The 121,896-nt window shown below is 38.3% G+C and overlaps 1 protein-coding gene across 1 annotated transcript; it reads left to right on the forward strand.

Annotated features, from left to right (window-relative positions):
- Positions 1–59,547: 59,547 nt before the first annotated feature.
- AIP2 (RING/U-box superfamily protein) lies at positions 59,548–116,614 on the forward strand. The gene is made up of 5 exons (XM_089419670.1): positions 59,548–59,831; positions 87,267–87,486; positions 98,017–98,294; positions 115,789–115,998; positions 116,108–116,614. The coding sequence occupies exons 1-5, from the start codon at positions 59,685–59,687 to the stop codon at positions 116,255–116,257; spliced, it is 1,005 nt and encodes a 334-aa protein (XP_089275796.1). The 5' UTR covers positions 59,548–59,684; the 3' UTR covers positions 116,258–116,614.
- Positions 116,615–121,896: the final 5,282 nt, after the last annotated feature.

Genomic DNA, 121,896 nt, shown 5'->3' on the forward strand with positions numbered 1-121,896 from the left:
CATTGTAATACAGTTCGGAACAGTTCAGAGGCATGTAGCCGCCACATCTCTTCTCAGAGATAAGCTACCATCGCCCTAGCTGGTTTCTTTCCATTTCTGGTTGTATTCAGTATTTTCCATTAATGAAATGAAGTATTATTTCCGCTCCATCTTTGTGTATATGGTTATCACATCTCTGTATTTATGGTTATCTCTGTAATCTATTGCGTTCCTGTTTAAATCCGGATCAGTGGTATCAGAGCGGTCTGCTTTTTCTCTGTTTTTCTTTGCATGTCCCCAACGAGGTCGGGATATAAGGAGTTAGGGCTTGAACTGGTCGAACCTTTGCAAGACCAGCCTCGTAAATCCCGACGGCCTCCCATGGCGGATGAGAAGAAAGACGAGGGGGCAGGAGATCCTATCAAAATCTTGCTCGAAGAAGCGCTCGAGCGACAACGGAACGCGATGATGGACAGCTTTGCACAGATCCTTCAGCGGCTACCCAGAAGCGACGCATCGGCTTCCAGCAGCAACTCTGGAAATGCCACGCCCTTCAAGGTACAAGTTAATTTTGAAATCCCCATCTTCGAGGGTAAAATAGACGCAGATGCCGTAGATAAATGGTTAAATCTGCTAGATGGGTATTTTTCTGTTCACGAATTTTCAAGTCGGGAAAAGATTGTTTTTGCTCTTCTCAAAGCAGCCCCCCACGTCAAGGACTGGTGGGAAACCTACTGCGAGCAGAAGGATGAAAATACAGGCTCACTATTTTCAGCCGCACCCACTTGGAATGACTTCCGGGATGCCATCAAAGAGCAGTACTACCCTGTCGGAAGCTATGAGGACAAATACATCAAATGGACCACACTGCGGCAGGGACGAGACCAAGATGTGCCAGAGTTCACAAACATTTTTCACACCCTTCGCACACAGTTGGGTATCAAAGATTCTGAGCTGCATCTGGTACTCAAATACCGTGGCTGCCTACACAAATACATCCAGGAAGAGATGGTGTTCTTGAACATCTCCTCACTCGGCACAGCATACCGATACGCTGTCAAAATCGAGCAAAAGTTCAAACAGAAGAAGCGAGACTTTGGATCTGCAAATCCGAAGCCCAAAGGACAAAGCCAAGGCGGGGTGACCCAAGATAACCCGTCGAAGCCGCAAGAAAAGAACAACACCACGAAGCCGAAGAAGGACACAGGAAAGTGGTGTGAGTTCCACAAGAGTCCCACTCATAACACAAGTGAGTGTCGGACCAAGCAGTCGCTGGTGGCCGAGTTGAAGGCTTCCGAATCAGATGCATGTTCCGACCCTGAGCCAGAACCCGACAAGGGGAATGGTAAAGGGAAGCAGATCATTGATGCGGACCCCAGCGCCACTGTTGCCACCGCCAAGATCCAGAAAGATGAGCCCGAAAATCCAGAGGAAGGGGAGCGTCTTTTCCACTCACAGATGTGGGTGAAGGGTTCGCCGCTACAATTCATTGTCGACAGTGGCAGCCAAAAGAACCTCATTTCAGCAGAGGTCGTGAAGCGTTTGGGCCTACCGACTACACCGCACCCGCAGCCGTACAGCATTGGGTGGCTTCATGAAGGGCGAGATCTGAAAGTTCGCCAGCAGTGCCGCCTTCCCTACAGCATCAAGCCCTTCACAGACGAGGTATTGTGTGATGTTACACCTCTGGATGTTTGCGATGCATTATTAGGCCAACCATACTTGTGGAGGCGACATGCTGTGTATGAGTCAAGGCCTCGTGTTGTCATTATTTCTTTGAATAATTCATTATACAGGATACCAGAGGTAGCCCCACCTACTGCCACATCCTTGATCACTACCAAGAAAGGCAGCAAGCTCATATCACAGACCAGGAAATTCATCTGTCTGGTTCACTCCCAAAGTAAGGGGAAGATCGTTGCTACATCCATGACCCCTGCAAAGGGTTCCTCCACGCAGCAGCAGCAGCAAAGGGATACGGTCATGACAGAACACAGGAACAACTTCTCCTCATCCACAGGGGTACCACACAAGTTTCAAGTGGGCGACAAAGTTTGGTTACATCTGCAGAGAGAACGCCTTACCAGAACCCATCAGAAACTCAGGCAACTCCGACATGGTCCGTACACCAATACCAAGGCTACGGGCAACAATGCTTCGAAGCACAACATTCCTCCATTCCTTGGCTTGCACCGAGTGTTCAATGTGGACCGTCGTCGACCATGCTTCCCACCATCACTGGACACATCAGAGATTGCAGGACAAGTTCAGCAGATGGAGGAACTCAACGCAATGGGGACCATTGCTTCCTAAGGGGGGAGGAATGATCCAGGTGGATGTTGGTGGCCACCCACCTATCCCATTTGGATCCCCACAACTGTCTCTTTCAGCTTTTTCAGTTTCCTAAATTGTAGCACAACTTACTATTTTTAGCAGTTTTTTCGGGTCCTGAACTTCTGGAGCCGTTTTGAGGCCCTAAACGACGTTTTTTTGGGATTCTGGGGCAACATGGGTCGTAGACCAATGTTGCCTCCCAAAGTGGTAGTACTCGGATAGATCTTTCTAACGAGCTATCGTACGCGTCAAACGGAGATCGTATGCCAAAGTTACGACCCCGGGAAATTGATGTACCAATTTACCCAAACGGGGCCCACAATTTGGCGTTTCATCTTCTAGGGTTAGGTTTCGGGATGTGAAGGGTTTTCCATTGTTTCTCAACAATAAATAGGCCTTCGAGCCTCATTGTAATACAGTTCGGAACAGTTCAGAGGCATGTAGCCGCCACATCTCTTCTCAGAGATAAGCTACCATCGCCCTAGCTGGTTTCTTTCCATTTCTGGTTGTATTCAGTATTTTCCATTAATGAAATGAAGTATTATTTCCGCTCCATCTTTGTGTATATGGTTATCACATCTCTGTATTTATGGTTATCTCTGTAATCTATTGCGTTCCTGTTTAAATCCGGATCAATGAGTGAAGGTTGCAGCCTTTTGTAGGTCGGAGCCTACGTACTAGTAAACATATCGGCTAGTACAAGAACTAGGGGGTTGTAGCTCCCTTCCAGTAGATGTTGGAGAACGAGAGAAGGTTGTAGCCTTCTGCAGGTGGGTGCCTGCGTCTAGTATGAGTCTGCACTAGTACAAGATTGTAAACATATTTTCTTATTATTAAAAGAAGATAGAGACGACAACAGCAAGTGGTTTTCATCCACATTGGGTTTCCACCTTAAATCTTGGTGTTCATGTGTGTTGCTTCTGTGTGATGGTTTATTCTGATCTTACTACACATGGTTATTGTTTAATGTTTAATAAAGTATTGATGCACTGATTAAAGATCAACATATGATGAATTAATTGAATCATAATTTCACTAGATATACGATGGTTGCCTTAAGAACAGTTGCGTGCACACGAGAGTTCCCTTCACTGAAGTAGCGTATGTAAATTTGATTATGGAAATGAAAAAGTTATTGATTTGTAAATACTGATTCAACACCCCCCCCCCCCCCCTTCTCAGTATTATTTCCAACAATTTTTACAAAAAGGCAAAAAATGAACAATTATTCAACGAATTCACTATCATTTACACAAATAAAGCATTAAACTGGGCCTTCCCATACTTTCTTTAAGAGAACAGCCTGCATCAATATTTTTCTTTCTTTCACTAGCCATAGAAAAATTCTACTCTTGAGAAACCTTGGCACTGCCTAACTATCTTATGCCACCACTTGGATTCACACACCATATTTTGTTGAATGATTTCATCATGCCCTATTTAGAATTAGCCTCACAGTTTGTTTATTCTTACACCACATTAGATGATTTTCTTCCTCCCTACTTATGACAATGCTTGATTTCCATAAGATCGTCAAATACCAATTCCACTCCTCTGTCAAACTTGCCAAAATTCTCAACTCTAACATAGAGGCCCATTCCGAATTGTCCAAGCCTAGGCGATCTACTCTTGCCACATATACCAAATAATTAATTATAATGGAGTTCAAATAGGTTATCAATTTTTTTGTCAACCTATGATTCCCAACTTATGTAATGAACCTCTTCTAACAAAATATTTAAAAAAGACAATTAATTGTATATGAACATAAATAAAATTTATTTATCAGTACTTTATCACTGATAATGAATGATTGTAAATCTATATTTAAGATGTTTATAATGAATAAAGAGTTGTGGAAAATTAATGTTGAATACACTTAGCTGAAAGAGATAAGGCTGCAAATTGATGGTGAATGTTAATATGGATGATTTGATTTTTTGTGAATTTATGGAATTGGTTAATTTATTATTTCCTTAAAATATAAGAGAGTGGGAAACAAAATCTCATTAATGAGCTAGTAACTACTTGTCACCTGTTGGTGAGGTGGAGGTAGTTACCAATTACCAAAGTGAGTGGTACATGGGTAATGAAAGGATATACTTTCTATTTTGTCTTCTTTCTGAGGGACTCGGGCTGTCTTGGAGACACTGTGAGAATAGCAAGTGAATAAGACAAACAAAAAGTATTTACAGACCCGCGTTCAGGGGATAATTTTTGGAAGAAGTATCAAGGTTGGGAGGAGTCAAGTATTCAAATATTAATTTTTCAAACAAATAATTCAATTCAGTATTCTTACCTACCATGTTATTCGGAAAAGAAAATAAGTAACTACAATTTATTTATAATTATGTGCATGTATTGTAAAGTGGTAGAATTAAACATTATGATGAACATAGTGTTTCAAAATGGTTGTATTTTATTTTATTAAATTAGATAATTATGAAAACGTAGAAAAAGAGAATGCAATAAGGTATAAGTTTGTGTATAATAGTGAAAGAAAATATGTTGTTGTAGAATATTAATAGAGTTACTAAGATTTTGAAACGAATAGGAAATAAGGAACCTAGTCATAAGCTATATTTTTTCTTTTGTGTTGAAATAATTTATGATTTGGGTAGGAGCCCACACACACACACACATAAAATAAAATTAAGTTCCAGTGATGTATAAAGTACTTCTTTGTAGGTACAAACAGAAGTACAAAAGAATAGTATAACTATAATAGCTTTATTTTCTTATCTCTTTGTTAAAGGACTAGAATATATATTTAATTCAAGTATATTTGAATATATTTAGTTATTATTGGTGTTGTGCTTATAAAAATAAAGAAAAGTATATTGAAATATTGTATATGTATATCTAGTTAAAAAAGAACAGAGAATATCATACTGGAAAAGAAATTTTATTGAGCAATTTCATATTACTTTATAAGTAGAAGTAAAGAATTTCATTCATGTAAATAAAAAGATCATATTAAGAGTTTCACATTAATAGTAATTGTGAACTAAGAATTGGTAAGTACATACAGAGAATTATTTTCCATGAAATACTAATGTTCAATGGCTTAGAATCATTAACTCAAAATATACAAAAACAATTTCAAAGAACCCTATGAAAATAAATAGAAAAATGAAATAATCTTTGAGAAAATAGGGAATACATTCTCCCCATTGTTGTATTACATTTCACACATAAAGCCTCGAAGTAATTACTTCCTCACATGAAGTAAGTCTGTAAATAAAACAGAAACATATAAACATATCATATGTTCAACATTCGAAAAGTCTTGAAACCCTGTACTCGACCACAACGATATAACACTCAAGCCCAAGCAAACGAGATAACCAAGAGTTCAAGTTATCTGACCTGGTAAACAATAGTCGACAAGTTCCCATGAATATGTTGAATACTTGAATCTCCTCGTCAACACAAGAAAACTGTAAAGAATTTAGAGACCACAAATATATATATATGTGTGTGTGTGTGTGTGTGTGTGCGTGTGTGTGTGTGTATGTATGTATATGTATATGTATATGTACATGTCAAACTTGGGATATATATATATATATATATGTGTATGTATATGTATATATATATATGTATATGTATATGCATACATGTACATGTACATGTACATATATATATAAATACATATACATACATACATACATACATACATACATACATATATATATATATATATATATATATATATATATATATATATATATATATATATATATATATATATATATATATATATATATATATATATATATATATAAGTAATTTGTGGTCTCTAAATTCTTTACAGATTTTTTGTGTTAACGAGGAGATTCAAGTATTCTACATATTCATATGTATAACATATGTATATGCATATGTACATGTACATGTACATGTACATATATATATATATATATATATAGGTAATTTGTCGTCTCTAAATTCTTTACAGATTTCTTGTGTTATCGAGGAAATTCAAGTATTCAACATATAAGCATATCATATGTTCAACATTCGAAAAGTCTTGAAACCCTGTACTCAACCACAACGATATAACACTCAAGCCCAAGCAAACGAGATAACCAAGAGTTCAAGTTATCTGACCTGGTAAACAACAGTCGACGAGTTCCAATGAATATGTTGAATACTTGAATCTCCTCGTCAACACAAGAAATCTGTAAAGAATTTAGAGACCAAAAATTATATTTATATAGATGTACATGTACATGTACATATACATATACAATAGTCGACGAGTTCCCATGAATATGTTGAATACTTGAATCTCCTCGTCAACACAAGAAATTTGTAAAGAATTTAAAGACCACAAATTATATGTATATGTATATGTTTATGTTTATGTATATGTACATGTACATGTATGCATGTATATATATATATATATATATATAGGTAATTTGTGGTCTCTAAATTCTTTATAGATTTCTTGTGTTGACGAGGAGATTCAAGTATTCAACATATTCATAGGATCATATAATATTGTGTGTGTACATATATATATATATAGGTAATTTGTGGTCTCTAAATTCTTTACAAATTTCTTGTGTTGACGAGGAGATTCAAGTATTCAACATATTCATAGGATCATATAAAATTGTGTATATATAAATACAATTAAAATACTAATATTTCCGAAGAAATAATGGAAGAATATAAAATAAAAAGAAGTTTTACCTGAATAAGAGATCAGAATGGAAGGACATGGACATTCACCTGTGTAATTCAACTGAAGTAAGTATACCATTAAAATTTTTGGAGAAAACATGTAAACACATGGAATAATTGTAATTAGTATGCAAAGTTATAATCATTCAAGAGAAGCAGGAATAATATCCAGAAAAAACTTGAAGGATTATCGTGTAATTTATAAACTCAAATTCAATATATATCAATAGAGTTGTACCCAAGTACAAAGAACAGGGTCGAGGCCTATATGTGGATGTAACACACCTAGGGTTAAAGGAAAATTTGTAAACCCTAAAAAAAAATTAACATAATAAAAGAACATAGAGAAAAACCTTAACATATTTATGCTTATTCTGTATAGTAGATTGATATTTTCTAACCCTGAGATTAGATACGCCAGAAATGAAATGGGTATAAACCCTAAAAATAAACTACTGAGAAAATGACCATTAACAAAGGAAATTGTGACACGGGGCTAGAAACATCATGACAAATATATTCAAGACAGAAATTTTTATATTTTACATGGAATTCAAGAAGTCGTTTAACTAAAGGTTAGAAGTACGAAGCCCTCGAACCTTGATGATCTCTCCAACGAAATTACATTCCAAAGAGAGTGTAAATGAATCCAAAATACTAGATATTAAAACCCAAATTTCATACTTGAAAAATCATAAAATAAAACAAGAATTAACTAATATTTTGTGCCAAAGAATCACTGAGAGGTATTGTTAGTCGAGGCAAAGAGAAAGTGCCCATTGTTGCAAAACTTTTATGGCTGACGGCCAAAGTTCTATAGCAAACCTGTGATAGAGAAACACCATAGATATAACAGTAAAAACCTAACAAGGACAATAACAAGAGGAGTAGTCCACAAAGAGATTTAACCCTAACAATATTAACAATAGAACAATTTGAGCACAATAGAGATGCCACAACAATGGAAAATTACCTCTGATATAACATTTTGAACAAATCAACATATAACCATATGTTCGAAAGAATTAACGACACAGTGAACGAAATAGATGAATCCCTATTTCTTCCATGACATTATTCAGGAAAAAACAATCCCTGATCAATTTACTTGTAGAGTGATAAGTTACAGAGCGTAATGAGAAAATGAACAAATAGACAAGAATTGTCGGGGTAGTCATTACACCGCAAGAAAACCCTAAAAACTTTAAACACCATAAATTCTATAGATTGCATCGCAACTTTCAATTTGTAGGTAAAAAGGACAATTCGTGGAAGTGAAAAAGAATGACAAGTATACACGTGGAAGGGTCTATAGAGAATTCATATAGAAACTCTATAAACTATATCGAATGTGATGCATAGAACCATGGAACAAAATACGAAATTGAAGTGTAAATGATAATATAGGTGAATGCAATACGTTATAAACCAAACAAATGTATATATGGCATGTTCAATGTAATTGACATATGACATACTGTCATATAAGACTAAGACATGAAAGTTCTGTCTAAAGTTAAAAATGATGTCGATGGTGGTATTGTTGTAAACTTAGTATAAGTTAAAGAGTGTATCATTGTCTATTACTCAAGTATGTTGGTAAATGATAGACCAATGATTTATAAAATTACAATACAATGTTAAAAGGTATGTTAAGTAAGTGATAAAGGGGTATAGAGTTGATAGACCAGATTCAACGAGAACACTAAAGTAACTATGTCAGTAAGAAGGAATTTAATATACAAATCTCTAAAATACAAGGAATTCATATAATTATTGTAAGAAGGAAAATGTTTTGTGTTGAGAAATCTATTAGGGCAATGATTATAGTAATTTCTCTTTTATTGATAATTGCTCGTGATGTCTTTTTACTTTTCTTACTTATTTAGATTCTTTACTTATTATTATGTTCGTGTATCATCAAACAACTACCACAACAAGAAGAAAAATGACATAGAATATAGGTTGCAAGCCAGGGCCAAAATCTCTCCACTTTAGAGGAAAACCCACAAATCTCTTCTCTTCTTATAGATTCTTCAATTGACGAATTCCAAGACCTCTAGACCAAGACTAATACCCTCCAAGACCAAGTCCAACCCTTATGGATGATGTGCTTCCTTTGTCCAAGTCAAACCAATTCAAATCTCTTCTAATAGCACAACTTCGACCTCCAGTTGTAGAATTCCAACCTCTACTATAGGTTTGAAATTTTTGGCCCTTCTATAGCAATTGTTGCCACACAAGTGAGCTTCTTCTATCCTCCCAAGGCTTCCTCATACCTTTTCTTGGATTTTCTCCTCCTTTTGGAGCTTGAGGATAGCTTATTGTGACCTTTGCTAACCTAATTTCCCTTTCTTATTCAAGATCAAACCTGCAAAAGAAAACCTTAAACAAGTTGCAGAAACCCTAGCCTTCCTTCGCACGTGTGAGAGAGAAATAGCCCAAAGAAAAGTCTCCTTCCTCCTCTTCCTTCTTCGTTGCCTTCTCCTTCTTCCTGCTTCGCTTGAATGAGTGAGAGATGAATGTGTTCCAAGGAGGTCGAGTTTCCTCCTTTATATAGGCTTCTCAAGGTAGACATAACTCCTTAATTTAGGTCGACTTGCCAACTGCCAGGCTGACTTGGTCTTGAAGGGTATTTTGGCACTTTTAAGGACAAAAATATTTTTCTTTACAATTTACAATTTGCCCGATGGGGTCTTCAACTTATGACAATGACTCCTTTGACTTCTTGATGCAGGAAAAATCCTAGAAGCAGTCAATGGGTGCTTGACCTATAAAATAAAAGACCTTGAGCATGAAACCCATGCTAAAAAATAATAATAATATTTTTTCTTTCATTTTACAATACACAAGAATCAAAAGTACATTTCATATTTATGAAGACCGAACCTAGTTACACATTTTTCAACATTCCCTCTTAACTAGGGAGGTATTCATAAATGGTTCTCAATCTTGAAGAGATCTCATAAGAAGAGTCAGATTGGTAACCCATCTGTATAACATCATATCAACCAACATTGTCATATAGGATGGCCTTGAGTAACAACTCTATCTCTCCACAAGATCAGAGCATAATGTTGGTGAGACCAATGATTTATAGACACCATCATCATTATCTCTCAAAGTACATACCCCACCCAGGTGTTCATGGAGTATGACATTTCTTGGACTATTCTGATCTTGGATAGCTAGTCCTCAAAGAATATCAGTCCACAACTACTCTTATATTGGACACCCTACCTCATCCTCAAAGAGTATCGGATGCTAGATTCCTATCTCTCCCTCTTAACCAGGTATGATACATCAACCAAACCAAACTTGTCTCTCAAATACACAAGCTTCTTATTAGGAAGAGATTTTGTCAATATGTCAGCTACCCGCTCATCAGTGGAGATATATTGTAGCTGCAACACACCATATTGTACTAGCTTACGAACGTAGTGATACTTGTTGTTAATATGATATGTATTTCCATGAAATATTGGGTCTTCAGAAAATCAAATACAACTTGTTTTATCACAATGTATCATTGTAGGGTCCATTGTTCCTTCAAATAGGTCGGATAACAACTTCCTCAAATAGACAACTTCTCTTCTTACTTCATACGCTGCAATATAATCAACCTGAGCACTACTCAAAGAAATTGTTTCTTGCTTTTTGCTCATCCATGAGATCATGGAGGATCCCAAACTAAAACATCTTCATGTAGTTCTCTTTCCATCCAGCTCACTTCCTCCCTAGTCGGAATCTATATATCCAATCAAGTGGACATCATTCCTCCTATCATATTTCAAGCAGTAGTGGATGGTTACTTGCAAATATCTTAGTATATGTTTTGTTGCTATCCAATGATCATGCCTTGGTTCCACTTGGAATTGATTAAGAACATTACTGCAAAACATATGTTTGATCGAGTATTCACCAAGTACATCAGTGAGCCAATATATTGTCTATACTTGGAAGGATCCACAGGACTTGATTCATAACTCCTTAGTCATTTAAGGTTTGTGATCATCGGGTTGTCATTGGTTTGCAATCCATCATGTCAAACTTATTCAACATCTTGATCACATACTTTCCTTGACATAGATAGATTTCATGAGGTCCTTGCTAGACTTCCAGTCCCAAATAATAATGCATCAACCCTAGATCCTTCATGTCAAATTTTGCTGGTAGTTTCTTCTTACATTCTTCAATTCAACCTTCCACACATGTTAAGAGAAGATCATCCACATACAGAAGAACGATTACCGACTCTCCCTTCACAACCTTAATATAAAGGTTTAGATCAACAAAACTTTTTGTGAAGCCTAATCTCTGAAGGTATGCATCCATCCTAGCATACCATGCCCTTGGTTCTTGCTTGATGCCATATAATGCCTTCTTTAATCGGAAGACATATGCCTTTCTATATTTAACTTCAAATCCCAAGGGTTGTTCTATATCAACTCCCTCATCGATTATGTCATTCAAGAATGTGGCTTGACATCCATTTGGTGGATTTTACATCCCATCGATGATGCCAAAGAGACCAATGAATGAATATTTGTATACCTTGTTGTTGGAGCAAATGTGTCTTCATAGTTAATGCCTTCTTGTTGAGAGAAGCCCTTAGCCACAAATTTTGCCTTATATTTATTAATGCTTCCATCTACTGCAAGTTTGATCTTGTAGAGCCATTTAGAAGTTACCATAGATTTGTCTTCAGGCCTAGGTATGATCATCCAAACTCCATTCTTTATTATAGATTGATATTCTTAATTCATGGCATCCTTCCATTCTTGGTGATTGATAACTTCTTCAAAGGTGGATGGCTCTGCTTCTATTAGTTTTTTAATGTAGGATGCATACCCAAAATATTGTTTGAGATTATTGTTTTCCCTGAATGTACCTTGAGCTTCTCCATGATCTTTCTTTTGTCCTTAGGTATATGAATATAGACAGGTCAAACAAAAATTCTAAGATGATCTACGGTTGGTTTCTTCCCAGTGAACACTTCTTCGGGAGTCTTGTTATCTAGTGATTTGTGGGGACTTCGATTTTGTATGTATAAAACTATCTTTGTAGCTTTACCCCATAGAAGTTTCAGTAACTCTTAATCATGTAACATTGCTTTTACACTTTCTTTAATGGATCGATTCTTTTGTTCTGCAACTCCATTTTGTTTGGGATTGTATGGGACTATAAACTCCCTCTTAATCCTAGACTCCTTATAGAAAGCTATGATTTCCTTAGATGTGTATACTCCTCCATTATCATATCTTAATATCTTGATTCTTCTTATCTACCAAGGAGTCCATCTCTTCTTTCATGGCTGGATCCCACTTCTTCTTGGTTTTTGCCTACACTGCTTGTTCATAACATTCTGGTTCACCAACAATGAGCTCCCGCACACACTGCAGGCCTGACCTAGCAACCATCGCTGCCTCCTGCAGCTCCTCCGCTTGGCAGCCTCCTGCTGCTGAGCTCCTCCAAGCACGGTTTGGCCTCTCTGAGCTGATGCGTGCCTCTAATCTGGGCAGCTTTTCGCTTTCCTCCTTCTTCTCGACAACCTCCCGCCGTTGAGATCTTCCATACCATGCCTCTTTCAGCAAGGCGAGATTCTTCCTTCCATCAAGAGACTGATGATCATGAAGCATCATTTGCAACTCTAATATTGGAAAATGGAGCTCCAAAAGCTAGGCCATCTGTAAGTAAATTCGTGAAGAAGCTAGCAGACATTCCAGAGATCTCATTACCTCCAACACTTCCAAGAAAAGCAACTATCTCATTAGCAGAACGTGGTTTGGTGGGACAATTTACAGGGTTGTGGCCTTCTCCCAGAGCAGTCCATAAATGGGTAGAAAGAAACTGGAGTGCAAATATACAAGGAAAAATAGCTATACGGTTCTGTGGAAGGGGATATTTTACCTTCTTATTTGAAACTAAGGAAGACAGGGACTTAATATTCAGAAACGAACCCTATTTTATGGACTCAAGAGGCTTATATCTGAATAGATGGTCACCAGACTTTGATCCAGAGATGGATATTCCAAGCGCGGTTCTGGTTTGGGTAAGGTTGCCTCATCTCCCCCTTCACTATTGGGGCGATGATTCAGTGAGAGCTATAGGAAATGCGGTAGGCAAATACATAGACAGATGTGAACCCAAAGACAATATGCATGCCTGTGCTAGAATCTGCATGGAAGTAGACTTGGGAAAAGGTTTACCGGAGGCAATAAAAATCAAGGTGGACCAATGGACACACATTCAGCAGCTGGACTACGAACAAATCCCCTTCAAATGCAAGGTATGCCATGAATACGGTCATTTTGCAAATAGGTGTAGTAAAATAAAAGAAGTAGAGAATGTTGAAGCTCAAGAAGATACATGGGAACAAGTGAAAAGAAAGAAACCCCATAATAAACAAGCCGCAACGAACTCCTCTCAGCCTCATGAAAACAATGAAACAGCCTCTATTCCTCCAATAAATTCGGCCCCTCCAGTAATTCCTTCCTCAAACCCATTCGAAATCCTAGGAGAAGACTTGCCATCTCCATGCTCTCCTTCTCAAGTTAATGCTTTAGCCCTTATTCCATCCCCCACTCAGAGTCCATCCCCCCCTCCACTCACAGTCGACCGAATACAAACAAGAAACAAAGCAAAAGAAAACAATCAAGCATGGGATCAGCCAAAAAAAGTAGGAAGGAAATCCAATAAAGAAATAAGGGATGAGGTAGCTGCAAAGGAAATGGCCATTGGCACTCAACAACCAATGGACTCCTTTCTCGGCAAACAGACGGGAAGTGGAGAAAAAAATCAGCATAAAGAAAAGGGAGGGACTCATCACAAATCCAGTAAATAATGATTACGGTCTCTTGGAATAGCAGGGGTCTGGGATCCGCTTTTAAAATCAACGCAGTTTGAGATATAATAAACCAGGAATAGCCAGACATTCTTATGATCCAAGAGACCAAAGTTAGCAAGCAAGAAGTTCAAAAAATGATCAAAACTCAAAAAAACTATGAAGGAACAGCCATAGACTCTAATGGAGCCTCAGGTGGTATATGTACATTGTGGAACAAATGGAAATGGGAACTTGCCAAACAAAAACTCAATAATTATTGGGTAAGAACAGATCTAAAAAATAAGAGTACAAATGAAGAGTTTAGCATCATAAATATATACTCTCCTAATCACTATAGAGATAAAGCTCAATGCTGGAAATCAGTGAAAGAAGAAGTATCAGAAGGGAAAAGAGGAAAATTAATTATAGGAGGAGACCTAAATCTGATTAGAAATATAGATGAGAAGCTGGGAGGCAATTATTTTAGTGATCCCTCAAGAGTAGCACTGGAAGAACTCATAGAAGAGCATAAACTACTTGATATACCCCCAAGTAATGGAAAATACACCTGGAGCAATAAAAGAACAGGAATACACAACATAAAGGAAAGATTAGATAGAATTTTGATTCAAGAAAATATAGCAGCAGCATCTTCCATAGTGAAAAGAAAAATTGTGCATGCTTCAGCTTCCAACCACAAGCCTGTGGTATTGACCTTGGATAGGCTGGAAAATCAAGGACCGATTCCTTTCAAATACAACAAATTGTGGGACAGCAAGGAAGACTTCGACAAGCAAATAAGAGAAAGCTGGAAAAACACTGTAATAGGCTCTCCTCATTATGTATGGGAAACTAAGCTGAAAATTTTAAGATTTCTTCTAAAAGCATGGGCAAGAGAAAATGCTCTCAAAAAAAAAAAAAACAATAGAACTGCAAGAGAAACTTGAAAACATGAGCAAGGAAAAAGAAAATAAACAAGATAGCGAGCAAGAGTATGCACATGAAAAAGAAGTTTTCTTGGATTTATACAAGCAAAACAGGCAAGAGGAAGAGGAAAGCAGGCAAAAGTCAAGATGCTTATGGCTGAAAGCGGGGGATAAAAACACCGCTTTTTTCCATAACAATTTAAAGATAAGAAGAGCAGGCAATCAAATTGACAAAATACAAGTAGAAGGGCAGGAAATAAGAGGAATGGAAGAAATTAAAAAGGCAACACATAACTACTATAAAAATCTCCTCTCCGTAGGGGATCAGCAAGTGGACAACAAATAATTTCTTCGGCAAATTAGCAATAAAATCACCGAACAGCAAAACAGAGATCTAGAGAAAGAGGTCACAGAGGAGGAAATAAGAGAAGCAATATGGAGTATGCACCCGGAAAAAGCACTAGGCCCAGACGGTTTCACAATTGCCTTCTACAAGAACCATTGGGTAACAATCAAGAAAGATTTGGTGAGAATGATCAAAAATGTTTTCCAAAAAAATAAAGTTGGAGAAAATACCAAAGCCTCGCTCTTGGCTCTTATTCCTAAAGAACCAAATCCTATTTCCTTTGATAGATACAGGCCTATCTCTCTATGCAACTCTTCCTACAAAATAATCACGAAAATCTTGGCAAATAGATTAAAAAGAATTCTGCCATGCATCATCTCAGAAAATCAAGGTGGTTTTGTTCCAAAAAGACAAATTACAGACAATGTAATTATAGTGCAGGAGGCCATACATAGTAGTATACAACGAAAGGAAAAGGGTATGGTCATAAAGCTGGATATGGCCAATGCCTTCGACAGAGTAAATCATAAATTTCTTGTGATTGTCCTTCAAAAGTTTGGCATTTCTTCCAAGTTCATAGATATTGTTATGGCATGCATCACCACCCCTTGGATAGCACCATTGATCAATGGGAGACCAAGTAGTTTTTTTCGAAGCACAAGAGGATTGAGACAAGGGTGCCCGCTTTCCCCTTTCCTCTACATTATAATGGCTGAATCACTGAGTATACAGCTAGAAAATCAAAGGGAAAAAAGAAAAATTACAGGTATTAGAATCACTAGAGGGGTCAAAGAAATAAACCACTCTCTCTTTGCAGATGACACTCTTCTCATTGGGGGAGCCTCCAGCATTATAGCCAGACGGTTTAAAAAAGTTTTAGATGACTTCCTTTATGCTTCAGGAGGTCTTTTAAATAATAAGAAATGCAGAATTTACAGCTGGAACGCTCCAATCAACATAATGCAGAGAATCTCACAAATAATGGAAATCCTAGTTCAATTAAAATGGAGCCATTTCATATATCTTGGATTACCATTGGCAAAAGAAGTGGTCAAGGCAGAAGTATGGAATAAACAAGTAGAAAAAATGAGGGGGAAAATCCAAAGTTGGGGAATGACGTGGCTAAATCTAGCAGGTAGATCAATATTAATCAAAGCCCTCCTCTCAACATTGCCAATATATCAGTATGCCATAATTATGGCACCGGAAAGCGCACACAAACAAATGGAATTAATTACTAGAAGCTTTCTATGGCAAGGAGGAAAACAAGAAACCAAAAAATTCAGCCTTGTTCGATGGGAACAAGTAACTCTCCCATATGAAAAAGGAGGAATTTCAATCAGGATACCAGGATTGATGAATAATGCACTCGGGATCAAGTTAGTTTGGAGAATGATAAATGGGAAGGAACAATGGTGGGGCGAAGCACTATCAAGGAAATATCTAAACTGTCATCGGTCAAAGATGCTCACCAAAATAATTCCAGACCGGCCTTGTACTCAAGTTTGGAAACTTATCAAAAAAATTATCCCTCAAATTAGAGACCAAATTTCCAAAAATCTGGGGAATGGGAAATCTATCTCAATATGGGATGACAGAATCATGGGAGCAGCCCCTTTGAACCAACAGCAAAATTTAAGAGGCTTGAAAGAATGGATGGAGGAGAAAGGTATAACTTCTTTATATTCCATATCTGAATGGGAACATAATAGCTGGACAGCTTGGAGAGTGCAGACACTTCCAAATAGGCTGAAAAGGCAGTGGGAAGAATTGAAGCTCCTTTTAGTAGGAGCAGCTCCCATAAATAAAGAAAGCCAAGATAATTACATTTGGGATCCAAATGGAGGAAAATTTACAGTAAAATCAGGTTATAACTTCCTTCAAAATTACAACAATTATGACAACTGGAATTTATGGACAGTAGTATGGAAGAATGAATGCCTACCCAAAATAAAAAAATTTGCATGGTCATTGCTGAAAGGCAAGATTCTTACGGCGGAAAATTTAAAGAAAAAAGGTTTTCAAGGCCCCTCCATATGCGTTATGTGCCAAAGGGAAGAAGAAAGCACTCAACATTTATTCTTGAATTGCATTATGGCAAGACAATGTTGGAAGCAAATTATCAGTCCTTTAGAATTGAACATAGACACAATAGAGCAGCTGACAACTCTAAACAAAAATTGGGCTCAAAGTTACCCTTATGCAAAGAAAAGAAAAACAGTCATAAGTCGAATTTGGAAATGCCTTCCCTCTACTCTTTGCTGGAATCTATGGCTAGCCAGGAATAAGTGTATCTTCAAAGGACAAAAGCCGAGCATAGGGACCATTATAACGAAGACTTGGGGACAAGTTTCAGAAATGATAAGTGTAAATGGAGCATCAAGTATAGATCACAATAGACTGCAGTAAGAAGAAAAGGATTGGTTCAGCAAAGTCCTCATTGAAGGCACATCGAGGATCCAAAATCTAAACAAGGGAGGAGGAAAAATCAGAGATTGGAAGCTTCGTTGGAATGACATGGAAATGGAGGAATGGATTAAAGAACAAAGAAAACACATTCTTTTCTTCGATGGAGCTTCAAAGAACAATCCAGGAAGAGCAGGGGCAGGCAGATTAATCCTGGATCCGAAAGGCGAGACAATAACAACATATGAATGGGGCCTATGAACAATTACAAATAACAAGGCAAAGGCATATAGTTTGTTAATAGGTACCAAGATCCTAAAAAAAAATCAGATAAAAGACCCTATAATAATTGGGGACTCGGCAATTATTATAGCAGCGATGGAAGCAGGGAAAGAATTCAAAAATGCAGCCTTAAATAAAATAAGACAATGAATTCTAGATAACACAAAAAATATGGGGAAAGTTGTATTTAAACATGTCCTTAGAACACAAAATAAGGAGGCTGACTCACTGGCCAACAAGGCAGTGGACCGGCGAGCTAGAATGGTGAAAGAAAACCAAAATATCTATGAAGAACCTATCCCATAAATCGTCCTCTCAGGAGGACTGGTATGAGGATCAAAGTAGAGCATATCACATCAAATCAACAGAAGCAAGAAATCATAATAGGATCAAGAAGCAGGAGATACACCTGCACATGACAGGCAGCAAAATCACAGTCTATCCTTCTCGTGTAATGAAGAAAAGGTCGCATCGTGAATGGCACCAGACAAGAAATCATCCCCATGAGCAGAATGCAGCAGTTAAAGGTCATATCAGTAATGATCGCACTGATTTCTATCTGAATAAGGATACGGGCAAGCATGGAGGTTTTGGGGATAATCTCGTGAAGGCTGAGTAGATTCACGAGCCCAACAATCTCAGACATGTCTATAAAAGGAACCATAAGCATAGGTGCCACCAACATCAGAGAAAACACTGGAAAATTTGCTTTAGTGAGCAGTGAACAGCTAGTAAAAAAGAGTGCTTCGAACCAAAGGATTAGGCGGGATGCGTGCCAAGAGTGGTCAGCAATCTGAGGACCAATTTCACTACACAGGACCAGAACAGAGGTAAACGAGTTGCTTATTTTATCAGAGGTTATAATCACTGTAGAAATTGCTCTACTTTGCACGTTGATATTATCTGCAGGGTAGTTGTTGTATTAAGAGTCTACAGGCCCCTAATTTCATAGGCTCTGTTTCTATATCCCATCGCCAGTAGAATAGAAAATCAACTCTCATCGCAATTCACTCCACCCAGAATTCTACCTTTTCAACTCCCTGATCTATCCCATCCTGAACAGAGTCAATCCCATTCTAACAGAACTCCCGACCAATGTTCTCACTCTCAGTGTGAACTCACTGTTCCAGTTCCAGCATTACCCAGCCTCCATTGCTACGCTTTTGGACATTTGCAAAAAATCAGAGAAAAAACTCCTTTGAAATTCTTGTTGGTACTTCTGGACTTCGCCAGCCTCCTCAGCAATTCATCTAGCTGTAAAACTCAGTCTTTAAGCTCTGAGCCTACTACCCTTCCTTTTCTTATTACTCAGAAGCAGATCCCCAAATTTCTCAGCATCAGCAAGAGGAAGCAGCTTCACTGGCACCCTAACAAGAACACTACAACATTCAAGAAGAGAGATCAAAGTAAACAACTAGAAGGCCATCAAAACAAAAAGCACAAAAGCTCTTAGCCAAAGAATAGAGATCCAAAGAGTAATATAGTGAACAGTCCATCAAAGATGTCTTGCAACCCCTTAGAAAAAGTGGAAAATAATGAGAGTTGTGCAATGTGTTGTGCTAACAGATTCATGATAGGTCGATTTATACAAACTCTCAAAGATCTTCGTTCAGAGATGAAGGGTATAAACAACTATAAACAAAGTGAAATTGAGAAGCAAAGAGAAGAGATCGAAGAGCTGAAGGATAAATGCAAGCATCTGGAGGATGTTGTAGACTACATCAACTCTCTGAATCAAAGCCAGCAAGGAGAAACTTCCTCCAGATACAGTAAGAAAAAGGGACAGCAACCAGAGGAGTCAGTGAACCAATTTTGGTGAACAACATGCATCCATCCACCAATGCTATGTAAATTTTGTAAGCTGCTTGTGTAGTTTATCAAACAATAAGTATGCTTTTATAAATTTTCAGCACTTTAGAAACAAGGTCTCTCAAGCTGAGGTAGGGACTACGTTCCCAATTTGTACCTCTAGTAAAGACCATTTGCTTTCGGAATGTAATAGGACTTAGTCCTTCTTCTTTTTGTTTTATAATATCAAAGTAACCGACCGTGTTAGAAAAAATATATCTTGATTCTTCTTTCCATAAGGTTATCTAATTAAAATTTGAATTCTTGAAATTTGGTAAATAATTCATCCTTGGATTTCATTAAGTAAACCCACGTTTTCCTTGGATGGTAACCTATAAATGTGACATAATATAGATGACCTCCAACTGATTTAGGAGTCACAAGGCCATAAACATCGGAATGAATAAGATCGAAGATTTCTTTTGAGCATTAAGCACTGCTTCCAAACGGTCTCTTGGTGTTCTTACCCAATGCACATCCCTTGCATACTCCTTCATGATCTTCTTTTATTTCAGGGATTTTATCTACTATTGAATCTAGAGTTGGAAGGATTTTGAAATGGAGATGATCGAATATTCTATGCCAAAGTTCACATGGGTTGATTTCAATGTGAACTAATGCTTGAGAAAGAGGAGATAACAACCTATATAGTCTTCCTTCACGAATCCCAATTTCTCTAAAATTTTCTATGTTTGAGTTTTTACCCCATACGACAACTTTTCCATCAATGAAAGCCACTTTATCACCTTTATCTTCTAGACTTGAAATGGAGAGTAAGTTCTTATGCAAACCTAGAATAAATAGGATGTTGTAAACCTAGAATAAATAGGATGTTGTTGAGATGAATATTTCCTCCCTTCTCCAACTCTATCGATGTTGATCCAATTCCTCTCACATGATAGCTCTTATTATCACCAAGCTCTATGGAGTAAGAAGAATTTCCTTTTGACAATGTTTTTATTTGCTTGTGATGACAATTCATGTGCCTAGATGCTCCACCTTCGATCACCCAAATGTTATCATCTTGAAATGTGTCATTGAGTGTTGAGAAGAGTCCTTCATCCTTTGTCTTGGTCACTTCCTTCTTTGGAGTAAATAGGAGATTCCATGCTTCTTTGATACCCTTCTTGAGATGAATTGCTACCTTTGAACACTTCTTTAGAATCTTCAATTTAGTAGAGATTTTCATGATGCCCTTAGCCAACCTTAGCTCTGAAACCATGTTGAGAAATATATTAGGGCAATGATTAGAGTGATTTCTGTTTTATTGATAACTGCTTGTGATGTCTTTTTACTTTTCTTACTTATTTCACTTCTTTATTTATTATTATGTTTGTGCATTATCAAACAACTACCAAAACAAAAAGAGCAATGACATATGATATAGGCTGCAAGCTAGGGCCAAAATCTCTCCACTTGAGAGGAAAACATACAAATATCTTCACTTCTTATAGATTCTTCATTTGACAAATTACAAGGCCTGTAGACCAAGAATAATACCCTCCAATACCAAGTCCAACCCTTATGGATGTTGTGTTTCCTTTATCCAAGTCAAACCCTATCAAATCTCTTCGTGTAGCACAACTTCGACGTCCAGCTGCAAAATTTCAGCCTCTACTATAGGTCTAAAAATTTTGGCCCTCCTGTAGCAGTTGTTGCCACATGTGTGAGCTACTTTTGCCCTCCCAAGGCTTCCTCAAACCTTCGCTTGGCTTTTCTCTTCCTCCTAAACTCATTTCCTTCAGAGAAACTTTCACTTTGATAAGCTATATATATATATATAGAGAGAGAGAGAGAGAGAGAGATATAATAGAAGTCTTTGTGATATAGCAAGGAGGTTCAAGAAACTCCTTGACCAATTTATGGGGTACTCTGGAGGCTTGGTCAACCAGCATAAAAGCTGTATATACGGATGGAACACCTCAAATCAGGTTACTCACAGTATCGCAAATATATTTGGTGTCTCATGCAATCTGGAGTGGACTCATTTCTCTTATCTGGGCATGCCTGTGAGCCTTGGCCCATTGAAGGCTGGAACCTGGGATGGAATCATTGACAAGGTGAAGAGGAAGGTGTTGCAATGGGGATCACTATGGCTCAACCCAGCAGGCCGTCTTATTCTTCTCAAGTCCGGTATCACCTCTCTCCCCCTTTGTCGTTTCTCTCTTCATCAACCTCCTACCACTTTCCACCACAAAATGGAAGTTGTTCTACGTCACTTCCTTTGGTAAGGAGGGAAGAACGATAAAAGCAAGTTCAACTAAGTCAGCTGGAAACATGTCATCCAAACCCAAGATAGAGGAGGTCTTGGTATAAGGTCGCCTAAGTTCTTAAATCTTGCCTTTGGTGGGAAAATTGTTTGGAGGCTCATAACAGGTCCCTCATCGTGGTGGAAAAGGGTGCTGGAGACCAAATACCTAAACTTCCCCAGGCAGCAACTCCTTGACTCCAATATCCCCAACAGAGACTCCTCTAAAATCTGGCAACTTTGCAAAAAAGCCATCCCTCTCATGATTCAGAATACTTCTAAAGTTCCGGGGGGGGAGCTAGCATCAACATTGGAACTGATAAAATCTTGGGTCAACAACCTATAAACATGCAGGAAGAAGCCATACCCATCATTAATTTCTTCAACAACAGGGGTATACACCATCTGGATCAAATCTCCAGTTGGGATCCCCACTCCCATATCTGGACAGGGTGGTCCTTTCCGGAAATACCCAGTGAATTAAAGCCTAGCCTATGCTATCTTCAGACTCTCCTCCACAGTAAAGCTCCCATCAAAAAGAATGAGAGGGATGGGTTTCGTTGGGATTCAACTGGAACAAATTACACAGTCAAAGCAGGCCACCAATTTCTCTGCAACAACACCTTTCCCATGACTTTATGGAACCATTGGAAAATAGTTTGGAGGTCTGAGGCGCTCCCAAAAATAAAATTTTTCATATGGCTTCTGTTGAAAGGAAAGATTTTAACAGCAGAGAACTTGAAAAAGAGAGGCATCAACGGCCCATCAAGATGCCCCAACTGCTGCAACACTGAAGAAACGATGCACCATCTCTTTGTAGAATGCCCCTTTGCAGTTGAATGTTGGAAAAGACTGTCTTTCACTGGTAACTTACCCTGGAATCCTCAGCATTCCATAGTTGAAGCAATTCACATCTGGAGAAAAAGCTGCCCCTGGAAAGAAAAAAGAAGCAACCTGGCGAAGAGAGTATGGAACACTCTCCCTTATACCTTGCTATGGCGAATCTGGCTGGCAAGAAATCAGAGGATATTCCAAAACAAGAGCTCAGCTACAAGAATCATCTGTAACAAGGCCAAAAATCTCGCCCTGGAAACTATTTCAATCAAAACCACAGGCAGGGTAGATGCAGCAACGTATAGTGTGGAAGAGCGAGATTTTATAAGTTACATTCTGGAAAAAAATTACAATGCACAGAAAGGCAGCATGGCGAATGAACAACGCAGGCTGGAAACCAACTCCTGGAAAGTCAGATTAAAAGAGGAGGAGTTCGCCAACTGGATTCAAAATTGCAACTGCTTCTGTCTATTTTTCGATGGGGCATCAAAATCGAACCCAGGTACAGCCGGAGCAGGGGGATTGATCATCAACGCTAATGGGGAGCGCATCCTTCATTATGAATGGGGTCTAGGAAAAGTCTCAAATAACAGAGCTGAAGCGTTAGCTCTGTTTCAGGGACTAACTCAGTTAAGTAAACTAGGGATAAAATCGGCAAAGATCTTTGGGGATTCCTCTGTTGTCATCCGCCTCATGGTTCACCAGAAGGAATCGCCCAATACCCTCCTCCAGCAAGTGATCAGGCGCAATCAACTGTTGCATCAGACAATGGACGATCTGCAGTACCACCATATCCTGCGAAATCTCAACAAGCAGGCCGACGGATACGCCAACAGAGCGTGTGAAAGGTCAGTAGGTAGCCTGCATTGCAACTCTGAGGAGGTCCATCAGCCCCTGCCATGATCCGAAACAAGCTAATCTGCATCAGATCGGACAACACTGACAACAACGATTGGAATCAGCCCTACCAGACCTTCAGCAAGATCGCAATCTGCATAGGGATATGGCATAGATTCGCTCCTCTTAAAACTCTTATCAATCTCAATAGCTCTGCCGGTTTCTATCTTTTCAGTCCAGTCTCTCGGGCTATCCAGGACAGTTCTCTGATCTTCCCGTGCCTCTCTCAGGATTCCCTCTCTTTTCCCGTGATCGGCTCCCTCCTTTCTCGCCTCCCCCTATATCTTCACTCCCTCCTCCTTACTCCAGCGCTCCATCCCCTGATTTCTCCTATCTGCGATTCACTCATCCCCGTCTCTGTTTCCAGGTGGTTCCCTCTCTGCGATTCTTTCTCCCCGCCTCTGTCTCCAGGTGGTTCTGTCTCCCGACTGCTCCCCTCTGCGACCCTCTCATCCCCGCCTCCGACAACAAGTGGAACTACCAGGTCCTCAGGAAGTCCTATTTGTGCTGCGTCGCAAGCCGACTCTCCTCTTTCGCCTTTGTTTCCTGGAAGGTCTCTGCTTCCCGCCTTGTTAATCGAATCTTCTGGCAGCCTCTCTTCATTCCCATCCACCCTTTAATCTCCCCATCCACAGCATCAGTTATGGCCCGCAATGAGGATTGTTTGCATTGAGCGGACCTGCGAGTTGAGATGGAAGAAATCAGAGCCCAGCAGCATATTTTAGAGAACCAGCAGAGGATTTTGGAAGCCAGAATCAGTGATCAAAACCGCATCATTAATGACAAATACCGAGCAGAAATTGATCTCTTCTTGCACAGGGTCTCTTCACTTCATGAACAGTTCAATCATTTGTCAAACAGGTGCAGCCATGCGGAAGAGTCCATAACGATCCTGAAATACATGATGGACAAACGCAACAACGCAGCTCCAAGCTCCTCAAGCGCCAAGCAAGTAGAAAGGGATGAAAAGCCGGAGGAATCTACTGCAAGGCACATTAGTCATATAAACATAGATTAGAAATGCTCTGCAAATGTCAATATTTGCTGCTCCAATATGTAAGAGTTTACAGTAGTTTAGCAATCCTTCAAGGTAGAACAAGTAGGAGTAGGATCAAGGAGAGATATCTGTTTTGTAACTCCATTGATCCAAGCTGCCCTCAACACTCAATGTACTTCAGGAGTCTTGACTCCCCTCCTTTTTTCAGCTATTAATACAGCAACCGGCTTTGTTAAAAAAAATATAGAAGTCTTTGTGATATTGAATTGTCACTTATTCATAATATATTTTCTCAACAATTCTTGTATTGATATTTTGTTTCTGAACTTCTACTATTATTTTTGTTTAAACTCCCTAAACTCTCATTCATTAATATTCTCACTTTAAGTCGTTGGTATTCTATACCAAAGTGTTGAAAAATGTGTAACTAGGTTCGGTCTTCATAAATATGAAATGTACTTTTGATTCTTGTATATTGTAAAATGAAAGAAAAATTATTATATTTATTTTTGAGCATGGGTTTCATGCTCAAGGTCTTTTATTTCATAGTTAAAGCACACATTGAGTGCTTCTATGGTTTTTCCTAGGGCAAGAAGTCAAATGAATCATTGTCATAAGTTGAATAACCCATCAGGCACATTGTAAATTGTAAAGAAAATTATTTTTATCCTTAAAAGTGTCAAAATACCCTTCAAGACCAAGTCGGGATGGAAGCTCGAAAGTCAACCTAAATTAAGGAGCTACGTCCACCTTGAGAAGCCTATATAAAGGAGGAAAATCGACCTCCTTGGAACACATTCATCCCTCACTCATTCAAGCAAAGGAGGAAGAAGAAGAAGGCAACAAAGAAGGAAGAGGACGAAGGAGAATTGTCTTTGGAATATTTCTCTCTCACATGTGCGAAGGAAGGCTAGGGTTTCTGCCGCTAGTCTAGGGTTTTCTTATGCAGGTTTGATCTTGAAGAAGGAAGGGAAAAAAGGTCAGTGAAGGTTAGAATAAGCCATCCTCAAGGTCCAGAAGGAAGAGAAAAGTTAAGCGAAGGTTTGAGGAAGCCTTGGTAGGCCAGAAGAAGCTCACACATGTGGCATCAACTGCTACAAGAGGGCCAAAATTTTCATACCTACAGTAGAGGCTGAAATTCTGTAGCCGGAGGTCGAAGTTGTGCTACTGGAAGAGATTTGATAGGGTTTAACTTGGACAAAGGAAGCACATCATCCATAAGGATTGGACATGGTCTTGGAGGGTATTAATCTTGTTCTATAGGTCTTGGAATTCAGCAATTGAAGAATCTATAAGAAGTGAAGATATTTGCAAGTTTTCCTCTCAAGTGGAGAGATTTTGGCCCTAGCTTGCAACCTATATCATATGTCATTTCTCTTCTTGTTTTGGAAGTTGTTTGATGATACACGAACATAATAATAAGTAAAGAAGTGAAATAAGTAAGAAAAGTAAAAAGACATCACAAGCAATTATCAATAAAAGAGAAATCAGTCTAATCATTTCCCTAATAGATTTCTCAAAATGGTTTCAGAGCTAAGGTTGGCTAAGGGCATCATGAAGATCTCTATTACATTGAAGAAGTTTCTAAAGAAGTGTTCAAAGGTAGCATGTCATCTCAACAAGGGTATCAAAGAAGTATGGGATCTCCTATTTACTCCAAAGAAGGAAGTGACCAAGACAAAGGATGAAGGACTCTTATCAACACTCAATGGCACATTTCAATATGAGAAAATTTTGGTGATCGATAGTGGAGCATCAAGGCACATGAATGGTCATCACAAGCAACTAAAAATATTTTCAAAAGGAAAATCTTCATACTCCATAGAGCTTGGTGATAATAGAGTTATCTTGTGAGAGGAATTCGATCAACCTCGGTAAAACTTGAGAAGGGATGATATATTCATCTCAACACCATCCTATTTGTTCTAGGTTTGCATAAGAACTTACTCTCCATTTTAAGTCTAGAAGATAAAGGTGATAAAGTGGCTTTCATTGGTTGAAAAGTTGTAGTATGGGGTAAAAACTCAAACATAGAAAATGCTAGAGAAATTGGGATTCGTGAAGGAAGACTATATAGGTTGTTATCTCCTATTACTCAAGCATTAGTTCACATTGAAATCAGCCCATGTGAACTTTGGCATAGAAGATTCAATCATATCCATTTCAAAATCCTTCCAACTTTAAATTCAATAGTAGATAGAATCCCCGAACTAAAAGAAGATCATGAAGGAGTATGCAAGGGATGTGCATTGGGTAAGAACACAGAAAGACCATTTGGAAGCAATGCTTAGCGGTCAAAAGAAATATTAGATCTTATTCATTGTGATGTCTATGGTCCTATGACTCCTAAACCACTTGGAGGTCATCTATATTATGTCACATTTATAGATGACCATCCAAGGAAAACTTGGGTTCACTTAATGAAATCCAAGGATGAAGTATTTACCAAATTTCAAGAATTCAAAGTTGAAGTAGAGAACATTATAGAAATAAGAATCAAGATATTAAGATCTAATAATGGAGGAGAATACACATCTAAGGAAACCATAGCTTTCTATAAGGAGTATGGGATTAAGAGGGAGTTGATAGTCACATACAATCTGAAAAAAAAAAATGGAGTTGTAGAATGAAAGAATCGATCCATTGAAGAAAGTGTAAAAGCAATGTTACATGATCAAGATTTACCGAAAATTATGTGGGGTAAAGTTACAAAGACAGTTGTATACATACAAAATCGAAGTCCCCACAAATCACTAGATAATAAGACTCCCAAAGAAGTGTTCACTAGGAAGAAACCAACCATAGATCATCTTATAATTTTTTGTTGTACTGTCTATATTCATATACCTAAGGACAAAAGAAAGAAGTTAGATCCATCTGGCATGAAGGGAAATTTTGTGGGCTACATTAAATCTTGTAAGGCCTATATGATCTACATAAAGGAATGACATTGAATATAAGTCAGTTGAGATGTTATATTTGACGAAAGTATTGCATTCAAGAAATTAAAGGATCTCCTTATAGACTTTGATGATGAAGAACTTCTGACATTTGAAGAAGAATTTACTAAGGAAGAAGAATCAAACCATGAATATGAAGGTCCCTCTGAACCTATACAACCTATAGTAATCCCCGAAACTAGAAAAATACATAATTGGTTGAAGTCTACACTTCTAGATGTAGAAGGTCATGGAGAATCCCAAGGTACATTTAGGGAAAACAATAATCCCAAACAGTATTCTAGGTATGCATCCTCCATGAAAAAACTAATAGAATCAGAGTCATCCACCTTTGAAGAAGATGTCAATCACCAAGAATGGAAGGATGCCATGAATTAAGAATATCAATCTATAATAAAGAATGGAGTTTGGATGATTGTACCTAGGCCTGAAGATAAATGTACGGTAACTTCTAAATGGCTCTATAAGGTCAAACATGCAGCAGATGGAAATATAAAGGCAAGATTTGTGGCTAAGGGCTTCTCTCAACAAGAAGGCATTGACTATGAAGAGACGTTTTCTTAAACAATGAGGTATACAACTATTCGTTCATTGGTCTCTTTGGCACCATCGATGGGATGGGACATCCACCAAATGGATGTCAAGACGGCATTCCCGAATGGCATGATCGATGAGGAAGTCTATATAGAACAACCCTTGGGATTTGAAGTTAAAGATAGAAAGGTATATGTCTACAGATTAAAGAAGTAATTATATGGCCCCAAGCAAGCACCAAGGGCATGGTATGCTAGGATGGATGCATACCTTCAGAGATTAGGCTTCACAAAAAGTTTTGTTGATATGAACCTTTATATTAAGGTTGTGAAGGGAGAGTCTGTAATCATTCTTCTTTATGTGGATGATCTTCTCTTAACAAGTGTGGAAGGTCAAATTGAAGAATGTAAGAAGCAACTACCAACAAAATTTGACATGAAGGATCTAGGGTTGATGCACTATTATTTGGGACTGGAAGTATAGCGAGGACCTGATGAAATCTATCTAGGTCAAGGAAAGTTGTTATCAAGATGTTGAAGAAGTTTGACATGATGGATTGCAAACCATTAACAACCCCAATGATCACAAACTTAAAAGGACTAAGGAGTTATGAATCAAGCCCTGTGGATCCTTCCAAGTATAGACAATATATTGGCTCACTAATGTACTTGGTGAATACTCGACCAAACATATGTTTTGCAGTAAATGTTCTTAATCAATTCCAAGTGGAACCAAGGCATGATCATTAGATAGCAGCAAAACATATACTAAGATATATGCAAGGAACCATCCACTACTGCTTGAAATATGATAGGAGGAATGATGTCTACTTGATTGGATATACATATTCTGACTAGGGAGGTAGTGAGCAAGATGGAAGGAGCACTACAGGAGGATGTTTTAGTTTGGGATCCTCCATGATCTCATGGATGAACAGAAAGAAAGAAACAATTGCTTTGAGTAGTGTTGAGGCTGAGTATATTACGACGTGTGAAGTAAGCATAGAAGTTGTCTGGTTGAGGAAGTTGTTATCTGACCTATTTGAAGGACCAATGGAACCTGTTAGCACTCCTCAGTGTCCCAAGGTTGAGAAAGGAGACCGACGGAGGTAACCTCAAACCACTTTGGATCTAGTAGCTAGCCCTACGAAATCAGAGAGGGCTCTCTCAAGAATCTCACAGCCAATGAAGTGACTGGAGAGGAAATCAGATGTTAGGCTAGATATTAAGCTCACTTGGTTTTGATTTTAGGGTTTGCTGGATGAATCTCATAGATCTAGGAACTAGGCTAGGGTTTCCAATGATCAATTGCAGAGATATAATGGGGAAAGGTAGGTATGATCAGTAACATAAGTGGGTTGTCATTGTGGTATAGGGTGAAAATATAGAGGATCAGAATGAGCATGTAACCATGAATTCACTAATCAGAAGAAATAGAACACTAGCATGAAAATCTCATCAAAACAGAGCATATAACTTATGAATTATGCTTAAACACCTATGAGATGATCACAATAAAGCATAGATATGGTAGTAAGGAAAAATATATATTCAATTTGATGAAAAAAAAAAATTTGTCACAAAGCATACCACAAGAATCCCAAGATAATAGGTTTAATTGCTTGTTGTATTACTGCAAAAAAGTGTACACTAGCTCCAAGCTATGATTATCAAACATCCAACCATCTCTATGACTTAGATCAGGCTACATATAGATCAAAAACAAAATTTCCCCCTCTCAGGGATCTAATCCATCATGATAGGAACTATTTACATCAATCTTTCTAACCAAACCTAAAACTAGGGAGGTTAGAAATTAACTCCCAATTTAGCCCTAACTGATTCACTTTGACTCTCAAAGCATTAATTACAATGGATTTGACATGAAATGACTCTTACCATCACTATGACACTTCATTACATCATGTAAAATCAAAACAAAACAAACTACATCATGAGAGATGGACTTTGACTGAAGCAACTTGAAAATTTGACCTCCTGGAAAAAGCGTAGCGAATTCTCTTAGAAGCGCAGTGTGTGAGACAGAAGCACAACGTGTGGCTTGTGGAGGCCTTTTGAGGGACTTTCCCTGATCCAATTATTGATATGAAAGATGTTGGAGATAGCTTAGGATGTCTTCTAGGTGCCTGAACCTTCAATCCTACAAAAACACTTCTCTAAGGCTTCCGAAAATTGATTTTCCCAAGACTTCTCCAAAAGCGCAACGAGGGGATGAAAAAGGAGGCAGAAACATGTTTTTTGACCTATTTTTTGACTTTTTCTTTAGTTTCAAAGGCTGACATGGCAAACCAAGTCCATATCTGTGATTTACTTGCCAAGATCTATCCAACCATGCAAAAAATCCATCATTTGGAGGTCCCTAGAAGAAGCGCAATGTGAGCTCGCTGCACTTTTGTGCACCATGATCTGCAAAAAAAACACCCAAAATCACCAAAATTTGCCAAAATTTCTTCAAAATTGTTCCTTTTGCTCCCTGAATGATGAGTTAAACAATCAATGATGCATCAACAAGTAATTCAAGGTTGTCTCTCTTTTTAAGCTCTTTTAGGGTTTTCTTTAGCTTCCTTTTCATGCTCCTAACCCTAATTTTGCAAATCTGATTTCTAGTGAAGTAGTGCTTAGCCATGTGTCTCTAAAGGTTTGTGGCTTTGTTTTCCTTCCTCATGAGCTTCTCCAAATTCTAATTGACCTTCTCAAGTAAATATTCTCTATCCTTACCACTGCTTGCAGTTATAGAGTCAACGCGGTCTTTCTGTACTATTGAAGGAGATGGCTCCTTGTCTTCAACCTGCTCTTCTAAACCAATCACTGCTTTTCCTTTGTCCTTTGCCTTGTTGGGTGATGGATGACCTTGTGAGGTATCATGCTGCAACAAGATCACATTCAAAAAAAAATTCTCTTGTTTCAAGAAGGCCATCATGTGGTTTGCCTTTTCCAAGTCATCTTTGAGTGTTTGAACTTGTACGTGTTGTTCCTTGATAAAATTTTCATCTATCCTTTCTTCTTGGCCCCAAATTTCTTTTTCATGAGGCATTTCCTCCTCATATTACTGCATGGATGAGTGCCTAGGTGACTTCTCATTTCCTTCATGAATTTTCTCAGCTGAAATTTCCTTAGGCAATTGTCTAGTTGATGTCCTAGTCAGAGTTCTAGGTGTAGCTACCTCTTTAGTGATCTCATGGGCAAAAACAAATCTCTTCCCCTTATTGTAGGTTTGTGTGATCTCTTCCCTAGGTGTCCTTCTGACTGAAAACCTGCTAGATGAGCCAACCTCTTGTGGCCTTAATGGTGTTGATGGAATATTGTGACTGGTAGGTTGACTAGTAGTAGGTAAAAAAATTGTTGATCGTATGAATGTCTCCCGCGATATGTTAACCTGTGCAAGCTGGTGTAGAACAATGACTTTGACCAAGCCATGGTGGAAAAGGTTTTCTTGGTGATGGTGTGACATCACATGTCCTTTTGAGAAATGACATGATGAGGTAGTGTAATGCAGCTTTATCACTTTATTAGGCAAGGTTACATCTTATTGAGAGGTAAGTGTACCTTTGAAATCTTTCTGAACACTTTTCCCTAATTACTAGCTCCCATGATGGTGACTATGGTGATGACATGACTCCCTAAATGACTTTTGATAACCTGACCTAATGATGACACCAAATGGATATCTAATACCATGATTAAATACCTTTAAAACCTTGCAGTATGCATGACAATGATATGATGACCTTTAATGATGACCAAGACACTCTTTTGGTGACCCGTCACAGGAGTGATGACAAGACCATGATATATTTTTATGACCTTGAGTATGGAGGGAGTAGTAATGACCTAAGAGTGACCAATGATAAAATTTTATTTGAAAATATAATAATTTGGCCTAATAACGCTATCAACCATATTGAAAGAGTACATTTGATCACTGGTGACTCATAGACACTAACAGACCCTACAGTGATACATTTTAATAACACCAATTGTATTCGATTGTCTGAAGACCTAGTATTTCATGGAAATACAAAGCATATTAACAACAAGTATCACTACATTCAGAAGCTAGTACAATATGGTGTGTTGCAGCTACAATATATCTCCATTGATGAGCAGGTAGATAACATATTGACAAAATCTCTTCCTAATAAGAAGCTTGTGTATTTGAGAGACAATCTTGGATGGGTTGATGTATCCTCCTTGGTTGAGAGGGAGAGATAGGAATCTAGCATCTGATACTCTTTGAGGATGAGGTAGGGCATCCAAGCTAAGAGTAGTCGTGGATTGATATTCTTTGAGGACTAGCTATCCAAGATCAGAATAGTCCAAGGAATGTCATACTCTATGAACACCTGCGTGGGGTATGTACTTTGAGAGACAATGATGATGGTGTTTATAAATCATTGGTCTCACTAACATTGTGCTCTGATCTTGTGGAGGGATAGAGTTTTTAGTCAAGGCCTTCCTATATGAAAATGTTGGTTGATATGATGTTATACAGATGGGTTACCAATCTGACTCTTTTTATGAGATCTCTTCAAGATTGAGAATGTCCATGTACCATTTATGAATACCTCCCTAGTTAAGAGGGAATGTTGAAAAATGTGTAACTAGGTTCAGTCTTCAAAATATGAAATGTACTTTTGATTATTGTATATTGTAAAATGAAAGAAAAATTATTATTATTATTATTATTTAGCATGGGTTTCATGCTCAAGGTCTTTTATTTTATAGGTCAAGCACCCATTGACTGCTTCTAGGGTTTTTCCTGGGTCAAGAAGTCAAAGGAGTCATTATCATAAGTTGAAGGCCCCATGGGCAAAATTATAAATTGTAAAGAAAAATATTTTTTCCTTACAAGTGTCAAAATACCCTTCAAGACCAAGTCAACCTGACAGCTGGCAAGTCAGCCTAAATTAAGGAGCTATATCTACCTTGAGAAACCTATATAAAGGAGGAAACTCGACCTCCTTGGAACACATTCATCACTCACTCATTCAAGTGAAGGAGGAAGAAGAAGAAGGAAGTGAAGAAGGAAGAGGAGGAAGGAGACTTGTCTTTGGGATATTTCTCTCTCACACATGTGAAGGAAGGCTAGGGTTTCTGCAACTGTTCTAGGGTTTTCTTCTGTAGGTTCAATCTTGAATAAGGAAGGGAAAGAAGTTCAACGAAGGTCACAATAATCCATCCTCAAGCTCCAAAAGAAAGAGACAATGCAAGAAAAGGTTCGAGGAAGCCTTGGGAGGCTAGATAACCTAAACCCTTGGTTATCTCGTTTGCTTGGGCTTGAGTGTTATATCGTTGTGGTCGAGTACAGGGTTTCAAGAATTTTCGAATGTTGAACATATGATATGCTTATATGTTTTTTGTTTTATTTATAAACTTACTTCCTGTGAGGAAGTAATTACTTCGAGGCTTTACGTTTGAAATGTAATACATCAATGGGGAGAATGTATTCCCTATTTTCTCAAAGATTATTTCATTCTTTTGTTTATTTTCATAGGGTTCTTTGAAACCCTTATTGTATATTTTTAGTTAATGACTCTAAGTCATTAAACATTAGTATTTCATGGAAAATAATTCTTTGTATGTATTTACCAATTCTTAGTTCATAATTTCTATTAATGTGAAACTCTTAATATGATCTTTTTACTTACATGAATGAAATTCTTTATGTCTACTTATAAAGTAATGTGAAATTGCTCTATAGAATTTCTTTTCTAGTATGATATTCTCTGTTCTTTTTTAACTAGATATACATATACAATATTTCAGTATACTTTTCTTTATTTTTATAAGCACAACACCAATAATAACTAAATATATTAAATATACTTGAATATATCTATATATCTATATATATATATATATACATACTAGTCTTTTAACAAAGAGATAAGAAAATAAAGTTATTATAGTTATACTATTCTTTTGTACTTCTGTTTGTACCTACAAAGAAGCACTTTATACATAAGTGGAACTTAATTTTATTTTATATGTGTGTGTGTGTGGGCTCCTAGCCAAATTATAAATTATTTCAATACAAAAGAAAAAAATATATCTTATGATTAGGTTCCTTATATCCTATTCGAGTCAAAACGTTAATAACTCTAATAGTATTCTACAACAACATAATTTCTTTCACTATTATATACAAACTTATACCTTATTGCATTCTCTTTTTCTACTTTTTCATAACTCTGTAATTTAATAAAATAAAATACAACCATTTTGAAACACTATGTTCACCATAATGTTTAACTCTACCACTTTAAAATACACTGCACAAAATTATAAATAAATCGTAGTTACTTCTTTTCTTTTCTGAATAACACGATAGGTAAGAATACTGCCTTGAATTATTTGTCTGGAAAATTAATATTTGAATACTTGACTCCTCCCAACCTTGATACTTCTTCCAAAAATTATCCCATGAACAAAGGTTTGTAAATACCTTTTGTTTGTCTTATTCACTTGTTATTCTCACAGTCTCACCAAGACAACACGAGTCCCTAAGAAACAAGACAAAATAGAAATTATATCCTTTCATTAGCCATCTACCACTCATTTTGGTAATTGGTAACTACCTCCAGCTCACCAACAGGTGACAAGTAGTTACTAGCTCATTAATGAGCTTTTGTTTCCCACTCTCCTATCTTTTAGGGAAATAATAAATTAGTCAATTCCATAAATTCACAATAGATCTAATCATCCACATTATATCCCTATAACTTATTACTGGGTAATTAACATTCATCATCAATTTGCAACCTTATCTCTTTCAGCTAACTGTATTCCAATATTAATTTTCCAGGCCTCTTTATTCATTATAAACATATTAAATATAGGTTTACAATCATTCATTACCAGTAATAAAGTACTGATAAATAAATTATATTTACGTCTTTCAAACTTCAAACATTTAAAAAGGAAAACACACACACGCACATATATAAACCTCAAATCAAGGGATGTCACATCCTCCCCCGCTGGAATTTGACATCGTCCCGGTGTCTAATCATAGTCGTCTAGAATACATTCTAACTTGCTGAAAAAGAGAAGTATATGCTTATTTAAAAGCATCCTCCAACTCCCAAGTTGCCTCTTCCAGACTGAAATGTTTCCATTGAAATTTCAATTGATCTATGTCTCTATTCCTAAGCACGACTACTCTTTGGTATAGAATAGTTAGTAGTTCTGCCAGGAACTCTCCCTCTAGTTCCACCTGTACAACATTTCAATCAATTATATTAGATGAGCCATGTACATATTTATTTAATAAAGATACATGAAAAACATTGTGACCTTTTATGTTTGCTGGAAGGGCGAGCTGATAAGAAACTGGTCCAATTCTGGCTAAAAATTCAAAAGGTCCATAGTATTTAGGTGATAACTTGGCACAATTTCCAAGTCTAAGTGCGCTTTTCTTCAGTGTCACTTTTAAATACACATGATCTCTGACATTGAATTCCTTTTGAACTCTTCTCAAATTTGCATAATTCTTTTGTCAATCTTGTGCTATTTTTAAATTTTCTCTGACTTGTTTAACCACTTCCTCCATCTCCTTTAACATATTTGGTCCCAATACTAACCAATCTTCAATATGATTCAAAATTAGTGGCACTTTGCATATTTTTCCATATAGTACCTCAAAGGGACTCATCTTCAAAGAAGTTTGGTACCCATTATTATAAGCAAACTCATCTAAGTGAAGATAATCTTCCCACTTAGTTGGTTTTTCCATTGCATACATTCTTAACACATCTTCTAATATTTGATTAGTTCTTTCTATTTGACCATTGATTTGAGGGTGATAGGTTGTACTAAAGTTTAAATTTGTCCCCATTCCTTCAAATAATCAATTCCAAAATTTTGAAGTGAATTTGGCATCACGGTCTAAAATCACAGTTTTGGGCATACCGTGAAGCCTAAATATCTCTTTCATGAAAATTTTTGCTATATTAATAGCCTTAAAGGTAGATTTAACAAAAATAAAGTGTGCATCCTTGTTAAGATTATCTACCACTACCATGATAAGAGTAATGTTGTCTCCTAGTCCTTGGGAGTCCAATAATAAAATCCGTGGATATGGTTTCCCATTTACATTTTGGAATAGGAAACGGTTGCAACAACCTTGTTTGGTATTGATGGGAAGCCTTGACTTGTTGGCAATCTAAATATCTAGCCACATATTTTGTTGTTTATGTTTTCATGTTAGGCCAATAATAATCCTTTCTCAACACAATTATCAGTATTTGATACCTAGGATGACCAGTTGTTGGTTTCTTGTGTAATTAATCCAAAACAAATGTTTTCAATTATGAATCTAAAATTACCCTGAGCACATCATATTACCCCAAAGGTAAAACATTCAAACTTAGTTGAGTGTTCATTCCATTCAAGTTTAAGAAACAATGTTTGCTTATTTCTATCACTTTCCTTTTTGTTCATGTGGCTAGTTGTACTAAACACGATATATTTTGTCTTTCCTTTTTGTTCATGTGGCTAGTTGTACTAACCATGGTATATTTTGTCTTTCCTTTTTAAGTTCACATTTTTCAATTGCAGTAGGGGACATTTAACTTAAAGTATATCCAAGGTTTATTAATGCTAAAACATCTTTCTCATAAATTTTACCTTGAACTTCCACCATAGTGGATTGGTGGTATGCTTGTCTTCCATCTAATGTTGCACTAATCCTCGGAATGTTATAGGCAATGTCATTGACTATAGAGGCTTCTTGCAGGTTGTTTACTATTCCCTTTTTGTTTACTAGATTTTGTGGACAATCTCTCCACAAATGATTTTCACTACAACCCCAACATTTAATAGGTGGTCTGGTTGCCTCAGCGTGGCCTCAGCAAGATTCGTATTTCCAACTCCAACCCCTTGTCCATTTTTTTGTCTTGAATTTCTTGGCTGGTTTACACTTCTGCTATAATTCCCTCCTTTATTACTTTTAAAAGTATTTCCAAAATCAGGTTTCTTAAAACCCTTTTTCTTAGTGTTGAACTTCTCATGCTTCTTGGCCATCCAACTTTTAAAGTTGTCACCTTTCTCCTGGTTCTTATTAAAACATAGTTTTGCCTTCCTTATCGTCTCGTCCGTGGTCTTTGGATTGTCAAACTCAATGACCTCCCTATATGAAAAAGGTAAACAAACAATGAACCTTTTTATTTTGGCTTTTTCCTCCTATAGGTACGGTACATATCTCAACAGATTCATAAACTTGTTTATAAATTCATCCAGGGTAGACTGTCACAATATTAACTCATGGAACTCTCTATCATTTTCATCAAAATAACTTTCATTTAGCTGTTTCTTTTTAAATTATTTTCTAAAGAGTTTCCAAGTTAGATTTTTACTTTTGATTCCTTTTATAGATTTGTTCTCCTCCCACCATAAGGCTGCTTTACTAGTTAGTTGGTAAGTTGCCAATTCAACCTTCAAATTGCTTGGATAATTGTAGACCTCAAAATACTTGGATATACTAAGAAGCCATGCTTCTACTCCTTCTTCAGATTCACCATCAAAATTTGGAGGCCTAATATTTTTGAATTCACCCTACAGTTGAGATATAGTTCTCTTCTTCTTGGACACAAAAGTACTACTTTCAGATTTATACTCTTAGCCCTCTTCAAATTCCTGGGTCTTACTTTCACTAAAAGTTATGGAGTTAGTTGTGTGAGTTGATTCACTCCTAGTTCTCTTTTTAAGTGTTTCTATTGTTTTCTTATTATTTCTATCTTCTTGTAGTTTTATTAGCAAATAACCATTAATCTTCTCTAGTTCTTCTTTAGCTTTAGACAATCTTTCTTGATTGGCCTTTATATTTTCTACATCCGCCTTCAAGCTACGAATTACTTGCAATATCTTAGATTCTTGATTTTCTATATTACCAATTCCTTCACCCATCATTCCAATTTTAGTATCAGGTTCTTCACTACCTCTAGGTGATCCTCTGGAAGTCTACCCATTGTACTCTTCATCCATACTTCAAACTTTTCTAACAATTCTTTGGTTATTTGTTCATGACATACATAAGAATAAATGTTTTAGTTTAGGCCCATAAAAGGCCCAATTCTTTAACCTATAGCTCTGATACCACTTGTAATGAACCTCTTCTAACATTTTTTTAAAGAAACAATTAACTGTATAGGAACATAAATCTCTTCCTCCTAAACTCATTTCCTTCAAAGAAATATTTACTTTGATATATATATGTGTGTGTGTGTGTGTGTTTGCTATAATAGAGAGTAGAAGTCCTTGTGATATTGAATTGTCACATGCTCATAATATCTTTTCTTTGCAATTCATATATTGATATTTTGTTTCTAAACTTCCACTATTGTTTTTGTTTAAACTCCCTAAACTCTCATTCATTAATATTCTCATTTTAAGTCGTTGGTATTCTATACCAAAGCATTTTCCTTCTTACAAGAATTATATGAATTCCTTGTCATTCAGAGATTTGTATATTAAATTCCTTCTTATCGATGTAGTTTTTTTTCCCTTAAGGAAAAATCGTAATTTTCATTAATATAAGAAAATTACATGTAGATGCTTAAAAGCATATGTTGTAAGTTAGGTGATTCGCCCTTCAAAATATACAATATACAAAAAAAAAAAACTCCGAGTGGGAGTGTTGATAGTGTATCTGTCAAGATATACATCATAATGTTATCTTAATATATACTGTGTTGGAATTTCTTAGCCTATCCGTTAGAAACCCTCCATGTACTTTCTGATTTATTCCTTCCTACTTGTTTTGATTAATTAACAAGTTATTTACCATGTAAATACTGAAAATAAACACAAGTACATGCTCACCACATTATAGATCATCAACTGAAGGAAACAGAAACAAGCACACAAATGACACCGTTATTTTTGGACAAATGTCCCCAGAAAAACCCAACCCCAAAAAGTTGAAATCTTGATCTCTTGGTGTGTTCTCCAAATGATCCTCAAGCCTCTTCTTCTACTTTTCTCGTTGACAAATCAATGGCTAAGATTAGATCTAGCTTGATCCATGACTTTTGGACCATTCTAACACAGTTTTATACTAATTCACATTAATATTTTATTTTCCCTAAGTTTAGACTTAGGGACTCCATTAAAAATATTAATTATTTTAATATCTACCAAACTGTTTAGAATCTGCCCAAACCCTTTCTGGTATTGGAGATCTCATGCAACTTAGCCTCTCCACCAATTTTCGTGGCTAGAGCACATTCGATGCTACCCCAAATCAACATATTGTAAGGAGATAAAAACACACACACACACAAATAACAGGCCCATCGGGCCCCTATGCTTTAATGTCCATGTAAGTTCTGTGGTACTAGTGGTAGTGATCCCCGTCTCTCTACTCCAATATCATCCATGTACCCCTAGGCCGAACCACAACCTCCTTGGAAAGCTGACCAGAAATTTGATTATGTTCCCTATATATATGATGACAAACAATATAATCAAAATGTGCCTTTAAACGAAGTGCCTCATCAAAAATATGCCTCGGAGAATATGCATGACAGATAGAAATATTGTTGAACCAATTGATTATGATCTTGGAATCCCTAAAAAATTGTAATTGTCTCCACTGCTATTCTAATGAAATTTGAAGAAAATGTCTAAGGGTGATGAGTTTACCAAAGTTGTTAGTCCCATTTCCCAGCCCCATCTGGATTTTGAAGAAGTGTGTGTCAGAAAGGTGAAGAACAGCTCCCCCCCCCCCCCACATCCCTTCGCTTGTGTAGATTCATCGAACTATGCCCAAGGAATAATTTTATCAATAGTTTCAGGGATGACAGTGCGACTGGTAGTGGGAGAATCATCATTGGGAATAAGGTTATATATGGATTGTACCTTAGCAGAGATAAGGTTCCAGATAGGTGTAAGGTTACAGAATATTATTTCATTCCTAGCTAGCCAAATGGCCTAACAGATAAGGATGGGGATATTCCTGGCCTTAAGTGGCCTAACCATCATCCACCAATTGAGCCAGGCCTCCAGTATAGAGTTGCCTTGCCATCAAAAATGAATGGGGATTGTCGAGAGCATTCTTATCGATGTAGTTACTTTAGTGTTCTCGTTGAATCTAGTCTATCAACTCTAGACCCATTTATCAAGTACTTAACATACCTTTTGACATTCTATTGTATTTTTATAAATCATCGGTCTATCATTTACTACCATACTTGAGTTATATACATTGCTACACTCTTTTGCTTATACTAAGTTTATAATAATGCCACCATCGACATCGTTTTTAACTTTGGCTAGAACTTTTGTGTCTTAGTCTTATAAGAGCATATGTCATATGTCAATTACATTGAACATGCCATTTATACATTTGTTTGGTTTATAACGTATTACATTCACCTATATTAATATTTACACTTCATCACTTCAATGTGGTATTTTGTTCCATGGTTATATGCATTTCATTCGATATAGTTTATAGAGTTTATATATGAATTCTCTCTAGTCCCTTCCACGCGTATATGTGTCATTCTTTTGCACTTCCACAAATTGTCCTTTTGACCTACCAAACCGATGGTTGCATGCAATCTATAGAATTGATGATGTTTAAAGTTTTTAGGGTTTTCTTGCTATGTAATGACTACCCCAACAATTCCTGTATGTTCGTTCATTTTCTCATTGCGCTCTATAACTTACCACTTTGCAACTAAATTTCTCGAGTGTCTTTTTTTTCTTGAATAATATCATGGAATAAATAGGGTTTCATCTCTGTCATTCACCATGTTGTTAAATCTTTTAAACAAATGGTTATACATTGATTTGTTCAAAAGGTTATATCAAAGGTAATTTTCTACTATTACACCATCTCTATTGTGCTCAAATTGTTCTATTGTTAAAATTGTTAGGGTTAAACCTCTTTGTGTACTAATCATCTCATTATTGTCCTTGTTAGGTTCTTACTGTATATATATGGTGCTTCTTTGTCAAGAGTTTTCTACAAAACTTTGGTCATTGGCCATAAAAGTTTTCCAGAGTTCATAATTGCAATAATAGGCACTTTCTCTTTGCCTCGACCAATAATACCTCTCAGGTTATTCTTTGAGACAAAACCTTAGTTAATTCTTGTTTTCTTTTATGATTTTTCAAGTATAAAATTTGGGTTTTAATATATGGTATTTTGGATTGATTTATAGTGTCTCTCTCTAGAATGTAATTTCATTGGAGAGACTACCAAGGTTCCAGGGTTTTGTACTTCAAACCTTCAGTTAAACGACTTCTCAAATTCCAAGTAAAATATAAAAAGTTCTCTCTTGAATATATTTGTCATGATGTTTCTAGTCCTATGTCGCAGTTTTCCTCTATTAATGGTCATTTTATTAGTAGTTTATTTTTAGGGTTTATACCCATTTCATTTTTGACTTCATCTAATATCAAGGTTAGAAAATATCAATCTATTATACAAAACAAGCATAATAATGTTAAGATTTTTATTTTCGTTATTTTATTATGTTAAAATTTGTTTGGGGTTTAGGGATTTTCCTTTAACCCTAGGCGTATTACAACCACATACACGCCTCAACCCTATACTTTGTACTTGGGAACGACTCTATTGATATATATTAAATTTGAGTTTATAGCTTACATGATAATCCTTCGAGTTTTTCAAGATATTATTCATGCTTCTATTGAATGATTATAAATTTGCATACTAATTACAATTATTCCCTGTGTTTATATGCTTGCTCTGCAAATTTTAATGGTATACTTACTTTAGTTGTATTACACAAGTGAATGTCCAAGTCCTTCCCATTTTGATCTCTTATTCAGGTAAAACTTCTTTTTGTTTTATATTCTTCCATTATTTCTTTGGAATTCTTAGTATTTTAATGGTATTTTAAATATATACAATTTTATATGATCCTTTACTATATATATATATATATATAGAGAGAGAGAGAGAGAGAGAGAGAGAGGTCTTGGTCTCTAAATTATTTACAAACTTCTTGTGTTGATGAGGAGATTCAAGTGTTCAACATATTCACAAGAGCTTGTTGACTGTTATTTACCAGGTCAAACAACCTGAACCCTTGGTTATCTCGTCTGCTTGGGCTTGAGTGTTATGTCATTGTGGTCGATAATAGGGTTTCAAGACTTTTTGAATGTTGAGCATATGATATGCCTATATGTTTATGTTTTCTTGATAATCTTACTTCCTGTGAGGAAGTAATTACTTCAAGGCTTTATGTCTGAAATGTAATACACTTATGGGGAGAATGTATTCCCTATTTCCTAAAAAAATATTTCATTTTTTATTTTATTTACATAGGGTTCTTCGAAACCCTTTTTGTATATTCTGAGTTAATGACTCTAAGTCGTTGAACATTACTATTTCATGGAAAATAATTATTTATATGTATTTACCAATTCTCAATTCACAATTGCTATTAATGTGAAACTCTTAATATGAGATTTTTACTTGCATGACTTAGATTCTTTACCTTTGCTTATAAAGTAATATGAGATTGCTCTATAGAATTTCTTTTCCAATACGATATTCTATGTTCTTTTCTAACTTTAAATACATATATAACATTTCAGTACACTTTTCTTTATTTTTATAACCACAACAATATATATATATATATATATAGATATATGTATTTATATATATATGGTAGGTGAAAGTACTCCTTCAACAGGAACAAAAAAAAGGGGTGAGCCATGGCTAGGGTTTCTGAAACAGTGATTTGCGTCGTCGTTGCACTGCAAACCAGAGATGGGGGCAACAATGGACTAGCATGAAGCCCCCACAGAAAATCGGTAGATGGGTTAGCCGACTATGACATTCTGTCAATGGTTTGGCTTTGTCTCGAACCAGATAATGAATCCTCTGTGGTAGATCGATTCCCACTCAGGTCAAGGGTGTGCTCTCTCTTCCTGAATCGGGGTGATTTTTACTGTGTGGAGCATGGATCCATAGTATCAGGATATGGTATGGAAGATACACCCCAGCATCGACCAGATCAGCTAGACGACAACCAGTTATACCCTGATCTCTATTGATCCGTTGTGCTTAAAGACAAAGGAGAGGCGGTCTGGCCGGAATGGGCTGCACGAGTTTGGTTATGGGCCGAGCAGACTATATCTTCCTAGTTTTCTTTTGTACTGGCGAGGGTTTGTGCCATAGGTTGGAAGTTGAGATTCGTTGCTATGGCAGATCCAGCCAAAGCTGCCACGCCCTCGGAGGACCGAACATTCGTGTTGATAGCTGGTACTCTCGGCAATGTGGCCGGGTCTTTGAAAAATGATCTCCGCAAGCCTGATCTGGAGATATCACGGAGCAGACAGATTCCAAAGCTCTGTGGTGCCCTTGGGCTTACAGAGAAAATGCTCGATCCAACAAATCGAGGCCTTAACAAGGTTGTTCCACTATGTATGGAGGAAGATCTGATACAAATCTTCATCAAATCGATAGGGGGCAGACATTACTGCATGCAGCTCAGCAAGGGGATGAGTATCCAAGAGTTAAAGAGGGAAATCCATATACAACTTGGAACCCCAACAAAATACCAAAATCTGATATATACAGGACATAGTCTGCAGGACAACCATACACTTCAGGACTATGGCATCATCAAAGATTCAACTATCATTCTTAATCTAAGACTACGAGGCGGATGCAATGGAGCCAGCTCTAAAAATACAAGTTCCCTTTATGACGCAGTCAAAGGAAAGGAAAAAATGTAGAAAAAACCAGCACCAACACTGGAGCTACCAGGACCCTACATTGTGGAACAAAAACCGGAAGCTCCAATGCTTACAGTATCTTTGCCAGAGGTAACTGATCTATACACATATCTATCTAAAAATGATGTTATCTGTAGATTTAATGGTTTCTGGCCAAGATCTGATGCACTGTATCAATGGAACTTCTCCACATGGACATCTAACTGTGAAATTTACCTATGCCCAAAAGGGTTTTTCATAATTAGATTCAACACGGAACAAGAACGAGATAATATTATCAATCAGGGGCCTTAGTTTTGGGGCAATGCTGGCCTCTTCATCACCCCCTGGTTCCTTGATTTTGATGCCAATATGATAGTCTCAACAATGCCTGTTTGGGTTAGGCTACATAACCCCCCCCCTACATTTTTGGCATCACAAAGTTTTTATAGCCATTGGGAATTCCTTGGGGAAATTCCTAAAAACGGATGAAGACAGAGCTATTAGGGGTATATTCACATTTGCCAAAATATGTGTAGAAGTGGATTTGAGTCAGGTGCTACCTGATCACATCACATTGAATTTCAATAATTCTCTGTGGACACAACCGCTTGACTACGAGAACACAACATTCAGATGTCGAGGATGCTTGCAAACAAGGCACCTCTAATATGCATGTCCACTGGCCAAGAAGGATCCCAAAGGGAATAAGAAACAACAAAAAAATCCCAAAGGGTGGCAGCATACCAACCCGCTGGAAGAAGAGGACATGAAGACAAAACCTACAGGAAACAAAACAGAACTTGACACACAAATGGGACAGGAAAATACACAGGAAGAGAATATCCCGGATACTAATTTGGGGCCATACAATATGAAACAACAACAAGAATTTCAATTGGAAGTAAGTGGCATCAAACGAACTCATGGATCTGAAGGATCAAAATTTGACAAAGAACATCCAATGAACACAATGGAAAACCAGCTTGCTATTATTGCACCCACTCCCAACACCAGAGGTTGGCGAAGAGTGGAAAAGAAGAAGGGCAAAAAAGTATAGGCTAGCTGGATCTTTTTTTCTTTCTTTGTAATCTTTTGTTTCCTGTCATTACAGGAACAACTCATCTGCATATGCTTTAAGCATTTACAAAATGTAATTTTTTTCATATGAATAAAGTTACGACTTTTTTCTTATGGGAATATATATAGATATATATATACATGCTCCTAATTAAATCATAAATTCTTTCAACACCAAAGAAAAAGTATAGCTTATGACTAGTTTCCTTATTTCTTACTTGAGTCAAAATCTTAATAACTCTATTATTATTCTACAACAACATAATTTCTTTCACGATTATACACAAACTTATACCTTATCACATCCTCTTTTTCTACTCTTTCATAATTCTGTAATTTAATAAAATAAAAGACAACCATTATGAATTACTATGTTCATTATAATGTTTAACTCTATCACTTTAAAATACATCGCACAAAATTATAAATTAATAATAGCTACTTCTTTTATTTTTTGAATAACATATTAAGTAAGAATACCGACTTGAATTAGTTGTTTGGAAAATTAATATTTGAATACTTGACTCCTTCGAGCATTGATACTTCTTCCATAAGTTATCCTCCCAAGCATAGGTTTGCAAATACCTTTTGTTTGTCCTATTCACTTGCTATTCTCACAATCTCTCCAAGACAACATGAGTCCCTCACCAAGAAGTCAAAGTAAAAAGTATATCCTTTCAATCTACCACTCACTTTGGTAGTTGGTAACTACCTCCATCTCGCCAACAGGTGGCAGGTAGTTACTAACTCATTAATGAGATTTTGTTTCCCACTCCCATATACATCTTGTCTTTTAGGGAAACAATAAATTGGTCAATTCCATAAATTCACAATAAATCTAATCAACTAGATTAAATGTCTGAGAGTGATTATTGGGTAATTAACATTCACCATCAATTTGCAGCCTTATCTCTTTCAACCAAGTGTATTCCAATCATTCATTATCAGTAATAAACTACTGATAATTAAATCCTTCTTATGTCTTTCAAATTTTAAACATTCAAAAAGGAAAATACATATATACAATTATTTACATAAAAACCTCAAGTCAGGGGATGTCACAACTTCCCGCCCAAGGATCGCTCACAATCAACACTTCCTCACCACTTCTTACTTCCCACATAAACCACTTCTCCACTGCCTATAATCCACTTACCGGATTCCTCCATATCAAAGATCCACCTCTCATTGACTTAGAAACATTCTTAACCATTCAATTACTGTGAATTTCTTCAAATATTTTGATCTCGTGACAATGCTCCGAAGACTGCTACCAAATAACATTCTCCAAGTGCTCTTCGCAGCAAGAACAATCCCAAAGCTTTCCAAATTTCGTATTCCCCAATCGTCATACTTTTTCGATAATGCTAGCTTTCTCCATTTTACTAGAACCATACCTTTTTCTTTTATTTTATTTTTAGTACTCCATAAAAATCAACAACACACTTTCTTGATTGAAATTAAAATACCTTTTGGAATTCTAGCTAGTGATAGCTAAAAAAACAGAATTTGTTCTAAAACATGCTTCACCAAAATTAAGCACCCACCAATTAATAGCCACGTCTTACACCAAAGCTCTATTCTCTTTTCCACATTTCTCACAAGCTAATATTAATCCAACACTCTATAGTCATTAGGTTTGAGGTAAAATCCAAAATATTTAAATCCTCCATTAAGTGTAGTGTAACTGAGTGTTGAGAATGCAACAAGATGATGGAGCTTAGTGGAAAGGAGTCGCCTTCACTAAGTGGGCCCACAGGCAAATTTTGGCGCAAAGTCTATTTTTAGACATATGGATCATGGTCTATGAGTTGCAGGATGTTGTTTATGGATGAGTGGTCATATTGGGAAAAATAGATGGACTTCTATTTCTGGTTCACAGCGGAGTGATCAAAGTCTATTTTTAGACTATCAGGCTAAAAATAGAAAAGTCAAATATTATTGTCTCATAATAATATTTAGACTATAAACATTATCTTATCCTCTTGGAGCACTTCAGTTTAAGCTACAGATGTGGTACATGCAGCTGTCAGAAGGAAATACGCTTTCTTTGTGGGTCAGTTGAGCTATTGCATGCAGGACTTCACTTACAACTCATGTGGATGAGTTCTGTGGAGTTGGATGTGGAGTTGATGGAGTTGTGTTCAGTTTGACTTGGTTAAACTAGTTGTAATTAGTCTAACTGCAAATAGACTAGTGATGAGTGATGTGAATTAATTGATTAAATTAATTCACTAATTATTAACTCATAATGCAACTGAAGAATACATCAGTTAACTCAGTGCATGTACAGTTCAGTGGAGACAGGTGTTAGAGGTTGAGATTGCTATCAGTTGTGACTATAGTTGTGCATGAGATCTTGCACAATCAATGGATTGAGTATGCCCATGAGGATTGCCCAGTATATGCCCAGTGAAATAGCCTATGCTCACGTGATTTCCAGTGTGAGTGATTTTCACATGGTATTGTGCAATAGAGGCAGGCAAAGCAGCGGAGGAGATTTGAACCTGTGACTTGTTCGGATCTGAGCTAGTTTTGTGTGTAACAGGTGGAGATAGTGCTAGATACTTGAGAGGAGTATTGTACTATGTAATGTTACATGTTCTCAATCATTAATATACAGATAGTGTGGGGTTTTCAGCTGTAAGCTTTCCCCGGGTTACATACTGTGTTAATGTGTGCATGCGATTGATGTTTCATTGTTTTTGATGCTACTAAATTGATGATCAACGTAGAGGAGATTATGTATTGTGCATGTATTCCGCAATAGTGTATAATCAGGATAATCTCTGTTGAATAAGTGTTTATTATTCAAAATTTCTACACTGAGAGGGAACATACCTATAATAATATTTAAAGTATCTTCCTCCACATTGTCGTTGATCCCTTTCGACTTCTCCATACTAACCTCCATGCCGGATGCAATGAAAAAAACCTCAATCAAATCTTTAAAGACCTGTCATTCCTCAACACTTCCCTCTCCACTTAAAAACACACCGCCGACAAATAAAATATGAGTGATTGACATACTGGATCCAATCTACAATCCCTTCATTTTGGATTCAACTTTTGCTTCCATTATCAACCTACTCAACCCTTCTATAATAAGCAGAAACAACAAGGGCAATAAAGGACAACCTTGTCTAATACCTCTTGAGGCTCAAAAGAACTTTGTTGACTCTCCATTAATTAGATTAACATAGTTTGCAAACCTTAGTTTATGTATTAATATTGTAGTTTTATTTTTTTTACAATTAAGTTATGATGTACACAACGCTTAAAGAAGGATAATTTACAACTATCGAAAAAAAAAATAGAAGCATTTTGTGATATGTCTTTCTTTTCATGGGGAATTATCAAAGTATTGAAATTTGAAAATTAAAATTCGTTATTTATACTTACAAAATGACCTTTTGGACTTTATTTCATGAGAACATATATAGTAATAAAAAGCAAATTAAAACAACATGATTTGGAAGAATAAATGCTAATCCTTAGATTCAAAGTCAAAATTCATATTGATGTAAATTGGGGGAGTTTCCCCTCCCTAGGGAGCCCTACTAACTTCCTTTTCCTCCTCACTACAAGCCTTTTAAGCCCTAAATGACATACAAATTCTAAAACTTATAGTTTAATTGGTCTAGTTTGCTGAGAATTTTGTTATGCTAAGACCCGTTTTCTTCCATGGCACACATAACACTTGTCTTGACATGACAATATAAATCCATGATCTTTAGATATTCTGTGTTCCTACTCCTATAAAATCTTGTATCCAAAATCCATGGGATCAATTTTACATCAATTGTTGAAATTGGGTAGCATTGGGAGGTACTCTCACATGCCCTTGGTGCTAGGCTCGTGAGAGAAAAATTCTCATAAAGTGTGATTTTACGAGTGTATGGGATTTGCACGCAAGTTATCGGCCTTGTACCCAAAGTGAGTGGGCTTTGTACCCAAGGAGAGCATTTAATATTCTAATTTAATGTTGAGTTTGGTGTTGGAGGTTTCTTAATGGACAAGGGGGCTTCCAAAGGGACCTTTGGCCAAGTATAAATTAAGATGCCAGTGGAAAGTCACAAGGAGTGACTCAAATGTACAAGAAGCAATGAGATATTCTTGATTGAGCACTAAAATTGATCAAGGAACTTGCATACTTGTAACTAGGGCAATAAAGGGTTTTGGAGGGCATCTTCTTCCATGGTGAATTAGGGCCAAGGTTTGTCTTTTGTTTTGGGTTGCTTGCAGGTAGAGGAAAAAAGGTTTTGTTTCCGAGGCAACCTACAACAAAGGAGGGCTGATTAGTTGTAGGAAAGACATAGGCTGCAAAGGAGAGAGCTTGTGTAAGAAAACCAGTCAAAAGGAAGCCAGATTAGTTAAGAGAGGTAGATCAGGGGTTTGTGGCAAATCTACAGATTGTTTGGATGCATCTGCTGGCTTTTAAGGTAGGGCCAGACCCTGTGGAAGGGTTGAACCTATGGTGTTTACATGCTGTAACCACAAGGTTGGATCCGTAGGCAAAGAAGGTCAACCATAAGTGAAAAGGTTAACTGCAGGGTGTTGTGACAAGGGTTGTAGCCAAAAAATTGTAGTTCGGGCTTGTGGTTAAGGCGAGATACAAGGAGAAACATAGGTTGAGGCTTGTGTAAGGTCACAAGAGCTCATTACAAGGTCTTGAGAGCTCATGAGTTGTAGCAGTGCAGATCGAGGGCATGTTGAGGCACCTACAACCAAAAGGAAGGACCATGGAAAGCCCCAACTATTGTTGTGTGAAACGCCACAACTACAAGGCGATTCATAAGGATTGTTGCATGACAAGGAGGAAGATGAGATCCTAAGGGACTTTGCCTCAACCCAAGTATTTTGGACAAGGGTTTTGTTTTGTATTGGGCATTTTTTAGGGATTGTAAAGGGCCATTATCCTTGGTACATGAGCCTTATGGATTTCTTATTGAAGTATTAATAAGGGTTTGTTTTTAGGCATTAATTCTAGTGTACTATACATGATCTAATAGCTCACATATTTCATTGTGAAAAATCTGTTTTTAATGTTAGGCATTTTAGTGTCTTTATATTTTATGTTTTATGAAATTGCCAAAACATAGTCCAAACTTGGGGTGCATGGAATTCTAACATCAATTTAATCCCTAGAGGTTTGGCCTCTTTTTCTTGTTAACCCTATTCGCCAAGTTTTCCACCTCTTGCTTGTTGTAGAGAACTTACAATGATAAGCCTTTGCAATTTCCATAACTAGAGGGAGGTTTAACCATGTCCTAAAAGGTCATATCCTTGGTGTTGATGCTTCTTTGCATTTTTAATTTCTACCCCAATGCACGCTAGGCTAGTTTGTTACACTTGTCTTGAATTTTACATAGATTGCCATTTTTGGCTAGTTCTTTGGCTACCCTCGTCTTGAATTCCTCGTCACCTCCCATATCTGGGGGCCTATCTATAAAAAAAAAATCCCACGTGCCCAAACTAAGAGCCAAACCCTAGAGAAATGAAACAATTCCTTTCTCCAAACCCCTAGTCTCAACATTGATAATTATTTCACATGAGAAAGGAGAGAGCGCTAACATCAAATGCAATTTCCTCTAGTATATAGATGAAACCCACCACTACATTTGAATGGCCATCCTAATTTTGTAATTCATTAACATTATGACCTCCATATAAATCCACTTCCAACCATTATTTACAGACTCAGTGGACACTTTGTGGTGTGATTGTATCTCTTAGAGCTACTACAAAGAGGCCAACCTATGATAACTCAGAGTCTCTTCCTTCTCATGCCCCATGTCCCTCTTAGTGCATAGGACACCCACATATGGCATGTGTGTTTCTCCTTAACACATGGCTAATAATTTAATTTCCCATCCTAATACTCCATGAAAGGGGGCATATTGTTTAATTAATGACATGCATACTTTCAATTTTTTTTTGAATTGAATTCTCCACACACACACACACATATATATTATTTTTTGTTAATATTTTTGTTTTTTTTGTGGATAAGATAAAATATATTACTGTAGCAATTGACAAATTACATTTTTTGGGTTGTGTGGGAGAGGGAGTCCAACACAAGACCCAACATAAATCCCTGAATGGCCATGGTTTTGTCCTTTTTACAATGCAACCTTAGCAAAAATGGGTTCTGAGTCCATAGGTGGAAACATAGTAGAACCCTCTTTACAACATTCTAAAAAATGAGAGAATAGAAACAAAGAGAGGAGAAGAAAGACATAGCGAGGCAAACAAGGCGAGAGTCAATTTCCTCCGCGATAGATAGACCTCCGTGGAGGAAGAGAGACAAAAAGGAGATTGTCCAAGTCAATCCTGGTTTGTGGTTACTAGATCTTCGTCCAGACAAATGGGAGTCTCCTGAGAGCTCCCCTCCTGCTGCACGACGGTGCTCAAATGACTAGTAGAAGCCCCAACGACCTCTTTCTTGATGCTTGGGGATCCTTCAGTAGCCGAATGGACCTTCGTCATCGACTTCTTCCTGATAACAGTGTATTGTGGTGTATCCCGAGTTATGAATCGACAGTGGTGGATGGCTTCGACATACATCACAAACTTCTTAGTCAGACTATCAATCTTTGTTTCGAGTGCCTTAGTGCATTCCTCCTGATCCTACATTGCAAGCCCCATGATGGTCTTCATTTGCCACCATGTTTCGATAGTTCATGCATAGAGGTTTTCGCGCGCTCGGGTGAGGGATGGGTGTGGAATCCAGGCAAAGTCAACGTTGAAATCCTCAGTTGCGATCTCTCTTCGAAGATCATTTGCTTGGGCTTTTAAATCGACAATGCGCTACTAAGTTTCAAGATTAACCGTTGCCGCGTAGCACAGAGCTGCGCATCTTACAAAGGTCTTCGCGCGAGTGGTGAGGGGCGTACCCAAAGACTGCCAACGAGAGGCAGCGCGACTGCGCACACCTCCCTGACTGGAACTAGGGGTAGAGCATTTCTTCGGGGCCATGAGAGGAGAAGAAGGGCTTGGGAGTGAGAGGAACCAAGGAGCGAAGGACCAATGGAGAGGGATGAGGGCAGAGAGGAGAATGAGGGGGATAAGGGGGAGGGGGAGATATATAGAGGCCGGGGGATGGAGGGAGGTCGGGAGCAGGGAATAGGGGTGGGAAGGGGAAGCATGCAAAGATCTGAAGCGAGGTGTCAGAAAAATAGCTGAGCAGAGAGGATGTGATAAGGAGGTAGCAACCACACAAGGGAGAGGGGAGGTGGCAACGAGGGCTCTTGAATCAGGCAAGCCGAGGATGAGTCTGGGCACATGCGCCACACTTCTGTCCTTCCTACAGAACTGAGAATCAACCTTGAAATGATGAAGGGTACGCGAACAATTATTGTTCGGTGGAGTGGTTATCTTCGACATTGATTGATGTGCAGTGCTGACGGAGTTCACTGTCCTCCAAATCCTGCCAAGCTCGGGAATTCAGGCATAGGATCCCAACAATACCCTCATTCACCAGTCTGTCTGCGAGTTTATTGCCCTTCCTTCTGATTGCTTGAAAGTGGAGGCCTGCCATGCTGTCAATCCTCTGCTTGATCCACTGTATTATTTTGTTTAGGCACCAGTTTTTCGAAATTTTGTCCACCTCGATGCCCTGCTGAAGTTTTTTGCCAATCTAAGTGGCCAGCATGGAATCTCCTTCTACAATCAGAGGACTGAGCTTTAGGTTGTGCGCTATGGTGATGCCATTTTCTAGGGCATGAAGTTCTGCAACATTGTTTGTGGCTGAACCTATATTGCCCTCATATATCCAAATTATTTCTCCTTTTGTGTTTTTGAAGACTCCTCCAAAACCGGCTTGGCCTGGATTACCTTTAGCAGCGCCGTCGTAGTTGAGCTTGAAAGTCCCCTACTTTGGCAGCCTCCAGATGTTTTTTTTTTTATTTTCATGCCTGGAGAGGGGGGTGACTTCGTGAACCTTGATTTGAAGGAGATCCAGCATTGAGAGAATTCTCTCTTTGAAGATAGTGGGAGGGGCTTTGGTAGTCTGAGTAGGTAGAGAGGTCACTGTTTCCTGGATTGCACTTTTGATCTTCAAGATTATGATTTCCTCCTGGGTGGAGATGCCACGAAAGATTCTTGTGTTGTGCTCCTTCCACAGTGCCTAGCAGACCAAACCAGGAATTAAATTCCATGTGCGATTAACCAGAGGATGTGAGGAGAAGACATATCTCCAATTCGCGATGGTGCTTTGAATGGATGAGGGATCCCGATCTGAGTTATTGAAAACCAGTAAAATCCAATCCCATAATTTGGACACGTATGGGCATACATTCAGCAGGTGATTGGGGGTTTCTTCTTCTTGCTAGCAGAGAAGGCATCTCGAGGGACCGATGAACCCTTTTCTTCTTAGGTTGTCCCACATTAAAATCTTTCTATGCATGACTAACCATAGAAAGATAGATATTTTCGGCCAGTGCTTCCTGTCCCAGATTGAGTTCCACTTTGGGTTTGGTTGAACTTGATCTAGCTTGGCAATGTATCTGTAGGCTTCTTTTAAATTGAAATGTCCTATTGAATTTCCCCCCATCTAATCTGATCCTCGACAAAGTCAAGGAGGATTTTTCTTTTTTGAAGTTCTGATGAGAGGTCTGACCAGGCTTGGGGATTCATATGGGGAGTCCATTCCTCTTGATCCATCCAGATTCTCCATCTGTCCTCTTCGTCACTCATTTTCCAATACTGGCTGACTTTTCTATTTTGCATATCAACCTTGATTTGGTGATAATGATCTTGATCAAGTTCTGGCCTTTGTTGCCAGGCGTCCTCCCAGAAAAGAGCCTTGTTTCCATTGCCTATTTCCCAGAAACTATGATTTTGAATGATATCCCTATTCTCCCACGCTTGGTTCCAAATGACTGAACCTTTGATATTTCCATTTAGCTTGATAATTTGCTCTTGCGAGAGGGAGGGGGTATACTTTGCTTTCCATATGATTCCCAAGAGGAGTTGGGGTTTGCAATCCACCTCCATAAGTTTTTGGTTCCCAGGGCCTTTCCCAGGAGGTCTATGTCTCTAAGACCGAGGGCACCATCTTTTTTGGGCTTGCAAATTTTTTCCCATGCCACCAAAGCCCATTTCTTTTTTACCTCTGCACCTCTCCATAAGAAGTTCCTCTGCAGGTTTCTGATTTTGTTTGAAATCACTTTTGGGGCTGCCAAAGCCGAGTACAAGTAGAGCGGGATGGCCTATAAAACAGATTTGACCAGGATAAGATGACCTGCCAGATTGAGAGATCTGAAGGTCCAATTGGCAATTCTTTTCTCCAATTTATTGATCAGATCCTCCCAAGTGGCCCGGGAGAGTGGCCTGTCTGTAAGGGGAACTCCAAGGTAAGTGGAGGGGAGGGAACTGATGGGAATGACCAGGAGTCTGGCAATGTTCTTGCAGATGGGCAACGGGGTGTTAAAGAAGAACAACTTGGATTTCTCGGGGTTGATAGAGGTTCTAGAGGCAGCAGAGAAGTCAAATAGAATGGACATGAAAGAGGAAGCTTCTTTGATAGTTGGGAGCCCCATAAGAAGGGTGTCATCCACAAATTGCTGGTGCATGGAGGGGGGAGTAGAGGCATGGGGCTGGAGACCAGTGAGTTTATTAGCTTGCAAGGTAGCAGAGATTGAGCGGCTTAGCCCTTCAGCCATAATGACAAAGAGGAAGGGAGAGATAGGATCCCCTTGCCTGATACCCCTGGAAGGATTAAAGGGTTGTGAAGGGGAACCATTCATGAGGATGGAGAAGAAAGCTCCCGACACCATAGCCATGATCCACTTGATGTTGTCTTTGTGGAACCCAAATGCTCCCAGGACCTGTCTCATATAATCCCAACTAATTTTATCAAAGGCTTTGGACATATCTAGCTGAATCATCATACCAGTTTTTTTTTGGGTTTTGAGAGAGTGGATAAGCTCATGAGAAAGGATGATACTATCCATGATTTGCCTTCCTTCCACATAGCCAGACTATTGATGGGAGATAAGGAGAGGAAGGATGACTTTTATCCGATTGGCGAGGACTTTGGAGATGATTTTGTAGATGACATTGCAGAGGGCTATGGGCCTAAATTTGTTCGGGGAATCAACAGAATTTCCCTTGGGTATCAAAGTTAGGAAAGTGGAGTTAAGGGCTTTAAGGACAGACTTCTGAATGTGAGATTCTTCCACAAGGGCATGCACATCCAATTTGAGGATGGGCCAGCAAGCTTTGTAGAAATTGATAGTGAAACCATCCGGCCCTGGGGCTTTGCCATTGGGCATTCCCATGACCACATCTTCCACTTCCTGGAGGGAGACTTTCCTAAGGAGCATTGTTATGCTCCTCCGTGAGGATTTTGGGGATATGCTTGGTGATTTTTTTAATGTCTTGATCCTGGTCATTCCTTGGCTCTTTGAGAAGAGAGCTGAAATAATGATTGAGCTCTGATTCCAACTCCTCTTGAGAGTGAATGAGATGACCATCTTGGTTCTTCAAAGGCAGGATTTTGTTGTTTCTCCTATGCTGTATCATTGTTTTATGGAAAAATGTAGTATTCCTTTCCCCACATTTCAGCCAATTGATTCTGGATTTTTGTTGCCACAACTTTTCTTCCTGGATGGCTCTTTCCTCCCAGCTTTGTTGTAATCTTTGTTCCTCTTGCTTACTGTTCTCAGTTAGCCCTTCTTCAATTATGTTTTGTTGGAGAAGTTCCAATTGATGTTCCAAGTTTTTTTGTCCGTGATGATGTTGCTGAATGTTTCTCTGTTCCATTTTTTTATTTCCTCTTTGATAAGTTTTAACTTTTGTTGGAACATGTACATTTTGTTTCCAGTTCTGATGGGAGGGTAAGTCCACCATTGTTTCATTTTTTCCATGAAGTCTGGGTGATCCAACCAGAAGGTTTCGAATATGAAAGGCTTATTTTTCGGACCATTGGAAATTTGAATCTTGAGAGAGATTGGCCAGTGATCTGAGCCTGCTTGCGGTAGGATTCTCACTTCCGTTTCCCAGGAGGTAAGATAAGTTGCCTCAGATAAAAGGAAGCGGTCTAAACGGGAGGCAATTTGACGGTCTCCTCCTCTTCTGTTATTCTAGGTAAAAATGCCATTGTTGGTGGGAATGTCGATGAGGTTGAGGTTTTCAATGGTGGTTAGGAAAGCCTCAGAGTCCTTATCCAGCTTCCAGATACCTCCTTTCTTCTCAGACAAATTTGTTATCATATTAAAATCACCTGCTATGATTTTGAGAGGAAGGTGTAAAGGATCTAGGAGATTGGAGATGGTTTGGAGCATTTTAATTCGGTTTGTCACCTTGTGCAGGGCATAAATATTAGTTATGCAAATACTTTTGTTGGTGCCTATGATTCTCAGGATCACTGTTATGGAATGATGAGTGGCTAGAGAGGATATGAGGTCGAACTTGGAGTTTTTCCAAAAGGTCATTATACCCCCCGCTGAACCGGTAGCCAAGTTGGCTAAGGAGCTGTATGGCTTAAAACAAGAGTTGAGAAGGAGAGGGGGGTAAGCTGACTCTAGTTTAGTTTCTTGAATTAGAAGGATGTCAGGATGATTAGACAAGATTCTATTTTTTAAGATTCTTTTCTTCCCAGGACTGTTCAGTCCTCTAATATTCCAAGAAATGCAATTCATTGACATGGAGATGGGTTTAGAGCCAGAGATTTTACCTTTCCTTCATTGATTAATTTGGCACCTAGTTCTTGGAGGAGCTGATTGGTAGTCTTTTGACCTCACTTTCTGCTTGAGCCTTTGAGGTTGAGTCCTCCTACTAGAATATTTTCTAATATGCCCTTTGATGCTATGCTTTCTTGTGCTGGATGGTGAGCTTTGAGTTTTAAATCTTCCTGGAGGAGATAAGCGCCTTCAATTTTTTGTAGCTGGTGTTCTGATATGGCATTTATTCCATTTTGTTTCCATTCCTCTGCTATTGTTGCTAAGTCTACCCCCCCAGAGCTTCCTCTATGGCACTTTCCTCTAGTGTTTCCTCTATCTCTATTTGTTCCATTTCTGTATCCTCTTGCAAATGCTCCTTTCCTTTGTTGGTATAACCTGTGTCCCTCTCATCGTATTCTCTGTCTGCTGGGTTCATTTCGTCTTCTCCTGCTTCATCTCCTATCAGGTCGTTAGGATCCATTTGCTCCTGGGTGCTGTTCAATGCATTGAACTGGTTCTGACCTGCATCTTTAGATTGGTTCTTCTTGGGGATAGCCTTTTTCCTGTTGTTCTTGTTCCTGGAGATGACTTTAGTATATCCTTCGCTATCTTTTCTTTTACTTGCTTGCTCTTGAGATTGAGGGGTTTTGTTCATAGGACAATCTCGGAAGAGATGCCCATGCTCGTGACACTTTCTGCATCGGAAGGGAATATGTTCATAGTCTATACTTTGCAGCCAAACTTCGTCCCTAAAGATTAATTTAATTGCTTCTGGCAGGGCACCAAAGACATCTATGTATATGCAGATTCGAGCATAGGAAACATAATGACCCATTCTGGTGCCTTCAGACATTTTGATGTACTCCCCCAGCTAGTCTCCTATTGCTTTTAAGATGGAAGGAAACCAATAATCAATTGGTAAGGAGTAGAGGCGAACCCAAACTGGAACTCTCATAAAATCCTTCTTTTCTGGTGTGAAGTTGTCCTTCCAATATCTCATGTATAAACTGACTGAGTTGTAGAAATAGGGTCCTCCTTCAAATATTTTGTCTCTGTCTTCTAGGAGGTCAAAAATGATTGTGAAGAATCCTTTAGAGCCCAACTGAAGTCTAATCTCCCCTTTGGGTGTCCATTTGCTTTGTATCCACTAGTTCAGGGCTCTTTCAGTTGGTTAGATGCCCATGAACTTGCATATTACTGCATGTTCTTGCATATATTCTCTATAGACTGCTACATCGGGGTCTTGGATTTCCAGTTCTGGGATTTTCTTGGCTATGGGGTTGCAGTTATTCTTAGTCTTTTTCGTCTGATCTTGCAGCTGCTCCTGAGTTTTTGTAGGATTTTTGTCAGCGAGGAAAGGCGAGTCTGCGGCCTTACCTTTTTCTGCTCGAGTATCCTTGGTTATCCTTTTCGTTGTTTCTTCTTTCCTCTGAGGCAACTCTTTTTGCTATGGATGCGTTGTTCCTTCTTGGACAAAGTTTCCTCCTGGTGGCGTGTAGAAGGCAGAGCTTGAGGCAAACTTTGTGAAGAAGGAAACCTGGTCTGGAGGCCGACCAGTGACCATATCTTTGAAGGAGAGGGCACCAAGATGCTGATGCGATTCATCCATGGCGGTCAGGGAACCGTGAGGCCCCAATCAGATGCGAAAGGGGAGGTCGCGAAGAGCGCTGACGTAGGGATTAGGGCAAGCGCTCATTTTTGCCGCTCTAGAAAAGGAGAGAAATCACTAGGGGTGGCAATTCAATGTTATTGCTTAATTTGTTGTTGTTGTTGTTGTTGTTTTTTTGTTTGGAATATATCTATTTTGAATTGAAATTAAAATCCAACTAAAAAATTATATATAGATTAGAGGTGCCACATGTTGAGTAGTGTCTAATAATTATAAGGAAAGTAGCGTGGTTGATCCCTAGTATTAAAATAGTTTAAAACTGCTTCTAAAGCAAAACACAGTGGTAAGTAGTCTATGAAAATGCTTTTATATGCATGTGACTGTGAAATACAATAATATTAAAATAACATTTACACAGTTAACTCAATTAGTTATAATGAATTGTTTTAGGGCAAAGTTTACTGTGAGGTCCTTAGTTCTAGTTTCAGTGAAGTTTGAGTCTTGCTAAATATTATTAGATTACTTGTTGTTGTTATGGCTAGTGGTAAAATTGCTCTCCATCCAAATATTTCGATAAGGAAGAGATTTTGCAAAGTTCTTCAAAAAAACAAAAATATCTATCTCACAAATTTCGTCCTACTCTTTGAAACAAACTATTGATTTAAAAATTAAAACCTTTTTAAAATTATATCCACCTCATGACATGTATATTGGTTGAGCATTGATGTATTGAATTGTCAACCATTGGTAGGGGATACAAAATGAGCTATTTTGGACACCTTATACCTTGCTCACCAATATCTTACCATTTTGAACATGTCACACTCCAAGAGGAGATATGGAGGTAAAGAACACACTCTCTCTATATGTGTGTGTGAGAAATTTCGAAGTTTAATGTGGTGTCATTTATTTATTTTTAACCGTGATAAATTGGTAATTTGTTAGAATGACCTTAATTACACCTGCAATCAAATAGACTAGTTGCCACTATAACCCAATATTATATCCAATGACCCAAAAACTAGATATATCAATAGCTTATGACTTACCAAAGGTTGAAATGTCTAGAGACACACCCAAAGGGGGTCCTATTCTTCACGAACATCTACTCATCTAACCTTATCATATGGGCAAAATGTCTCATCAAAAATTTAAATTTAGGTAAAAGAGGTCAAAACCTACCACCCAACCATTCAAACTATTGCCCCTCATCCTAACCTAATGCCCTTTAATCATAACATGCCCCTAAAGTTAAGGTGTTTAGGCATTAGGCCCACCCAACCTACGTGCCACACACGGGACCAGACCAAAAGGTAGAGTCGCGCGTATAATGGAGCGTTGGGTATGTGATATTTCCTTCAAATACGGAAGTTTCTTATAAAATGCGAGATTGCCCCTCCCTCAAGAAAGTTCAGAGCGAGAATAACCTGTCCACGTTACCGACCCATATAAATCTGACGGAGGAGCCTACCGACGTTCGAATCGCGTGCAAATGGAGATGGAAGACACATTGAAGCAGACCTTGCAGGATTTGCAGAAGCAGCTGGGGAAGAAACAAACATTTGAATCAGCTGCAACTTCGCTGGCCTGGATTTTAAGCCACAAATATGCCTCTGCCCCCGTTGCCCTTCAGGAGATGGTAATCATCGGGTTCCTGCTTAACTAAATTTCCATGCTCTAAACCTTAAATTCTATTACATGCCCTAATTTAGAAACACGATAAATGTCCCTTCTGGTTTACAGATTTATAGAGGAATTGTTTAATTGATCGAGATGAATGGCAATTATATGCATATTTCATTGCAAAAAATTATTCCGCAGAAAAATTAATTTTTTCATGGCTAGTCAATTAGGAATTGATTAACTTATGAAGATATTTATTATAAAATTTAGTTGATATTTAAGCAAAATTTTCCCAATCCAGGCTTTTGATTCGGGGTAAAGTCATTTGAAGAATATTTAATCCTATGAAGATTTCCAATCCCATATGTTTATATTGTTTTTTAAGAAGTGCAGAAAGGTGAACATAGTTTGTATTTATCTGTTTGGGAATGAGGTTGGATTGCAGTTGTTTTTAACAAGTTTGAGGTGCAGTGTATTTACGTTCCGAGTAGATGTGTGTTGCATGTGTAATATTAATATTTTAAATTGAGAAGTGATAAAGTCTTTAGAAAATAATAAATAAATTTAAAAATAATTGACCATAATAAAAAAAAAATTGGTCTTTTTGGATCATTACTGAAGATACATCTATGCTGATATCATTTTCATGACAGAGTCGTGAATATTCCGCTCTCTCTTTGCTAAATTTATTCACATTCTGTATATTTTATCTTTCTATTTTCAAAATTCATATTTAAAAGAAATCAACACTTTTTTATTTTTCCTTATATTTTCCTTTTCTTTTGATTTTTTCCTAAAAACTTGTCAGGACTCTTGCCAAATCTCAAAAATAAGTTGTTAAATTTACCAGGTTTGTGCCCAATTAATTGTCATCAATTGACATAACAGTTATTCAGCAATACATGAATCTATTATGGGCATGTTTTTGAACAATATATGATGCTTAGAAATAGTTTTTTTCGGATTAATTACCATAGTAATTTTTGGGTCGATGATTTGAACTGACCAATGTGGTTTATCATTAAGACATAAATGAGAATCTGACCTATCCAAGGGATTAAATACTAGAAAAATGCAAAAGAAAAATGTAAATATTTCAATAGACTAATCTATAATATTCAAAAAACCAAATCAGAAGGTTAAAGAGAATCAAAATTAACCCTAAAAAACTTTTTCTAAACCTTATAAATTACAAAAGCTTGAACTCAGAAAATAATAAATATATAATGTTTTAAAAAATCAATATATTTTTAACCTTCACATTGTGGATCAATATTGAAGTCAAAAGAATATTTTGTATTCGGATAGAAAGTTATCAGAAAAGTCTCTAGATACTTTTAGTGGAACTTATGGCAAAAAAATATTAAGGCGTTTGAGTCCCGGGGAATTTATTAAGTATCAGTGAGTGCCAGTAGCTTGCGTGGGATGTTTATTTTGATTATTCATCATTTTGTGAGTAGGAGTTTGGAAAGCAATTTTGGGTTATATTGAATCTTTGTTATAAGTACTGCTCGACAGCTTGGTTCTCATCTGACTGAGTTGTCTTTGCTTGAAGATATCATCATCAAACAAACACGCGAGGCAAGATCTAAAGTAACTCTGGTTGAAATGTTTTAAGCGGTGAAATCTGAATTTCACCAATGATCAAGAATTAAGTTACAAAGATAGACTTAGTGCTGAACATTGGGCAATTCTCGTTGATTAGTGGTCTCTGACAATATCCATACAATTCCAATGAGTACGCACAGTATGTTCTAGTCTTTTTCTTCTTTTCAGTTTTTAACCCGGAATCTTTTAACTTTTATGTATTTATTATTATTGAAAAGGTTTGCAAATTTCTAACTCTTTTTAAAGAAGTTAAAAAAGTCAAAATGGGTCGAGATTCTCATAATTCTTTTCCCCTTGCACACACCAGACCAGAGAAATGTTGGAACCAAACAGCCAACCGATACTAAAGAGATCTTGGAACCAAAGAGCCTAGAGATGCATATTTGAGAAGGGGTTCGATATTTTATGAGTATTTTGCTATTCTTTAATTCTTTTAACTTAATGGAACGAAATACATCCTCAACTTTTTTATGAGAGCAGCATCATGGAAGGAAAAAGATATTTAACAGGGTACATACTTTTATGGTGAAAAAAATGAAATACAAAGGCTTTGCAGGTTTCATGATCACCCTTCATGTTTACTCCATTCTTGTTTTGTGGCTACTTTGCCAGACATCCAGAGCAAAGTCGGAGAGGGGAGTGGAAATGGTCCTTCCCAAAAACATCCTCAGAGCAAAGCGGTCGAAAGGACATCTCTCTTTCTTTATATATATATATTAAAATAATAATGGATGTCACTCCGAAAGATAAGGGTGACCTGCTACCTGGCTCGAGCTTGGTCCCTACTGCTGCATGACTCTCACTTCTGTCTATCCAGGCCAGCTGTTTAATGTAACTAGTTTGTTTTTATAGCATATTACATGGTTTAAATTTGTGCTACCAACAAATTCCTACTAAATTTCAGATAAAATTGACTGGAAAATGTACTCAGAAAAAAACCAAAACATTTAATAATTAAACTTCACTTTTTTAAATAACCTACCCACAATCACATGTAAAAAAAAACTCCCACAGGCACATGGGAAAAAATGGCAAGTGCCAAATTCACTTTGGCGGTGTACTTCAAACAAATTAAAAAAAAAGATTAAACTCCATTTGAACAATGGAAAACGTAAAAAAACAGTCTGACGGACTTTGATGTAGATAAACCATTAACAGAGCATGCAGAGGTAGTACTGCTCTAGCCCAATTGCATTATACTGCCTTGATACAACACGCGAAGCTACAGAGGTAGTACTGCTGCTCTAGCCCAATTGCATTATACTGCCTTGATACAACATGCGAAGCTACGATTGTTCTCAGCTGTGTGCAGATCGAAACCCAACACCCAAAAGATGTGCCAATCACCCTTGACAATAGTTCATAGTGATCTGCTACGCTTAACAATGTCACTGTTTTCAAAAAATTACAAACCCAATGCATAGAAATGCAACACAGATGAAGGTGCCAATAGATATGCCCATGCCAGGCCCTTCTTTACATACTTGAGAGGGATCCGGGTTCCTTGCCGTCCCTTCCAGATGTGGTACAATCAGAAATCAGGCCTTTTCAGATGAGAAACAGTGTGCAGCCACACTTTTGAACCAGCAATGGTGCTCTGCTACTGTAATACTTCTCAATGGCTCAGGCAATGAGAAGTGCATGCCACCATACCCGTGCTGAACTCAACTTACTGCAATGTCAAACCACCCTTGAGAGAAAAGAGGAATCGTTGAAAACACACAATATGCTTCTTTGTGTGGGAGCGTAAACAAACAAGTGGGGAACATGCTCCCATCGGGATTGCGCTCCTGAGGGTGCTCCTTGCAGCTTCAAGAGGAAGTGCAGTTTTAGATGAGGAGAGCACTCCCCCACAACACTGTGAGTGTTGAATGGGGATGTGCTTTTCTTTTTACCAATGTTGTGAAAAGCGCGAGCGGGATTAAATCGGCGCCGGGAATGAAGCGGAAAAAATCGGAAAAATCGGGAAAAAAGCGGGAAAAAAGCGTTTGGTACAAAAATATTCATTTTTTTTCAATTTTTTTAATATCTAAACCATCTACAACATAAAATAAATACATTGACACATAAATATGATAAAAAAACTAATATATAAGATGTTTAATATCATTTCTAGCGCTAAAATCACACATAACATTGAATCATGTCCTGAATAGTAAGTCCTGACTCCTGAGTCCCAGCTCAGCCTCAAAATATCAACAAAAAATATGATAATGTATCTCATCATGTCATAATGTCATAGACTCATATACAATAAAATGAAAGTCTAATCCTATTGATTTCCTCTGCCCCTCTTGCGAGAAAATGTCACAGCTTTCCCTTTCCCTCTAGATGTAGATGCTGGTGCCTGTGCTGGTGGAAATGGCAGTGGAGTCTGATGTGCTCTAGAAGCTGAAGAACTAGAAGTATGAGCTACAGGAGGTAGACGGAGACCACGTCCTCTACTGGTGGCAGTGGTAGCCCGGGTAGGCGGTGTCACCTCCTCCTCCTTCTCCTCCTCCTGCGCCTCCTGCTCCTCCACTACATCCTGCACTAACCAATCATCAGCAAAATCCATGAGAGGCCTCTCGGCCTCAACCCTCCATGCAGCAGTGGTGTCAATCCCATCCAATGAGATGGCATCCACATCAGGTGTCCTCTCAAGTTGCCTCACCCACAATCGAAGATTGTAGTAGACGTAGACCATGTCATTAAGTCGCTGGGACTCCAACCTGTACAAAGATCATGAAATAATAATTAATAATTAATATTATAAAAAAAATATTGTTTAATGAATTCAAAAATTTATTTGGAAATTTGCAATATTTTAAATGTTTAAGTGTTAACCTGTTGCGCTTCTTGTTGTGTATTTTTTCAAATACACTCCAGTTGCGCTCACATCCTGAGGAGCTGCATCTTTGGCTGAGGATGCATACGGCAAGCTTTTGCAAAAGGGGTACTCTGCCACCATACATCTTCCACCATGCATCTACAACAAAATTACAAATAAAATTTTAAATAAACATAAGAAAAAAATGGAATTTGAAGAGACAATGAAATTTGAAACAAAGTTACAAACTAAAAAATACCTGGCATTTTAATCGTCCTATCAGTGACAGCCATCTCAAAGCCAAATGTGCCACCTGCCATCTTATATGTCTCAATTTGTTTAGAGATCTCTATATGTTGTTCTGGAGATCGCACCATCTTCTGGACACAGGATAAGAATCTATCCATGATCTCAGCATCAAAATCAAACCCACATGCATAAGAAAATGCAAGGTTCAGGAAAAGCCCAGCAGCATGAATGGGACGATGGAGTGTGTTGTTCCATCGCTCATCAATCACTCCCCATAGAAGGAGTTGTTTCTGAAACCCATCATCTCCCTTATCATCATAGTAGGCCCGAATGGCTTCTTTGGCCCTGTCCATGGCTTCATACAAATAGCCCATTGCGGGCTTCTCACCATCAACCAACCGAAGAACCTTTACCAAAGGTTCAGTAACGGCGCACACCTCCTACACTCCCGCCCAGAAGTCTTCCTGGTATGAAACTAGTCTGCATACGGCCTCTCCTTCTGGTTTGCGGCTCATTGACATAGCACGCCACTCCTCTGAAAGAAACATTCTCTTCACATCCCACATAGAATTCAAGAGGGATTGAAGAGATATGAAACTCGTGGCAAATCGTGTAATGGCGGGGCGCACCAACTCTTTGTTGTTGGTGAATCTTCTCATCAAGCTAAGCACAGATGTATGATTATATATAAATTTTGTGATGCTTTTTGATGAGTCAACAATATCTTTGACAAAGGGAATTTTCCCTATGTCCTCTAACATCAAATCAATACAATGGGCAGCACAAGGTGTCCAAAATAAAGTAGGATGCCTGTCCATAAGCATTCTACCAACAGCAACATAATTTGCAGCATTGTCCGTTATAACTTGGACAACATGTTGTTCACCCACCTCCAAAATAAACACATCCAGCAAATCACATAAAGTTCTTGCATCTTTGATTTGATGAGATGCATCAACAGATTTGATAAATATAGTCCCCTTGGGACAACTAACCAAGAAGTTTATAAGGGTTCTCCCCTTTTGGTCAGTCCAACCATCTGACATAATAGTGCATCCTGTTTGTGCCCATGATGCCCTAAAATCCTCCAATCTTTGGGTGCAGTCACGCTTTTCATCTTGAAGAATCCGGCCTCTGAAATCATGATAAGAAGGGATTTTGTACCCCGGGCCAACACTGGCAATAGCATCAACAGTAGGTTGGAAAAATGGATTATTCCTTACAATGCTGAAAGGAATATCACTCCAGAGGAGAAATTTTGCCATCAACCTGTTTGCTTGTTCTTTTTTAGTTCTTTTTAGCATTGAACCGATAGATGGTTGTGAACCAGGTGTGGTTCGAGGAACAAAAAATGATGATGCAGCTACCGGATTGACTGATGCTGCAGTAGAACCAGTGCCACTTGGCCCACTTCCTTCAGCTGACCTTTTTAGTTGCCTTTTGAGTTCTTCTTTGGCCTCTCTAGTGTGCTCTAATTCTCCCAATGCTCTCATGGCTCTTTGAATAAGTTTAGGATTTGTATTTATACAGGGCCCCACATCATGTCCAGGGATTTGTGCAAGGTGAAACTTCAACCTGTACACCCCCCTGCGTATCTCCTTTCCACACAACTTGCAATTCAAGTTTTGTCTATCATTCGGAGCTTTAGGTTCACCATATTCCCAGAAAGGATCCAATTTCCTTGGCATGTTTGTTTTTGAATTTTGAATTTGCAAACCTATGGGAAAATAAGGATTAGGAAATAGGAATTTAGGATTACAATTTAGCATTTACAAAATTACAAGTTACAAATTTCCAGAATCCAAAGTTCCAAACCCAAGTTACCCAACCAAATGGCAAATGCCAAAAACAATGAAAAAACATAAACAATGTTTAAAAAAAATGAAAAAAAAAAAATTGGTTCCCATAGTCATACCAATTTACCCATCCCAAATCAATGAAAAAATACAAAAAATTCTTTAAAAACAATGAAAACAAAAGGAAAATGGTGCCCATATGAAGTTTCCCAACCAAAAACAATGAAAAACGATGTTTTTAAACAAGGAAAACAAAAAAAAATTAATCCACATACCGTTTTTATGGAGAAATTGGTGGTCTCCTCTTGAATTTGTCCTACAAGCACTTAGATTTGCTCACAAACCCTCCAACTGCTCTCTCCAAGACGTTCTCCTCCTCCTATGCGCGCCCACAATCCAAATGAACAAAAAAAAATCAAAAATCGGATTATAAAACCCGCTGCCTCGACACCCCACGCTTTTTTCGGAAAAAATCGGCAAAAAAAATTTAGCCGCTTTTTTCCCATAAAACGCGCGATTAAATCGTCTTAGGGAAAAAAGCGCGATTTAATCGCGCTTTTAACAACACTGCTTTTTACACTTGAGATTGATAGCGTTGGATTTAATATGAAGATTCAAGAAGTCTCTTCAATACATAGAATGCTAAGTATGAATATGTGTGTCTTGTTGAATCCTATAGGCTATGTACCATGCCATCTTCATGGTGGGTGGTTATTGCAGTTAAGGGTACCATTAAGAGTCTTTTTAAAGAAAAGAAATTTAGTCATAAGCTATACCATAAAGGTTTTTTAAAGAAGAAAGAGAACTTTAGTCATAAGCTAAGGAACACTTGGAATATTCTGTTTTTTTTGGCAACTAATTTGGAGGGCTTGTAGTTCTTCTGGTGAAGTATGTCAGTACACGAATGTACAATTGACAACCTACTAATTAATCACTATCAAAAGACATCGAATCTTTTTTTTATATGAAACATGGATTCGTGTAACTGATAAATTACAGGGTTACACAATGCAATCGATTCTATGTACACGAATGTACAATTGACAACCTACTAATTAGTCACTATCAAAAGATATCGAATCTTTTTTTTATATGAAACATGGATTCGTGTAACTGATAAATTACAGGGTTACACAATGCAATCGATTCTATTTATTTTTATATGAAACATGGATTCATTAACTGATGAATTACAGGGTTACACAATGTTATAAGCTGAGTTCACAATACAAGCTAGTTTGACCGCTTCTAAGTTAAACATTAAAGCAGTGAGACAAAAAGTTAGAATAGCTTCCTAGCACCTAAACGAAAACTAGACTAAAAGTACACTAGGAAAATAAGGCTGTTTTTCTTTCCAACTGAAGAGACACTGGGATTTATTCATACGATTTCGGAGATATTTTCTCGTTGTTTTACTCTCTTTCCTTGAAAGAAAAGGAAATTTCAAATGAATTTCCACATGTAGAATGTTCAACTTCAGTTTATGAGAGGTTGTCTGACATAGACAGTCTAAGGGTGTTTGAAGACCAACAAAGGAGAATAGTCTAGGACAAAAGAGCATCAAAGTGACTAGATTAGTGTAAGGTCTATTTTGACGGGAAATGACCTTATACTCGGTCCTCCTAGGGCTGCTGGTAACCATAGTAGAGCAGCCAAACCCTACAGCAACAGGTCTGCTCCACTTCAACACTCATTCCGTGGCAATTTTCTAGACAGCAAGGTCAACGACTACACTTTTAGGGTTGCAGACATCCTCAGGAAAAGCAGCGGGACCCTATTCTCTAGGTCTGCGGGTTATCATCAAGGCAATTCAGACTCCTATTGCAGTAAGCCAGAAGTGCACAATAGGCATTAAATTGATATAGTCCACTTGGATTTGGTTAATATACCTAGTTACAGTTGGATCTGGTTTCCTAAATTGTTGATATTGCAAAACAATATTGTACTGGTGGATATTTGGGTTCGATACATATACTGTTGTGGGCATCCAACCCTAACTTATGTGGTTTTACTGAAGAACCATAATTGCTGCAAACAATATAGTTGTAGTGTGGTCAAAACTATACTGTGCATCATTGGTTGGGTATATTCTTTGTTTCATTGGGCAGTTAGCCCTAAGACACTGATTTCATTGAAGAATTGTATTGCTAATGCATCTTTATATTCATGCCTATATGCTCTTATGAATGTGTACTACTGCTAATGATTTATTGAGGAAGACCCTAGCCGGAATAGAAACCCTAAGGGAAAAAATTTCCTGAGGATATTACAGTGGTATCAGAGTCGTGCATCCTGCCAGCTTATGATTACATGAGCCTTGTATACTTCCAGAAGATACAAGCAACTTTTACAGTAAGAAGAAAGAGGATCACCCACAATTCAACTAGAGGGGATAGGGGAGGTCAAGAAGAAAAAGATCCTAGAGATCTCTTGCATGTGATGATTCAAGGACAACAACAAATGGCCCAGTTGTTAATGCAAGGGCAACGACAGATAGCCCAAGGACAACCGCAAATGACGTAGCTCATTACCCAAGCCTTGGGAAATCTAAACAACATTGGCAACAATGCTGCTAATGTGGATAATGACACTGGTGCTGAAGGGAGCAACAACCATAATCTTGGTTCTTTTGCATAATCCAACGCAAGGGCAATCAATGGAAGTAACCATAGGCCACTACTACCTCAGTTCTTGGATAATCAAGTCGCAACAAACCAAGAAGCAACAGAAAAAAATGACTTTACAGAATATTTCCGAGAATATGCAGCGCTGGGAGAAGATGTTCGAGCACACATGATGTTTAACGAATATAGCAATATTAAATACAGGAATAAGTTGAAAGCACAGTGGAATCATGATCTAATGTGAAAAACGGGGAAGATATATATTTCCCTCCTTCGATGGATCAACCAAATGTTCAACAAGGGCTTGGGTGCAAAAATTAGACACCTATTTCTGACTTAATCCCATGCAGGAAACATAGGCTATCCAATTTGCCACATTACCTCTGGAAGGGGAGGCACACGAATGCTGTTACCATTGACTGGTCACCTTGGGGGATTCCAACATAACCTCTTATGTGGTCTTCACCCAAAGATTGATATAGCGTTTTGATTGGAAGGATCCAAATATACATTTTAGAGAGTTGGTACAACTCAAACAGACCGGAACCTCAAAAGCTTACATCGCAGAATTTGAACGGATAATAGTCACGGTGACAAACATCTTGGAACAGAGGTTGGTCATGCTCTTCGTAGAAGGTCTAGCTGAACCATTGCATGGGTGGGTCAAGGCTTTCAAACATACCACATTGTAGGAGGCCATCACTAGGACGTGAGATATGGGAAGTGCAACACCGCAAGTGAAGACTCCACCCACACATCAAATCCCTCCAAGAGACAAGGACAAGAGTACATCTCAGGAAGATGAAACTAAGAAGGACCAGTTGGATGAAGAAACTCGAAGTGAGTTGAGAAGAAAGAAACTTCGTTTCATTTGCAAAGAGCCATGGGAACCTGGTCATTGATGTTTGGGAAAGGGAAAGATTCACTATATTGAAGTAGTGCTAGTATGCGACAATGAAGATGATATGACACCAACACCAAACAAGGGGCCTAACATTTATGAAGAAACACCATCTCTGGAAGAGATTAAGGGGGACAAGAAGCCACATCGAAAAATTGAAGGAGGTACTATTGCCACCCTCTTGGGAGTCCCAAAATATCACACCTTCAAAATCAAGGGTGTCATGCGAGGACACTGAATCATAGCATTGGTTGATGGTGGAGCAACATACAACTTCATTAATGCAGTCGTGGTGGTAAGGAGAGGCATCCTTACTCAGGCATTTGAAGGTTTCAAAGCGAGGGCATCTGATGGGTATAATATGATATGCAAACAGGTAGTTCCATGTTTGAGCGTCACAATAGGTAATTATACCATTACTAATGATTTTTATGTGATAGAATTGGTAGATACTAATCTGGTGTTGGGAGTACAATGGTTGTACTCGCTAGGAAGATTCATAATGAACTACCAAGTGATGGAAATGGAATTCCGAGACTCAAATGGCAGGTAGTATTAAGAGGCATGACCAATGGTGGCCCCCGAGTTATAACAACCAAGCAAATGGAGGTCCCTAAGCAAGGCGAGGTAATTTGTATGGCAACTCATAAAAGTACAAGCCCCAGATCGTCAAGTAGCAATTTACAAGCTTATGATCTGGAATGCAAAAAGGACATTGGACTTGACATTTTCATGCTCATGAGAGATTGGAGAGCCCACTTCTTAGTAGAGTACTCCAAAAATAAGTTTGCTTGCGAATTGATGGATGGTCTTATCCATGATGACAGGTACAAGGTAGAAGATGGGATCATTTTCTTTGAAGACCAAATATATTTTGTCCTCGAATCTACTCTCAGGGAAAAGCCCCTTAGAACTACACATGATAGACTGGTTGAAGTCACATTAGAGCCTTACCCTCAAACTAAGAATTGCACAAATATGGAGCGAAGAATGGGCAAAAACAGGTCAAAGACTGATGACAAAGACCCCAAAGAAAATTTGATCACAATAACAAATTCTTTGGAAGTTGATGACAGTCTTATACAAGGGGGGAACACAAGACATACTGGTTGTAAGAACCATCGTAAAAAGCATAGGTCAAAGATTGATGACAAAGACCCCAAAGAAAATTTGATCAGAACAACAAATTCTTTGGAAGTTAATGACAATCTTATACAAGGGGGGAAGACAAGACATACTGGTTGTAAGAAGCATTGTAAAAAGCATGGAATAAGGTATGTGACAACAAAGATAAATAGGGAAAATGCTAAGTTCTATCTGAATAAGTTTTCTATTTTGTGTAAGAGCCACTGTTTACAGAGTTTGGTAAACAAAATCTGCTGATTTTCTAGGGGGACCTCATACCCTCGCACTATGTACCAAATTTGGTTATGGGATTTTTAGTGCACTCAATACCTACAATGTTGCTACAGTTCGCTATGCAACAAATTATCTTGGGATAACAGAAGCTATGCAAAAGGGGAATCTGGTCCATAAAAGTGAAGTGATACTTGAAGAAGGAAGGGTGCTACGATTATATTACATGCTGCCAAATTATTCTTACCATGGTCAGATGACCGTAAACGGAGAAGTGTTGTCATTAATCCCTCTTAGATTGATGGGTCCCTTGCACAAGGATAAAGTTATTAAATGGCTAGCCGCTAGCCATGCATAGAAGACAACACTTTAAAAAATGGAAACGGGTCACTTTCAAGTGATGTGGGGGCAACAGAAAAGCATAGACAACTGATGGAAACTATTGTGAACTTATTAGCACTAGGAAGAGAGTTGACATGGCCAAGACTATTGAAGGTTGCTACTATGCCAAGGGGAGGAACGTCGTCTAAAATGAAAACTATTTCAGGAGTAGCACACAGATGACATCCCTCACCAACATGTTAATTATTAGGTTGCAAAAACTAAGGAAGGATGCTGTAAAAATTGAAGAGGAGTTCTCATTCTTAGAGATAGTAGGACAAATGTTGCAAGTCCCAAGTTTTCCTTTGCTCGGGGACAAGCAATGTTGAGAAGGGGGGACTGTAATGCCCCCTATGAATTGATTGCCCAAGGGAGGACGAAATAGCTTATCCAACCTTGTAGGCTATAGTCTTTGATAAAGGGGGGAACCCATTATTCAATGTTTTGGGGCAAGATTGGGTAAATTTTGGGGTAGATGGGGCAAAAAACCCAAATTGGGGGTGCACATGAACCCCTCACATTTGATTAAGGAGGAAGAAACCCCATGAGGATATCTGAAAATAAAGGAGGGTTGGAATCACTTTATGAAATTGAATTGTCTTTGTTTTCTTGAGCATGAGGCTTTGAGGGTTTTAAGACCCCTTCTTCTTGATCAGTTTCGGTGGAGGTGATCCCACCCTAGCTAATCCCCTGTCTAGTTTTGGTGGAGGTGATCCACTCTATCTAGTCATTGCTATCTCTTGTTCTGACATTATATAGAAATTGGAGCATCTCTGGCTTTGTTTGGAGGATTGTTTGGTTATCAATTTGTCTAAGAAGAGTCCGCATTAGGGCATCGAAGCCCTAAGTCTACCACCAGGACCCTTCCGTGGAAGCTTCTGTTGGAAACAACATCTGGGAGTATACAGTTCATACTATTTTGTTACAACGAGTTTTCCTAGACCCCCATTATGGTGCGACCAAGCTCAGAAGCATATCAAGATAACTTTTTGAGGCTCTTAGGGCTAGCTCCCTTTAGGAAGGTAACCTAGACATCTCTGCAACGTAAGGAGAATATATTGGAGGACAAAGGTTTGGATCCTTGAGGATTCGGTCTGCGGTTTATTTGAAGACTGTTTGAGGGCGTTTGAAGACTAACGAAGGAGAACAGTCTAGGCACAAAAGAGTAGAAAGTGACCAGATTAGTTTGAGGTCTGTTTTGGGGGGCAACGACCTTGTATTCAACCATCCTAGTGCTATGGATAGTCATAGTAGGGCAACTGAATCCTATAGCAACAAGTCTTCTCCTCTTCAACACTCATTCCTTTGCAATATTCTGGACAACAAGGTTAGTGACTACAATTCTGCGACTATGGACATCCTCAAGAAAAGCAACAGGAACCTATTCTATAGGTCTGTGGGTTATCATGAAGGCAATTTGGACTCCTGTTGCAGTAAGCCAAAATTGCACAGTAGACATTAAATTAATATAGTCCCCTTGGATTTGGTTAATATACCTAGTTATAGTTGGATCTGGTTTCCTAAATTGTTGGTATTGCAAAACATTGTTGTACTGGTGGATTTTTGGATTGGATACATTTACTATTGTGGGCAGCCAACCCTAACTTCTGTGGTTTTGCTGAAGAATCATAATTACTGTCAACAATATAGTTGTAGTGTGGTCTAAACTCTACCGTGCTTCATTGGTTGGGTATGTTCTTTGTTTCATTGGGCAGTCAACCCCAAGAAAGTGTGATTTCATTGAAGAATTGTATTGTTGTTACATCTTTATATTCATGCCTACATATTGTTAATGATTTATTGAGGAAAATCGTAGCCAAAATAGAAACCCTAAGGGCAAAAATTTATGTAGGTTATTACATTCCATGAGGGTGTCTACTTATGGAAATCGTCAATAAAAGTATCCTATGCTTTTTCAGAAGTTCATTTATTAATTACTTAATAAAGTGAACCGTTTTTTTTAAAGTGATTTTTAATTAATAAAGTGACTAAAGTGGGTCACTTAATAATTTAATTAAAAGAGAGCCATTGATTTCATGGTTAGATCTCAATCGTTGAAGATTAGGTTTTTGGCTCACGTCAAAGTTATAAAAGAAAAGAGAGGACAAAGGACAAAGACACACAGAACATTCATTTCACAAGTTACTGTGAAAATTTGCTGCAATAATTGATTTATTTCTCCTACTTATTTATGATAAGTTATTTACCAATACTTTAGTAAATACCAAAATAAATTCAGTTGCAGACTTCACAATCTAGAACTGAAAATTAAACGGCAAGAGAAACATCAACATATGAACAATCACATTGACACACTTGTTTTTGGACAATCATCCCCGGAAAAACTCAAGGTGGGAAAACTTGTGTAGTAGATCTGAGGATTCTTATTATTGGCAGTAAATATATGAATACAGTCTAGGATGCTCCTCTAGCAATCCTTTATAGAGAAAATACTAGCGAAAAATCTAAGTGAGTTTTACCTCACTTTACCCGATAGAATTCTGGCTGATCCGACATAAGACTGGCTAACCCCGGCTATTTCTGCACTGGCCTTGCGTCACCTTCTCTGCCCTCTGTGTCAACTCTCCCAACTGTTTCAGCAGTTCCCGACAGTTTCGGCTGTTCTGATAGTTTTGGATTTTGCGTGACAGGCAACTTTTTCTGCGTCAGCTCTCCCGGCTACTGCGCTACCTCTGTGTCAACTCTCCCGGTTGTTCCGGCAGTTCTCGACAGTTTCCGCTGTTTCGACAGTCTTGGATTCTGCGTGATAGGCAACTTTTCTGCGTTAGCGCTCATGGCTACTGCGCTGCCTCTCTGCAAGCTCTCACTGCCTCTTTTTTCTATATTTTCCAGAAAGTCCTCCTAGATTCTCTCTGCCCCTCAGTTGTAAGATCCCCCCAATCGATTTTCCTCCTGAGAACTTTTCACCTCAGAAAATCGATTTCCTCAATCTCCCTGTGTGTTTCCAAATGAACCCCAAACCTCCATTTTATACTTTTCTTGTTGAGTCTTCAACGGCCGAGATTAAGTCTCTAATCAACGCCTAAGATTAAAACATTACTTGATTTGCCTTCTAGATGATTCTCTCCCATATTTTGATTAATACCCATCAATATTTTAATTTCCCTAAGTTTAGACTTAGGAACTCCATTAAAAATATTAATTATTTTAATAAAATACAATCCAAGTGGAATTTCACCAAACGGTTTCTGGGTTCTTTAGAACTCATGTGCCTTAGCCTCTCCACCAATTTTCAAGGCTAGAGCACTTCCGATGCTACCAAAAACTAACACTCCCTCTTAGCGAGGAAAGTGCTCTAGCAACAATGTCCATGTGCATGCTGCTCTATTTCTGAAGCACCTCCTTTTTGCACTGCTGTTACCACCAACATTGTGCTACTGTTGCTACCGTATTGTTGCCCATGACACTGCCACTGCCACTGCTGCATCTGTACTACAACTCCCTCTCAAACATTGCATCATTCTATTGAAAGGGATTTTCGAACATAAATTGAACAAACTTGGCTCTTTTTAGAGCCTTGGTGAGTATGTCTACCACTTGATTCCCTGTGGGAGTGTACTCCAACTGTACCGCTCCACGCTGAACACAGTCTCTGATAAAGTGACACTGAATATCGATGTGTTTGGAGCGATCATGAAATACTAGATTTTTAGAGAGCTTGATACAACTCTGATTATCACAGAAGATCCTTGTCGCTTCCATCCTTCTCCTAAATAGATTTACAAGCAGTTTCCTAAGCCATATAGCTTCACATGTTGCTTTGCTAGCTGCCATATACTCAGCTTTAGCAGAGCTCAGAGCTACATACTTTTGCTTCTTACTGAACCAGGAGGTCATCCCAGATCCAATACCGAAGCAATACCCAGTGGTACTTTTTCTGTCTACTGAACTTCTTGCCAAATCTGCATCAGTGAATCCACTCAATTCGATATCATTGCCCTTGGTGTACATTAATCCAAAATTTACTGTTCCATGCACATACCTGAGAATGTGCTTTGCTGTTGCCCAATGCGCTCTTTTTGGTTCCACCATGAATTGACTAAGGGTGTTGACAACATAACACAAGTTTGGCCGGTGTTGACCAGATACATAAGTGACCCAATGAGTTGTTGTATAAGGTAGGGTCCACTTCCTTGTCTCCCGAAGCATCCATTTTCTTCTAATTGGTAATCATAGGCGTAGCCATAGGTCGACAATCTTGTATTCTGAATCTTTTCAGAATTTCTGATGCATATCTTCCTTGGCCAAGGAAGATCTCACCATCCTGCTACCAAACTTCCAATCCCAGAAAATAGTGCATTAGCCCCAAATTCTTCATATCAAACTCAGTTTCCACGTTCTTCGTAAAATCCTCTATGAGTTTGGATGATCCTGTCAAAAATAGATCATCCACATACAATACCAGAGTCAACGGCTCACCTTCTACCAACAGATAATAAAGGTTGGGATGGACATTGCTCGTGATGAATCCCAACTGTTGTAAGTAGCTGTCAATTCGACCGTACCAAGCTCTGGGTGCTTGTTTTAGCTCGTACAAGGCTTTCTTCAACCTGATCACATGAGTTCTCTTTTCATGTGTTTCGAAACCTTTTGGCTGTTCGATATACCTCTTCTTCTATCACCCCATTCAAGAACGCTGTCTTGACATCCATTTGGTGAATCTCCCATCCCATCTGTGCTGCAAGGGATATAATGGATCTGATAGAGGTATATCGAGCTATTGGGGCAAAGGTTTCCTCATAGTCTATTCCTTCCTTTTGCGCATATCCTTTTGCGACAAACCTAGCCTTGTACTTATCTACGCTGCCATCTGCAACATACTTGATCTTGTAGATCCATCTCGAACCTACAACTGATTTGTTCTCTGGTCTTGGTACAATTTCCCAGACATCATTTGTCATGATAGAACTGTACTCTTCTACCATGGCATCCACCCATACCTGGTGTTGTACGGCTTCTTGAAAACTAGAGGGTTCTTTGACCTGAGCTACCAATGCTTGGTACCTGTCAGGTTGTCTACACTGCCTTTTCTCGACTCTAGGAGCTCCAATGAATTCCTCTGCGTCCCTCAAAGTCTATCGTACTTCTCGGCTAGTTCTTCCACTGGTGGTGGGAGGTTCCATTTGTTCCTCTTCTTGTACCTGCTGTGACACTCCTGACTCCTCTTCTCTTGAGGAGATGCTAGTACTGGTTACCATGCTTGAACCAGATACTTGTCTTCCTGCCAGATCTGATCCCTGTTGCTGGACTAGAGGAGCATCCTCATCCTGTTCTTCAAATGGCATCTCATGAGATTTCCTGAAGGCTCTATCTTCCATGAACTTCGCATCTCGCCTTACTACAATCTTTCTGCTGCTCGGAATGTAGATCCGATATGCCTTTGAAGTCTCGTTGTAACCTACTAGATACCCAACTTCGGCAGTCTGCTCTAACTTGCTCCGCTTCTCTTCTGGAATATGGCAATAAGCTACACTTCTGAATATCCTGAGGTGACTTACTTCTGGCTTCTTTCCCGTGAAAACTCCCTCTGGTGTCTTCTTTCCTAAAGCCCTGTGAGGAGTCCTGTTCTGAATGTGTACAGCCGTGCTGCATGCTTCTGCCCATAAAAACTTGGGTAGATTCTGATCGTATAACATCGCCTTTGCTGCTCCAACAATAGTTCTGTTCTTCCTTTCTGCGACTCCATTCTGTTCTAGATTATAGGGTGCTGTCCATTCTCTTCGAATCCCTTCTCTTGCACAACAATCAATGAAGTTCTTATTCGTGTATTCACTGCCACTGTCTGAGTGCAATATCTTGGTCTTCCTTCCTGTCAGGTTTTCCACTAGAACCTTAAACTCTTTAAACCGATCAAAAGACCTCATCCTTGGTTCTCAAAAAAATAGATCCAAGTTTTCCTAGAATGGTCATCTATGAAGGTAACAAAATACTCAGTGCCATTGATGGCCCTTGTAGACATTGGACCGCAAATGTGTGAGTGTATTAACCCCAATACACTCTTAGCTCTATTGTTGCTTCTGGAATATGCTGCTTTGGTGTACTTACCTAGCACACAGCCTCTGCATGTATCATCATGCTTGGTAGTAAGCACTGGAACCCCCGTAATAGTTTCCTTGAGCATCTGTAAGACCCCATTATGTAAATGTCCCATCCTCCTATGCCACAACTCATTTAATTCTTTTCTCCATCGACATCACTGCTTATCAGTGCCATAGGAGACTCGAGTTGCAACTTGTATAATCTGTTGCTTCGAGTTCCAATCTGGGCCCTCTTTTTCCACCTTGGATGCTTGACATATACTCTATTACCAATGAAGTATACATCATATCCCTTATCTTGTAATTGAGAGACAAAAATCAAATTCATTCCCATACCTGGCACATGCAGTACATTCGTGGCCCAAAGACTATCTCCTGCTGCTGTCTAGAATATAACGGTTCCTTTTCCTACTGGGGTGCACTTTGTCTTGTTACCCATTGTGATTTGAAAGTTCATCTGTTCCTCCTGATAGCTCGAGAAATATTCTTGTTCTCTAGTCATATGAGCTGAAGCCCCGCTATCAATGTACCAGTCCTTCATTGATGCAGAACTTGATAGGCAAGCAAACTCCTCTTCTAGCCTGGAAGCTAATTCGAAAACATTCTAATCCTGACTATTATCCATGCCCTTTTTCTTTGCTTCCATCTTGCCTGAACCTTGCTCTGATACCATGTGAAAATTTGCTGCAATAATTGATTTATTTCTCCTACTTATTTATGATAAGTTATTTACCAATACTTCAGTAAATACCAAAATAAATTCAGTTGTAGACTTCACAAACTAGAACTGAAAATTAAATGGCAAGAGAAACATCAACATATGAACAATCACATTGACACACTTGTTTTTGGACAATCGTCCCCGGAAAAACCCAATGTGGGAAAACCGGTGTAGCAGATCTGAGGATTCTTATTATTGGCAGTAAATATCTGAATACAATCTAGGATGCTCATCTAGCAATCCTTTACAGAGAAAATATTGGCGGAAAATCTGAGTGAGTTTTACCTCACTTCACCTAGCAGAATTCCGGCTGATCCGGCACAAGACTGGCTAACCCCAACTATTTATGCGCTGGCACTGCGTCAGCCCTGTGTTAACTTCTCTGCCCTATGCGTCAACTCTCCCCTTTGTTTCGGTAGTTCCCAGTAGTTCCGGCAGTTCCCGACAGTTCCGGCTGTTCCGACAGTTCTGGATTCTGCGTCAGCTCTCTCGGCTACTGTGCTGCCTCTGTGTCAGCTCTCCCTGCTGTTTTGGCAGTTCTTGACAGTTTCGGCTGTTTCGACAGTTTTGGATTCTGCGTGACAGACAACTTTTTTGCATCGACTTTCTCAACTACTGCGCTGCCTCTCTGCAAGTTCTCTCCACCTTTCAGTTCTGTATTTTCCAAAAAGTCCTTCTCCCGGATTCTCTCTGCCGCTCAGCTACAAGATCTCCCCAATTGATTTTCCTCTTGAGAACTTCTCACCTCAGAAAATCGATTTCCTCAATCTCTCCGTGTGTTTCCAAATGAACAAGACAAAGAAGACCAAAGGGAAAGTTTCCATCAAGAAGGGTGATAGTCAGGGAGAGGTATCATAGTTTGGACATAAGAGAGATATGAGTAAAGGTCAAATGCTATATCTGCCATAAGAATGACCACTTTGCTTTTTAGTGTCCATAAAGGAAGAAGAGCAGGGGGAAGTCGCATACAGTTGCAATGATAACAAACACACAATTGAGCGAGCTTGCTTCCAATTTTGAGATTGACTTTCCACTCATGTGTTGCCTTTGTACTAGCACCATTGCTAGCAATGCCTAGTACTTGGAGAATGGCGTCTCTCGTCATATAACATAGGCTAGAGAGCTATTCAGTAGTTTTGTAGAGGACGACTCAGGGATCCATATTGAGCTTGGTAATGACGCAAAGTATGCAGTGAGGGGATAGGGGACAGTTTAGTTTTAGGCTTCCAACTTGAGTGAGGAGGGTCCTTTGATGTGCAGGAGGTACTCTTTGTACCTGGCCTAAAGAAGAACCTTTTGTCCATCTTAGTCATGGAGAACAAAGTTTATGAGGTTAACTTCCGAAGGAGGCAAGTGTTCATCTGCCTAGAGGGATCCAGTCTAGAGACTACAGTGAGGATTGGAATTTGGGAGAGGTTAGCCTGCTCAAGCACTAGTGCACACCACTAAGAGCATGTGTGAGCTTTGGCACAAGAGGATGGGACATCTCCATCACAAAGCTCTACCATTACTGAGACGAATGGTCACTCGACTTCTAGACTTCAGTTTGGACTAGTAGGGGGTGTGCAAAGTGTGTGCACTTGGCAAGAATGTCAAGGCATCTTTCCTTAGTAGTGAGATTCAATCCAAAATCATTTTGGATCTAATCCATCCTAATTTAGTAGGGCCTATGTCAGTATCTTTAGTAAGGGGTGCATCTTTCTATGTGACCTTCATTGATGACTTCTCTAGGAAGACCTGGATCTACTTCATGAAGACCAAGGGTGAGATTTTCAGTCATTTCAGGGTTTTCAATGTTGATTTTTGGTAGCATCGGATGTGCTCTAAGCCTCAAATTTTGTAGGGAGGCTTGGGCACATGCATTCCAAAGAACCTAGAAACCGTTTTGGGAAATTCCACCCAGAGACGATCTTATTAAAATAATTAATATTTTGAATGAGGTTCCTAAGTTTAAACTTAGGAAAATTAAAATATTAATGGGTATTAATCTAATTGTGGGTGAAACTTCTAGAAAAAGACAGAGATCAAGTCAAAACGATTTGAGCCTTTGATTAGGAGTTAATCTAGGCCGTTGGTTGTCCAACAGGAAGATATAAGAAGGGGCTTGAGGGTCATTTGGAAAACACACCGAGAGATCAAGAGATCGAATTTCTGAAGTGAGAAGTTCTCAGGAGGAAATTTTGATCGAAGAGATCTTTTGCAGTAGAGGGGTGGGGATAGTGATCTGGAGGAAGATTTCTAGATCCGGAGAGGCAGTAGCAAGAGGCTGAGTTATTCCCAGTGCAGGAACGCGAGTGCAGACAACACGAGTGCCGGGGTTGCTTAGGAAATATCTCTGCCAGATTTTCTTGCTGTTTGGATTGCCAGTTGGGCATCCATAGATGTTCTCAGATTTCATTGCTGCATAATAAAATAAAACCCTCACTGTTGCACTGGTTTTCCCAAGTTGGGTTTTTTCGGGGACATTTGTCCAAAAATAATGGTGTCCTATGTGTTTGTATTTCCTTGCTCAGTTTCTATGTTTCAGAATCATATTTAATTTGGTGTAGGCTGCTTTAGTAATTTACTTCAATGTTTCAAGAAGAAATCTGAAATAAGTTTGTAATGTAATTTACGATCTAGGTAAAGTAGATTCAGTTGGTTGCAATAGGATTCTCGAGATTGTTAGGTCTAGGAATTTTCACAGTCAAAGCTCAGATGGAGAACATGATAGGAAGGAAGATCAAGGTGTTGAGGACCTACAACAAGGGTGAGTACACCTCTAATGAGTTCACATATTTCTGCGAGGCAGGGATCAAGAGGGAGAAGACACTGGCCTAAAACCCATAGTAGAATGGGGTTGCATAGAGGTAGAACCGGTCTGTCATCAATGTGATGAAGTCCATGATCCATGATCAGAGTTTGCCAATGTTTCTATGGGCCGAGGCATGCAACACAACTGTGTATTTGCAGAACAAGAGCCCACACCAGATTCTGGAGGATAAGACACTGAAGGAAGCATTCATGGGCAAGAAGCCTGAGATAGGACATCTCAGGATATTTGGTTGTCTAGTCTACATCCACATACCTTTGGAAAAGAGGACAAAGTTTTAGATCCCAGGTGAGAGGGGCATCTTGGTGGGATACAACGAGGATTCAAAGGCTTATAGAGTCTTCTTGGCAGAACAATGGAAGATAGTGTTGAGCCGAGATGTCAAGTTCGAGGAGAACTTGGCATCTAGGAAATCTTAGGACCTACCAACACCTGCAGAGGGGCCTTGGGAGGAGGAACCAAAGGAGGAGCCAAGAGAAGAGACTTCTTAGTAGAGATAGCCAACCTTTAGTGCAAGAGGAGAAGTCAACTCCTTCGACATCAATCAAGAGGTCTTAGGTGGGCAGAGCAGACCTTGCGAGATGCTCAGTACATGTTGAGCCTCCTAGGACCAGACTAGACCTCCACGAGAATTTTCGACGTACATGGCTTGTTAGTTTTGGTAGCGTCGGATGGTGTTCTAGTCTCGACATTTGTCAGAGAGGTTAAGAAACACTAGGACTCCGTAACCTAGAAAAGTTTTAAGGAAAATCCACCTAGAGATGCCTTATTAAGTTAATTAATCATTTATTAAATTTTTCCTAAGTCTAACTTAGGGAAAATGATTAATTAACAGTAATTAATTGAGGAAGGTGAAATTTCTCTAGAAACTCACACAGACCGGCTAGGAAATAATCTCAGCCATTGATTAAGTTTTAATCTTGGCCGTTGGAGTCCCATAGTGAGATTATAAGAAGTCAATGGGTAGATGGAGGAATACACTTGAGATCGAATTCCTTGGGCAGTTCGACTTTCTAGACAACAGTAGCAGTTTGTCAGAAGAGTTTGAGCTAGAGAGAGGATGCAAAGACAGAGAGGGGTAGAGATTGTGAGTCCAAAGGAAGTCTTCTAGTTTCAGAGAGTCAGCTACAGGAGGGCCGGATTTTCTAAGTGGGTCTGCACAGAAGCTTTAGAGGCAGAGTCTGATTTGGCCAGACAGAGGATCGATATAGTTGCTGGAGGCCGGGAGAATTTTCGGAAGGGTCCAGAGAGTCATTCTTAGAAGCTAGATTGGGCAGACAACTTGGTCAGTTGTAGTTTCCTGGTAGAGCGTATCAGTTCTTGCACAGAGGCCGACGCAGGGGTTTCGTGGAGTCCATTTGGTGCCAATTTTGGAGTTGGACCAGTGTCGGGTGAGACAAAATTTGTCTCACTAATTTTTGTGGCCAACTTTCCTGTAGTGGATTGCCAGTTTGGGCATCCAGTTGTACATAATTTTTTTTCACTGCTGCTTAATAATGAAACCCTCAGTTGTTGCACTAGTTTTTTTTCACTGCTGCTTAATAATGAAACCCTCAGTTGTTGCACTAGTTTTCCCACATTGGTTTTTTCCGGAGACGTTTGTCCAAAAATAATGGTGTTATAGTTTTGTGTGTGTGTGCTAGTATTTTCTCAGTTTCCTATTTATCTTCTGTAAAATTTTTATTTGTGAAGATTGTAGTGTGATTATTTCGTTTTTTGCCGTAGCAATAAACTGCATAATTAATTTACAGTTAGAAGAATTAATTCTATTTGTTGCAATAGAATTTCAGTAGTGAAATTTTCACATGGCTTTGATGACCAACATCATAGAGTCAGAGCTTTCCAGCTTTGAGGAAGCAACTAGCCAGTAGGTGTGGAGAGATGCCATGGTGGAGAAGCACAACTTCATCATGAAGAATGATGTCTAAGAGTTTGTGCCGAGACCAAAGGGGAAGTCAGTTGTGATTTCAAGTGGCTTTACAGGGTAAAGAATGTAGCAGATGGCAATGTGGAGAAATACAAGGCCAAATTTGTGGCTCGTAGGTTTTCTCTTAAAGAGGGAGTAGACTACGAGGAGACTTTTGCTCCTGTAGCCAGATACTCCTCTATTCGAGCAGTTCTTTTGATAGCTTCTGAGATGGGATGGAGCATCCATCAAATGGATGTGAAGACCGCCTTCCTCAACGACATCATTGAGGAAGAAGTCTACATCGAGCAACCACAGGGGTTTGAGGTCCATGATAGAGAGACACATGTATGCAGGCTTAAGAAAGCCTTGTATGGACTCAAATAGGCACCCAGGGCCTAGTATGCCAGGATTGACAACTATCTGCAGGGCATAGGCTTCACCAAGAGTGAGGTAGATCCCAACCTATACTTCTTGTTGGTTGGATCTGAGCCCCTCATTTTGGTGTTGTATGTGGATGATCTCATTTTGATAGGTGCAGAGAGATTGATTGCAGGTTGCAAGTCAGATCTAGCGTCAGAATTTGAGATGAAGGATATCGGGCTGATGCATTACTTTTTGGGACTTGAGTTTTGGCAGCAACTGGGCGAGATCTTCCTCAGACAAGGGAAGTACACTGTAGGGATCTTGAAGAGATTCAGGATGGAGGATAGTAGACGAATGGCTACTCTGATGATGACCAACCTGAAGAAGATTGATTCTTTAGTTTCAGAGTTGGCAAACTCCAAACAATACATGCAATTGATTGGCTCATTGATGTATCTGGCCAACACTCAGCCAGACATCAACTTTGCTATTAACACCATAAGCTAGTTCATGGTGGAACCAAGCGAGGTTCACTAGGTTGTAACAAAGCATGTGCTCAAATATTTGTAGGGAACAATAGGATATGGATTGTAGTACCTTGATGGAGATGGTGTGAGGTTGCAAGGGTACTCTAATTCATATTAGGCAGGTTGTGATACAGATCGAAAGAGCACCTCTGGGTGCTACTTCAGTTTGGGGTCAGCAGTTATTTCTTGGTTCAGCAGGAAGTAGACCTTAGTAGCACTAAGTTCAGTTGAGGCAGAGTACATGGTGGCCACCTTAGGTAGTTGTGAAGCCATTTGGCTTTGCAAGCTACTCACAAAATTGTTTGGTCAAAACCTTGAGCCGACAGTGTTCCACTGCGATAACCAGAGTTAAATCAAAGTCTCGGAGAATCTAGTGTTTCAAGACAGGCCAAGGTACATTGAGATCAAATACCACTTCATCAAAGAGATGGTGTTGAGTGGAACAATCAAGCTCCAATCTATTTCTATAGAGTAGCAGTTGGCAGACATTTTCACCAAGCCCTTGGTGAAGGGCAAGTTCGTCTGATTTCGAGACAAGTTTGGAGTGGTCAAGAATAACTTCCTCGCTAAGAGGGAGTGTTAGTGTTTGTAGCTTAGACAAGTATCTCCATGAGGGTGTCTACTTATGGAAATCGTGATTATAAGTATCCATTGCTTTTTCAGAAGTCACTTTATTAATCAATTAAGAAAGTGAATATTATTTTATTAAAGTGGTTTTTAATTAATAAAATGACTAAAGTGGGTCACTCAACAATTTAATTAAAAGAGAGCCATTAATCTCAGTTAGATTTCAATTGTTGAAGATTAGGTTTTTGGCTCATGTCAAAGTTGTAAAAGAAAGATAGGAAAAATGACAAAGACATAAAACATTCATTTCACAAGTCATGTGAGTGAAGGAGAAAATCAGAGATCTGATTTTCAGCCATTGGTGAGGATTTCAGCAGTATTTCAGCAAGGAGAAGGCAGTCAGTCTTCAGCAAGGACAGACAGCCAGTTAGCAGCAAGGAAAAAAAACCAATACAGCCCAGAAGAGCAGGCTGTATCATTGTTTGTACGGATTCTGTACAACCATACGAATGTGAGGGCAGGTTGTCTCGATTTCCATGCAAACTGTAATTTTCAGGTTTTCTGTTCGTTTGATTAATTCTCAGAGCCATTTTTCCCTGTAAGGGAGCTCTTGTAAGTTCTGAAGATAATTTTGAATGATGAACTGATCTAGAAGGGCATAAATATTTGTGCACTGTGTGAGATTGCTTTTCTCATTTTCTGCTGCATGCAAAAAACTACCAAAATTACCAGCAAGTAACTAGATTTAATCTGTTTGCTTAGATAGCTGGTCTTAGGATATTTTAACAGTAATGTCCTCTTCTAATTAATTTACCCACGGGAGGATGAAGTAGCGTATCCAACCTCGTAGGATATAGTCATTTGTAAAAAGGGAAACCCATTATTTGATGTTATTGGGGTAACATTGGAGAATTTGGGGTAATTGGAGGAAAACTTGTGGTAAAAGCCAATTTGGGGCAAAATGGAGGAAACTTGTTAGCCCCTCAAATTTAAAATTAGGACAGGCCCCAAAGGGATTCTATTAAAAGGAGAGGAGAATCATTTTTCTCATCATGGATTGTGGATCTTTTTGATTTTTGAGCTGAGGCCCTTGGAGGGTTTTAAGACCCCTTTCTTTCCGATTGGTTTTGGTGGTGAAAGATTCCACCTTCTCTGTTTAGCAAAATTTCTGAGGCAACACTCATCTGTCTTGTGTCACTTCTGAGGCAGCAAGTGTGGAGCAGCAAGGGTTGTGAGGTATTGTTTGAACAGGAAAGTATCTGAGTCAGTGAAGGCATTTTCTGTGATTCTAGGGTAATCATTGGCAGCAAAATACCCCTTGTTCCCTCTCCCTGAGGCTGCGGTCCATTTGGATGTTATATTCTGTGGCAGCGTCTTCACCTGAGACTACAGATGGCATTTCCTGAGGCTGGTAGGGTTTCTTGAGGAATGACTCTATGACAGCAAGGGTATCTGTCACTGTATGGTTAGTGAAGTTATTCTCTGAGCCAGTGGCCCAACCCTCAAGTACTTACCTGTGGCAGTGGAAGGATTCTGGGCAGCAAATAGGACTAATTCTGTAACTGCGTGGGCCTGTTCTAGGGCAGTGAGGAAGCATACAGCCTTATCTGAGGCATGCGCTCAGCTCGGAGGAGATTTCTGTGGTAGCGAAGTTGTTTAAGGGGAATAAATCTTAGCAGCAGGGCTGCTGAGGCCCTATCTGAGGCTGCGGCTAACTTGAAGGAGTGTTTATTGTTATAGTGGAGCACCAACAAGGCAGTGGAGGTGTTTCCTGTGGGACTAAGGCACTAACTGGCAATAAAATACTCCTGATTCCTTCTCCCTGAGGCTGCAGCCCATCTTAATGGCAATTCCTGAGGCAGCATAGGGTTCCTGAAGGGTATCTCCTCGTGGCAAGGGCAGCTGTGTAGTCTCCTGAGGCCCGGTCTGTGCAGTGAGGATTTGCTGGGACAAATTCAGGCTGATTCAAGAACAGCAGCATCATCTCTGTAACCATCTCCAAGGAGTCCTGTGGCAGCGAATTGTGGCCAATGAAATCTGGCTGGTTGGCCACAAAGAGGTATCAAAAGGCTGGTTGAATGTCAGACCCAGAAATATTTGGACAGTAGGGTTAGCTAATGTAATAGCAAATGTTGTGAATTTACACTAGTGTGAAATTGGGAAGACTGTGAACTTGAGCTCTTTATGTATTGTTGGATTAGTTTTTCGTGAATGAGCTGTTGAATAATGGTTACACTATTATTGCAATATTGTCTGTGGTTGCAAAATTGAAAGAACATTATGATACTAGCGAGAATACGAATCTTGTCATATCAAAACCCAAGGGTAAATTTTCCCCAAGGGATATTACATTTTCATACTTTAACAGAATTTTCTTTAGTTTTCCTGTTACAAGTTGCTGTTAGATGACTGTAGTGGCGACAAATTTTGCATCTGATTGCATCATTCTCATTGTCCAGTCTCTATTTCCATGACAACCCATTAAAAGCAGACTCAATGTCCTCCACAAGTCCTTTTCATCCAGAGTAAATACGTTCCTTAGAGCACTAGAATATACTATTGACACAAGCTTGCCCTATTGTTTGCATACCTATTCAAGAGCTCCTCTAAATCAGAGAAAGGGAGGTAATCCTTGTTTTCTCTTTATGTTGGTTTTGTGTATTTGCCTCCAATTTGTGATGACTCCTTTATAATAATACCCATCATCTGTTGAGAGAAGTTTGATTGAAATTGTGGGTAAATTTGATTGAAATTTGGTTTCTATTGCAGATGTATGCTGCAGTTTGCAGGATGGCAACACTTCTGCAAACTAGATATGTCGCCCCTGGTTTCTGGATAATTGGATTGAAGGTCTTTGAAGAAGCTGAGAAATCGGTTACTAAACTTTCTGAAAAAAATCACATGAAGGCATGCATTAGTAGAGCTCGTGAACATTTGGGAGAGACAGGAGATAGAGAAGACGCCTCAGCACATCAACAGCAAAATACAGGTGAGATTTTCAATTTTTTTGCTTTCATGATTGCTATTTGCTTCATCTGTTATATATAGTATCTCTGTACATCAATGCTATTTTAATCGGTACCTTTTTAAATCAAGATTCGAGAACCAGTGAAAATGCAATGCTGAGAGGAACTGCATGTAAACATCCTATTTCCTGAATATCCTAGTAACTTTTTTTTTCTATCTTTATAACTTATAGGTCTTGAGAAAACAATTCATGTATTCGTATAAGCTTGTAGTACCTGTAAAAATTTGTCATAGGTGGAAGATCGCATCCTAGAAAATAGGCACACTGCCCAAGTTGCACTGTGGAACATCAATGGCAGCTTGTCATTATTTTAAAGGTATTGCATGTTTGTTATATACCTGAGAAGGTGACAATGGATAAACATAGTAGGAATTTGCTAATATATTGAAAACATACTTTCTGAAACAGCTGGAAAACAAAGTTTTCAGTCAAATCACATTAATATTATTTGATTACTGACCTTCCTAATGAGCAAGAGATATTTTCAGTTTGAAAAACAGATAACGAATATGTTCTGAAATATCTGAAGCTTGAAAGTGAAATTTAATTTCGGAATGAGATGATCAATATTTGAACGCAATGAAGAACTACACCAAAGTATTTGTGGAAATCTTTGACATTGATATTGACTAATGTTTCAGACAAATTGTTAGGATGTGTCCATTTTTTTTATGTAGATAGGTTTTTACCATGCCCATATCCCAGAGTCATGTTTCATGATTGGTGTACATGTCCTTACTGACTTGTGTCAATGTCTTGGAGATATGCATAGAGGCATCATCTGAATTATAAAAGCCGTGTGACCTGTATACTCATAACATTGCTAAAAGCTTTTCCTTTAAATTCATATACGAAAGAAAAAGATTCGATATATACAAAACATAAAAACTGCTATATACTAATATAGAGATAAAAAGAGAGATACTAGATTTATGCATAAATAGAAATACTATAAACAATAATCAAAATTGTATTTTCTGTACAAGTTGAGTCCTGAGTTATATGAAGTTGAGTGTGATTATAACCTATTTTAGATTGATTTTAAATGACAAAAAAAATTACACTCCCAGGGATTTGATCCTTCTCTGTGTTTGATAGATCTGGGGTTAATAAAGATCTACATTGTTTATACAATCATTAATATACATATATTGTATACTATTATTATATACACACATTATATAATGTATATTTTACTATATTATATATGGTATACTGTTAGGCCAGGAGGTAACTCCTCAAATGAAATTGTATTATTCATTTAGGTTGTTCATTATTATATACAAGAGGGAGTGACTGTACAGTTTCATCTCCCGATGACTCTCCATTTCTTCTATTATTTATTTACACTAATTACAATTGTTCACCCAATCCCTATGATTAGGTGTCAACATTCCCCCCCTTAATCTGAAAGGATGTTGGTGAGTCCAAGCATCATTTTGAATCTTTCAAGCTTTTCTCTTCCAAGCACTTTGGTGAAGATGTCTGCAATCTGCTCATTAGTGGAACAATGGCAAAGATGGATTGTTTTGGCCTCAACATGACATCGAATCAGATGATATTTTGCATTGATGTGCTTTGTTTGATCATGGAACTTTGGGTTCTTGGCCAACTTTATTGCCGAGGTATTGTCAATCATGAGTGGAGTCGATTGTACTTGTTTTACTTGCAAATCTTCCAGAATTTTCTTGAGCCACACAATTTCTTTTGTTGCCTCAGCCGCTGCCACATATTCTGCCTCTGTTGTGGAATCTGCTGGAATTGATTGTTTGCGTGATTTCCAGGAGACAGCTCCTGATCCAAGACTCATAGCATAACCTGAAGTAGATACCCTAGTTTCTTTGTCTCCATCGAAGTTTGAATCAGAGTATCCAATCAAGCTGAAATTGCCCACATGTGTATATTTGAGTCCAAAGTCTGGAGTTCCGTTCATGTACTTTAGAACTCTTTTTGCAGTAGACCAATGTCCCTCACAAGGCTTTTGTATAAACCTGGAGAGGATTCCAACAACAAACGAAATGTCTGGTCTGGTAGTAGTCAGGGAGTTGAGACTTCCTACAAGCTGTCTATACTTTGTTGCATCCTCAAATTCTTTTCCTTCAATGGGTGTGAGCTTTAAGTTTTGTTCCATTGGAGTAGTCAGAGGATTGCATTCAGTCATGCCAAACCTGTTCAACAGATCTCCAATGTACTTCTTTTGAGAAAGGAATATGGACTTCAGATGTTGAGTTACTTCAATACCAAGATAGTAATGAACATAGCCCAAATCAGTCATTTCAAAACCTTTCCTCAATTACTTCTTTATGGATGCAATGTAGCTCTCATTGTTCCCTGTCATCAAAATATCATTTACATATACCACAAATTATACAACTATTTTGCCAACCTTCCTGACAAAGAAAGTTGCATCATCAAGATCATAATGTTTGAAATTGAGTTTCAGAACATGCTCAGTTAGTTTTTCATACCAGGCTCGCGGTGCTTGTTTGAGGCCATACAAGGATTTCACAAGTTTGCATACTTTATGCTCATGTCCTTTCACAACAAATCCTTCAGGTTGGAACATAAAAACATTCTCTTTTAGATCTCCATTCAAGAAAGCAGTTTTTACATCCATTTGATGGACTTTCCAACCATTCTGAGCTGCTAGGGCAAAGAGTGTCGAGATGGTAGCCCATTTTGTTGTGGGGGCAAAAGTCTCCTCATAATCGACCTCTTTCTTTTGTGCAAAACCTTTTTCCACAAGCCTGGCTTTGTGCTTGTCAAGTGAGCCATCAGCTTTATACTTGTTCTTGTAGACCCACTTGCAGCCAATTGGTTTGGTTCCCAGTGGAGGATCAACCAACTTCCAAGTGCCATTCTTTATCAAGGCATCATACTCCTTTTGCATTGCTTCTTTCCATTCATCATGGGAAGCAGCTTCTTTGAAGGAAGTTGGTTCAAAATCTGTAGACAAAATCAATTCACAATCATAAGAAACATCCATATCAACAGGTGAATCTCATCTACATCACCTCCATTTTGTCGCGTTGAATTTCTAGTTCCTGTCTTTCCAACCTCATTTAGGATGAACACTTTCAAGTGTTTTTGTCAGCCACTTTGGGGGACCTTTCTGAGATGGTCCAGGCTGCTCCGTTGATTGAGTTGGGACCAGTGTAGATAATATCGGCGAAATATCGCCGAATAGTGTAAAATATCGCGATATTTTCGGCGAGCCGAAATATCGCCGAGAAAATATCGCTATATTTTCGGCTCCCAAAAATATCGCAATATTTTCGCTATTCGGCGATATATCGGCAAAATATCGCGCAACGATAGAAAATATCGCCGGGCGTGTTTTGCCGCGGCTAGAAAAAGGAAAACTTGGTTTTTTTTCTTCATTTTTGTTTCTAAGTGTTGGAGAAGGAAGGCGAAGAGTTTTGTGGTGGTTGTCAAGGAGGTTTTGAGGATCAAACAACGATTATCACCACCAACTAAGGTTTTTTTGTGGATCAAAGATTGAAGAATAGTGAGACAAACTTCATTTCTTCCATTAACAAGTATGTTCTTAAAAACCCCTATGTTAATGATTTTTTCATAGATTTAGGGTTATGCTTGCTTACCTCTTTGCCTACCAACATTTTGTTTCTTTGTTTTTTTCCATTTGCTATGATTTTCATGCCCATGAACCAATGCAAGGGTTTTCTCCATATTTGGACAGCAAGCTTCATTTTTTTTTCAACTTTCTTATGCACCCTCTTATTGCCATTTTTCATTCACATTGCAAAATGCAAATAATGTAGTAATTTTTTTTGAATGAGGTGGTTATTACTTATTATTTTTTCATTTTGTGTTGGGGGGTTTAATGCCAATTTTTTGTTTTTTTTGTGCCCTAGGTTTGAATTAGCTCACTACAAATGTCAAATATGCCAAAAGCCTTGGACCCATTTTGGGAGTATGGGGAGGTTGTTGGTGGGGCAAATCAGGCATATATATCATGCAACTTGTGTGGGACCAAGATGTCAGGGGGGGTTACACGATTGAAATACCATTTGGCTAGACTCTCTGCATATGATGCAGATGTAATGCCTTGTATGGTTTCTAGTGCAAAGGTTACACAAAAAGCTCGTGAAGCAATTGCTAAACAAGACAGAAAGAAAGCTGCTAGGGAGAGGCCAATGGTCTCAGATAGATAGCTGCTAGTTTTACTTGTTTTGCAACTTTTGCTACATATAAGTCAAATATGCCAAAAGCCTTGGACCCATTTTGGGAGTATGGGGAGGTTGTTGGTGGGGCAAATCAGGCATATATATCATGCAACTTGTGTGGGACCAAGATGTCAGGGGGGGTTACACGATTGAAATACCATTTGGCTAGACTCTCTGCATATGATGCAGATGTAATGCCTTGTATGGTTTCTAGTGCAGAGGTTACACAAAAAGCTCGTGAAGCAATTGCTAAACAAGACAGAAAGAAAGCTGCTAGGGAGAGGCCAATGGTCTCAGATAGATAGCTGCTAGTTTTACTTGTTTTGCAACTTTTGCTACATATAAGTTTATATCTCGTGATGATGAAATACTTTTAAAGTTTTATATATGTGATTTTATTTTGTTTGAGTCCTTGATTGGACAATTATCACTACCAGGGATCAGCAGGATATGTGATGTTATTTTGTTTGAGTCTTTGATTGGACAATTATCAGGGATCAGCAGGATTTGGTATTGCCTTTGAAGTTTGATGTATCATTTCTATTTGACATCATATATATTAGTGCCTTCTTGATATTTATGTGCCAATGTGTTTAGTTCATGTTGTTATTGCTTTATATGTTTAGAAATCTGGAAAAAAATGAATATATTAATATATTATGCATTTTTTATGCTTGCTGATATTTACCGATATTTTCGCCGATATTGCCGATAAGATATTTTCTGGACCCTTGCCGATGTTTTGCCGATACCGATATTTTCAACACTGTTGGGTCTGAATCAAGATTGAGTCTCCCAATTTTGTCAATCACGTCACTCAAAGTATCATCCATTGTTGGAGTTTCATGCGGGGGAGAGAGTGCTTCAGAAGAAGATTCCACGGTTGATCTAGTATATGAATCCCCCCTTCAAGATGTGGAATTTGATTATCAAATTCTTGAAATGATTTTGCATTTGCAAATCTATCCAAGCGATCAAGTTGCCGCTCAGCGACATTGTCATTTTTGGATGATTTAAGAAAGATTACATCTCTAGATACAACAAACTTTTCATTGACTTCATCATAGAGATGGTATGCTTTGGAGGTGTTTGAATACCTAGGAAGATACACTTACGACTTCTTGCACCAAGTTTGTTTCTATGTACCTTTGGTATCAAGGCATAATAGGTGGAACCAAAGACCCTGAGATGCTTTATCGAAGGAATGTGCCCATACCACATTTCATAAGGAGTCTTGTTTCTAATAGCATTAGATGGACATCTATTCTTTACATATACAACACATAGAACTGCATCAACCCAAAACATCAATTTTACATTTTTGAAAAACATCATGGAGTGCACCATATTTAAGATTGTCCTATTCATTCTTTCAGCTACTCCATTCTGTTGGGGATTATAAGGCACAGTTGTTTGATGTTTGATCCCATGTTGGCGAAGATAGTTTTCAAATTCATTTGAAGTGTATTCTTTTCCATTATCAGTGCGAATAGAGCCAATATGAGATTGTGCATCATTTTCAATCCATGTATGAAAGTTCTTGAATGTTTGAAAAGCATCAGATTTGTTCTTCAATAAATAAACCCAACACATTCTGGTGTAGTCATCAATAAATGTCATCATATATTTATTTCCATTTGCAGAAGGAACAATGATTGGACCACATAAATCTGAATGAATGAGTTGAAGTTTTCTATGTGCTCTGGAATGTGAATCATGAAAAGACTATTTGCTATGCTTTCCTAGAATGCAAGCATCACATTGCTTAAGTTTCCTAGGAATTGTAGGCAAACCAATAACACCATTTTTCTTCAACAAGTGGAGGCTGTCATAGTTTAAGCGTCCAAATCTAGCATGCCATAATAAACTTGATGGAAATGTACCTTCTTCATAATGAGAATTGTATGAGAAATTTTGTGCACGAGCAGAGGTACCCTGCAGCTTGAGAAGCCTTTCTTCTTCTATCCCTGTCATGACAAGTCAGTGGTCTAATGCTTTTCTCACCTCAAGCTTGCCATCAAACATATACATGTAGTGTCCTTGTTGGCGGATGTGGACCAAGGACAACAAGTTTCTCCTCAGCTGTGGGAGATATAGAACATGATGCAGAAGAAAGTCTGGAAGACTAGGCAATTTAACCCTGATTGTGCCAAGCCCTGATGGCTTGAGTTTTGATTTATCTGCAAAGTATACTGCTCCATCAACATTGTCAGTAAATTCTTCAAAAACAATCTCTTCTAAAAGTCATGTGGCAAGTTGCTCCTGAATCAAGCAACCAATCATTTTTCCAACGAGCAAGTGAAGTATTAAATAAGTCTTCATTTACTCCAATATTATAGTGTGCCACAACATAGTGAGCGGATTCAAGTGCTTTACCTTTCTCTTTGTCATTAGTTTTACCTTTGGGTTGGTTTCTTTCCTACTCAATTCTGTCCCAAGGCAACTTGCATGTGGATGCATCATGTGATCCATCTCTTTTGCAGCGTATGCAGTGCAAATCTGACTTTTCTCCTTGAGAGTGTCTGCCCCCCTGCCTCTGAAATTTCTTCCTCTTTCTCTTCGACCACCTCTTCCTTTGGAAGAATCTGGAGCAAGATTCTTCTCTCTATGTGCAAGACACACTGCCTCTTCAGAAGACTGAGGAGCTGTCTTCTTCCCAAAAGCTTTCTCTCTTTCAACAAATTTTTTCTCAAGGGAGTCAAAAGTGTAATATCTTTGAGGTTTCCATTTGCTTGCAATGATTCAAGATAATTTGATTAAGTGGGATAAAGTGCCTTGAGAAAAGCTATCAGAGGAATGTCCATTTCAACATTAGTGACTTTGATATCATGCATAATAGATTTTACTTATGATGCAAATGCAAGAGGATTATCATTTTGTAATTCAAGGGTGAACAATTTAATCATGAGTTGAACAACTTCAAGTGCAGAGTGTGAGTCATAGAGTTCCTTCAGTTTTTGTAAGGTTTCAAGAGCATTTGAAAATGGTGAAATATGGCGACTCACCTCTTCATTTACTGATGCTGCAATCAATTCATAAGCCTTGCTATTCTTATTTTCCCAAATGGCGAATTCCTTGTCTGAGGTAGGTTGTTCTGGCTCTTTGGCTCCGTCTCCAACACACACTCCTTTACACAGCTCATTAAAAATGAGAGTGTGTTTGATTTTTCGAGACCACTAAGGATAATTTTCCTTGCCGGTGAGAACCACTCTCACAATAGATATCAATGAATGCATTTTAAAAATATGTGTACTGTAAAAATTTACTTCTGCTACCAATGTATAAAATTTGCATTTCTGGTGGTATAAAATGCAGTTCTAGTGTAAAAAATTACAATCTGATGTATAGAGCAGAGGTATTATATGGGGTGGGTATTATCTAGGGGAGGGGTTATTATATGTGGGAGGTGTTATTTGGGGGAAGACTTATATGGTGGAGGACATATATGATACCAAGGAGTCAACGTATGACCGGTGCATTGTTTAAGACAACAAGTGGTATTAGCTGTGCGAGAGTATGGAGCGTATTAGCTGTGCGGGAGTATGGAGGTGGTATTAGCTATGCGAGAGTATGGAGCGTATTAGCTGTGCGAGAGTATGGAGGTGGTATTAGCTGTGCGGGAGTATGGAGCGTATTAGTTGAGCGACATTAGAGTCTGGTGGAGCGGTGTGATGCCACACCATAATATCACAACACAGGAGGTGAATACACAGTCACGTGGTATTGCAGTGGCATGTGGTATAGCGAATGGGTTGGCAACCAAGTCTCGTTGTTTGCAGAGTGTGGTATGGCAAGTGATACCATATGGTTCTGTTGCGAAGTGGAGAGGAGTTTAAAACTGGTGAGGAAGTATGGGAATGCAATACATGAGGGCGGTGCAAAGCCAACATTCCAAAAGTCGACAATTCGAACTCGGATTTCACAATAATGGCTAATGAACAGTCAATTTACCAACACAAACACAGTCACTACGCCATTCAATCGACTATCAAAAAAACTTTATGCATTCACCATATATGCCATCGACCATCAATCTTCTTCAATGTATGAGCTTGTTAATGGATTCTGATCATTGAAATCACTTACCAAATGCCATCAATATTCGAACATAGTCGACGCAAAATGCACATTGTAGTCTCACTATTCAACACAACACGTCCAGGTTTCGACCCAGCTCACAGTCTTTTAACACACATGTTCCATCTCTCAGCACCAAGGCTTCAACGACTTCAACTACTGTTTGCAGGTCCGCTCCAAACAACTTCTATGAGAGTTATTCAGCTAGAGGTTAACTCAGCAATCCTTGCAGTCATCGCAAAGATAATTAAAAAACGCATTGAATGCAGATGGTCTGTCCAAATGCAGAGATTCGGCAGAGAAAAGAGGCAGAGGGCAGGAAACTGACAGGAGTTACAATGCGGAAAAATAAAAATAGAGGTTGGCTCTGATACCATGTCAGGCCAGGAGGTAACTCCTCAAATGAAATTGTATTATTCATTTAGGTTGTTCATTATTATATACAAGAGGGAGTGACTGTTCAGTTTCATCTCCCGATGACTCTCCATTTCCTCTATTATTTATTTACACTAATTACAGTTGTTCATCCAATTCCTATGATTAGGTGTCAACATATACTATAAATTATGATCATAAATATTATATGATATATCATAGATAAAATTGTTTTGAGAAATACAGAGCCAAGGGGGATAACTACGGATACAGTGCTACAAAGATGTAATTTCACTACTTGAAGTGGAAGCATGCTTCTGAAAAATTTATCATGTTGATTGGGGTCTGACTGATGATCAAGGCAGAGTAAAAAAATAGTGTTTGCACTTTCATGGTTTTCTTTTTTGATGATTTTGATGCCAATTTCCTTCCTGCTCAGTGCTAAGTAGTTCAATAGTCATGTTATCCCTAGTAAATTCCTAAGTATGAGCGGTCCTTTTGACTCGCCCCTAGAACAAAAATCAGTCATTCTAGGGTAAGGGGAAACCGCCGGACTTGAATGGATTGTCTCGTGAGCTTTATCTAGCTCTTTTGTCCATGATTGGAAAATGATATTTTTGAATGTGTCAAGAGGCTTTGGCTATAGGTGCTATGGGGTATCCAGTCAATGCAGGGCTCATTAATTTAATTTCTAAAGTGACACAGGACACATTAATTGGTTCGCAGCCTATCACTCATATTAATTTTCCTTATAAGGCAGCCTATCGCTCTTTTTCATTTTCCTTGTAAGGTAATAGATAAGTTATGTCACCTGCATAAAAAATGCGGCTGCCTAAATCATTCAGTCTGAGGAAACAGTTTATTAAAGGTTGCATCGTCTTTAACAATTGTATTGCAGGCTGGGAATGTCTTGCTTAGGCAAAGGACACCATTCAAAAGGTTTGTTTTCAAGATTGAATTCGACAAGGAGTTTGCTAAAATCAAGTGGGATTTCGTTCTTGGTATGCTTTTTTGGCTTAGATTTGGAAATATTTTCATTAGCGTAGTACGAATTCTCTTTTCAGATGCCTCCATCAGGAATGTGTGAACATCCAAATGCAGGAATTCTCTTTTCAAATGCCTCTACCATGGTATTTGTCAACATCCAAAAGGTTCTTTTTCAAGGTTGAGTATGATAGAATTGGGTGGGATTCCATTCTTGATATGCTATCCTGGGTTACTCTCTTGAGTCATTTTGCTTGCATGGTCAGAATTCTCTTTTCGATGGACAATTATGATAAGAGATTTCACTTCACTAGTCTATCATGTTAGGATGTAATGGTCCAATGTAGGATATGATTTATTGTACGTAAATAAATTTAATGTAGTATTGTCTGGACGAGTAGGGATATGAGGTGTCAAGTTAAGAAGTTGATATGAAAGGCCTTTTAAGTTTTTAACCATTAAAAGCATATGTATAAAGCATATGTATCCGTATAGGGATGAATTCTCCTTCCAAATGATAAAATTTCAACTAGTTTATATCTCCTCTATTCACAAATGTGTGTCCATTGGACTCCATCCTCTGAAATTTAATTGGTATCAGAACATTAAGATTGGAATCCTTTGAATCGAGTAACAGCCTGTTAAAAGAATTAGCATTATAAATCAAGGAATAACGAATGCTTATGAACCGAGGAGAGAGAAGATACAAACAAAAGTCACACCTGCTGGATTGGAACCAGAGATATTTTGCTTATTAAATGGGTTCTTAACCAGAGATCTTTCACTTGTTACAAGTGTTTAAAATAAATTTTGTGTGAAGGATTCTCAATACTTGGTAATTAATAATGTTCACTTTTGTTGCTGGCAGATTCAAGATTCCTTTTTGAAGGGCAGTTGACTGTTGGAGAAGAGCCGCCACCACCAAGATGGCTTGCTGCTCAAAATTTGCTAACAGCTCTTGCCATTGGCAGTCAGGCAAGTAGCACAACAGCAGAATCTTCTGAAAATCTTGCGCATGAGAATAATGCATCACAGAGCAATGAAGAAGGGTCCACTCAAAACTTTCTAGAGCAAGTTGTGAACAATATTCAAGGGATCATTAATCTTGAAAATGATCTTGACAGTGCTATTGAAGCTGCTTTGCAGGTATAATTTGCTTTATTTGATATTTGACATGGTTTGTCCCTTTTATATTTGTTAGAATTGAAAAGATTAGAGCAATATAATAATATAATTAAGCTTGACAGCTTTAGTATGTCACCTTCTATTATTTACTGGGAATTGTTATGGCCGAATCCATGTTTTTTGGTTTTGCGGTAAACTATAATGTCTTTCAAACATGATTTATGTTTTTTTGGTCATCGTATATTTGTATCTACTAAGGCTATGAATTAATGAAAGTTAGCTTCTTAGCGTTTTCTGAATTTTGTGCTATATTTTTTCTTCAAAGTCCTTCAGGGAAGTGTGTGTATATATATATATATATATATATATATATGTATATATATTTTAATGAGCTTTTCTAATATTTATAATTATTACTGCAGGGATGCTTCTTCATTACTTGCAGATATATCCATGATATATATTATCAATTTTTGTAACTTAACCGTTGCCTAACTTGTTCCATACATTCTCATAGATAACGTAGACGAAAGTACAGCAATAGATGAGAGAATAATTGCTTGATTAAAAGTGGTTAAGATTGACGCAATGTCTCAGTGCATGCTAGGACAGGAAGGATTGCATTATTTATCTCCTGAATACTTAATTATCTAATGATTCAATATTACATCACTTTATTAAAAAAACCCTTAACCTCTTTACCTAAGTTTTTTATTATAATTTTATGACAAAACTACATTTAATGTATGCAAATCTAATTTTAACCATTATATTTAACACCCTATCATAATGGTCATATTACATAGGTTTGCTTTTCCCAATTTTTTTTTTCATAGTTTTGCTTTTTTCAAAATAAAAACAAAATCTCTGAACCACAGTCCTCTTTTGAGAGATGTCTTCAATCAACTACTGGAAATGCATTATATCTGGCATGGTTGATGAAGTACAAGTCATGTTACCAACCTTATTTTTGACCATTCACTCGTGAGCTGGATCAAGGTTACTTGGGAGCGGGAGCGAAAATGGGGAGCGGGAGGGGGAGCAGGAGTGGGAGCGACATTTTCAGAAGCTCCCGGTTTGGGAGCGATTTTGGGAGCGTTTTTTATATAATATATATATTTTTATATTTTTTATATTTTGATGCATATATGTCAACAAAAGCATGTAGAATGATGACTTAGATATAAAAAACATAGATTGAACCATTAACAACAATAATCTAGAAGTTATAATCTTCATCAACCACATCCACAAGTTAGTAACATAGTAACATACAACATATTGAGTCTCATGATTCATCAATCTTAAAGTTTCAAGCTTTCAAAATTCAATATATAACATTTATCATCATTGATCACCAAAGTTGTACTTGTAAGCTAAGTGTAACCATTACGACAAATAATATCTAACATGAAATGAAATGTTATAAAATGAAATCAAATGAAACAACTTTAAGCTTTCACGAAGCATCATATTCATAATTCATGAATCATTACTAATGAGTTATAATTGCCAACTTCAAACTTCAAACTTAAATTGTCATATATTGTTTACAAAAAATATCATAATAAATACGAAAGATCAATAGTTATAAAAACTACTAGAAACTAGAAAAGACAAGTAAATCTATTATCTATTGCTAATGCTTGGGCATCTTGCCACCACGAGAAATGTCTAATTTTTTAGTCTTGTTGGAAAATCAGGATCTTTGTCATTAATATCACCCTCTAAGCATTAATATCTAGAGGTATCATTGTCATTACCTCTGATCTGTATAGGGATCTTTGTCATTAATATCACCCTCTAAGCATTAATATCTAGAGGTATCATTGTCATTACCTCTGGATCTGTATAGGGATCTTTGTCATTAATATCACCCTCTAAGCATTAACATAAGATAGAAAAAGCATAGCATGTCAAGTCAAGATTTTGTTTGAGTGATGCGTACATTTTTAGGTCATGATAGAGGAGTTCGACAACCAATGTCACTAACATCAAGGTACATAGAGGGATTGGTGCTCTTGATTCAATACGAGTTCCATACCCTAATACATGACAAAATCTAATGGAAACATTGCGATCCCCCTAATCTTGAAATCTTGAAAAATTGATAAGTCTGTTGGATTTTGAATGAAATCCATTGAGGTCGGAACCACTCTCAAACATCTCGAGTCATTTCATGGTAATGTTAAAAATTTAAGTAAAAGAATATCACTTTTACTTTAAGAATTTAACATTACCATGAATCACATATCAACACTAGGGCGATAGGCTTGATCATTAGGCTGCCCCACTCAAGACTTATTTGTTTCTTTGAAAAAAATGCATTTGGAATATTACTGCAATTTTTTTTTGTAAAAAAGACTAGACGCTCCCGAAAACCCAGGGAGTGTTTTTTTTTGCTCGAAGCGCGAATTGGGAGCGAGGACATGGGGGGGAGGGTGCTCCCTCGCAACCCTGGGCTGGATAAGATCAAATGTTCGCCAAGTAGTAAGCCTTTTCCACGATCGATGTAGAATTTGGTTTGCATTCTGAACTCATCTTCTTTACAACATGGTAGCCCAACATATCAAAATTTTTCTTTCGCTTCTTTGTGGAAGTACCATCTTGCTTAACTGTAGAACTTCATCTTCAACATCCCAAAGGGTCATCTTCTCTTCATATTTTCATAGGCATAGCAGATAAAGCATAATAAATATGATGTTTACCTTTGTCTTTCTGATCATTAGACCATTCATTGTCCAAATTTTTTTCTCCCCATCGTCCACTTCATCATATTCCAATTAGAAATAACCTTTTTCTTCCACAACTATAGTAATTGTCTTTTCTCTTTTTTGTCAACAATAAACATCATTAGAGGGGTGGCAGGAGGGGGAGGGATTATATCTAATCCCGAAGGAAAAATTGTTGCCAAATACTCTTGAGGGATGGGTAGGAAAACCAACAATCAAGCCAAAATGTATGGTTTTTTATTGGGTCTAACTCTAGCTCATGACATGGGAATTTTTGAGCTAATAATCCTGGGAGACTCTATGATTACTATAGAACATCTAATTAATGGCTCCTATCCAAAGGAGAATCTCCTCAACCTCCTCAAAAGAATAAATTGTGCTTTGGACCTCCTACTCTCAAAGTCTCTCTTCCATATCCTCAGAAGTGAAAACTCGGAGGTAGATTGCCAAGCCAATCTTGCCTGCCTCTTAGATGTGGGTCAAAGGGAAGTTAATGGAATCAAAGATTGGCATACTATACCATAATTTCCTCAATGTGCTCTCTCCACCCCAAGCAACCATCCCCATGCCGCCCCCTTGGATTCACATTAAGGGGCAATTTAAACTTTGGTATTAAGTTATTTTGGGCCAAACTGGCTGGCATCGTGGTTGTAGCCGAGCGTTTGACTCATGCATGAGAAACTCTATTAATTTCGCATAATCTTGCTCACCTCGTACAAAAGTGCCTACCTTGTACAACTCCACCTCCTCGCAGAGTGATGAATTTGGAGAAATTGAGCATGATGTGTTTTAATGGAGATTCGACTGTCACTATGTGTGAGGGCTACCATTCTAGTGTTAAATCCTAGGCGTGGTTCATGTTGAAATATGTAACTAGGTTTAGTCTTCATAATATCTAATGTAATCATGATTTTTTTTTGATGTAAAGAGAAAAATAAATTTATTATTGTCATTCTTGATGCATGGGTTTAATGCTCAAGGTGAATTTCTTTATAGTTCAAGCACACTTTGAGTCCTTTTAGGGCTTTTCATAGAGTCAACAAGTCAATTGAGTCATTGTCATGTATGGAAGACCCTTTTGGGCTTATTGTATCAAGTCAAAGAAAATTTATGTAAAGTCAAAAGTGTCATATAGACCCTCCAAGACCTTGTCATCATCCAAAGAACAAGTTGGCCGCCAAGAAACTATTCGACCTATCATCAACCTCACTTGAATGACATCAATTCAGCTCTCAAGAAGTTCGATCAAGGCAAGGAAGAAGACCAAAAGAAGAGCGAGATAGAGGAGAAGAAAAACAAAGTTTTGGATCTGTTTTGGGCTATATCTCTTCACATGTGCGAGATCTAGGGCATCATCCTGCTGCATCTAGACCGAAATTTATAGTCACATTGGAAGGCTGAAATTAGGTATCTAAAAGAGCATTTTGCAAGCTGAATTGCTAAGGAAGAAGAAGATCCCCAAGCAAAGGAGAAAGAAGACATAATTTACCATCTTCCACCCACACGTGCGAGCTAGGGTTTCTGTAGTAGCCGAAAATTGTAGGTCGAAATTGCAGTCTTAAGTTGCAGGTCCAAAATCTTGATCAAAGGAGAAGTTGCAGTTATTATAAGGCAAAGTTTGACTTGGGTTGACTTTGTGAGAAGGAAGTTCTTCAAGAAGAAGTTTGACTTGGTCTTGGAGGGGTGTTTGACAAGGGTCTTGGAATTCGTCATTTGAAGTTCTATAAGAAGAGAAGAATTCTTGTGGGTTTTCCTCTCAAGAGGAGAGGTTTTGGCCCTAGCTTACAACCTACATTCTGTGTCCTCTTGTCTCATTGATCTTTATTGTTTGGTAGTTGTTTGATGATAGACAACACAATAATAATCAAGATAAAGAAGAAGCTAATCAAGTTAAGTAAAAATACATCACAAGCAGTTATCAAAGTAAGAGAAATCACCTAATATAGTTGCCTCTAGTTTTCTCAACATGGTATTAGAGCTAAGGTGATAACAACAAGGAAAGGCAACTTGAAGAAGATCATCAATTGAAGAAGGATACCTAAGGACCAAGTGCAAGAAGATCATCAAGGACTACTCCACACATCATCTTAAAGGAAGGAATTAAGGAGCATCAAAGAGGACTACCCATCTCATTACAAGGATCATATCATCTAGAAGGATCAACACTTTGTAGAAGAAGAAGACCTCAAAGACCCTACCTCATTCAAAGAAGGACTCTACACTTGAAGCATTCTTGGGAAGCTCACATCATCCAAAAGAAGCAAAAAGAAGCATTGCCATCATCAAAGGAATCAAGGCCATCTCCCTCACATTGAAGAAAGAATCACATCTCCAACATCTTTGAAGAAAGACATCTCCAATTATCAATATCATCAAGAAGGCATCAAGTTGAATATATCATCTTCAAAGGAACATCTTCACTTGACAAGTAAGTATCTTTATATTTATGTTTGAATCTGCTATCAACATGACTTCATTCTACAAGGAGAGCAACAAATTGGCCGGGTCATCAAATTTCCTTGCATGGAAAAAGAGGATAGATTTGATCCTCATAGAGAATGAAGTTATTGAATATGTTAAGGGTTCAATCTCCAAACCATCTCAAGAGCAAGCTCAAGCACTATCAAAGTATATGAAAGGGGAAATAAGGGCTCAAAGAATCCTCATAGAATCAATCAAGGATTCCCTCATCCCTTATGTAGCAAATTTGGAGAAATCGAAAGATATCTATGAACAATTGGTAGAATTTTTTCTGTAAGCACTGCAGGAGAAGTTATATCATTGAGAACCGAATTATACAAGATGAAGGTATCTAAGGAAGAAGGGGTAGCCTCATACCTTATGCGGGTATCTCAAATAAGAGATCAACTACAAGAACTAGGAGAAATAATGTCTGAAAAAGAAATGACCACCATTGTGCTCAATGTACTACCTGATGAATGGTGCACCTTTGTATTAAGTATCTATGGAAAGAAGGAAGCCACTCCATTCAGTGAACTTTGGTCATTATGTAAAATTGAAGAAACTAGGTTAAAGGCAAAGAGCGATGTTGGATCAAATGAACAAGTTCAAGCTATGCTGCCATGGCTAGGAGAAAAGGGAAGTTTGGAAAGTTTGATCCTTGAAAAAGAAGAAGCTTGATATGTCAAAGATCCAATGCTACAAATGTAATGAATATGGGCACTTCAAGAAGAATTGTCCTAAACTCAAGAAGGACAACAAGAAAAGAAAAGGTAAAAATGAAGCTCATATCAATGATGAAATAGAAGAACCTGAAAAGAAGAAGTCAAAGAACGAGGAAGTGAAAGACCTTTATTATGACTGAAATAACTTCCTTCACTTTGTTTGTAAGAAGATTGTAGTCATGATAAGAATGATAAGATGCATTATAGCTAAGATAGAGATGGCATCATCATAGAAGCAGGATATAGCTGAAGTTGAAGTCTATATAAAGCAGTCATCATGATAGAAAGGAAGTAGCTCATGGTATCTTCATTGAAAGCATGAAAAGACAACTGAAATAGTAGTATATATGGTTGGACAAAGTCATCTAGCAAGATAAAAGATAAAAGAAGTCATCATACATCATCATTATTAGAAAGGAGCATTTGTAGAATGGGGATCATCAAGATCCTCCACTAGAATCTTTATAAGAAGGTTCACCTCTACTTAGAAGAAGCAAGTGCCTCATAGATAGTCCACATTCCACCTTGTGTGGGATCCATTGGTAAGGTATGATGACGAAGATATGCAACATGTTGAATTGGTTGAAGTGCTTTCATCTTCAAGCAAGAAATGGAAGGAAAAGGTATGTATATATTTGATAGATAAATAAAGTCATGTCATCATATAGTTGCACATAGCATGATTGAATGCTCTACCTCATGAGCATGATCAAAGAAAAATGATCTCTTCCATGAAAATGATGCATGAAGGCATTTAGGCAATGTGATTTGAACTCTTCTACATATTGATAAGATGAAATGAACATAATATGACCTCATATGGAATATGAGGTGGTTGACAATCATGGTTCCTATGTTGAAAGAACCATGTAAAGAAGATCCCGAGGAAAGCAATATGTGAAAAAAAGAAAAAAATGATGAAAGAAGAGTTTGTGGGAAGATGCATCTATAAGATAAGATAAGTAATCAACATCTGATAACTAGAAGAATTAGCTATGACACCTCCATGGAAGAAGAAGGTATGAAGACCCTGATATGTATATTGCAAAAAGAAGAATCTTGGGAATGAATATCTTGGAGATGGATTCATACCTATGCAGGATGTTGATGTTGCAAGAAGCTGATGTCATGACGAAAGGCCATCATAAAGAGGTAACTTTGATTTATTGTCCATTTTGATTTTTGAAAGCATTTGGTTAGGTTGTTACAGGGCTACCGAAAGAGGGGTGTAGAAAGTCACCTATAACCTATACTCATGAGATTGGATGGAAGATCCTGAAAGAAACATGATTTGGAAGAGGTAGTTGTATGAAGGAAAGCCAGATGTGGATTAGAAGATCAATTTCCGCTGAAGAAAAGGATGACATGACTATTGGTTCAGCCCTATGGTTCATTGAAGTGAAGTGAAGTGATGGAGAAAGATGGTTGAAGGCTTGAAGCCCTACAAAGAAGTTATGATGAAGAAGGCTTCATAATGAAGAAGATGAAGTTCATGACATGATAGAGAAAGAGCAGCCCTACAAGCAGCTGATAGTACCATGATCTCCTTTAGAGTAGAGAACAGAAATGAGCTGATAGTACCAAATAATAAAGTGATAATACTAAGTTGCTACTAGGTCGAAGTTGCTATTGGGTCGAAGTTTCTGCTGCTGCTACTGGGTCGAAGATATGTTGCCGCATCTAGGTCGAAGTTGTTGCTAGAAGGTTATCATCTGCAGAAGAAGGGAAGGGCTGACTTGGTGGTTGAGGGAAGTCTGTGTCTAGGTCAAGGAGTCTTGGATTATCTCGCGAAACTATTGAAGGAAGAGTTGTTGACTGGGTTTTCCCCTATATTGGGGTTTTTCCCTGGCTATCCGCTTACATCTGGTGTCTTTGATCTTCGTGTTATGATTTTGGTAATTGCTTGATGGACTAAGATAAAAGAAGAACACAAGAAAATTAATAAGAACATAAGAATATCACAAGTAATTATCAACATAAAGAAAATCTTTTTGCCTTTCTGATTTTCCAACACTTCTTTGCCACTCAAGACAAAAGAATCAACGCTTGATCTCTCTTCTACAAATTAATGTACCAATATTTTGGATTAGTAAAATGCCATGATGCAATTGAATCAATATAAAGGTCTGTTTGTCTTATTCTTTATGTTCAACTACATTGGCATGTGTCTTCCCAGATTGATCTTTGGAAAAAGGTGTTGATTTGGGGTAGCATTGGATGTGCTCTAGCCATGAAAATTGGTGGAGAGGCTAAAGCACATGAGATCTCCAAGACCCTGAAATGGTTTGGGGAAATTCCACCCGGTTAGAGAGATATTAAAATAATTAATGTTTTTAATGGAGTTCCTAGGTCTAAACTTAGGAAAATTAAAATATTAATGGGTATTAATATAAAACTGGGTGAGAATGTTCTAAATGACATGGATCAATCCAAATCTAATCTTAGCCTTTGATTAGAGATTTAATCTCGGCTGTTGAAGACTCAACAGAAAAAGTATAAGAGGAGGCTTGAGGGTCAGTTGGAAATACACCAAGATTGATCAGTCAGTTCAATTTTCCGGAGAGGGGTTTGCTGAGAAAATTCGAACAAGTGATCTGAGTTGCAACGAGGGGCAGTGAGTGCATAACAGAGAGACAGAGATAGTGCTAGAGGGCCAACACAATGATTGAGGAGGCTACGCAGAGCCAGCAGGAGCCACGCTGAAGGCCAGAGAGACTGTGCAGAGGCTAGCAGGGCTTGCGTGGGTGACGCAGAAGGCCAGAGAGACTGCGCAGAGGCTAGCAGGGCTTGCGTGGGTGACGCAGAAGGCCAGAGAGATGAAGTAGAGTATAAGAGGGCTGACATAGGGGGTTCCAGAGCTATGCAGAGGCTAGTAGGGCTAACGTAGAGTCTCAGAGAAGCGTTGGAAGGATTTTCGTGGGGCAGACTTGCTGAATATCTACTTCCGAAGAGATGTATTATTGCCAGATAGAAATCTCTATTGGGTGAGCCAGTTTGGCACCCTAGTTGTACGCAAGAAAGCTGCTTAATAATAAAACCCTAAGAACTGCTGCATCGGTTTTCCCAAGTTGGGTTTTTCCGGGGACGATTGTTAAAAAATAACGGTGTCCCTTGTTTGTTTGTCTATTATTTCAGTTGATGATCTGTAGATGAGTTGAGACTGCATTTGTGTTTATTTTCAGTATTTATATGGTTAAATAACTTGTTAAAGAATAAACACGTAGGTGAAATAAACCAGATAATGCAGGAAGAATTTCTGACATGTTAGACTTAGAAATTCCAACATGGTATCAGAGCATTGCAGATCACAGGAGAGTTGAAGGCACCAACTAAATCAGAAAATTTGCAGCAGAAACAACCGTCTCGAGAGACAGCGATGTTCCTAAGCAGAAGGCAACAGTGAAGGAGTGACGCAGAGGGCCTACGTCATCATTTCGAGCCAGAGAGAGGCCAACACAGAGGCAGAGAGACGTAGAAGAGGCTCACAAAGAGCCACACCATCCTACTTAGTCAGGTAGGCCTGACCCAATTGGCTAGAGGAGTGATTCAACCTTGTCGGGATTGCGCAGAGCTAAGAGGCTCAGTTTCGTTAGTTGCCAGGGCCTAGGGAGCTGTGGGTAGATTGTGGATTGGGAAGCTGATGGGGTGTTGTTGCCGTCGAAGCAGAACAGTACCTAACGGGACAAAACCAAGGTAGAGGGAGCCGCTGCCTTGAGGGATTTCTAGCCAAGAAATTCAGATCCGAGTTGCAAAGAGGATCGAAGAGGAACGGATCGACAATTGGCAGGAGGATTTCCAGGAGGGAAATCGAGACTCAGAGGGAGTCTAGGAGAGAACTTCCAGGAGGGAAGTTGAGACCTAGAGGGAGTCTAGGAGAAGAGCGGAGATGGCAATGAACGCACTGAGGGATTAGGACAGGTTGGACGGGGCCTCCAACTTTGTCATCTGGAAGGCCAAGATCCTATCTGTTCTGGATAGACATCGCATCAAGGGCTTCACCTTGAGAACCGTGGCTATCCCAGTTGACCCAGCTGAAAATGAAAGGTATGAGGATGCAATGGCCAAGGCAAAGTGCATAATCCTTGATGGGGTCAAGGATCATGTAGTTCACATATTGCTGAGAAGAACATGACAAAGGAGATGTGGGATACCTTGACGACATTGTATCAAGGCACTTCCGTGCAAAGGAAGATGCTACTGGAGAATCAACTACAGTTATATCAGATGCAGAAGGGGGAGCAAATAGATCTATACCTCAACAGGTTGCAAGAGATTCGGGGCCAACTTACTTCCATAGGGGCCACGCCGGATTAGGAGTTCATGGTGAGAACTGCCTTGAATGCAGTCTTCGAGGATTGGGAGAGATTTGTCCAAAGCATTTTGGGCAGAGCGACTCTTCCAGGATGGGAAGAGATGTGGGCAGCACTTCGCTAAGAAGAGATCATACGACTGACCAAGGCGGGGAGTAGCAGCAAAGGAGGTTGAATCAAGAAAGAAGAGGAGGAGGATGCGGCTTTGGCATGTGCGGGACAGCAGGGGAAGAGGAAGAAGAAGGACATCTCTAAGGTAAAGCGCTTCCATTGTGGGGAGCTGGGTCATTATGCAACCCAGTGTCCCAGGAAGAAGAATAAGGGAGATGCTTTTGACTCCAAGGTAGCTCTGGCTAAGGCGGAGAAAGAAGTCGAGACGAATGAGCACTATGCCATGAGTGCTCATGCAACTCTAAAGAAGAGGTGGGGTGACATCGAGCTGTAGTCAGGAGGACTACAAAAGATGAGGGGTAGGATCCTTGAGGTACCCAAACTCTTGGATCATATCTGGCTACAGGAGCCCCAAGTGACATTAGTAGGATGACGGATGTCGGTAGGAGCAAGATGCGGATGGAGCAACAAGGCAGTGCTAGAGTGCAGTGGTCTCTGGCAGCGCAGAGAGGGTTGCAGTAGTGCGAGAGGCACAGAGGTGGTTGCAGCAGTGCAGAAAGGCACAAAGGTGGTTGCAGCAATGTGAGAGGCATAGAGGTGTTGCAGCAGCGCAAAGGCAACATAGGGAGCACAGGATAGCAGCAGAGGTAGCTCCAGCATCAGGGGGCTTCTAGCCTGACAAGGGTGTCAGTAGTTGGGCAGATCAGGTACTTCTCAGTAACTGAGTTGCAGTGCAGCAATTAGCAGTGGTAGTGCTATGGACAACACGATGCAACACGATGAGAGAGAGCTACAGTACAGATGCAGTGTTGGGAGGAATGACCAACAACAGCACGGATGCAGAGGGAGCTGCAGTACAGATGTAGAAGTGGCAGTGGCAGAGCCATGGGCAGCAGTACAGGAGGCAACAGTGTAGAGGATGTTGGGCAGCAGGCCAAGCATTAGCACAGGTACCGGTGCCGGATGATCAGTGTGATGTTCAGTGGTGGAGCATTACTAGAGCACATTCCTCGCTAAGAGGGAGTGTTGATTTGGCTCTAGCCATGAAAATTGGTGGAGAGGCTAAAGCACATGAGATCTCCAAGACCCAGAAATGGTTTGGGGAAATTCCACCCGGTTAGAGAGATATTAAAATAATTAATATTTTTAATGGAGTTCCTAAGTCTAAACTTAGGAAAATTAAAATATTAATGGGTATTAATATAAAACTGGGTGAGAATGTTCTAAATGACATGGATCAAGCCAAATCTAATCTTAGCTGTTGATTAGAGATTTAATCTCGACCATTGAAGACTCAACAGAAAAAGCATAAGAGGAGGCTTGAGGGTCAGTTGGAGATACACCAAGATTGATCAGTCAGTTTGATTTTCTGGAGCGGGGTTTGCTGAGAAATTTTGAGCAAGTGATCTGAGTTGCAGCGAGGGGCAATGAGTGCATAGCAGAGATAGTGCCAGAGGGCTAGCGCAGTGATTGAGGAGGCTACACAGAGCCAACAGGAGCCATGCAGAAGGCTAGAGAGATTGCGCAGAGGCTAGCAGGGCCTGTGTGGGCGACGCAGAAGGCCAGAGAGCTTACGTAGAGTAGCAAAGGGCTGACACAGCGGGTTCCAGAGCTACACAGAGGCCAACAGGGCTGATGCAGAGTCTCAGAGAAGCATTGGAAGGATTTTCGTGGGGCAAACTTGTTGAATATCTGCTTCCGAAGAGAGGTATTACTGCCAGATAGAAATTTCTATTGGGTGAGCCAGTTTGGCACTCTTGTTGTACTCAAGAAAGCTGCTTAATAATAAAACCCTCAGAACTGTTGCACCGGTTTTCCCAAGTTGGGTTTTTCTGGGGACGATTGTCCAAAAATAACGGTGTCCCTTGTGTGTTTGTCTATTATTTCAGTTGATGATCTGTAGATGAGTTGAGATTGCATTTGTGTTTATTTTCAGTATTTATATGGTTAAATAACTTGTTAAGGAATAAACACGTAGGTGAAATAAACTAGATAATGCAGGAAGAATTTCTGACGTGTTAGACTTAGAAATTCCAACAGAAGGATCTTGGTTGTTTTTCTTTCCACAACCGTTTCCTTCAAACTTGGTGTGGTGCCCTATCTTGCTATTATTTGATATCTTTTCCAAGCTTTTGAGAATCTGAATCAACATGCTTGTAGCCATTTTCATACCCATTTTTACACTTGCAAGGCTTTCCTTTACCCATGAACTTTATAGCTAAGGCTACCTCTGATTCTTCTTTTTATATTGCTTCTAGCAAATTGCTTTTTCCACCTATGATTTTGCAAAGGTTTGTTTTTCAATTGCTCAAATGTCAGATCCATATCTTCAGAAGCTAAAATATCTTTGTTGAGCAATCAAGTTTATATATATAAAATCCATGCTTACATTCTCTAAGTGGCTTGAAACTACCTGGTCCATTCTCAGGATTGCATAATGATTGATCTGTAGATGGTGGGTGTATGGCCTGTCTGTCTTACCAACATGGATGTTTAGCACAGAATAAAAATACTGTCTACTAATCATTGTTAGACTGTAAATGTGCTTTACCACACTATATTCGCTGATATAAAAAGACTGCCCATTGCCTTCCTATGCTTGATCGGTTATAAACAGTGTTGCAAACATCCTGATTTTATTGTGATAAATCGCGAAAGCACAATTTTTTGGCCTAGTTGATGTTTGCTGTGTTTTACCAATATTTTGGTGGTATCTTAATTTTGTCAATTTTTACTAATATTTCCTGATTTTCACGATATTTTGGTTCTCCGGACCCTTGCTGATTTTATCCAGATGCCAATGTTTGCAACATTGGTTATAAAAACCCCATGAGGTCCAGATATGAGATAAAAGATACCTTGCCACTGATGGTGTAAATGCACTTCACGGTGCCTGCTCTGTCTTCAAGCTTGGATCTTGGTATTTCAGTTGCATTGTACCTTACCTTCGTGAGGTTGATTGGGTGGTGAAACCATAGTGTGCTTGAGAATAGCACTTGTACCCATGAAGTGTTTGATGGGTTGAAATCCTAGTTGCTCTTGTGATGAGAGTATGCTTTTACTAGTGATAGATGGTAGATCCATCACATAGATGGCTATCATAGATTATTTTTAATTGTTGTGATACCTAGGAGAACCTGTGATAGGTGGTTGATTTCTTCTAGCTGTTACTACTTTGATTTCACCTGTGTGAGAGGTGGCCAGTTTACATGATATTTAGCTGTTATGGATTGATTTTGAGCAGGTGAGATGCCCAGGAGGATCTGTGATAGTTCGTTGGTTTGTGATAGTGGATAGTATTGTGTTTTATTTCATTTATGGATGGCATGGGTTTACTTTCAGTAGGTGTGAGGCCCAGGAGGACCTGCAAAAGGTGGCTGATTTGTTCTAATTAATGCTAGTGTTTGGAGTGGATTGATGCCTGCAGTCAACATGCTTGACCATTTAATGGGTTGTTGATTTTTGGAGCTTGGAATGGGCTTTTTCACTCTACAATAGATGGATGACTATTGGCTCATCTGTATTAGTTGAGTTGTGACTCAAGGGTTTATAAGAATGACAACCTTGCTCATGTACATTTTATACATTTGAGGAGAGAATAATCATGGATGTATCATGTGATAGCTGGTGTGATGCCAAGCTATTGGTGAACATGTGCATTTGTACTTGGAGATGGGTGCAAAGCATATGGTGGTGGAATTAGTGATTGTTCCCAAGCCTGTGCAAGATGGGGGTGCTGATGAGTATGGTTGATAGATTTGTTGGATTCTCTTAGAGAGAGGAAATTGACCATGATCATACTCTTGCTTTTGTATTCTTTCAGTGAAAGGGACATGCCCTTGTTGAGATTGTTGTTTTAGTTGTAGGAGGTTTTGAGTAGAATGAGAGGGATTCTCAAGTTCATACTTTGATGATATTCTTTACAAGTTGTTGATATCTTTACCTTGAGTTTGGTAGTTCAAGATCGATTAATTGAGATGTATACAAATTTTATTTTGTATTTTTGATGGATCTGATCCACTTGTCTTGGTTGTGTTGGAGATGTGATTCTCTTTGCTGGATGTCTTGAACAACTCTTGATGTGGTGCCAAGAGATTTTGGCCTATGATGATGTCTTTAAGTTTTGACAATTTACTGTTTATGTCTTCTTGTTTTGGAGCAATTACAGTTTGAAAGGAAGCAATGATCAAGGGTTATGTTGCTTTAGTTTCACAGATATATATTGTTCTTTTGGAGTTCCTAGCAGAGGGGAAGAGGGAGTAGATTGGTTTGGCCGTGTAAACCAAGTTGCCTTGTTGTATTCTCCTTGCATGTTCACTATCCAAAGGTTGAGTTGTAGATTGCTTGAAGGGAGACACTTGGGGACACTTGTGTTGTTACAATGAGAATCTAGGTAGAGTGAACTTGAAAGAGCACATGACTTAGGAGGAGTTATAGAGTTTGTGTGGGCTTGTGGTAGAGGAATGTGGACATATCTTGTGTAGTGACATCTTTTTGGAGCAATGTTATCAGAATTGTATAGGTTATCAAACTGGTCAACTCCAAAAATGTGAACTAGACTGGAGTTGGAAAAAGGAAAACAACAGAGCCAGAATTCTGGTCAACCAAAAAATATGTAAAGTATTCAAATTTTGAATGTGTGTGTGTGTGCATCCATATGGATCCAAACCATTCTACAGAAATATGCAAAATTTCTTACATATATAGCAAGGGTGCTTATATTCAAAATAGCACCGAGTGCAATCCATCTTTGAACCAACAATACAATGACAAGGAGACTTTAAATGTGACCTCTAGAGTCCAAGAAAATCATGCTAAAACAAATAATTACATATCATCAAAATCATTTCCTATATTGGGATTCTCATCATCAATCACCTTGTAAGCATTAAAATAACATCGAGGTACATGGAGGGCTTGGTGCTCTTGATTAAATGCTAGTGCCATATGCTCATACATTATAGAATCCAATGGAAACATTGTATTCCCGTCAATCCCAAAATCTTGAATTTTGAATGGGATCTAAAATTCTACTTTCTATGTATGAAATCCATTGAGGTTGGAACCACTCTAAAACATCCTGAAACAATTAATGGTAATAAAAATTTAAGTAAAAGGAGGGTGATTGAACTGCAGTTTGGTGGGGGGTAGGTGGAGGGGTTTCTCCTTACATAGCATTAGTAGGGCCCTACAATAAGTTGCCACAATCATAAATTATTTTGTTAATAAAATTTCGAAATCCATGTGTCCTTAGTTGTGTTGTATGGAATTAGTCAGTTTGTTGCCTTAAGGCCGGTATGGTTCCAAACCTCCAATCAAATAAGTTTTTCCTAAAAATTGGTCGGATTGATTGGTTTTGATAAGACTGCCTTGGAGCCTTGGTTGTGTATGACATCACCTTGGAGGTTGACATGTGCACAAGTGGAGTTGAGCACTTGACATGTGTGGGCCTTGCATGTTTGTAGTAGGTTGCTTATAAGGGTTTAGGCCCACTTGCTTGTTTGTAGTAGGTCGCTTATAAGGGTTTAGGTCTCCCTTACCTCTCATATGTATAGAGGAAGAGAGAGTCCTTTCTTTCACTTGTTCATCTTGTGTTTAGAGATGGATTGCTAGGGTTTCATTATGAAACCTTAGGAAGGATGTGGTGAGAGGAGATTTTTGATCTATATCTCTCTTTGGATTTCTTCTTTGTACATTACCTTTTGTCTTGGAAGCTTTAGGGTTTTTTGGAGGATCTTGAATTACCAGGGTTAGGGTTTCATTGCTTGGAGTTTTGGAGATTAGGGTTTTGTGATTAAACCCTAGGTGGTACTTGTTGAAAAGGATAGAGATGTCTTGTTTGGAGCCAAGGAGTCTTGCTACTATAGTATTAGTTTGTGGAGTATCTTTGGTGAAGCTAGGTTTTCATGAGGAAACCCTAGGAAGGATGTGGTGAGAAGAGTGTTTTGATCTTTGTCTTTCTTGGGATTTCTTCTTTGTACATTACCTTTTGTCTTGGAAGTTTTAAGGTTATTTGGAACATCTTGATTACCAAGGTTAGGGTTTCATCGCTTGGAGTCTTGGAGATTAGGGTTTTGGGATTAAACTCTAGGTGGTACTTATTAAAGAGGATAGAGGAGATGTCTTGTTTGGAGCTGAGTCTTGCTACTATAGTATTAGTTTGTGAAGGATCTTTGGTGGAGCTAGGGTTTTTCATGGTTTTCCTTATTTAAGGTTTTGGAGAGCGATACTAGCCTTGGGATGAGGCTATGATATGTACATGTACTTCATCTTTATACATATATTTGAAATTTCCAGCTGTCCAAATTGTTTGAATTCCAAATTTGATTTTCAGCATTCATTATCTTCTTGGTTTGGTAATTTCAAACAATAGTTTGTCATGCTGATTTGAGGAAAGTGAAGGTTTAAATTTTTAAGTGATTTAATATTAATATAGAAGATAATACGATTTAATGCTATAAATTTGTATTGTAGTGAGTCCAGATCTGATTTTATGCTTGGAAAGTGTGCCTTGAAGGTTGAAACATGTTGGCAAATGTTTGGTCTCCTCACTCTTAAATTGACTAGTGGATTGGGGTTGAAGTGAATCAAAATATCATCTGCCGTTTGTTGCTGTAGTTCATATTTCAGAGCAGCCATAAGGCTGAATATTCATAGGGTTTGGATCTGGGAAACCTTTGATGTGTTGAAATTTTAGAATTGCATTAAAAATTGAAATTCAAAATTTATTACATTATGTTGCCTTGTTTGAATAATTGGTTACTGTTAAGGCATAGGATTTAATTTTCATTCATGATTGCGTGTATTGACTTTGGAGATAGTCATCTTAGTATAGCGCTTGGTAGGTCCAGGCTACTGAATCACAATTTGGTGGAATTCTTGTGAATGATATCCCACAATAAAGTCCTCGACAATGTAGGTGGAGGTACTCAGCTGCAGGGAATATTAGTATTACTGTATGAAGGCAATGCTTTGTGTTGCTTTGACCTCTGGGAAAAGGAATGCTGTTATTTAAAAAAAAAGTACTTGACTTCAGCATGTGCAGGTTTGACAAATAGGGTTTTGGCTTGTTGTTGCCAATGTGGTACAATATCTTTTTTGTTGAACAGAGAAAAATAAGCCTATTGATCTCAACAAGTCACATGGTGATTGCTGACAATATTATAATTTTTAATAGGAAGTTGGCAGTGGACCGCGTGTTCCACCTCCAGCATCAAAGGAAGTGGTTGCGAAATTGCCGATTATAGATGTTACAGAGCAGGTTTTAGCACGAATGGGAAAAGACACAGAATGTGCTGTATGCAGGGAGGACTTGATTGTCGGTGACAAGATGCAGGAGTTGCCGTGCAAGCACTTGTTTCATCCCAATTGCCTCAAGCCATGGCTGGTATGGAAAACAAGATTTATTTTCTGTACTCAGTAAGTTTCATCATTCAATTATGTTTATGTTTTTTTTGTTTTTTAATTCACGTGAAATGTATACATTGTTTTTGCAGGATGAGCACAATTCTTGTCCCATATGTAGGTACGAGTTGCAGACTGATGACCTTGAATATGAATTGAAAAAAGAACGTGAAAAGGAGGCTGAAGAAGAAAGAAAGGGTGCTGCAAATGCTATTCGTGGAGGGGAATATATGTACGTGTGAAGGGATCTGTCCAAGCAACTGTTTGTTAAAAGTTTGCTGTATTCTAATTTTTTTCAAAAATAGCAGTGTCTATGATCGAGGACCAGGACCTAATTCCTATGCTGAAAACATAAGAACAGATGAATGCCATGAATGGCATGGTATGTGTTATGCCATTTGTGCTGAACAGATCAATGGCACATGAATAAATTGCAAGATTCAGCAACTACCTATGTATCTGAACGCTCAAGAGTCTTCATTAATTGTTCTTGATCATTGATTAGTTTAAACGATATGGAAATTGTCAACCTCGTGGTTCTTAGTAGAACTTTGTCACAAGCAACTGGGTTTTGATGGAATAATATCCTATTTAAGAAACATTTTGCAAAATGATGGACTTATATTATTCTACAGGCCTGCTTCAATATCATCTACAAGCAGAGGGATATTGCAGTCATTTGTCAGGTCTTTGGGCAATTTGTGTATTGCAAACTGACTTTTGCGCTTTGCTTCCTACTTTTCACATGGATTTTGGTTGTACTGAAACTTGGATGTATTCTACCTAAGCATATATAGCAAGCCTAAGTACTAATGAATGAAAGCAACATCGCACAGATCACACATTGTCATGTTTGTCGTCAAATTTGGTCAAGACTGATCATATATTATTTCATATAAAAAATAAATGCGTCGAGAGTGCACTTTTGAAGTAGGTTTTAAAAAAATCGTGAACGGACGCTTTTAGGAAGAAACAAAGATTAAAGAGTCCACCGCAACGTTGCGTTAAAATATAATCTCCTGTTCCAGTTACTGTTTAGGAGTGTGGCCACGCGTGGGATCTATAGTTTTTCTAGGTTGCTGCTGATTCACAAACATGTCAGTTTATTTCAGTGTTCCATGGGAGTGCATTCCGATCCTTTGGGGGGACACTCTAGAGGCTCTCCATGCTACCTGAACATGGGAGCATCATTGAGAATGTTTCTGGCACTGGGGATGTGATGAAAACATTCGCTGCTCATGGCGGAACATTTCCTTTTTAAAATGGTTAGCCGAGACATTCCCAGTGCTTTTGGCTGGCGGGGATAGTTCCCAAGCACCGGGGATTCTTAGGATTACCCTGAAACTAAAAAGTAGGAAAATGTAAAAACAGTCTCGAGGAAAAAAAAAATCTTAAGGAAAAGCCCGTTCAATAGGGATTACCCTGAAACTAAAAAGTAGGAAAATGTAAAAACAGTCTCGAGGAAAAAAAAATCTTAAAGGAAAAGCCCGTTCAAACCCTAACGACTCTAATTGAAGCACCTAAACTGTCCATCCACCGTTCCATTCATCATTCAAGAGCAGGGGCACAACAAGGGGATAGAGCACATTGGCATAATATATAGGAAATGAAATGGAATGGTAATTTAATGTGTTTATTGGAACATTATTTCCTCCCATACTTTTCTTTGATGTCTTTGAACATATCAGATTCCAAAATCACTTATAAAATATACACTTTTCAATATATAATGCGTTGTTGTAATTCATTTTGACTTGGACATGGACAATGAATGATTAATTTAATATGTTAAAATGGATTTCTCTTCTTTTCATTATTATTATTTAACTCAATTGTACAATTTCGAGATTCATAATAATCCTGATGTATTATAAAAATATAATACTTATATTATTATTATTTAACTCAATTGTACAATTTCGAGATTCATAATAATCCTGATGTATTATAAAAATATAATACTTATGTTTTCGTATTTTCTTTGATGTCTTTGAACATATCAGATTCCAAAATCACTTACAAAATATACACTTTTCAATATATAATGCACTTACAAAATATACACTTTTCAATATATAATGCGTTGTTGTAATTCATTTTGACTTGGACATGGACAATGAATGATTAATTTAATATGTTAAAATGGATTTCTCTTCTTTTCATTATTATTATTCAACTCAATTGTACAATTTCGAGATTCATAATCATGATGTATTATAAAATATAATACTTATGTTTTCGTATTTTCTTATATTTGTGTACAACATATCAGATTCCAAAATCACTTACAAAATATACACTTTTCAATATATAATGCACTTACAAAATATACACTTTTCAATATATAATGCGTTGTTGTAATTCATTTTGACTTGGACATGGACAATGAATGATTAATTTAATATGTTAAAATGGATTTCTCTTCTTTTCATTATTATTATTCAACTCAATTGTACAATTTCGAGATTCATAATCATGATGTATTATAAAATATAATACTTATGTTTTCGTATTTTCTTATATTTGTGATGGGTACATACAAGGTTATCTATGGAGAGGATCCATGTTCTTTATTTGGGGTTACTCACATGTATATGTACATTCCCATATGCCAGTGAAACATTGAAATTTTATGATTAGAATATATTTAATAAATAAATTTGAAATTTCTAATGGTTGATTTTATATATTTTATTTAATAAATAAATTTGAAATTTTTAATGGTTGATTTTTCATATATCTTTTTGTATATGTATATTGTCATATGCCATAAATTTGGTGAAACATTGAAATTTTATGATTAGAATATATTTAATAAATAAATTTGAAATTTCTAATGGTTGATTTTATATGTTTAATAAATTTATTTGAAATTTTTAATGGTTGATTTTTCATATATTTTTTTTAAAGATAAGAAATTTGATTTAAAATTAATATGTTTCTAAGATTTAAGATGCAATTGTGGTTTTATGGATAATTCAAACTCTTACAATTTGATTCCATGTTCTTTACATGCTATCATTTTGTGGGGTATCACTAGAAATCTACTGACATGTGGATTATTAGAATAAAGAAGCATGAAATTTATACTCTTACATAAGAGTGCCATTCTTTGAAGGGGACAAATCATGCACACTATGTCATGAATATAATTTCTTTAGGTACAACTAGTTGACAAGTCCCAAAGAGGAGAGTCCCTTCATGGTCAACTAGTTCGTAAAACTTTTTTTTTTGATGACAAGGTGTCCATACTAGAGGGGTTTCAGACCTCTTAGGTCCAAGTTCCTCCTTTGCTTGATCATAAATGGGAATTGTCACTTTGACTATACATGCAAGGTTTGTTGCAACATTCGTATTAAGTGTTGTCTTGCTTTTTGATAGTTTTAATAGTTGTGACATTCTTCAAATTTTAGTTGCTTAAGTAATACTTTGAAATAGAACTATCAAGAGAAGGTTGATGTCAAGTTGCACTGATGGAACCTCACATTCAATTTATAAAATTGCTTCAATACCACATGTTAAATGAAGGTGGTGTGAAACCTTTTGTAGTTGGAAATACTGAGAAGGGGGGGTGAATCAATGTTTTTTAGCAATTAGCACTTTTAAATCTTTTCAGAACATTAGTTAATCTTCAATTATTATTAATGTTTATCCCGTAACAATAGTAAACAACAAAACATAATAGGCACAAGAATTTTAGGTGGAAAACCCCCTTTCGGTCAAAAACGACTGAACGCTTTTCTAATAAATTATTTAATCTTAAGCCCCAACTGAAATGAAAGTTACAACTTCCTAGAATTCTAGAAAAACATTCTTCTCCAGCTCCCACTGGATGGATGCCCCAACGCCCTGCTTTCTTGAGTAGTCAACTGAATGGATGCTCCAACATCCTAGTCCAACCTACCACCCTGAAGTGTTCACAGGCTCCAACCTGTAGACGACTTCATGTACCTGCCTAGCACCTTCTTGCCACCCTATAATGATCACAAGTGAGACAAGAGTGTGGACTCCTGTATTAGGGACAATGATCCACGATGCAATATGATTTACAATGATTTTCTTGTACTTGACCGAACACCTAATCACACTATGACCTGCAACCCAACCATGACATCATCCCAACAGTGACTCCTAGACCTCCCAACAGTGACTCCTAGACCTCCCAACAATGCCTCTTCGACTCTAGGCAGATTGACTCTTTTACAATAATGACTCTTTTACAAATTTACAATGATGACTCTTTTACGACACTAACTTTTTGACAAGTCCTGACGCTTGACTCGACATTGCTTATTGGATCACTTGCAACTACTGAGGTATTGTTGTGCTTGCTTCAAGTAATGGTACTTTGGCATTGCATGTCTTAGTATGTGTCTGAGTTGTTCTAAAGTGTCATCCTTCTTGCACATGCATTAACAAGCAAGACCCAAACAAATACAAAACAATATACTTATGTTTTCTTGCAAAAACATATGTAAGAGATTATATTCAAAATTCAAATGCAAACACTAATCATACATATCTTGTTGTAGCAGACTTACCCTTGACTGTTGATGTGTGGTTCTTATTACAGTGATCCTTGAATGCATATTTTTTCTTGCCTTCTAGGAGCCCATAATGAATATGTTGTATCTATGTAATTTCAAATCTCGAAGGTCTGAAATTTCGTCTTGTGGTAGCCCTTTGAGTCCTCTTTCTAACCCCATAGGTCTAATTGAGATTGGATTATTCAAGAAAGAGTTACGCCCAATCTCCCACCTGATTATAGACTGGTTCAGTAGAGCAAACTTGTACGAAGTGCCATGTGTCACTGTTTCGACCTTCGACCCTAAAAACGATACTTAACAAACTACAGTCCATCCTCTTTTTGTCAATGTTTATGAAATTTGAATGCAATGCCCAAAGAGAAAGTTATGACAATTTTTTTGAGGTCATCTATTTGACATGGAATTCGGGAGCCTGCAAAAACCCTAACTTTCTCAGATCATATCTCTGAAAATATAGTGAACCGAGATTTGAAATTTGGTCACGAGGTTCATCAAGATTTTGGCTCAAACGGGTTTTAATTTCAGTGTCTTAAGCTTCGTAGAAAAAAAGTTATAGCGAAAATGCCACGATGATCTGTTTGAAGCAACAAAATCCTAAAATCCAAGGCTCTAAACTTGCTTCAAAATAGACCTTCAAACTTGATCATAATTTTGTGCACTAACCAGACCTCAATGAAACCTTAACTCCCTGCAATAGATCCTCGCGTTAGAAGCTCATGAGGGCCGAAAATTCACAGAGGTCTTCTCACAACATAGTTTGTTGAAAAGTCTTACTAGAGGAGGATATGAGGGTCACTATTTATAGAAATGTCTTGAGTTGAGAGGGTCCTCAACAAGTGAAAGTTGGAGGGCTTTTAGGAGCATAAAACATTATTAATTATTGACTATTCAATTACCACAACCAATGATGAGTGCCATGCCACAACCCCATGGGGTTTTAGTCCACTAACTGGGGTTACTAACTTCAAACATGAATAACTCTCAAACTGTGAAGAACTACGTGGCGTACCATATATCAAAGGAAACATCTCGACGAGTAGAATCCATCTAGAAGATCTTTGCCGCGACATATTCTGCTTCTGCTATGGATAACAAGATTGACTACTGCTTTTTACTTACCAAGAAACAAGGCAACCACCTAGATAGAATGCTGCTCCATTGGTACTCTTTTGATCATCAACACTTCTTGCCCATTCTGCATTTGTATAAGCTTGGATAACTAGATCATTTCCTTTGGGATACCATGAACCATATTCTGCCGTGCCCTTAAGATATTTGTTAAACACACATGGGCAACAAAGGAATCTGAAGGATAAACAGGAGAGTACAATTTT

This window comes from Pinus tabuliformis, chromosome 4_1 (genome assembly GCF_031772625.1).
Source record: "Pinus tabuliformis cultivar Carrire ecotype Pingquan chromosome 4_1, CPIR1, whole genome shotgun sequence".
NCBI lineage: Eukaryota > Viridiplantae > Streptophyta > Pinopsida > Pinales > Pinaceae > Pinus > Pinus tabuliformis.

Bases quoted from the DNA above. Each gene is read 5' to 3' on its own strand.
- AIP2 (XM_089419670.1), top strand. From the start codon at position 59,685: ATGGAGATGGAAGACACATTGAAGCAGACCTTGCAGGATTTGCAGAAG. The intron at 59,832-87,266 runs GTAATCATCGGG...TTTCTATTGCAG, and splicing joins CCGTTGCCCTTCAGGAGATG to ATGTATGCTGCAGTTTGCAG. The intron at 98,295-115,788 runs GTATAATTTGCT...AATTTTTAATAG, and splicing joins CTATTGAAGCTGCTTTGCAG to GAAGTTGGCAGTGGACCGCG.